At 44.0% G+C, this 121,896-nt stretch overlaps 3 protein-coding genes across 3 annotated transcripts; 2 read left to right on the forward strand and 1 right to left on the reverse strand.

The window, feature by feature from the left end:
- The first annotated feature begins 11,585 nt into the window (after positions 1–11,585).
- Positions 11,586–13,687, forward strand: HCAR1 (hydroxycarboxylic acid receptor 1). Its single transcript, XM_080940865.1, has one exon. The coding sequence runs from the start codon at positions 11,931–11,933 to the stop codon at positions 12,984–12,986; it is 1,056 nt and encodes a 351-aa protein (XP_080796991.1). The 5' UTR covers positions 11,586–11,930; the 3' UTR covers positions 12,987–13,687.
- A 12,704-nt stretch (positions 13,688–26,391) lies between these two features.
- On the forward strand, positions 26,392–28,192 carry HCAR2 (hydroxycarboxylic acid receptor 2). Its single transcript, XM_080941466.1, has one exon. It carries the CDS (start codon positions 26,399–26,401, stop codon positions 27,479–27,481), a length of 1,083 nt encoding a protein of 360 aa, XP_080797592.1. The 5' UTR covers positions 26,392–26,398; the 3' UTR covers positions 27,482–28,192.
- Positions 28,193–58,823: 30,631 nt separating this feature from the next.
- On the reverse strand, positions 58,824–121,546 carry KNTC1 (kinetochore associated 1; the record flags this gene model as incomplete). The annotated part of the gene is made up of 63 exons (XM_080941282.1): positions 58,824–58,945; positions 60,137–60,227; positions 60,928–61,073; positions 61,503–61,592; positions 63,199–63,328; positions 65,150–65,213; positions 65,414–65,468; positions 67,303–67,359; positions 68,718–68,813; positions 69,355–69,490; positions 69,816–69,934; positions 71,036–71,114; positions 72,994–73,040; positions 76,565–76,674; positions 76,788–76,998; positions 77,223–77,296; positions 77,844–78,060; positions 78,153–78,211; positions 78,293–78,464; positions 78,740–78,829; positions 79,925–80,129; positions 82,047–82,156; positions 82,539–82,655; positions 84,501–84,629; positions 87,383–87,487; positions 87,940–88,103; positions 88,808–88,864; positions 89,786–89,924; positions 91,278–91,375; positions 91,838–92,010; positions 92,364–92,644; positions 93,221–93,288; positions 94,341–94,413; positions 95,609–95,728; positions 96,807–96,941; positions 97,326–97,425; positions 97,551–97,654; positions 98,843–98,941; positions 100,236–100,379; positions 100,481–100,600; positions 101,878–101,979; positions 102,067–102,123; positions 102,688–102,831; positions 104,087–104,198; positions 106,011–106,072; positions 107,008–107,061; positions 108,390–108,479; positions 108,567–108,692; positions 110,122–110,197; positions 110,297–110,362; positions 110,471–110,514; positions 110,864–110,962; positions 111,773–111,827; positions 112,169–112,284; positions 112,553–112,605; positions 113,538–113,631; positions 115,047–115,166; positions 115,397–115,431; positions 116,747–116,824; positions 117,522–117,600; positions 118,109–118,224; positions 119,769–119,889; positions 121,400–121,546. The coding sequence occupies 63 exons, from the start codon at positions 121,544–121,546 to the stop codon at positions 58,925–58,927; spliced, it is 6,651 nt and encodes a 2,216-aa protein (XP_080797408.1). The 3' UTR covers positions 58,824–58,924.
- Between the last annotated feature and the right edge of the window lie 350 nt (positions 121,547–121,896).

Raw genomic sequence — 121,896 nt, forward strand, 5'->3', positions numbered from 1 at the left:
GAATACAGAGGCTGCCTCTAGGTGGGGAGGGAGGAGGACATGAAACAGTGGGAATGCATCCCCTCTCAGCACATAAATAAAATAAATTACTTTAAAAAGCCACCAACAGCAGAAAGATCTCACAACCTGTGAAAGAATTAACTTTAAACCCATGTGGCAGAATTCAGAATATGTCTTCTCCAACCCCTGGTCCCCCACCCTATGAAGAACGCATCCTCTACTACTGAGCTCTAACCCCCAAGCCCTGGAGTTCCTATTCTAATATTTTATATTTTAAATTACACATGGGAGACACATACCTTTTTAAAAATTAGATTTATTTATCGGGATATTTGTGCCTCGTACACTTGGAGGTCTGAAGAGGACCCCAGGATCCTCTGGGGCTAGAATTAAGGTTGTGCATCATCTTGTGGGTGCCTAGTACTGCAGCAAACACAACACACTCTCAACCTCTGGGCCGTCTCTCCAGGCCCCTACCCACGGTTCTTGAGGCAAGATCTCATGTTTCAAAAACTGACCTCAAACTCCCTATGTAGCCTACCACTTTTCAATTACAAGCATACCGTGCCGCACATAGCAGAATTTTTAGCAGAATCACTGTATCTGGCGTGAATCTCGGGGAATGGTTCCTAAGCTTTGAAGCAGCCTTTTGCCAGGGATTGTTATCTGATCTTAACTTAGTCCAAAGACAGGCCAGGCAAAACAGTCTCATTTGGCTGAGAATTGCTCAGGTGATGGGTCTTTCAAAACAACCCTGGGGTCAGATAAGCTTTGGTATGCATAAACTGACTTACTAAAAGTTTTTTTTTTTTTTTTTTTTTAAGATTTATTTATTTATTTAATATGAGTACACTGTCGCTATCTTCAGACACACCAGAAGAGGGCATCAGATCCCATGACAGATGGTTGTGAGCCACCATGTGGTTGTTGGGAATTGAACTCGGGACCTCTGAAAGAGCAGTCAGTGCTCTTAACCACTGAGCCATCTCTCCAGCCCAAGGTGCCTTTTGAGTAACAATAAAAGGAGCTGTCAGGGTTCAGTCCAGCCAACAGACTGATCCCCCTCTTGTGTGAGAAGCCTCAATCCATCCTACAATGGCTTTCTATTCTTCATCGATAGTCCCACATAACCCAGAACACTGACAACACAGGGTTTACATAGTGTTAGAGATTCAATCTGGGGTTTTGTTCGTGCTAGACAAGTGTCCTATCAACTGTAATACATCCCCAGACACTAAATATGCATTTTAACACTGAGTTGGAATTCACATAATATAATGTCATAGAAAGCAAATATTGAGCCGATTACAGTGGTTCCTGCATTGGGAGGCAAAGGCAGAGTTTCCAAGTTTGAGAACAGCCTGGTCTAGGTAGTGAGTCCTAGGCCAACGAGACACAAGAAGAACCTGTCTCACAGCAGACATACAAACAAACCACTGCCACCACGACCTGCTACTTCATCTTAAAAATGTGAGCACTCGACTGACCTGGTTGTCTCAGCCTTCCTGTGATTCCAGAGACCTGGGGGATGAGACATGCAGGGTCGCAGATCCAGCCCTTGCTTGGCTACAGAGAATGAACTGCAGCTCAGCCTGGGTGACTTAGTGAGACCCTGTGTGGTGGTTTGAATGAGCGTGGGTCCCATGGGCTCCTGTGTTTTAGTCATCAGGGAGTGGTATTTCTTGAAGGATCGGGAGGTGCAGCCGCTTGGAGGAGGTGTGGCCTTGGAGGAATTGAGTTGGGGGGGAGCTATGAAGTTTCAAAAAGCCTAAGTCAGGCCCAATGTTGTCCTGCTGCCTACAGATGGAGACACAGAAACCTCAGGTACCCCTCCAGCAACACGTCTACATGCCCCCCCACAATGATAAGGGACTAAACCCTGAAACTGGAAGCCAGCCCCATTTAAATGCTTTCTCTTGTGAGTTGCCACGGTCATGGTGTCTCTTCCCAGCAACAGGACACTGACTTTCCAAAGACATTTCGCTTCAAACATAAAAATTAAGAGACGTAACCCAGTCTTAGAACTCTTGCCTGGCAGGCTGAAGGCCCTAAGTGAGGTTCTTAGCATTAAAAAAAAGTGAATATTTGCTTTAAAAAAAATAGTGGCATGTGTGCATGTGTATGTATGTTTGCATGTATGTTTATGTATGTATGATTGTTTGCCTGTGTGTATGTATGTGTACATATGTGTTTGTATGTATGTATGTGTGTATGTATGTATGTGTGTGTATATATGTATGTGTGTATGTTTGTATGTATGTGTATGTATGGTTGTATGCATGTGTGTATGTGTATGTATGATTGTATGCTTGTAGGTATGTATGTGTTATGTATGTATATGTGTATATATGTGTATGTATGTTTGTGTGTATTTGTGTGTTTGTATGTGTGTGTTTGTATGTATGTATGTGTATATCTGTGTATGTATGTTTGTATGTATGTGTACACATGTATTTGAATGTATGTATGCGTGTATGTATGTATGTGTGTGTATATATGTATGTGTGTATGTTTGTATGTATGTGTATGTATGGTTGTATGCATGTGTGTATGTGTATATATGGTTGTATGTTTGTAGGTATGTATTGTTATATATGTATATGTGTATATATATGTGTATGTATGTTTGTGTGTATTTGTGTGTTTGTATGTGTGTGTTTGTATGTATGTATGTGTATATCTGTGTATGTATGTGTGTATTTGTATGTATGTATGTGTATATCTGTGTATGTATGTGTGTATTTGTATGTATGTATGTGTATATCTGTGTATGTATGTGTGTATTTGTGCGTATGTATGTGTATATCTGTGTATATATTAAGTGTGTATGTATTATGTGTGTATGTATGTATGAGAGAGATAGCTCACATAAAAAAAGCACATCTAGAGGTTAGGGGATGGTCTGTGGGCGTCAGGTCTCCCACCATGTGGGTTTGGGAAGATGAAACCCAGTTCTCCAGGCTTTACTGGCTGAGCCATCTCAGGGGCAGTTTCCTCCTCTCTGTTACTATTTCAGTGCCATCTGGAGCCCAGAGCCTGGCACACAGTGAGCTCTCTCCACTGAGCTACAGGTGCCGGCGTGGGTCATCGTACTCAGTCCTAATGCGTACTCTCCTGGTCTAGAGACGGGTCAGTGGGTGACACTGCCAAGCCTCATGACCTGAACTCAACCTTTGGGACCCAAGAGATGGAAGGAGAGAACTGACTCCCTCCAGTTGTCCTCTGACCGCCACAGTGTGTCAAGGGACATGCACCCCTCCTCCGAATAATAAATAAATAAGTTTAATTAAGTAAAAATGAATGTTTCTTCCTTTAAATGTAACTTAAATGTCATTACTATCCATAACCAGTAATAACTCCTTAATAGTCTCAATTTGTCAATCAACAACCAGACTTCCCTCAGTGTCTCTAACTTTTCACTTGGAACTCTGAATTGGAGATCAATCAATATGTTTCTTAATACCGGAGTTTCTCTCTTTTAAAACTTTTACATCTCATATGTTCAAGAAATCCATCCTTTGTAGACACACACACACACACACACACACACACACAACCTTTTTTTTTTTTTTTCGTAGTTTTCAAAGTTTATTTTGAAATGGCAGGGAACTTCCTTCAGAACCTGTCACAGGTCAGGGTGACCCATGATCACACTGTGAAGCAATCCTTGCTTCCCCGTGGAGGAGAACTTTCAGCTTTAAGCCCTGGGCCAAAGCCACCTGTAGAAGGAACAAGCCAAGTAAATAAATAAATAAATAAACAACAAATCTTAAATTCTGTCAGTAATTCTTCCCTTACAAAAAGGTGTTTTAGATGACTTGGGTATAAGGGAACCCCAGGACTCACACTGACATTAAAGAGCCACTACACTACATTAAACTCTCTTAAAATATGTATCCATACACTGATATATGTTTTAATTTTGTTCATGCACGCAAATGTATACATATCTTCCCCACAAATACACATGTGCATGTGCTGATATATTTTTTAATTTTGTGTGGGTGTTTTGCCTTCCTTTATGTCTGTATATAACACACGTGCCTGGTGCCGAGTGGAGGCCAGATGAAGTCACTGGCTCCCCTGGGAAAGAGCCTTTGTACCTAAGGATTACCCAGCCCATGGAAGGCTGAACCTTAGCTACATAGAGAGACTCTGTATAGAGAACAAAAACAAACAGAAATAAGAAACATTGAGCTGGAGAGACGGCTCTAGATTATAGACTGCTCTTCCAGAGGCTCTGAACTGAGTTGGAGTCCCAGCACACACGTTAGGAGGCTCACAGATGCCAGGGAATCCAGGAGTGAGATGGGAGACAGACAGGAGAATCCCAGACGCTCACAGACCAGCTAGCTTTGTGTACAACGCAATGAACAAGAGACCTCATTTCTCAGACAGCAGATGAAGGTGTTGGCACTCACACACACAAACAGGCACACAGATTTCAAACGAAGTGTTTAAATGAGATATTTCTGGACTAGGCTTTATATCCAATGGTGGATATCCTTATAACAGATAAATAAAGTCCGGACCCATAACTCAGTGATAGAATAATTACCTAGCTTATATGAAACTGTAGGTTCAATCTTTAACACATACATATACATGCACACACATGCACACTCACATACACACAAACACACATGCACACACATACATACTCATGGAGGAATGCATAGACAGAGACACACTCTCATACACATATACATACACACACATGCACACAAAAACATACATACATGCACACACTCATGCATATACACTTATGCACACACATACACAATTCTACATACAAGCACACATATATACATGCATACACATGCACACACACACTCATGAATGCACACAGGCACACATATCACACACTTGCACATACACATATACATGCATGCATACACATGTACACACACCATATACAACACACACAGCACACATACCACATACACATGCATACACACAAGCACACATAAATAAATACACACACATACACATGCACACATAAGCATGCACACACACACACAGAGAATGAGACAGAGACAGAGACAGAGGCATAAAGACAGAGATATGGAATAGAAAGCCAGGATATAGAGGGATGGAGCCATAAGCTAAGGAAGTGGGAAGAGGCAAAACCTAGAACCTGTCCTTGATCAAGTGGAGCCATAGCTGACACCTAGTCTTCAGCCTTCTGGCCTCTAGTGTCTCGAGAGTCTGGCTTGAGTCGCCACACTTGTGATGGGTTCTTACACCAGAACAGGGAAGCTCTGAGAGTGCACATTCCCACCCATGGCTGGGGAAAGAGTTTTGGGGAAGCAGGGTTCCCGAATTCATTCCTCTCTTCCTCCTACCACCTGCTAGTAGGAAGCCCCACTGGGAATCCCAACCCCAAGCCCTTGTCACGGACAAATGGAATGCCAACTCATAAAAGCACCAGAGTGGGAGGTACCAAAGGGTGTGTGCCCTGAGCTGATACCAGACCAGCCTGTCGGGTTTCAAATTGTTACACCCTTTCCTCCTCCCAATGGGGTCTTCTCTCAGCCAGGGCAACACGTGCACGGGCTGGGTCTGCAGTCACTTGTTCAGTCGGTTGTTTATTTAGAATGTACTGCCTGTGTGCTTTCTTCATTCCATGTGTTGGGCTCCATAGACTCTGGGGAGACACATAAGGAAAGCATCGTTATATTCCTGCATGTTATGTGCACACGTGTGGGTGTTCGAGAGTGTGTGGGAGGTAGACTACTTCGTGGAAGTGTCTTAACTTAAAGCAGAAGACTCTGGAATTAAGGGAAGTGATATTTCTTAAGTTTCCTATACAGTAAGGCCTCTTAAACTTCTCCCAGGAAGACATGGTGGCTCATGCCTTTTACACCAGCACTTGGGAGGCTGAGGCAAGCAGGTAGATCTCTGTGAGTTCAAATCCAGCCAAGGCTACATAATGACACCCTGACTCAACAAACAAACAAACAAAAGCTAGTTCCTTCTTTTCTTGCCCTGGAGATTCTAACAGTTCTCTCGAATCTCCTAAACCCTTTCTGTAATCCAGAACCCAGGGGCCCAAGTTACCAACTGCGTTTTCCTAACTCCCATTAAATTTATACCTAATAAAACATAAAACATGTGTATGTTGTTCTATGACCCCCTCGACTCATTTTTCCACTATCTCTGGTGTATCTGCTACGTTTATGAAATGTTATCTTATACTATTGTGTTGGTTTGAATCAGAATGTCTACCTAGGTTAATACATGAAAGTGCTTAGTTCCTAGTTGGCAGAAGTATTTGGGAAGGATTAGGAGGTGTGGCAACTGGGGGAGGGCATTGAGGTTTCTAAAGCCCAAGCCAGGCAGAGTTTCTGTCTCTCTGTCTCTGTCTCTGTCTCTCTCTCTGCCTGGAACTTGAGGACCACATGTGAGCAACTTCTCCAGCACCATGCCCACTTGCCTGCTGCCACACTCCCTGCTGTGATGACCAAGGTGTCTCTTCACAGCCGCAGAACCACAGAACAGCCTAAGTTGGACCTTGCCTCTTATTATCGATAGTTATGCATCTGTACTATTCCCCTGCTAGATCCTGCTCCAGACATCATGTGACTGTTGAAATGTCTTGAAGTACCAAAAAGAATACCCCAGGGATACATTCACTAAACATTTTTTTTTGTTTTTTTTTCGGACAGGGTCTTATTATGTAGCCCTGGGTGTTCTAGGACTCACTCTGTAGACCAAGCTGGTCTCAAAACTCACCGAGATCCACCTGCATCTGCCTCCTGGATACTGGGATTAGAAGAGTGTGCCCTCTACTACATATTCAATGTAAAAAATTTATTTTTCATTGTATGTGTGTGTGTTTCTGTGTGGGTGTACATGTGTCTGCAGGTGCCACAGGAGGCTAGAGGTGTCAGAAATCCTGAAGCTGGACTTGGAGGAAGGTGTGACACCTCCCAGTGTAGGTACTGGGAACTGAACCTGGATCCTCTGCAAGAGCAGTAAATGTTGACTCCAGTTCCAGGGGCCCATTCGTTTTTTCTGATCCCTGTGGGCTCCTGCATAAAAAGTGGTGCACATGCATATACTCAGACATACTGAGAGAGAGAGCCCAATTTGGAACTTCCCACTGGGCCTTAGGGAAGGTCCCTGAGTTTCCCTTCTGCCCAGCCAACTATTCAGCCACCTGGAGATATAGGAGCTCCTTAAGCCCCCCTCTTGCCCAGCCAATCAATGTAAAGGTCACCAGGACCACAATCATTACATGCTTAGTTGCTATTGCTATAATCTGCCCTCAAAAAAAATTGTATAAAAAGCTTAAGAAAGAAAGAGAAGGAGTCGTCTTTCCTCTGAGTGTAGGACATCCCAGTGCGCTGGAACAATAAACCTCTTGCTTTTACATCAAACTGCATTCTCATATTTTATTTGGGGGGGGGGGAGGAGCATCTCCCAGTAGCTAAGGCTCACTTTGAGTCTTACAATACACATAAAATAAAACTGAACAAATCCTTTAGAAGTCACTTACAGGCTCCTTATTCTGTGCTTCATCTGACAAGCACATAGAATTTGTCTTCAAGGAGCTTTCAGAGGGAACTGGATTTAAGTGTTTGGTGAATATATTTATCTATTGGAAGTTATAAGGCTAACGAGGGAGTAGATGGGAGGGGGAAGAGGGGAGGTTAGGGAGGAACTTGAAGGAGAGGAGGGAGAGGAAACTGGTCCAGATTTTTTTTTTAAAGAAAGAAAACAGACTAACAAGAAGAAAAGCAGCAGAAGAGTAACATTGAAGAGAAAAGAGTTGACAGAGAACCAGCCACAAAGAACCTGGTGATTAATCCAAGTGAGAACTGCAGCCTAGACCACAGATGATGAACTTGAACTGGGGAGGTGGGCTGACTGCTGTGGGCTGTCACTGTGTGGACTGTTGCTGTGCCTGTGCTGGGCTACTAGCCTAGTGCGGCAGATCTTTGTCTGTGAGAAGGTGTTTGCTGGGAGGTGTAGTTCCTGCCTGCAACCCCAGTACTTAGGGATCTGAGCTAGAAAGAAGATTGCCATGAGTTTGTGGCCAGCCTGGTGGCTGGGTTCCAGGCAAACCTGAACTACCAAAAGAGACATTGTTGACAAACAAAAGCAAGATGATCCACAGAAAGAAGCAAATAGATGAAATTAAAAAAAAACAAAAAACAAAAAAACGGAAGTATGAGCCAGGCAGTGGCGGTGCATGCCTTTAGTCTGAGCACTCTGGTGGCAGAGGCAGGTGTATCTCTGTAAGTTCGAGGCCAGCACGAACTACAGAGTGAGTTCCAGGACAGCCAAGAACTGACTTAAACAAAACAGAACAGGAATGTGGGTTTCAAAAGACAATTTAATTTAAATCTGTTTAAAACAAAACAAAACAAAACAAAACAAAACAAACAAACCTGTGAGCCAGCCAGGCATGGAGGCTCAGTCTTGGAATCACAGTTCTCAGGAAGCTGAGGCAGCCTGAGCTATAGGATGCGACCCTGTCTCAACAAAGTAAAGTAAGTCATCTGGGGATGTAGCTCAGGAGTAGAGCACTTACTCAGTCTGAGCAAGTGTGAGGTTCGATTCCCCAGCACTGTATAATGAACGAATGGACCAAAGCAAACATTTTTTCTAACCATGAGTGCCCTGTACTCTAGCGTTTTTACAGACAAGATGGCATTATCGGGGCCCATAGGTAAAAAAAAGAAAGAGGATTGTAATATCTGAGCCTTGCTGATAACAGTAGACCAGGTTTGTAATCCCAGTTCTTGAGGTCGTGCAGGCAGAAAGACCACAGATTCAAGGTCTGCTCGGGATAGATACATCTCAAAGTCAAAGACAGACAACCTGGGCAATTTAGGGAGATCCTATTTCAGAATAAAGGAGGAGAGGAGGAGGGAGAGGAGAGGAGGAGGGAGAGGAGAGGAGGGAGGAGAGAAGAGAGAGAGGAGAGGAGGGGAGGAGGAGGAAGATGGGAGGAGGGGGAGGAGGGAGATGGGAGAAGGGTAGGAGGAGGAGAGAGATGGGAGGAGGAGGGAAATGGGAGGAGGGGAGAAGGAGGAAGATTGGAGGAGGGGAAGAGGAGTGAGATGGGAGAAAGGGAGGAGGAGGAAGATGGGAAGAGAGGAAGAGGGGAGGAGGAAAGAGATGAGAGCAGGGGAGGAGGAGGGAGATGAGAGGAGGGGAAGAGGGGAGGAGGAGGGAAGAAGGAGGAAAGGAGAGAAGGAGGAGGGAAAGAAGAGGAGTGGAAGAGGGAAGGAGGGGAGGAGTAGAGAGAGGAAAGGAAGGAAGGGAGGAAGAGGGAGATGAGAGGGGAGGAGGAGGGAGAAGAGAGGAGGGGAGGAGGAGGGAGAAGAGAGGAGGGGAGGAGGGGAGGAAGAGAGAGAGATGGGAGGAAGGGAGAACAAGGAAAGGGGAAAGAGGAGGAGGAAAGGCTGGAAGAAAAGGCATGGGACACTCCTCACCCCAGCTCAGCAGTAGCACTGGCCAAGAATACCTGTTCCCTGGTTTCAATCCACAGGATAGAACAATGTTAATTTCTAGGTGGCAGTTGAATCTCAAAGGCCAATGAGAGAAAGTGAAGGCAGGCAGAGTGGTTTCTATGGCCATTCAGAAGGTGACTGTCAGTGATGGGGGAGTAGTGGGTGACACCACGGAAGGTGACAGGTGACGGTGTCTGTGATGGGGTAATGGGGGGGATACATGGGGCTGATTTGGAGTCTAGTATTCACCTGGGAAAATGTAAGCAGCTGGCCTGGTGACATCAAGGGTGAAGAGTTCAAGGGAAGCCAGGGCTATACAGAGTTCCTGTCTCAAAAAATCAGGAAGGTGTAAAGGGAGGGGAGAGAAAGGAGAAAGAGAAGGGGAAAGACAGGGTGGGGGAAGGGGGGAATACAAACAGAAAGGTATAAAAATGAGGCTCTAGCTGGCTGGTGGCTCCTAGCTTTTAATCTTAGTAGTTGGGAAATGGAAGATAAGGGATCCAAGGTCATCATCTGCAGAGCAAGTTCAAGACTAACCTGGGGGCTAGAGAGATGGTTCAGTGGCTAGGAGCACTGACTGCTCTTTCAGAGGTCCCGAGTTCAATTCCCAGCAACCACATGGTGCCTCACAACCATCTCTAATGGGATCAGACGCCCTCTTCTGGTGTGTCTGAACACAGCAACAGTGTACTCACATTAAAGAAAGAAAGAAAGGAAGGAAGAAAGAAAAAAAGAAAGACTAACCTGGGCCACTTGAGACTGGTTCTCTCCCTACCCCGCCCCCTGCCTGAGACAGGGTTTCTCTGGATAGCCTTGACCATCCTGGAACGAACTCTGTAGACCAGGCTGACCTCGAGCAGAGATCTTCCTACCTCTGCCTCTGCTTCTGCGTTGGGATTAAAGGTGTGCCACCACACTTGGCTTGAGACTGGTTCTTTTTTAAAAAAGGAAAAAAAATATGAGGGGTGGAGGGAATGGTGGTTCGGACTTGGCTCAGCGTTGAAGAGCACCTCCTGCTCTTCCAGAGGACTGGTGTAAATAAATTCCCAGCCCCACCTCACCACCACAACCACCTGTAACTCCATCTCAGAGGATCCAGCGCCCTCTTCTGGCCTCCATGGGCACTTACACATAAATAAAATAATATTTAAAGGTGCGAGCTTGTGTGTGTGTGTGTGTGTGTGTGTGTGTGTGTGTGCGCGCGCTGTGTTCTGGGCATGCACCACCATGTCCAGCTCAAATCTAACTTTAATAAGCACATACATACATGAATGTACTCTGTGCTCCTTCATACACACACCGCCCCCCTTCCTAAATTGGAAAAGGCGGCAGATGGATACTCTCAAGCCAAAGGACAGGAAATTTCAGCAAAGACTCCAGTTTTTAAAGCAGTCTTATTTTTGCCCATGGTTATTTTAGAAATTAACCCCTTAAGTGACTGCTTGGATCCACGCTCACTCTTCTGAGCCACCAGTTGGAAACAGAGCCAATGCGCTCTCTCTCTCTCTCTCTCTCTGTGTGTCTCTGTCTGTCTGTCTGTCTCTGTCTGTCTCTCTCTCTCTCTGTCTGTCTGTCTCTCTCTCTCTCTCTGAAAAGGTAATTAACTAGATTCTACTTCCCATTAGAGCAGGGACCCGACTCCCCCAGAAGAGGTTGCCTTGTGGAGACAGGAGAAAATAATTTTCATATTTCTTTGGAGGGGGCTGGCAGTGGGACTGGAGCCCAAAGTCCAGAGTTTTGCACATGCCATCTCCGAGCTACACCCTCAGCCCATAAAGAATTTTTCTGACACCGATGGATGTTTTAAACTGCATTTCTCTGCAGACACTCCCGGTATTGGAGGCTGCGTTTCTGGGTGTGGGCACAGGAAGTGGCCCTGAGAGGCTGCAGAACACAGCCTCCCCCTCTCTGGCACCGCATGGGAGCGTCCCAGGGGATTCAGGGAGGACGGGGTAGTCAGGCAAAGGTTAGGGAGGAAAGCAGCCAGGCAGAGGCCCAGAAGGACTCCAGGAAATGTTTAGATTTCTCCACCGGGAGGGAGGGCAAACAAGCTCCCCCACCCACCCTCCCAAGCCTTCTGGCAGCTCAGTGCATTCTGCTGCACAGAGTGTGAGGGAAAAGACAAAACCAGAAACAGAAAAATCATCCCCAGAGCTGGACCTAGCAACAAGTCTGCTGCATACACAGCATCGGACCCCCACGCTGCAGCCCAGAAATGTACACTTATGGAAAACTGCCTGCGCCTCAGAGCTTGACCCAGCTGCAGGCTTCACCTCTGTAGGGGACATGCAGCTTGCGATCCAGGCTGAGGAGAAAGGACTTGCTGCCGGCTTTCGTTTCCTGGCTGAAGTTTCTCTTGTGGGTGCAGCGCCTGCATCCCGGGGTGATGAGGTTAGGGGCCCAGCTGCTAGGGGAGCCATAGTGTTCACATAGGCAGCTGCTGCGCCTTTGTGCCGGCCACCTAGGATGCTCGCCCTCTCTCCACCTGCTATGGACAACGGGTCGTGCTGTCTCATCGAGGGGGAACCCATCTCCCAGGTGATGCCCCCTCTACTCATCCTGGCCTTTGTGCTTGGTGCCCTGGGCAACGGCATAGCCCTGTGCGGTTTCTGCTTTCACATGAAGACCTGGAAGTCGAGCACTATTTACCTTTTCAACTTGGCAGTGGCCGATTTTCTCCTCATGATCTGCCTACCCCTCCGGACAGACTACTACCTCAGACATAGGCACTGGATTTTTGGGGAGATTCCCTGCCGCCTGGTCCTCTTTATGCTGGCCATGAATAGGGCCGGGAGCATTGTCTTCCTCACTGTGGTGGCTATGGACAGGTATTTCAAAGTGGTCCATCCCCACCATATGGTGAATGCCATCTCCAATCGGACCGCAGCTGCCACCACCTGTGTCCTGTGGACTTTGGTCATCTTGGGGACTGTGTATCTTCTGATGGAGAGTCACCTGTGTGTGCAGGGGACGCTGTCATCTTGTGAGAGCTTCATCATGGAATCAGCCAACGGGTGGCATGATATCATGTTCCAACTGGAGTTCTTCCTGCCCCTGGCCATCATCTTGTTCTGCTCATTCAAAGTCGTTTGGAGCCTCAGACAGAGGCAGCAGCTGACCAGACAGGCTCGGATGAGGAGGGCCACCCGGTTCATCATGGTGGTGGCTTCTGTGTTCATCACATGTTACCTGCCCAGCGTGTTGGCCAGGCTCTACTTCCTGTGGACAGTGCCCTCCAGTGCCTGTGACCCCTCTGTCCACACAGCCCTCCACGTCACCCTGAGTTTCACCTACCTGAACAGCATGCTGGATCCCCTTGTATACTATTTCTCAAGCCCCTCGTTCCCCAAATTCTACGCCAAGATCAAAATCTGCAGCTTGAAACCCAAACGCCCAGGACGCTCGAAGAAACGGAGGTCGGAAGAGATGCCAATTTCCAGTCTCTGTCGTAAGAGTTCCATCGATGTGGCAAATTGTTCCCAAAGGCCATCTGACGGGCAGTGGGCTCTCCAAGTGTGTTGAATGCCATTAAGACAAATAGTCCAACAACAAGGCAGAGAAATGGGCAACTGTGAGTTAAATCTGAAGGGTGGGGGACTTGAAAAATGCCCCCACTCTTTCTCGGCTGTATCTTTCTCACTCAGGTAGAAATGAAATCCATGCTGCTCGACCTTTTCCAGAAGGTTCCAAATGAGTTGGTTATGTTTAAACACTCCGATTGCAATGGTAAGGGGCCAGCCTGTGAGCATGAAGGGAAACTGTGTGTCAGGTTAGGAACTAACTACTCGGAGCCTGGGTAACTTTGCATGGCTGAGGAAATTCGTGTGAGCCTTGCTGTTCAAGCTTGTTCCGGCTGGGAAAGAGTTAACGTCTCAATAATTCGTCGGTATTTCCTGGACTGGAAAAAAAAATAGAAACTGCCCTGAGTCAATACACTTAATTCCCGATGAGCGAGACCCTTTACAGCAGGACACCCGGTCCTAGCTGCATTTTTATCTTCCCTGGGGAGCCTCCACATTTCAATGTTTGAACCAGGTGGCCCAGGAGGGCAGCAAAAAGAATCTATTCTAAACCTGCTGGGTCCAAGTTTGTTTTCCCCTGATTTTAGGTTGTTCAGTTACTTTGTTTTTCTTTTGTTTGCATCTCAAAGAGGATGTTGAGGGACTTGTCTACAAAACGGAACCTGCTTAACTGTGGCCAGGGGGTCCTTCCTGGTATTTGGGACTGGCTAATTCAAGCATAATTGTTTTTCACTGCTTGATGCATAGGTATGAATTAAAATCATTTCTTCATTCTGTGTTGCATTCATAGTGTTGAATCCCGCCCTAGCCAGCATCCTCAGCGTCCTGTCTTCAGTGCCAGGCGTCTCTTTTAGCTGTAGCGTTGTCAGCCAACTCTTGGGAGGAAGCAAAGCGGGTGGCTGCAACAGTTCAGGTCCACTCCCTTTCATCAGTGTCTAGACTTCTAGCCAGCCATCGGGGTCTCCTCTTGTGGACCTCCCTCATGCACATATGTTCCCCAAATACTACCCAGAGTTGTCTGGTGACTCTGTGAAAGTCCAGGCTGTTCCTGTCCTGGAGAAGGGGAGATAGATTCCGAGTTAACCTTAGCTCCACTTTCAAGCCACAAAAGTGATGACAGTCACTTTCGCCAATTCCCAGGGTACTCTCCTCACGAAGAGACCAGGGACCCTGACAACTTTTACATGGCTTCCCTTGCCAGAGGTGTTGTGAAAGCCTAGTAGTGAAAATCGGTCTGACTGTAGGGCTGGTGAGATGGCTCAGAAGGTAAACAGGTCTCCGACCAATCTGTCGGAGCCACCAATCTGAGTGTCCCTGAGACCTACAAGGTAGAAGGAGAAAACCAAATCTCAAGTACTTTAACATTAGAAAATGTGATCGTAGGGAAGATTTTATTTAACCACACTTGGTTTTGACTTCTCCACTTGTTCAACAGGGGTAATACTGATGCTAAAGGGTTTGGGGGGCAGATTCAATAACTGTACACTCATAAGCATGAGGAATTCGGTGTTCCCAGGTGCCTAGAAAAAGACCACGTGCATCTAGTAGATGACAAATAAACAGCTTCTGAACAACCGTAATCATCCCAAACATGATTCTCCGGCTACACGTGCTCAGTAATGACTTACCACATTACCTGCGGTTTGTTGTTTTTAAGCTCCAGGGTAATTTTATCTTATTTTATTTTTAATTTTATGTATATGAGTACACTGTAGCTGTCTTCAGACACACCAGAGGAGGGCACTGGATCTCATTACAGATGGTTGTGAGCCACCATGTGGTTGCTGGGAATTGAACTCAGAACCTCTGGAAGAGCAGTCAGCACTCTTAACCGCTGAGCTTTCTCTCCAGCTCCCCCAGGGTAATTTTATTAGAGTTTAGAAGAAAAATTCCAGGGTAGGCAAGCCATAAATCTCACTGGAGGGAGGAGGGAGGCAGAGAAGAGGAAGAGAGAAAGCCGAGGTTTTTGTCAACAGCCAGAGTGGACGAGCAGCTGTACTGTTAGGGGGAGGTCTTTCCAGGGAAAGGGTGGGAGAGCCCAGAGACTGGGATGCCCAGACAGTGGCCAGGCAAAGACAGACAGGGAAAGGTTGGTATGCCTTTGAGAGCCAGGACTCAGGATCTCATGGGGACTCTTGTGACCGACACATTAGTGTGGGGGACATATAGAGAAGCAGACACACAGCCTAATCGGTGGCAGCACGTGCCTTCTATTGAGGCCAGCCTGCTCTACGGAGTGAGTTTAACGACAGCCAGGGCTACATAGAGACACCTATTTCCAAAACAAATCAAAGCAAACAAACAGAAGCAGACGCAGACACAAAAAGAGTCAAAAGCCCCTAAGCACCTACTCCACTGTCACCGCTCAACTTCTCAACTTCTGCTTCCTAGGAAGGAGTCAAGCCAAGAATTCTTACCAGCACCAAGGATCACATACCATCTTCCTTTTTTCATGTTTATCATCATCTTCTTCATCATCATCATTACCATCACCGATTCTTATCATTTTGTTTTTGGTTTTCCAAAACAGGGTTTCTCTGCATAGCCCTGGCTGCCATGGAACCCACTCTGTAGACCAGGCTGTCCTCGAACTCAAAGACCTACCTGCCCCTGCCTCTCAAGCGCTGGGATTAAAGGCATGCACCACCACGCCTGGATAACTTGCTGATCTTGAACTTGAGATCTGCCTGCCTCTGTAATGTGCTAGAAATCCGTGGAAACTGGGCTAGGGGGATATTTCAATCAGTAAAGTGCCTATCACATGACCACAAGGGCCTAAGTTTATTTTGCAGAGCTTATAGGGTGGCACATGCTTGTAATACCAGGATTGGGGAGGCAGGGACAGGAGAGGCTCAATGACAGTCAGCATAGCTGAATGGATAAGCCCTAGGTATCAGTGAGAGACTCCGTGTCAGAAACAAAACAACAACAAAAGGAAGCAACCACAGTAGGGGCTGCCTCAGTGGCTCAGTGGGTAAAGGAATTTGCCACCATAGCTGATACTCTGAATTTGACCCGTCTAGGGACTTATGCAGTGGGAGGAGAAAGGTGACTCCAAGTGTGTGTCTTTTCTACCTGTGTGCATACATACATGTGTGCACATACATACACGATAAACTATGTTTTAAATCACTCCTGAGGAATAGTAGAGGTTGGTCTATAGTTTCCACAAACACTCGAACACACGTACATATCCTACATGCAAAAACACCAGTGTGATACATGTAGAGACCTGTGAAAACGTCTGGTTTTAATTCTCTCCTTGGGCATAACTTTTCACGCCTTTGTTGCCTGATCCTAGTAAAAATGGATTTTGAAAAAAAAAAAAAAACATGTCCCTTAAGTGTGACGCTAGCTCAGAAAACTTTCTAGGATGTTGTTTTCCAAGAGAAGAAATTAAAGCTCTTGTTGTTAAAAAAAAAAAAATAATAATAATAATAATAATAATAATAAGAAGAAGAAGAAGAAGAAGAAGAAGAAGAAGAAGAAGAAGTAAAAATAAAAATCCTTGCTCGGGGTTCCTTCCCACCTTGACCACTTACGTTCCTAGATGAATGACACACACACAGCCTTTATGTTTGAATATGTCCTTTTTTTATTTTCTGGAGCTGTGAACCGAACCCAGGGCCTTGTGCTTGCTGGGCAAGTGCTCTACCACTGAGTTCAATCCCCCAACCCCACTTGAATATGTCTTAAGTGGTCACAATAGCTGGGCAGCTGCCTACCCTCTGTGTTGTTAGAATCCACTATCCCACCGATAACCCCAAGTTATCACTTACTATTTTTCTGTCCCATCTCGGCTGCCCTTAACTCCACATGGAGGGCAGGCAGGCGTCCAGCTATTTTTGCTGATTCCTTCTTTATCTACCAGTCAGAATGAACTGGGGGCTGGGTACCGAGGGCTGAGTCGAATCTTCGAGACCACTTAGCATTGCAATAGATGGTAAAAGACAAAAACCTCAACAAGGTCCAATACCCAGAAGCCCATGGCAGGCCCATGGACAGAGGCCCTCACCACAAACCAAAAGCCAGGAAAATCAAACGAAACCTCAAGCACAGCCTTGCCTGTAGACACACTTCCTCCTGGAAGCTGGCAGACTGTAACCAAGTCTGTCTTACCAAAATCTTTCTTTAGAACCGGCGAGGAAGAGGAGGGGAGTAACTTTGTTTTTGAGTGTTTATTGTTGGGTAAGAAAACAGTAGGTTTAGGGGAAAGGGTTCACCTTCTCTGGGGAAAGCCAATAACCTATAAGGATAAGATAATACAGGGCAATTGACGAGTGTCTTTAATTGACAATGACTGTGGAAAACATGCTGAGTTCTGGAATAGCCTCAGAATAGATGTCCCTAGCCTATTTTATTTTATTTCGACATGGGGTGTCAGTATATAGCTCCGGCTGGCCTGGAACTCTTTATATAGACCAGGCTGGCCTGACAGAGATCCACCTTCCTCTGCCTCTTGGGAGCTGGGATGGAAGGTGTGCGCTGGGGCTGAGAGATGGGTCAGTGGTTGAAAACACCTTGCTGCTTTTGCAAAGGATCTGTGTTTAGTTTCTAGCACCTCCATGCTGGCTCACAACAGCTTATATAACTGCAGTTCTGGGAGATCCAAGATCCTCGCCTGGTCTCCACAGCATTATACTATACAAGTGTGGTGTGCTTACATGAAGGCGAGACATTAATACACATAACAAACAAATACATCAAGAAAACAGAAAAACGGAAAAGGCTTTGCCACCACGCCTTACCTTCTAACTGGTTAGATGAGGCTCGAAGCCCTGCGTGCAAAGTGCTTGAAGGGACCAGATCCCTGGCATGTGAACTAAACCCATTGTTAAAGTTTGTATAGGGCAGGCAGGGACTGTGCTGCAAGGTTGGCCTCTGGGCCTTCGGCTCCGGTTACAGGATGATGCAAGATCAGTCTTACAAAGGATGCATCCATAGCTGTAGAGGTGTCTCTATAGTCTGCAGGATACAATGCAAAATGGAACTTTTAGGGCCTTAAAAAAAAAAAAAAAGCATTGAAAATTTCAAGAAGGGACCAAACATAGTGGCACATACTATGGCCCTAGTACCAGAGAGCGGGATGTTGTTGTTGTTTGGTTTGGTTTTTGGTCATTTAGAACAGGGTCTCACTATGTAGCTCAGGCTGTTTTAAAGCCACCATCCCAGGCTCCCAACCTGAGGGTGCTGTCTATTACTGCAGAGGACCCGGATTCAATTCCCAGCACATGCTTGCTAGCACCCAACTGTCTGCAACTCAAGTCCCAGGATCTGACAAGCTCATATGCAGGCAGGACACCAGTGAACATAAACGAAAATTTAAAAAGAGATAAATAAACAAATAGATAAACTAAAAAACCTCAGGGCTGGGATGTAGCCCAGTTGATAGAATTCTTGTCTAGTATACACAAAACTCTGCATTGAATCCCCAGTTTGGCATCAACTGGAAGTTCAGGTGCATGCCTGAAACCACAGTGCTCATGAACACATGAGGCCAGAGAATAACATTCAGTTATTCTCAGCTGGACTATGTGAGGTTCTGTATCAAAAAAAAAAAAAAAAAGAAAAAGAAAAAAAAAAGAAAGAAAGAAAGAAAGAAAGAAGAAAAGAAACAAAGAAGAGAAAAAAAGAAACAAAAGAAAATAGAAAATTTCTTTCTCACTTTCCCTCCTTATTATAGTTATTATTCATATATACACAAACACTCATATATGTGTACATATACATATATGTATGAGTTCATACATACACACATATGTGTATATACATATATACACACATATATGTGCATGTACACTGATATATATATATATATACCATGTATATGTTTATACAACTAATGTTTATCTCTCCACTTCTACCATTATGTTTCCCTTATTAAAGCCCCAGGTCTGTCCTGTCTCCTTAAGCCATGTGTACCTTTGATGACATTTTTCAGTCCGCAGTGGGAGATCTTTCAAAATGTCCTCCAAGAATCTCTGCCCCTGCCACTTGACTTTATGAGTGTCTCCTTCTCAGTGTCCGAGTGTCTCCTGTCTCAGTGTCTGAGTGTCTCCTGTCTCAGTGTCTAAGTGTCTCCTTTTCAGTGTCTGAGTGTCTCCTGTCTCAGTGTCTGAGTGTCTCCTTCTCAGTGTCTGAGTGTCTCCTGTCTCAGTATCTGAGTGTCTCCTGTCTCAGTGTCTAAGTGTCTCCTTCTCAGTGTCTGAGTGTCTCCTGTCTCAGTGTCTGAGTGTCTCCTGTCTCAGTGTCTGAGTGTCTCCTTCTCAGTGTCTGAGTGTCTCCTGTCTCAGTGTCTGAGTGTCTCCTTTCAGTACCTGAGTGTCTCCTGTCTCAGTGTCTGAGTGTCTCCTTCTCAGTGTCTGGGTGTCTCCTGTCTCAGTGTCTGAGTGTCTCCTGTCTCAGTGTCTGAGTGTCTCCTGTATCAGTATCTGAGTGTCTCCTTCTCAGTGTCTGAGTGTCTCCTTCTCAGTATCTGAGTGTCTCCTTCTCAGTGTCTGAGTGTCTCCTTCTCAGTGTCTGAGTGTCTCCTGTCTCAGTGTCTGAGTGTCTCCTTCTCAGTGTCTCCTTCTCAGTGTCTGAGTGTCTCCTGTCTCAGTGCCTGAGTGTCTCCTACTCAGTGGTCCATGTGTCTTCATTGTGATGTGGTAGTGGGGGTATTCTGGGATTCCCAAGCCAAAGATTAAGAAAGTCAGCCTGTGGCCTTCTGGAAACCTAGAGAAACCCACATGCAGCCCAACCTTCCCCGTGTGCAGAACATGTGGCAGGGCCACATGAAGAAGTCACACGGAGAAACATAAGACTCTACCAAGAGGGTGAGGAGCCCATGTGTCTCCCTGTCATCCTTGATCATCTGCCAGGACTCATCCTCATTGTCAACTTGACTTACATACAGTCATCTAGGAGGACACACTTTTTGTCTTTTGTGTGTGTGTGTGTGTGTGTGTGTGTGTGTGTGTGTGTTCTCAGAGAGGTTTACTGGAGGAGGGAAAGTCCACCCTAAGTGTAAGCAGTTCCATTGTATAGGCTGGCGTCTCACACAGATTAAAAGGAGAAAGTAACCTCAAGTTCATCTCCCTCTGCTCCCTGAATGCAGCGTTTAGTGACTCCATGCCTCATTCTCACAGCTGTGGCACATTCCCACAGTGCTGGACTGTATCCTGTTGCAGTAAGTATTAAAAAGTGGAAACCTTTTGTCCCCTGCTAGTGCCGGCTCCAGTGGGGCCACATGGCACTGTGGGGATCTCTGACTTGGCACTCCAGGCCAAATCTAAGGACTCAGGTGTGGTTCACTCCACTGCCCCTGCTGCTTCTGTCCTGGGTGGATGCAATTGCCCCAGCATGTTGTTTTCACTCACTTTCTTCCACCGCCCGGTACAAACAGGACTCCACATCCATTAACTTATCAAACAGGTTTATATGTTAAATTCTCAATCCACAAACCCTCTACACAATAAGCTTACAACCAGCAGACAAAGATAGAAACTACCCATCCAGAAAAGATAAATTAGATCCATAGAAATCCTTAGAAATAATAATAACACTATCAAGCTAGAGATGCACCGAGAGAAACACACATCAGCTTCCATCTTCTTTCTCCATCAATCTCCCCCTCCTCTCCTCTTCTGTCCTCCAGCCTCTTTCCCTGCCTACCTCTCCACAGTCCAATCATGTATCACCTTAACATCAACTCACAGTATCCCCCACAAACTGTAAACGAAAACCAAACCCTTTGCTTTTGTTGAGTACCTTGTCACATCGAGGAGAAAAACTAATACCTCATTAACTCTATACTAGGCCCCACCTGAAAAGCCCCCAAGGAGACCAGCTGAACCCAGTCATGATATCCATGAATACCATGATATCCAGTTACCCATGAAGGAAAGGGACCGTGGTAACTATTTTAAGCTACTGGTTAACCAGTAGTAGATAACAAAAACAGAAAAAACCTAGGATAGTTGCAGACATGAGACAGTTACATACTTAAAGTCTCCAAGCCAATGGTTCTCAACCAGAGGGTCTTTACCTCCCTTGGGGGGGGGGGTGACAACAATTCTTTCATAGAGGTTGCATATTAGATATTCTGCATGTTAGATCTTTACATTACAGTTCATAACAGTAGCAAAATTGCAGTTACGAAGTAGCATCAAAAATAATCTTAAGATTGGGGGTCACCACAGCATGAGGAACTATATTAAAGGGTCGCAGTGTTAGGACAGTTGAGAACTGCTGCTCTAGGCCCTATTTTTCCAGATGAGGATAACAACACCCCTCTCACAGGACTTGTGTGAAGATAACATGAGGTCACACGTGGATATATCTCAGTAAAATGCCCAATGCACAGCAAGCTGTTGACAAAGGATGGCTAGTGTTTTACTTTTGTAGTGGTGGACACCAAACTCAGGGTGTCTTTCCGGCATGCTAGGCGAGTGCTCTACCGCGGGCTACAGCCCGGGCCCTGTTATATTTGTTTGCTTAATTATCTGTTTTGTTTTGTTTATTCGTTTGTTTGAGGCAAGTTCTCCACATGTGGCTGGGGCGGACCTAGAACTTGATGTGTAGCCCAGGCTGGCCTCAAATTCAAAAAGATGACTGCCTCCTCAGTGCTAGGATTAAAAGCACCTGCTACCACACCCCTTGGCTTTATTTACTCATTTTTAATCAGTTGATTTTTGTTTTGTTTTATGTACACATATTCTCAGGTGACCTAGAACTGGACTTACAGACATTTGTGAGCCACCATGTGGATGCTGGAAATTGAACTGGGGTCCTCTGGGAGAGCAGTCAGTGCTCTTAACTGCTGCTAAGCCATCTCCCCCCCCCCTTTTTTTTTGAGTCAGGGTCTATGTATCCTTCCTGGTTAGCCTAGAATTCATCATGTAGACTAGGCTAGCCACAAACTTGCAGTGATCCTCCTGCTTCTGCTTGCTTCCCAAGTTCCGGGCTCTCAAGCATATACCACCACGCCCTATCAACCTTTTAAAATGTATTGCTGGGAGCAGTGGCAAACATCCGGAATCAGTTAACCAGAGGTCTGAGGAAGAAGAATCCTTTGACTCAGGAACTCTAGGTTAGCCTGGGCAACATATGGAGACCCTCCTCATCTGAAAAAAGTAATTAATAATAACTTCTGTGAAAACCATGGCAGCCTTTCAAGCTGTCCCCCCACCACCACCCCAGTGTAGGGGCTCTGGGTGGTTGAGAGTCACTCTCATGAGTATACTTCCCTTCCCACTAAGCTCTAGAATCACTGTGAGTGATTTGTTGTAACAAGTTTCTGTACAGCTCACACACCAGTAAGGGAAGAAGACAAAAAGAAAGACCAGCACAAGACAGGGCGTGCCTTCCAGAGGTGGGAAGACTGGAAATTCCCCTTAGCAGGCCCTGGCACCCAGAAGCCTCAATTTACATTCCCTCTGAGTAGCTCCAAACTTCCTGTTTAGAAGCTTTGAACGTGAGCATTGTAGGGAGGTTGTCAGGAGCAGGGAGGGAAACTAGGTCCTCAGTTTCCACAAGAGGAAGCTGAAGGGACAAGTGAGAGGCATCAGAGCCCACTAAGGATGGATCCAGAATTAACTGCTCGACTTTGCCATATTTAACTATTTGTTGTTACTCTCATTTTATCTGTGATAAGCTGCGTCGTGGTGGCACACGCCTTTAATCTAAGACCTCAGGAAGCAGAGGCAAGTGGATCTCTGAGTTGGAGGCCTAGTCTACATTCCAGGGCTACACAGAGAAATCCAGTCTTAAAGAAAGAAAAAAAAAAAAATCCATGACTGTCTGGTTTCATTTCTCTTTGCTGTAAGAAAATACCCCTACAAAAAGTAGCTTGGGGGCGGGGGAAGGGGTTATTTCAGTTTGCCATCCTAGTCCACTGTTTCGGGGGAAGTCAAGGTAGGAAGTTGAGGCAAATGGTCACATTATATCCACACTTAGAGCAGAGAGAGATGAAGACCTGCAACCTTGGTCACTTGCTTGTGTTAAGCTCAGCTCAGTTTCTCCACTCTTATATAGTCAGGACCCCCTGGCCCAGGGAATGGTGCCACCCATGATGGGCTAGGTCTTCCTTTATCAATTAACTTAATTATGACAATCCCCTATAGATACACCCACAGGCAAACCCAATGTAGACAATCCCTCATAGAAATTCTACCCAATTTTTTCTAGGTTGTGTTAAATTGGCAATTAAAGCTAACCTTTATAATGTCCACTCCCCCCCCCCTTCTTGTAGTTAGTTCATTTACCTTTGTCTTGAGACAGTGTTTTAAGTAGTTCAGGCTGATCTTGAACTCCATTTAGAGCTGAGAAGGGCCTTGAATTCCTGATCTTTCTGCTTCTGTCTCTTAAGAACTGGGATTACAGGATCCTAGGTTTAATGTTTACATTTCTTTTTATTTTAAGGGTGGGGGGCTGGTAAGATTGCTGAATGGGCAAAGTGTGTGCTATACATAACTTTATCTGTGTTCAGATCCACAGCAGTCACATATGAAGTTGGGCACGGTAGTACATGCCTGTAGTCCAAGTGCTGGTTGGTGGGGTCAAGACAGGTAGCTCCTGAGATTTGCTGGCCAGACAATGAATTCTGAGTTTAGTAAGAGACCCTGGCTCAAACAAAGAAAGTGGGCAGCAGCTCAAGAAGCTGCTTAAAGTCACCCTTCAAGTCACCGAATGCATGCATGCACATAGGCAAGCACACCTGCACACACACACACACACACACACACACTTATAAAATTCTAAAACTTAAGAAGGAGACTCCCTTTCTGATTCTGGATGCCAGCAACAGTGTTAGCAATTTCTCTCTAGTTCACCGAACCCCATAGGATTTCTTCATGGGTATTGCGTGGGTTACTTTCATGCTATTGTGACAAAATACCAGACAGAAACAACTCAGAGGGAAGAGATCTGTTTTGGTGCGTCCCAGTCCATTGTGACATAGAGCAGCTCAGGTCTACGGTGGCTGCATCTGGAGGAAGAGGAGGGCAGGGCTCAACCCAAGTGAATATAATCTTCCAAGCCCTGTCCTTTCCTCAAAGCTGTTCAGGCTCCCAAAACAGTGTCAGGCACTAGGGACCAAGTGCTCAAAAGCTGGGAGCCTACAAGTGGGAAAGGGGCTTTTACCTTCACACCAAAGCACATGCCCTCAATAAATTTACATTCATCCAGGAAACATCCATTACTAGCATCCACAGGCAGCAAGGCAAGCAATCACAGGATGGAGACCAGCCTGGGATGCATGGGGAGATGCTCTCTCAAAAGCTCGTTTAAGGGGCTGGAGACAGTTATGTCTCAGTTAAGAGCACTTGCTCTCACCGAGGACTTGAATTCAATTTCTAGCACTCAGGTCAGGTGATTCCTATCCCTCTGAAACTCCTGCTTCAGGGAACGTGACACCTTCCGCTGCTCTCTGAGAGTGCCTGTAGTCACATGCATGTATACACACAAAGACACACAGACACACAGATTCTCAATTTAAAAATACACATGTTTCAAAAAAAAAGTCTTTTAAAAAGTACGTGGCTGGAGAGGTGGCTCAGTGGTTAAGAGTACTGACTGCTCTTCTAGAGGTCCTGAGTTCAAATCCCAGCAACCACATGGTGGCTCACATCCATCCGAAATGGATCTAATGCCCTCTTCTGGTATGTCTGAAGACAGCTACAGTGAACTTATATATAATAAATAAATCTTTGGGAAAAAATTGGCTGGGGGTGGTGGCACGTACCTTTAGTCCCAGAACTCAAAGAGCAGAGGCAGGCAAAGCTCCAAGTTTGAGGTCAGCCTGGTCTACACAGTGGGTTCCATGACTGCCAGGGCTACAAGGGGGGAAATCCCATCTCAAAACCAATAAACAGACAACAAACAAATACATCTCTACGACATAGAGTCTGGCACACTGGAAATTGTAATGTGGGCACCACTGGTCTCAAATTGTCATTTTGTCACCATCTCCATGAAGAATCTCAGATCCTATAGGATCCAAGATTAGGTCACCTTGAGTCTAGTCTACAAAGGTTTATCAAATGCCATTAGAGGATTTTGGTGTGCAACCAAAGGGATACATTTCCAATTTGTTTTTGTTTTATTTTGAGACAGAGTTTCTCTGTGTAGCCCTGGCTGTCCTGGAACTCTATCTGTATGTAGAGCAGGCAAACTCAGAGATCCACCTGCTTCCGCCTGCCAAGTACCGGGACTAAAGGTCTGCACCACTACTGCCTGGCAAATTTCCAATTTCTAATTTCTAACTCAAAGTAGAACAACAAAATTTCTAAACCTTATGCATGTGTGTGTATGTGGTGTGTGTGTGTGTGTGTGTGTGTGTGTGCCAAAATACTCAACAGGTAGATACTCTGTAGGATGACAATCATATTTTAAAAAATTAATAAAAAAAAAGGAAAGGAAAGAAAATGTTATCTTTCTGCAAGGTAGAACTCAACACCCTCTTGGGGCTTGAAATCCAAAGCTATTTCTAAGAACATCCCACAGCCAAGCCCCGGTGCTGCGTCCTCAGGAGGGAGAAGCAGAAAGATGGAGAAGCCAGCTTGGGAGACATAGCAAGATTCTGTATGAGAGAAAGAAAGAAAAGGAAAAGAATACGGTGCTATAGAACTGAGTTGGAGGTTGTGCGTTGGGCTCCCCACCCCCACACTGGGTGGTTCACAACTGTCTATAACTCCAGCTCCAAGGCATCCAACAGCCTCTGGGGCTGCTGTCACATGTACATAGCCACACATACACACACACATCTCTCTCTCTCTCTCTCTCTCTCTCTCTCTCTCTCTCTCTCTGTGTGTGTGTGTGTGTGTGTGTGTGTGTGTGTGTGAAAATAAAAGTAAGTCCTAGAAAGAAAGAAAGAAAGGAAAGGGGGGGACGGGACTGTATACACATTACTAATGCATAGTACGATTTCACATGAACTTTTATTGCTTCTGGAAAGACTTGCTGTTCACTTAGCACAGTGCATGATTACTGCCATTGTTAATTTATTAATTGTGTAAGCCAAGCAAAAGGTAGCGAATGAATCTTCCAAGGCCAATTAACTAACCAGTGTGCATGCATGCAGCCTTCAGAAGGAATGCCCTCGGATTTTACTCACTCACAGCTGACAGACGGCTTGCCTAAACTTATCCTTTACATTTAGAAAAAACGTTTGGGTTCCCGTCTGCCCAGGGGACTTTTTTTTTTTTTTTATTACTTGTTTATGCAAACAGCAAGTTGCATAAGAAACTTGCTAGCCTTTTTTTTTTTTTTTTTCAAATGATTTCGTAGTTTCCTGGTAACCATTCAGTCATCCCTTTCAACACCCTGACATGACATAAAGCTGAGGGCTGAACCACACGTTCACCACACAGACACACACTCGCCTTGAGCCTCTGCTGGGTGAGGCGCGTTGGGGCGGACTGGTCAGATCCACTCATGAGCAAGCAGAACCATTTTCTGGTGATAAACGGTAAGAACTGCTGTGTGTTCCGAGATGAAAACATTGCCAAGGTCTTGCCGCCGGTGCTGGGGCTGGAGTTTGTGTTCGGCCTCCTGGGCAATGGTCTTGCCTTGTGGATTTTCTGCTTCCATCTCAAATCCTGGAAATCCAGCCGGATTTTCTTGTTCAACTTGGCCGTGGCTGACTTTCTCCTGATCATCTGCTTGCCGTTCCTGATGGACAACTATGTCCAAAACTGGGACTGGAGGTTTGGAGACATCCCCTGCCGCCTGATGCTCTTCATGCTGGCCATGAACCGACAAGGCAGCATCATCTTTCTCACGGTGGTGGCTGTGGACCGGTACTTCCGGGTGGTCCATCCGCACCATTTCCTGAACAAGATCTCCAACCGGACGGCAGCCATCATCTCTTGCTTCTTGTGGGGTATCACCATCGGCCTGACGGTCCACCTCCTTTATACAAACATGATGACCAAAAATGGCGAGGCAAATCTGTGTAGCAGCTTTAGTATCTGTTACACTTTCAGGTGGCACGACGCAATGTTCCTCTTGGAATTCTTCTTGCCCCTGGGCATCATCCTGTTCTGCTCAGGAAGGATCATCTGGAGCCTACGGCAGAGACAGATGGACAGGCATGCCAAGATCAAGAGAGCCATCAACTTCATCATGGTAGTGACAATTGTGTTCATCATCTGCTTCCTGCCCAGTGTGGCCGTGCGGATCCGCATCTTCTGGCTGCTCTACAGACACAACGTGCGGAACTGTGACATCTACTCCTCAGTGGACCTAGCTTTCTTCACCACTCTCAGCTTTACCTACATGAACAGCATGCTAGACCCAGTGGTTTACTATTTTTCCAGCCCATCCTTCCCCAACTTCTTCTCCACATGCATCAACCGCTGCCTTCGAAAGAAAACGTTGGGTGAACCAGATAATAACCGAAGCACTAGCGTGGAGCTCACGGGGGACCCCAGCACAAGCAGAAGTATTCCAGGGGCGCTAATGACTGACCCCGGTGAGCCAGGCAGCCCCTCTTATCTGGCCTCTACATCTCGTTAAGTCACTATGCCAAGAAGGGAGATTCCACTCAGGCCTATGTTCTCTGGAGAGGCGATTTGGCCATTCATTGCACAGGGTTAATTAACATCCTCAAACTTGGCTTATGCTTTCTTGGAACTTCTAAATTCGGGGAATCGAATTTAGAGAAACAGTATGGTGCAGTGAGCCGTTTGGTTGCGAGGTGTGGCCACAGAAACCTCAGAGGGACAGAAAGCAAAAAGTTTCCAGATAGTGGGAACTTCTCAGCCTCTCAAGCTTACAGGGCTGAAGAAGACAGAGTCCTGCAGGGTGTGAGCCCCAGACGTACCAGACACACCATCGGTACCTGTGGTTTCCTTCCTCAGTTCTGCTTAAAACCACAGATGGTCCTTCACCGCTAGGGCCCCACTGGGGACAAGGAGAGCCAAGAAACTGGAGAGGATCTCTATCCAGGTGTCATAGATAAGCCAGTTGGTCACTTGTGTTCTGTGGGACCAGTTTACCTTTCAGCCAGACTTTAGCAGAAATGCAGGAGGGGAGGGGATTTGAAAGATCTGATTGTTCTCCGAGTTTCCCTCCATGGTAGTAAGAGGGGATAAGCCCTGGAGGGACTGAACTCAGGGTGCTGAAAGGAACCAATCAGTAAGAAATTTAGCTGAGCAGTTAAAAGGCTTTGGGAAAAACATTGCTTTCCCTCCTCTGTCTGCTTTTCTAATTAAAAGGGATTCAACTGTGTCCACGGTTGGGGCAGGGGGTGGGGGGGGGTTCATTACTTGGGTTTCTGTACTTAAATCTACTATTTCAATAAATTTCGACAGGAGACACGGGCTGCTGCTGCATTTGTCTGGGTTAAAGTTCACAGAAGCAGGCTTCTTACTTAAGACCTGGGTTATGAACTGTATCCTAGCAGGAAAATCCAGTGTTCTGCAAAAACACAGAAGGGGGCCCAGCTCTGTCATGAGGCAGCCAAGAGGATGGGTACTGGTGGGGAATACAAGAGGTAGTTACGTTTGAAAGGCTGCACAGAAGAGTTTGCAAGGGAGCTTCTCTATTTACAGTTTGGTGAGCATTGCTATTAATAGCTATATATTAAAAAAAGAATCAGACCAGATTGGGCTCACCCCCCAAAAAAAATCTAGGAAAAGGAAGACGGACTTCCTATGGAATGGTTTCAGTTCCCACCTCAGAGCCAGAAAGGAGATGTACCAGGTTGCATCTGCCGGTTGAGAAACAAGAAGTTTCTGTAGTACTTTCATTTCCAGTTTCTGTCCCTCCTAGATCCTTTGGCAAGATGAGGCTTATTTTTACCTCCCATGCCGGATGCAGATTAAGAATTCCAATACTCGGATTTCTCAGCCTTTGGTAAATGGTGAGAAACCAGGGACGAATGGACCGTCTCTAGTTTGAGTGTTCACAGTTTTCTGTCTCTATGAACCTTCAACTCCTACGAGTGGGAATTTAAAAGCAGGGTTTGCCTTCTTATGGAAAGTGGCAGACAGAAGCTGGGAGCTGAGCGGGGATTTCCCCAGCTCAGATGAGTCACGGGGAATGGGGCGGTGATCAGTTGAAGTCAACAGTTTACATTCATTCATTTGGTTTGTATGTGTTGAACAGCAACTGTGTGCCAGACACTGTTCTGAATGGTGGCAATACAGCCAGGAGTAAAGCTGATAGATGGATGGATGGATAGATGGATAGATGGATGGATGGATGGATGGATGGATAGATAGATAGATAGATAGATAGATAGATAGATAGATAGATGGTCTTCTTCGTATTGAACTCAAATTCAAGACAGGGAGGCAGGCAGGAATAGAGGAAAGACAGGAATGAAAAGTGATTGGTGTTTTGAAAGCAGTCAGGCATGACTATGGGAACAGAGAGGATTGCTAAGGTGGGGCTGGTGGGGAGGGCCTCCAGGAGGAAGTGTCATTGAGTTGAGCCAGGATTAACTAGACAGAGCAAACTATGAAAAACTCTGGGCTCAGGGGTGGGGGTTAGGGAGGAGTGAGCACAAAAGTCCTGAGGTGACCAGGAATTGATGGGTGTGAGTTAGTCTCCTAAGGTCTTCCTTAACAAAGAATCCCAAACTGAGTGACATAGAAGAATAGAAACGTGTTGTTAATTTTTGGAGGGCAGCTATCGGAAATCAAGGTGTTGGCCAGGTTTGGCTCCCAGCACCAGCTCCACCAGATCTCGCTCTATCCCCTGTGATTGACTGCAATCCTTCTGCTACTTGGCTTGTAGAAAGAATCCTCCACTCCCTGTCTGCTGAGATGACAGGCATTGTACCATCAGGCCCAGTTTGTATGGTACTAGGGATCAAAACCAGGTTTCATATATTCTAGACAAGTACTAACCCATTGAGGCCATATATACAAATATTGTCTAATTTATACTAGGGATTTGAGCATTCTTGTATTGTGGTAACATGGGTATCCTAGAACCCAGTATATGCACACATGTATGCGTAGGCTCAGACTGGGAAGGGCAGTTATATAATTTTTTTTTAATTTTAAGTTTTTATGCATTGTTCTGTGAATGGTGTGTATTAACACTGCTGTTTACATATGGAGGTCAGAGGACCACTTTGTGGGGTCAGCTCTTTCCTTCCATCTTAACTCGGGTTCTGGGGATCACACTCAATTCCATTTGCAGCCAATCACTTTTACCCTCTGAGGCACCTGGCCGGCCTCGGTTACCCATGTTACAATAATATATGTTTCTTGCAGCTGCTTTTTTCACTTTGGGAGTCTGAGAGTCCTAGGGGCTGCACATTCCAATTACTCAGAACTCTGTAAAGAGAGACTTTCTCTTTGTTATTCCCAACAACCTCTTCCAAATGTGGACCAGGGATTCAAGACCAGACCACTTCCTGATGTCAGAAACTCTCCCTTTCAGATTTATTAGATTATCCTGAAACCCACACTGGGACCTTCCTTAGAGTGGGAGACTGAACAGCACCCAGGATTCTAAGGACAACACAGCCTGGCCCTTCAACTGTGGCTCAGTTTAACAAACACTTCCTGAATGTGATCTGTGCTATGTAGGTTTCACTGTTGACAAGCGTAAATCACAGACGACCTGTCCAGGGGTCCCCTACCCCTCATCCTCACGTTCCCGACTTTGCCTCTCTAATCAGTGACTTAAGAAACCAGTTCTCCAAGATGCCTCAGACAGTGAGAGTGCTGGCAAGGTTACAGAGATTCACCATTGACCAACATCAAGGGATTTGGGTCAGCTCCGGCTGGCCCAGCTTTTGCTTCAAATTAGTGATGTCTTCACATGGGAACAAGGCTGTCCCTGCAGAACAGGTCTATAGTCTAATTGGGAGGCTGGGATAGGAGGATGGAGTGAGCCTGGGAATTTGGGGCCAATCTGATCAATACGGAAGACCTTTCCTCAACACACACACACACACACACACAAATCGGGGCTGAAAAAATGGCTCACCTGTTAAAGTGCCTGCCACACAGAGCTTAGGTGTGGTGACATCTTGCACCTCAGCACTTGGGAGGCTGGATCTCAGGGTTTGAGGCCAGCCTGGTCTACATAGAGAGTTCCAGGTCAGCCAACGCTACTTGTAGTGTGACTCAACCACAGAACAAAACCAAACAAAAACAACCCCCCAAACCACCCCGGAAAAAAAAAAAAACAAATCAAACCAAACCAAACTAAATAAAACAAGCAAGCAAACCAAAAGCTAGACACAGCAGCACACATCTGTACTCCTAGGGCTGAGAAGGCAAAGACGTGGTGGGGGTGGGGATATCACTGGAGCTCACTGGCACCTGCCTAGCAGAAGTGACAGCTCCAGGTTCAGTGGAAGATTTTGTATCAGAAAGAAAGGAAGGCTATTGGGGAAGGCACCTTCCATCAACTCCTGGCCTCAACACACACTTCTATTTATTTATTTTTCTTATAGTAAGAGGAGAGTAGTGTGGGTTACAATGAGTTGATGCAAGGGTTCCCGTGCTACAAAGAACCACAATACATTCCTGCTCTGTAGCTGTGATCTCACTCTGGAGACATTGCATTGGGAGGGAAGAAGGATGTTCAAGGAACTCACAAAAAAAAAAAAAAAAAAAAAAAAAAAAGAAAGAAAGAAAGAAAGAAAGAAAGAAAGAAAAGAAAGAAAGAAAGAAAGACAAGTTCCAGTGGGCTATCCCGGAGGATCTATAAGCACCAAATACTTGTGGTGGAGGGGAAGCTCTTCAGTAGAACTGCCTTCAGGGTGTTCTTGGCACTCCAGAGACACAGTTTTGTAAGGTATCAGCCATGTTGGGGTGGGCTTTTTGGGGATGCATCTGCCTTTTATTTAGCCATTTCCCGAGAGCAACCTCAAGAAACTCACTGGTTCTCTGAGCTTGACTTAAGTGGAATGAGAAATGTTTGTCTACCCAAGATATCTTATCCGAGGTGAGCAGACATCTCTTTACCTGGTCTTGGGAAATTCATGCAACTTTAGATTAGCTTGCGCAAGAAATTAGAAGTAGAGGGAGGAAGGTTATGTCAGAGAAGACTAAGAAATGTAAACCAGGGGGCTGGAGAGATGGCTCAGTGGTTAATAGCACCAACTGCTCTCCCAGAGGTCCTGACTTCAATTCCCAACAACTACATGGTGGCTCACAACCATCTGTAATGGGATCTGATGTTCTCTTCTGGTGTGTCTGAAGACAGCTACAGTGTATTCACATACATAAAATAAATAAATCTTTTAAAATAATTATCCAATGAAGTAGTACTGAGCATTCACAGATGTGGGGGTGTGGGTGGGGCATGGAGGGGTGGAGCGTGGAAGGGAGGAGTGTGGAGGGGTGAGGAGTGGAGGTGGTGGTATATGTGTGTGTTTTGGTTTGCACATTTCTCTGTTGAGGTGCTGGCCATCCATCCTAGCTGTTCAGGAGTATACAGGGCAAATGCTTGACCACTGAACTACAGTCTTACTTCTAACTTTTATATTTTCATCAGGGACAGTAGGGCTTCCTCCCTGCCAACAGAGGTGGTCACAGCTTGAGCTACTCCAAGCTGGATCCCAGGGGGTTATAAGGGTGCAAGGCATTCTTGGCAAGGTCCTATCATCCAGGAGAGGCAGTGGTGGTGGTGGATGGGTCTGGTGACCCTTGTAGCAGCCAAGTGGTGATAGAACACAGGGGGTCCTCCGGACACTAAAGGACACTTGGGTTTTTTTGTTTGTTTGTTTGTTTTTGTTTTTGTTTTTTTAAACCACTGGCCCAACATTTTTAGAAGAGTGTAGTGTCTCCAGACCACCTTCACCTCAGCCGCAGCATTAGTGGCATTCTTTAAACTAGTGTGCACAAAGACACACTCTCTGCCACGTGCTCCTCGGGTCAGCATTCAGAGAACTCTGCACTTCACGGGCAAGCCTGGGCTTCTAGCCAAGCCCACCTCAGATCTCTGGGAAAACTTTGAGCCATTTCTACCAATTACAATCCACCAACCTTTGGGAGCAATTTACATCTTGCCAGCCCAAAACCATTCACCTGTGCCGTTCTAGACACATGGTCAAGAGCCCAGAGGAGGCCTTCCTGAAGAAAGAAGATGGTCTTTGTCGTATTATACATTGTGGAATAAGGTTGGGACTAAGAAGGGAGAGGAGGCAGCTCAGTTGGTAAAATGCTTGCCACCCAGACATGAGGACACAAGTTTGGTCATTGGAACTCAGGTAAAATGCTGCGCATGGTGGCACTCACTTGTAGTCACAATGCTGGGGAGGTGAGGACAGACAGACTCATGTGACTGGCTGGCCAACTAGACTGCCTACTTATCCAGCTTCAGGCCAAGAGAGACCCTATCTCAGAAAACAAGGTGAAGCCTGGGAAAGTGGAAACTTTCGGGGTCTTTGGAAAGTTGGTTGGATGGCGCTTTGCTGGGGCGAACACGTGAAGGAACATTCCATTAAAGTGGACACAGGAGAGAGGATGTTCTGCTAAAGTAAGCATTTGAAAGGACACTCGATGAAGGATTCTTTGCCAATGACATGAATGTTTTGGTCCACCTTACACTGCATAGTTGAGCTCCATTTGTTGGGACGATGCCACAGAGAGAAACACACCAAAAAACTTCTGGTGGTGTGCTGCAGTTTCTTGCCACTTCTGTGGACTTGGGCTGATCGGATGCATGTGCTGAGGCGAGGCACGTGGAGAACATGTGGTGTTTGGAGGGTATACATAGGACTCCTGGGAGTGACAGACACAGAGCTAGGCTGGGACAGCTAGCTGTGCAATGCTTGTGGGTCTCGAATCTTCGCTGATCTTCACTTCCCTGAGAGAGGCACAGCTGAGAACTTCCCCTGGTGTCCCTTCAGGTCCCTCCTGATGACTTGAGCCCAGGCTGAGGCCCGGCTGTCTCTGTTTGGTCATGTCACAGCTGTTGCTAAGTTATTCTACTGGACTGTGGTGTATCTGTGAGGTGTTTGTAAGTGGATCGCGCTGACCTGTGAACTGAACTGTGGATTTCCAGACAACACAGACGGGAGTTGCTCCAAAGAACCTTTCTAAACAGGACCTCCCCCTCACCCCAGACCATCCCTGTATCCTTTCTTTTCCACTATCTCTTGTGGGTGATGGGTTACAAGGAAGGTCAAAGTGTTTAAGAACCATCATTTAAAAATAGAAATTGAAAAAAAAATTAAAGTTACAGACTGGCAAGAGGGCTCAACAGGTAAAGGTGCTTGTCACTAAGCTGGAAGACCTGAGTTCAGTCTCTAGACTCTACATAGCAGAAGGAGAAAGACAGCTGCCACCAGCTGTCCTCTGACCTGTGCCTGTGCTCAGTGGCACTCCTGTCCACTTCACACACACACACACACACACACACACACACACACACACACAAAGATGGATGGCTCCTGAGGAGTAACACTTGACCTCTGACTTCCACATGTACATGCACACACATACACACAAAAGACAGACAGACAGACAGAAGTTCTGTAAGTTCTGTCCTTTGTTTGTCTTCAATGACCATGAAGCGGGCCTATTTCATAACCAGTGCTGGATTCTCCTCAGGCCCAACGGTAACATTTGGCTGCACTCTGTCTCTGCAGGGAAAAGGCGGCTGGCGTGGGGGCATTGCGATCATCAGGGCCTGACCTAAGGTCCACAATCCCATGGCCCTGTGTGAGGAAAAAAAGGCCCTTCAGGCTCTCAACAAATATTGATGTGCCCGGAGCCCTAACCACGCCCGGATGAGAGTGTACACTGGAAACAGCACCTGACATCCTCAAGGTGAGGCAGCACAGAAGAGAAATTAAACTCTTCTGTTGTCACCAGGCTAAAAGGCAGCTGGTTTCTTCTCAGCATTTGCAAAACACGTGACGTTTGGTTAGTGGCAGAAGGGCTTTGATGAGGTGACACCAAGGACAGGCTCCATGGGAAAGGGGAGGGTCTTACTTAGCGTTGGTGGTGGCAGCGTTTGATAACCCCGGGTTATCCATCGTACCCGAGATTTGCTCTCTGGCATCGGGAGGACCCCATGCTCAGCTCACACAGCCGTCCCCATTTTGTCCTAGCCTCATGATTCCCTCTGATGATGACATCCTAGGGAAGACGCTGTTCCCTGTTTCATAGAGAAGTCAGAGGCACAGAGGGTTTGAATAACCTGTTAAGGCCATTCTTGGTCAATGATAAACCAGGAGAGCAAACACAAGCATCTTCATGGTCTGAGCATACGTGAGAGGTGGACAGATAACATGACCTGGAAAACAGGCTGAAAGCCTTGACCCACATGAGAGGGTCCAGGACTTTTTAGAACTTCCCAGGCTCCCAAACATTAGAGCCTCAGGCCCCTTCCAGACTGCCTGGCACAATGCCTAGAACTTAAAGGATGTTTTAGAACGGCTGGTTCCCATCTCCAAAACTGACTCTTGGATGACCTCGTTCCTCCTTGTGAAAGGTTCTGAGTGCATCTGTTTCTTTTTCCCTTCTTAAAATGTTCGTTTTCCCCTCTGGTCTGGAGAAATGACTCAGAAGTGCAGGCCTGTAAAGGGCCTGAGTTGGGTTTCCAGCACCCACGTGGTGGTACCCAACCTCTAACGGCTTCTACTGGGTTGCAAATGTGCTGGGATTAAAAGCGTGCTTGACTACTGCCCTCTTCTGGCCTCCAAGAACATCTGCACTCATGTGCACTTATCTAAACAGACTCACACGCTCTTAAAATAAACCCTTTAAGAAAACTGGAGGTGGAGTCACTCTGCGGTTGAGAGCAGTTCTTGCTCCTCTAGAAGACACTAGCTTGGTTTCCAGCACCCACGTGGTGCCTCACAACTTGCAATTCCAGGTTCAGGGCATCTGACACCCTCTTGTGATCTCTGTGGGCACCGGGCGTGCACATGGTGCACATATATACACGTAGCCAAAAACACTCATACATATAAAGTAAATAAATCTAAAAAATGGTTTGCAGGGCCTGGTGGCACACGCCTTTAATCCCAGCATTAGGAGGCAGAATCCAGTGAATCTCTGTGAGTTCAAGGCCGGCCTGGTCTAGAGAGTTTCAGACCACACCAGGACTACCTAGTTAGACTCTATCAAAAAAAAAATTTATCTTCTACATGTGTGTGTGTGTGTGTGTGTGTGTGTGTGTGTGTATACATGCCACAGCATGTATGTGGAGGTCAGATGATAATAACTTTCAGGGGTCAAATTCTCTTCTTCCTCCATGTGAGTTGTAGGAATTGAACTCAGATCCTCTGCCTTGGCAGAAAGTGCCTTTACCTGATGAGCTATCTTGCTAGGAACAAACATTCCCCAGGAAAATCCTGTGGAGACCCCAAGAGAGCATGGCCAACCAGAGATCAGAGGACAGGGCTCACAAAGAACCACTCTTGTGAGACGAGGTGGGAAAGCCTGTCATCTCAGCACTGAGGAGATGAAGGAGGGAGGATTGTGATTGAATGTCATCTTTGGAGACATGGAAAGTATGGGCTAGCCTGAGCTACAAGAGACCCTTGCCTCAAAAACACAGACTGGAGTAAACCCTGGTTAACAGCATTTACCTAAGTGTGGACCAGCATCCCTAAGTGTGGACCAGCATCCACATCCAACACGTTACACTGCTTATAATCCTAGGTCCAGAAGATTTAATGCCTCTGACTTCTGCAGGGCCTTACACTCATGTGCACACGTACACAAACATAATTAAAAAGGAATCTTTGGGCTGGGTATGGTGACACATGTCTTCAATCCCAGCACTCAAGAGACAGAGGTGGGAGGATCTCTGTGAGTTCAAGGCTAGCCTGGTTGACATATGAAGCTCCAGGACAGCCAAGACTGCATAGAGAGACTCTGTCTTAAACAAAACAAAAACACGAAAAAGTAAATAAGCCTTAAAAAAATAGAAAACAAGGCTGGGGGTGCAGCTTAGTAGAGCGTTTGCTGAGCACACATTTATAGTCTCAGTATTCCGGGAATGAAAGCAGGATTGGGAGTCCAGACGCCACACTCAGCTACTTAGCCAGTCTGAGGATAGCCTGGGCTACATAAACCTGTTTGGTTTTGTTTTGGTTCTGTTTTTTTGTTGTTGTTGTTGTTTAAAACAAACAAAAAGACACAACATTCTGCATTTATATGGTGGGTAAATAGCTAGAGGTGGACGGTAGGTCAGCATTTAAGAGCACTTGTTGCTCTTGCAGAGGAGCTGGGTTTGTTTCCCAGAACCCAGATGACTCAAAACCATCCATATCTTCAGTTCCTCCCCCTCCCCCTCTGTGTGTGTATTTGTGTGTGTTTATCTATCTAACTGCTTACCTATCTACCCATCAACCAACCCATCTATCTATCTATAATCTATCTATCTATCTATAATCTATCTAGGGAGTATGTATCTATCTCTATTTATGTATGTATCTATGTATATATATATATATGTATGCATCTATATATCTATGTATGTATCTATGTATTTATGCATCTAATATATATGTGTATATATATACATACACACATCATATATATATATATATATATATATATATATATATATATATATATATATATATACATATACATACCTACCTATCTGCTACAGTCTTGCTATGGAACACAGACTGGTGTCAAACTTTCAGCCACCCTCCTGCCTCTGCTCCTGCCTCTGCCTCTAAAATGATTTCTGGGATTCTAAGTGTGGGCCACCACTTAGGTCCCTGCCTTGCTTCCATGTCCCTGTATCCAGTAGAGACAGAAGCAAATCTGGAGAGGAGAGCTCCACCTTGGCTCCTAATTTGAAAGTGGCAGAACACATCCATTCACTGAAATGACTATGATGGTGGTGGTGGTGGGTGCTTATGTCATGGTGTCAGGAAGCAGAGAGCCAGGCCGGAAGTGGGCAGGCATAGCATTCCCCCACATGACTGCCTGACTTCTGACAGATGGGGCCTACGTCCTAAAGCTGTCACAGACTCCCAACAGAGTGTTACCTGCTGGGGAACAGCAGAGAATGCTTGAGCCAGCAGCACCCATTTCCGATCCAAGCTATCACACTCAGAACTGCAAGGAGCTGAATGTCTGTCCCCGACCTTCCTGGGCCGGACTGCTCTGTACAAAAGCAGTGTACAGCGATGAAAACTGATTATCAGCCTTCTGTAGGGATTGGCTAGTGGCTCCAGGACAGAACACCATATGTGTTTGTTTAAAAACAAAACGATTTATCAGCTATAAATCTAAATAGAATTTGACAAAAAGGCCTGGCTAGGCTGGACAATGGAGAAATTTAACATCAGGAAAAGCAGAATTACATCAGGAACATATTGACTTTTCATAGGCAAACATGCCCCAAGTGCTTCCCCTGTCTGCCCATCTACCTTGTTTGATGATGGAAATCAATCATAAAAGTCGATTAAAATGCAACTTAAAAAAAAAAAACAAAACCCACTCAACCAGCAAGATAGCTCAGTGGACAAAGTTGTCAGGCCACAAGCCTGACAACTTGTGTGGAGTCACCAGACACACGTGGTGGAAGGAGAAAATGGTTCCCTGCAAGTTGTCATCTGACTGCCACATACAAACACACTCAAATATCTGTTTAAATTAAATTAAAAAAAAAAAAAGATAGTCAGGTGGTGCTGGTGGCACACACCTTTCACCCCTGCACCCGGGAGACAGATGCAGGCAGATTTGATGTTTCAGTCAGGATTTTAAAAATTAGAATTAAATAAAATAAAACAGGATGTTGAAGATGGCCTGGCAGTTAAGAGCGCTTACTGCTCTTGCAGAGGACGTGAGTTCAGTTCCCAGTACCCATATGATGGGTAGGTCACAATAGCACATAACTCCTGCTCCAGGGAATCCAAGACCTCAGGCATCTATCTTAGTGTGTGTGTGTGTGTGTGTGTGTGTGTGTGTGTGTGTAGAAAGAGAGGAAGAAATGACAAAGCATGCTAATGGTAAAAATTAGGGATAGGTGGCCAAGCTTGCTGGCACATTTCGGTGATCGCAGCCTGTGGAGACAGGAGGATCAGAAGTTGGCAAGCGGGGGCATGGAGAAATGGCTCAGTGGTTAAAAGCACTGGCTGTTCAACCAGAGGACCCTGGTTTGATCTCTAGCACCTGTACTTCGACTCACAACCATCTGAAGTTTCAGTTCCAGGGAATCTGATCCTCTCTCTCTGGCCTGCCAGGGCATCCGGTTTGCACACGGCACCCAGACATACGAATAGCCACAACATATTCATACACATAATACAGAACTTAAAACTTTCTCTCTCTCTCATTTTCTTGCTTTTCTTTTGTTTGTTTTTGTTTTGTATTGAGGCAAGGTTTCTCTGTGTAGCTTTGGCTGTCCTGAATCTCATTCTGTAGACCAGGCTGGCCTCTGCCTCTCAGGTGCTGGGATTAAAGGTGCTCACTCACCACCGCCATTTTTTTTTTTTTAAAGTTAACAAGCCCATTCTCAAGATAGGCTCTCTCAAAACACAAAATAGCCAGTGTGGTGGTGCATACCTGTAGTCAAGAGGCAGAGGCAGATGGGAGTAGAGAATAGCTTAAGCTACCTATCAAGTTTAGAGCAGTCAGGGGAACATTCTGTCTCAAAAGAAATGTCTTTGGGGTTGGGTCTTTTTTTTTTTTTTTTAAGACAAAGATGCTTTTTTAAATAATTTTCTCAAATGTATATGAGTACTGTAGTTGCCTTCAGACACACCAGAAGAGGACATCAGATCCCATTACAGATGGTTGTGAGCCACCAACCCTGTGGTTGCTGGGACCTCTGGAAGAGCAGTCAGTGCTCTTAACCGCTGAGCCGTCTCTCCAGCCCTCTTTGAGTTTTGTTTGTTTGGTTTTTTTGGTTTTTTTAAGAAAGAAAAAGTATGGGAAAAAAACTGGCAAGCAAAATGCACTCACACTGCAACCAAGCATCTTCTGTGTAGCTTTAACAATCTTGTCACCTAAAGAATGAAGAGGAAGCCAGAAAAGGGTAGCCAAGAATTTAGCTGTATGCCCCCAGGGCACCATTTGATAAAAGTACCTGAGAAAATACTCACCAAACGCCCTAAATCTCAAAAGAAAATCCAAGAGGGCCGGGTGTGGTGGAGTCAGGTACCTATGAGCCCAGCCAGTCTTACGTAGGAAGACCCCATCTCAGTAAACCAAAACAAATATGCAAGCCAGGGAGAGAAACGGTGTTTAGAACACGTGTGCTCCCAACGTTTTAAATTTAAACAGGGCCAGGTGTTGATGGCACACACCTTTAACCCCAGTAGCCGGGAGGCAGAGGCAGGCGGATCTCTATGAATTTGAGGCCAGCCTGGTCTACAGAGTGAGTTCCAGGACAGCCGGAGTTACACAGAGAAACCCCACCTTGAGAAGAAAAAAATTCTAAGCGGGTTTTTTTCAGACGTTTGCAAAAGAGGATTTCAAATCCTTCTGTCAGGGGAACTGTGCAAAATGCCATTCTCTCAGCCAAGCCCCGGCGAGTAGGGTGGGAAATGAATATCTCTCACAGCCCAAGAGGGGATGTGAGGGAAAAGAAAGAAGAAAAAGAGAGAAGAGAACATACTGAGTAGTTCCCATTTTATCGGGGTGAAGGAGAAAGGAAGAGACACCATGGGAAATACATTCGCCTCTGTCACTGGTTCTGACCTTCCTATGGAAATGAGCGTCCTGGTGATGGTTAGGAGCTATCTCCTTCTCCTTTGTACCTCAGGCTGTCCTTCGGCGCCATCCCCAGCCTCAGCTTCTGAGTGCTACTGTATGCACGGAGGACAGTGAACAGCTTGCAGAAGCTTCTTGTTTGGTTCTACCGTGAGACCTTCAGTGGAAGCAACTGTGCTTGTGAGATGGCGTCCCCAGAAAACCCCCGACTGACAGTAATTTCCCGGCCACTGAACACGCTGTCGGTCCGGATGGGGAAGCCACGTCGGAGCATGCGCACAGAGGTCATGTAAGGTCCGAGCAATTTTCCCCTCCTCAGATTCTGCACCACAGATCTCTTCCATTTCGCAGTTCTTAAGAAGTTTTCCTTACATTTTAATTTTTAAAAAATCCTTTTTTTTTTTTTTTGCATTAAAACATGCAATGCCTTTGTTTAAAGGTTCTGGAGAAACAGGCATTTATCACTGGCATGTTGACCTCTGAGTAATGGTTGTTAAGAACAAACCCATCCTGGAATGCAGTGGGGCTCCGAGCACCTCCCCAGGCTGCATGATTCTTTCTCACCTGAAGACTCTCCTGACTATCTCCAACACCCACATATCCTAATGTGGGTACCCATCTATCATAAATGTCCTTGAAAAAAACCCTTTGAGCAACAGGGCACACTCGGGAGGCAGAGGCAAGTGGATCTCTGAGTTCTAGGCCAGCCTGGTCTACAGGGCAAGTTCTAGGACATCTGGGGCTGCACCAAACAAACCTTTGTGTGCCTTAAAAAAGAAGAAAGCCAGAGTTGGAGAGATGGCTCAGTGGGTAAGAGTATGAGATGCTGTTGAAGACCTGAGTTTACATCTCCCACAGACCTTAGGCCACTCACAGCCGCCTAAAGTCTGGCTGTAGGGGTTTAAGCACAAAGAACACATTCATAAAGGCCAGACAAATGCTTACTCATACATGCAAAGTAATAAGGAAAGAGAGAGAGAGAGAAAGAAGCAAACAAGCAGAAAGGAAGAACAGGAGGGAGAGATGCTGACAGACAGTGGAAGAAGATCTTTGGGGAAAACTGAGGTCCCCAAAAAGCACTTAGTCATGGCTCAGTTGTGCCTGGTTCACCTCCCCAGGGAGTTCCTCTAGCTTTGACTATAAATCCAAGGCACAAATCTAAGAGGTTTATTTGCACATAGGGCTTCTTGTCCAGGGCTACCCTCTAGTGATAGGGCAGCACCTATTCAGTTCTGAGACATAAACCAAAGGGTTTCCACCACACCTGCCGCACTACCCCGCCGCCACCGCCATCGCAGCGGCTCTCCTGCTGGTGTAATTCTCTGGCAGCACGGGTGGATGCCCGCGTGGGAGAATGTTCTGCCCCATCTCGGGCTTTGACCCATTGGCACCTGTGGTGTAAGAACCGATGCCATCACTTCAAAAACCAACATCAGGGCATCCTTGCTTCTATGACATTTGTCCTGTTTTGTTTGAGACAGGGTCTCTTAGGTAGCCTTGGCTGGTGTAGAACTCAGAATATAGACCAGGCTAGCCTCTGTCTCCTGAGTTCTGAATTAAAGGCATGTGGCACCATACCTGGCCTCCAATGACATTTATTTATTTGCTTTGTTGTGGTACTGGGTATCAAACTCGGGGCCTTGTGGCTAGTCAAGCTCTCTACCCCTACCCGGTAACCCCCAGAATGTCAGTGGCATGTTATCCCTAGCTTCCAACCTACCTGTGGAATTGTGGCTGCTAATCACTAGGATGTGGAAGATAGACTACTACATCCATTGTTGCCCGCACGCACACACGCATGCACGCACGCACGCACTTGGAGGTCCTATACCGGGCATTGGCCTGTTAATCCCACAGGACCAAAAGCAAATTGTCTCTTGTATAAAACAAGTACAGGCTGGGTTTGCAGCTCAACTGATACAGTGCTTGTCTAACGTGCACAAAGCTCTGGGCACGATCCCCAGCGCTGTGTAAAACCAGTTGTGGTAGTGCACATCTGCGACCCTAGCACTTGGGAGGGACTGGAGGTGTATAAAGTAGCATCCTCCAGCTGGACAGTGGTGGTGGCTCATGCCTTCCATCTCGGCACTCGGGGGGCGGAGGCAGGTGGATCTTTGTGTCCCGGGCCAGCTTAGTGTACAGAGCAAGTTCCAGGAAAGCCAGGGCTACACAGAGAAACCGTTATCTGAAAAAACAAAAACAAAAAAGTTATCCTCGGCTACCTAGTGAGTTGGAGGGCAGCCTGGGCTACTTGAGAACTTGTCTGAAAACAAGGAAACATGAACAGCAATTGTTCCTGAATCCTGTGGGTCACTCTAGTCCTGTGGTTCTCAACCATCCTGATGCTTCAGCCCTTTGATGCAGTTTCTCATATGGGTGGCAACCTCCCAGCCATACAATTGTTTTCACTGGTGCTTCATAACTGTAATTTTGCTACTAATATGAGTGGTAATGTGTGTGTGTGTGTGTTTTCTGATGGTCATAGGTGACCTCTGTGAAAGGGCTGTTTGACCTCCAAAGGAATCAATACCCACCTAGGAGGTGCTGATGATACTTCTGTTGCTGTTACACAATGATTCCTTTTTGTTCTTGTGCTGAGGACAGAAGCTAGAGCCTCAGACATGCTCTCTAGCAAACCCTGACAGAAATAATGGTGCAGTTTGAATGAGAAATGTTCCCGCACATAGGTTCCGGTATTTGAACACTTGATCCCCGGTTGGTGGGGTTGTCTACAGAAGTTACGGAACCTTTAGGAGGTGGAACCATGAGGGGCGGAGTAGGTGAAAGGTTTAATGGCCTCACCCTGCTTCCTGTTCATTCCCTCTGCTTCCTGTGTCGGGGTGAAAGTGTGCTCAGTTGTTTTTCTGCGCCAGCCACTATGTCTTCCGCGCTGATTGCTGTGCATTCCCCACCATGATGGTTTCTATCCCGCCCTCTTACCCCTCCCCCTTAAAAACCCTTCCTTCTTTAAAGTTGCTTTTGGACATGGTATCATATCACAGCAACCAAGCAGAACGGGAACTGAAAAATGAAGGGAGGGCAGATTGATTTGGGTTCAGGGTTTCAGGGTCCTGTTGCTTTGCGCAGCTCAGTTCACGGCTTGGGGGCGGGGGCGAGTGATAGAAGCTGTTTGGTGAACCATCACCACGGAAGGGGCCAGTGGCCAGGTGGAACCATCAAAGGTTTGCTCCCACATGCTAGGGTCTCATGGCTCAGCCTAAACAGTTCCACTAGCTGGGGATGAAATGTTCAAAACTGGAACCTGTTGGGGACAATGCAGATTCAAATAATAACAATGTCCAAAGAGAACTGGTAAGGAAAGCCCCGCAGAACCACCGTGAACATACAAGAAACTATGGACATACAGGAAACAGACCAAGGAGGTCAGAGGATGGTGCATGGGCAGTGTAGGGAATAATCATATCCTTCTGATTTTCCAAGAGGGAGATTTGTCATGAAGGACATGGGGGAGCCCTTACTTAAGCCTGGGAACTCCAAGGCTATGAGAGAGAAAATAGATCTATTTGACTGTGTAAACATTCAACTGTTTTGTGTGACAAAGGACACCATAAATAAAACCAATTCAAATGGTGGAGCTGAAAAAATATTTGCAATATAAATAACAGCCGCCAACATCTGCTGATTGTTACCGTGTTCCAGGCAACGGTCTGTTTACTCTACGTGTATTCTGCAGTTACCACCAGCAATGAGGATCACTCACGGTGACAACGGCTGTGGCTAATTCACAGATGAAGAAACTGAGGCATGACAAGATTAAATAAATTGCTGAGGTCACGTGGGGAGGCGGGGCAGAATCAAGATGTGACCCTTGGCAGCCCTTGCTGTCACCCCTCAAATGGAAGCTGAAAGCTAAATGCACGCTATTTAAAGAACTTTTACAGATTGACCTGACTAAGCCAAGACATACACAAATGGACTGTTTACAGAAGAGCAAACCCAAATGGCTAACAGACTTAGGAAAAGAAAATCAGATTCAACACTACTCAGAAAAACACAAAGGAGGGGCTGGAGAGATGGCTCAGGAGTTCAGGTGACCTAAGTTTGGTTCCTGGCACCCATGTGGGTCACCTTACAACCTCCTGAAAGGGGATCACAAAGGAAAATAAATTTAACAGAAGACAAAGGAAAGATACAAGGTATCACCACACATCCATCAGACTGACATGGACAAGAACAAATGGTATGGACTGCTGGCAGAAATGTGGATTAAAGGGCATTCTCATATACTCCTTGGTCACTGGGGAAAGTAATCTGGCAAAACCTATTAAATTGAAACCAAATGTCCCCTTTGACATGCTAATCCCATTCCTTGGAAGCTGTCCCAGAGAAATAAAAGGACAGCATTTTAAAAAAGAAGTTTATGGGAGATTTTTTTTTTTTTTTGGTGGTGGTAGGAGGGGTCAGAAAACTGGCCACAGAGGGAATGCCCCTCCAAAGGACCTGGGAGATAATTGAATGAGTTATGCTATTTCCTATTTATGGAGTATTTAGTTAACAATTAAGGATAATGACAGTCTCTGATTATGCTATCTCCAGAAGTCACTGGGAAGTGTGAAAAACACAATGCTTTAAAAAAAAAAAAAAAAGCATGTTATAACCGAGTGAACACCTTTAATCCCAGCACTTGGGAGGCAGAGGCAGGTGGATCTCTGTGAATTTAAGGCCAGCCTAGTCGACAGAGTGAGTTCCAAGGTAGCCAGGGCTACACAGAAAAACCTTGTCTCAAAAAAAAAAAAAAAAAAGAAAGAAAGAAAGAAAGAAAAAAAGAAAAAGAAAGAAAAAGAAAAAAGAAAAGGAAGAGGAGAAAGAGGAGGAGGAGAAGCAAGTCTTTTGGAAGACTTCATATCAACCCAGGGAAGCACAGAGAATGCACACCAGTTGTTGGGGGTGGGGGTGGGGGTTGGGTAACTCCTACAAGTCATAGAAACAAGGGGCTGAAGAGAATCAAGTGGCAAACTAGAACCCACAGGCCACAGGCCAAACCACCTTGCTGCTGATTGCTTTTTAAAACATTGCCATTTTCCTGGAGTGTGGCTGTTGACAAGGACGGGGGTGGGGAGAGCCTGCCGTAGCATCCACCGTATAAAATGCACAAGCCCTTGCTAGTTTTCAGGATCGCTCCTGCCTCTGGATGGCTGGAGAGGGTGCACCTTCCTGGAGTTTGCAATCATGGATGTGTCTCCTCCCACCTGTACCTAGGCTCTGCAGGGTCACTTGTAGGTCATCTCTAGTGCTCCAACTCTATAAGACTGGGCTGAGTATGAGGCAGAGATGGTGTGACCCAGACATACAGTACAGAAAAAGTCTGTACAGCTTTCGGGCACAGTAGCACATACTTTTACTTCCAACAGCTTGGCTTTTATAGGGGATCACAGGCAGGGTTTCACACTAGACAACTCTTTGCCTCAGAAAACACATCCCCGGCCCTCCGGTTCTTTTCACATCTCAAGGGTGTGACTAGGGAAGAGCAGAGAAAACGAACAGTTCCTCCGACAGCTACCTCACTCACACTTTCATAGTTCTGGAACATTCCAGGAGAGCCCCCTGGAAGGTTCCTGCTACACCACAGGGGAGGTCGCTTTAAGAGAAGGGAAACTGGCCTGGCTTCTGAGTGGGTGTGGGAGGGAGGCTGATCTGGGGGTTAATGCCTGTAAGTGCCGCTGAACAGGATCCTCCTATATTTATCAGCACCAACACCCAAGCCATTGTGTGACACAACAACTAGGAAAATCAATGTCCTAAGTTGAAGTCGCCCACAGGAAAACCTGCTTGCGCAGCCGATGAAGTAAGAGAAACAGGTCCTGCGCTGAACCTCACCAAGCTGCTCTGCAGCAGGTCTAATAAGTCAAACCCCGGGACAGGGAAGCAGATGCTCTGGTAACAGCTTCGGGATGTTAGGATCCAGGAAGCTCCTGACCAACATAGCATCCCGCCACGGACATTTACAGTTTAATACTGCAGGAGGACACATCTGCATACGGAATCCTCTACCCTAAGATTCCCTTCTCTGGCCCTAGGGAGCCCCAAGCTCCCTTCACCTGGGCGCCCAGCCTCCACTCCTGAGAGAGACCTCAGCCTCTCGCTGTTCTGATTAAAGGGGGATCTACTTCTGAAGATGCTAGTCTCCTCTAAGATTTTCATGTCCCCTCAGCCAATCCTGATGATTTAGCAACTCCTTTCTACAAAGGTTTTGAAGTTGTGGGAAACTAACCATGAAGGAGATGCATCTTGTGTGTATGTCACATGTATGTGTGCCTGTGGAGGTCAGAAAAAGGGCACTGGTTCCCCTGGAATTGAACTTCTGGCTGTGAGCTGCCAGACACTGGGAACTGAACTCTGGTTCTCTAGAGCAGTGGTTCTCAACCTTCCTAAGGCTGCAACCCTTCAATACAGTTCCTCGTGCTGTGGTGACCTCCAGCCATAACATTGTTTTCATTGCTACTTCATCACTCTAAGTTTGCTGGCTGTGAATTGTAATCTAAAGTACACCAGACACACCAGAAGAGGGCATCAGAATCCCATCACAGATTGTTGTGAGCCACTATGTGGTTGCTGGGAATTGAACTCAGGACCTCTGGAAGAGCAGCCAGTAAGTGCTCTTAACCGCTGAGCCATCTCTCCTGCCCATGAATTAAAATCTCCACCCACAGACGGAGAACCCCTGCTCTAGAAGGAAGCAGCTACCGCTCCATCTCTGCTCTAAGAACTTAGCGAAAGGAATTATGTTTCTATCTGTCTGAATTTGGGGCTCTCTCCTTTTCTTCTTCTTTTTTTTTTTTTTTTCCAGCAGTATTTTCGAGAATTTCTGTGTTCAATGGGCCTAGTCTAGGCAGAGGTGAGCTGTTTGTTTAGAGTCTTGAATCGGAATGCAAGCTATTTCCGAAACAATGGGGGAGAACTAAAATAAGAGGAAATAAAAACCACAGAACCCCATTGACTTTGAGGCAGCTGCTGCTATCAGGACACCAGGGAACTGCCAGGAACTGGGCAGATGGATGTGTGTTTGGGGTTGGAAGCCCCAAATAAATAACTCTTAAGGAGGGAGAGGGATAGGGACAGGGAGAGGGACAGGAGAAGGACAGGGAGAAGGAGAAGGGGGGGGGTTAGGAAGAAGAGAGGGAAAGAGTGAGGGAGGGAAAGAGAGAGAGAGAGCTGGAGAGATGGCTCAGTGGTTAAAAGCACTGACTGCTCTTCCCATGATCCTGAGTTCAATTCCCAGCAACCACATGGTGGCTCACAACCATCTGTAATGGGATCAGACACCCTCTTTTGGTATGTCTGAAGACAGCTACAGTGTACTCACATAAAATAAATAAATCTTCAAAAACAGAGAAGAAGAAGGAGATGCACAGGGAAGAGTCTATGATGAAGAGGCGGTAGAAACGGGGTGACACAGCCCCAAGCCAAGGAGGGTACTAATGAGAAGAGGAAGAAACATCCCCAGACTTCAGACTTCTGAATGTGTGTACCTGGGTGCTTGTGAGAGACAACACGTGTGCAAGTAAGTACAGGACAGTACCTGACACTGTCTCTCACTTCTTGTTACCCAATTATTATTTATTTATTCATGTGTGTGTGTGTCTGTCTGTCTGTCTTTTCGAGCGCAAACACTCATATACCACAGCATGCTGTGGAGGTCAGAAGGCAACTCTGGAGATTGTTCTTTCTTCCACCATAGATTCTGAGAGGGAACTCAGGCCTTCAGATTGTACAGCTTTATGTACTGAGCTGTCCTACTGACCCCTCACTGCTCCCCAGGCTAGAATGTCTGTCAAGCAGGTTCAAGGGATTGGCCTCTCTCCTCCTCGCCTCTGCTGAGTCACCGCCTTTGAACCACCGAGCCTGGCTTTCTAGTGTGAGTGCTAGAGATTGAAACTCGGGCCCTCCTGCTTATGTGGCAAGCACTTTATCAACTAAACCAGTCTCCAGCTCCAGACTCATTCTTTCGGGACTCAACTGGTGGGTGCAGCATCCTGCAGAAGTCAAGGGCCTGGATTTGGGAAATGGGATGCATCAGTCACTTTGAGATGTTCTGATCAAATGACTACTAAGAACAAGGGAGCAAAGCTTGTTTAAGTTAGGATTATTATTATTGTGATGAAACATGACTGGCATGTTGGTAGGTGGCAGGCATGTTGGTAGGTGGCAGGCATGTTGGTAGGTGGCAGGCATGTTGGTAGGTGGCAGGCATGTTGGTAGGTGGCAGGCATGGCAGTACGTGATAGCCATGTTGGTAGGCATGGCTGAGAAGGTGCGCCTTCAGTGGCAAATCTAAAGCAGAAAACAGCCCACTACAGTAAGGTAAGCCTATAAACACTCAAAGCCGACCTCAGTGAAGTAAGACGTGAGCTTGCAGAGATCCACCTGCCTCTGCCTCCAAGGTGCTGGGACTAAAGGCCTGTGCCACCATGTTCCTGGCCTCTTTTTCATTATCTTACAACCTTTATCACACATGTTTTTATTTTATCCTATCAGGTATACTCCCTGTTCCCTGCATATATGCATATACATATATGCATACACATATACTATAGCTGTCTTCCGACACACCAGAACAGGACATCAGATCCCATTACAGATGGTTGTGAGCCACCATGTGGTTGCTGGGAATTGAACTCAGGACCTCTGGAAGAGCAGTCAGTGCTCCTAACCACTGAGCCATCTCTCCAGCCCAAGGAGCTTTTTGAGTAACAATAAAAGGAGCTGTCAGGGTTCAGTCCAGCCAACAGACTGATCTCCCTGTTGTTTGAGAAGCCTCAATCCATCCTACAATGGCTTAGCCACTGAGCCATCTCTCCAGCCCCCAAAAATAGCTTCTTAAGAAAAGGTAAGACACTACACTGTAGAATCCTTTTGCTGTTGGCAGTTCTGGGGACCAAACCCATGGGCTCATGCCTGCTATGCAAACAGGTTACCACTGAGACACACCAGCCCAGTGTGCACAGTTTGTATTTTTTACACAGTAAACTTATAACTGAGAAGCTGTCATTTGTATATAACCGATGGCTACGAGCCACTGAAACAGAAAGACACACCATTGTATGGGTTCCCAGGGTTTGATGATGAAAGTTTTTCCTAGACACATGGTTCCCATATGACTGCGGCATCAACAAGTGCAGGCGTGTGACATTGTGGGGCAGAAAATAGTCAGGGAGATTTTGTAAATTAACACTTCTCTCTTTTTTTTTTTGAGGTGTAAAATATAGTATGTGTTATGTAACCATTTTCAGACTTAAAATACTAATGAAGCCTAGACACAGGACACTGGCAAAAATTAGTCAACAAGCTTTGTTTCTGAAGTAATACCACTTCCTTCTCTTTTCTCCCTGAATCATCTCTTCCAATACAAAGGATGTCCTATTGCTTCATACATAATGAACAGTCTCAGTATCTCTATCTTTTTTAGATTACACTTACTTGTGTGTGCACGAATGTGTGCACGTATACATTTTATGACACACATGTGGGGGTCAGAGGACAATTTGTGGGAGTCGGTTATTTCCATATGGGTCTCAGCGTGTGAATTTAGGTTGTCAGTCTTAGCTCTGATATCTGCTGAGCACCTCACCAGCCCAAGAGATTTTAATTTAAGCTCACGCACAAGGTTTCAGACTAAGAGAGGCACCGAGAAGAAAGAGGCTTGGGCCTGGCTTCCGGAAGGGAGAGCCACAGACAATAACATACCCGAGTGTGCGTAGCAGCTCCTCATGTGAGAGGGGCCTGATCTCAAATCTTGACAGGTTACTAAACTCTTGCAAACTTCTGCATGACTATCAGTGTCTTATGTCAGTGAGGCAACTCTCTGTGTGCTTTCAAACAGTCTCTTACTCAAACAATTCACCATGGGGCTGGAGAGATGGTGGCCCAGTGGTTAGGAAAATCTGTTGCTTTTTTGCAGAGGACCTAGGTTCTATTCCAAAGCACCACATCAGCTTACATCCCTGACTAAAATTCCAGAGGTGGGACCTGGGAGAATGGAGCTGCTAAATGAAGAGGCGAGAGTCTCCCACCACAGTTAGGTTTATTTAGATCTTCTAGACAGTTTCTACTATGAGGTTTATGAGAAATCACATGAGTAAAGATCTCTGGAGTTCAAGCTGTATACAATTGCAAAACAAACCGAAAATGGCAAACACGTGCTTTTTCCAAAGAGGCCTACAAAGGATAGTTTAAATATTTAAGTGAACTTGGTGGGCAGCACCTGTCCTTTATCCAAGCTTTCAGAAAGCAGAGGCAGGCAGGACTCTGAATTCAAGGCCAGGCTGGTCTACAAGGTGAGTTGTAGGCCAGTCAGGGCTATATAAAGAAACACTGTCTCAAAAAACAAAACAAAACAAAACAATTGAATAGCATTAACAAGCAATAAAAAATAACCTGAGGTAAACTTATCTTTTTTTATCTGCTATGTCTGGGAGAAACACCAAACACACTAAAAACACTTCCATTTTGAAGACACTGGAGTTATAAGCCTCTCGTTTTCTCACAAGCACTCAGAATTCTCCACACACAACTGTTCTGACACAGTGCCTTCTTCTGGCCTCTACAGTCACCAGGCACAGATACGGCATACAAACACACACACACACACACACATACACGTGCTCGCGCACACAGTCTCAACACCCATACATATAAAATATTTTAAAAATTAAAAAAAAAAACAATCCATCAAAAACTAAATGGAGTTGAAGAGATCTTAGGCTTTAAGAGTGCAAATTGCTCTTACAAATGGCACAAGCTCAGTTCCTAGCAAGTTCAGTTGGTGCCTGACAACATAGGAACTGGATGCCCCCTCCTGGCTTCTATGGGCACCTGTACAGACTCACACAAATACCCATACATATTCATAAATTAAAAGCAATGGGCTGGAGAGATGCCTCAAGGGTTAAGAGTGCTTTCGGTTCTTATAGAAGATGTGGATCCAATTCCCAGTACTCTCCTGAGACCTCACAACTGTGTCTAAGTGCAGTTCCAGAGGATCTGATATCCTCTTTTTGCACCAATGGACACCACACACAGGTGAATGGTAAAATATACATCAAATACATTCAAATGCATAAAATTAAAGTAAGTCTCAAAAAATTAAATTAAGAAACCAAACAAATGGGGTTATGGGTATTACTTGGTGTCATGGAGTATGTTTAATATTTGGGAGGTCCTGATTTCATCCCTAGAACAACACACACACACACACACACACACACGCACACGCACACGCGCACACACACACTATACTTTAGTGTAGAGGTCACAACAATTTGCAGAGGTTGGTTCTTTCCTTCCAGCTGAGGATTGAACTTAGGTTGACAGGTTCAGAGGGAAGAACATTTAGTCACTGAGCCACCTTTCTGACTCTCATTTTGGTTTTCTAAAATAGTCTCACTATGCAGTCTTGGCTTGTCTGAAACTTGCTATGTAGTTCAGGTTGGCCTTCAATTCAAATCCTTCTACCTCTGTCATCTGAGTGTTAGGACTACAGGGTATGCACCATCACCCTCGTTGGGTGCACTTTTTTGTGGTAGTTCTATGAAACAAGAGGCTTTCTGCAGTTCACCTTCCTGGAAAATACCCATTTCCAGTTTGAACAGATGCCGGTGTTCCTCGGCCGGCACCATGGGTTTTATGGTAAGTGAACCGCCTTGAAGCAGGCAGTGACAGGGTCTGGCTTATGTTACATGTTCCACAGGAAATAACAGAGCCGTGACTGTATAGGATACACAGGAGATAACAAAAACAACCACATGTAGTCAAGTTATAATCAATGCAACAATAAAGATCATGGAACTGTATATTTGAGTTCTTAAACAAAACTTCTCTGGCAACCCCTCCATTCTATCAGAATTCTATTCTGCCCAAGGGAACCAGAGGAAGATTAGAAGTCAGATCCTATTGGCTGAGCTTCAGGTTCAACAGCGCCAGCAGACTAATTTCCATTTGTGAAGTTCTAGTGCCACCATGTGATCCTTTGTAGTGTTTGTACATTTGTAACCAAGTACACAGCAGCTTGCTTGTGATTTCAGCCTTATGTCTGGTTAAAATGCAATTTCAAATACACACACACACACACACACACACACACACACACACACACACACACACATAAATTAAATTCATTCCCTTATTAGGAGAAGCCCATGAGGAAGTCAGAGGTCAGGTCAGTTTAAAGGGGTTAGTTCTCTTTCCACCATGTGTAGAACCTGGGGCTCCAACACAGGTCATTAGGCCTTCTCATCATATGTGTGTGTACATATTTGAGGCAGGGTCTCATAGTCCACACAAACCTCAAACTCTTGAATTCCTGATCCTCCTGCTTCAACTGCCCAAGTGCAGGGATTACAGGCATGGGCCAACAATCCCAGTTTATGCAAGGTCGAAGCTGGAGTTAAACTCAGGGTTCTGTACATACTAGCAAATACTGTAGCAACTGTGCCACGTCCCAGCCAGATCACAACATTCAAGAAATACAAGTGTAAATAATGAGACAGTACCTTCACCTATGAAGATAATAAGGTTTTTAGAGACAATATTGCTCAATGTTGGGGACAATAAAGACCCTCTTGCCTTTAACAGTCAAGTGGAGGGGTAGTTTTGATACTGTCCTGTTCCCCAATTGATTCTTGATCTGTAAGTAAAGAAGCCATAGGCCAATTGCTGGGCTGAAGGAACATGACCACCTGGAGAAAAAGAGATAGATGCAAGGGAGTAGAAGGGAGTTTGCCATGCTTTGGAGACAGAAAAGCCAAGCAACCATGTGAGGTCTTGGGAGGAGCAAAGGCCTGTGTCTGATCCTTTGGGCAGTTGTCAGAGGTGTTTAGCAGGGACTAGATGTATCTGAGCCACCAAAGTTTAGGACAGGTGGGACGTATGGAGATAAAAATGTTGATAAGGTCATACTTTTCCAGGCAAGATATAGTAGCCCCCCAGGAATTGTGTCCTAAGGAAAGTTGAAATTGAACAACTGTGTATCTGTGGCTTTTATCTGTGGATTCAAGGGAAGCTGGGTGGGGGATGGTAGTATGGCCCATTCTAGGAACTTAGGGGGGATAGCAAAGCTACATGCAACAGGCAAGGACATTAAGATATTTTGAAATGCATACATGTAGTTCAGTAACATGCAGTACAGGTGGTTATTATCCAGTAAGTCTGTTCTGGGAATGTATATTAAAGAAATATAGCGTGTATGTGTGTGTGTGTGTATGGGTGTGTGGGGGAACATGTATGTCACAAGCATGCATGTGGAGGTCAGAGGAAAGTCATGGTACCGTGTAGGTCCTGGGAATTAATTTCAGGTAACTCAACGATTTTTTGGCAAGCACCAGCCCTGGGAATTTGTCGAAAAACAAACAAACAAATATCCTATTACTGAGGGCTGATTAGAGATCTCTTGCTTTCAGAGACCCAGAGATAGATTCCTGGCACCCATATAAGGCAGCTTACAACTGCTTATAATTCTGTCAGCTGTTGATACCTTTACTCATGCATGTCTGTGGGTACAGGCACACATACATAATTAAATATAAATATTTTTGGAGGAAGTGGTTAAGACAGGGTCTTAGTATAGTGTTGGATGGCATAGAAGGCTCAGAGATCTGCCTGCCTCTGCCACCTGAGTGTCGGGATTAAGACTGTACTACCATGCCAGACTAGCATTAACAAAACAAACCAGGACAGAACACAGTGGGGCTTGTCAGTAAACCCAGGTCTTGGGAGAACAGGTGAGAGGAACAAGAGCTCATTATTATTTGCTACATAGCAAGGTGAGTTCAGCTTAGACTAATGAGATTCTATCTTGTCTTTCATCTGAATGTTGAGTGGACACTCAATAGTGGAGGATATAGGGATCCTGGAGGGTGTGTTACACGAAGGACAATTTCCTTCACAGCCCATGGATATGAGAATGTACTCAGAAATCTTGAACAAACCAGTCTAGCTAATATACCTGTAGTTGGAAGCAGCTGTGTAATGTGAGCATGCCTGCCTCTCAAGTCTTTTTTTACAATACCAGTGACAGAACAGCCAACCATTGAAAACAATACATTGAAGTGGGCACAATGATGCATGCCTGTTATCACAGCACTTGAGAAGCTAAGACCGTGCCTGGAAACCATAGGAAGTTCTAGACCTGCCTGAGTAACATAAGACCCTTCCTGTAAATAAGGAAGACAAAAAGCTCACATTTTTAAGAGACTTATAGTATGTCAGGTGAGTTAGTGGATGCCTTTAATCCCAGCACTTAGGATAGAGGTAGGTGGATCGCTGAGTTTGAGACTATCCTAGAGAAACTGTCTCAAAAACAAAATGACAGTTTGTAAGTAGGGGGTTGGAGAGGTGGCTCAGCAGTTAGGAACATGCGCAGGTTCAATTCTTAGCAGCCATGCGCCTCACAGCCACTTCTAACTGCAGCTCCAGAGGATCCAACACTCTCCCCTGGCTTCCAAGAACATTTGCACACACACACATTAAATCTTAAAAAAATGCTTGGCTGCAATTTTTCCTCTGGTGAAATATATGTAAACATATGATATGAAATAGATACTTATGTATAAAGATATCTATCAGTATCTTAAGTTGCTGCAGCTGTATTGGTTTCTTCTGCCTTGACTCTGTTCGCTCACTCCAATGCTAAATTCCTCTGCCTTGCTGAGCATGTATGAAATGCATTGTTCTCGTTTCCTCAGTCATTAGCTAATTTTTAAAAAATTTATTTATTTGATTTATGAGTACACTGTTGCTGTCCTAGGCCAGAAGAGGGTATCAGTTCCAGATGGTTGTGAGCCACCATGTGGTTGCTGGGAATTGAACTCAGGACCTCTGGAAGAGCAGTCAGTGCTCTTAACTGCTGAGCCATCTCTCCAGCCCAACTGACTACTTCTTGGGAAAAGAAAAATGTTTCCTTATGCAAAATAAAATCATATTGGCTAGGTTTGGTGGTGCATACTATATAATCCTAGATGCAGGAGGAAGATGGACTCCATGCCAACCTGGAGTATATAATATAATAACACATCTCTAGACTAACAGCCATGGCTCATGCTATGTATAATCTTAGCAGGTAGATGGCAGAGACAAGAGACTTTCAGACCAGCCAGGGCTAAAACCAAGCAAATGAGCACACACACACCACACACCACCCTTGAGAAAGGGTTTCTCTGTATATCCCTGGCTATTGTGGAACTCTGTAGATGTCTTGAACTCACAGACATCTGCCTGCCTCTGCCTCTGGAATGTTAGGATTAAAAGTGTGCACCACCCTGCCAAATGAACATTATTCATGGGAAGTTGATACTAACATTGAACAGACCGAAACGTTTCTCTCAGAGCAGCCGATAGATTCTCCTGTAGCCTTCCAGACAATGTCACTCACAGATTTTCAGTTTTACTAACATGTGACTGAGTGCTGTAACTCACCCATTTGAAGTATGCCACCAAATGTTTTGTTGGGCTGGTACTATGCTTCCGCCTGGACAAGCACAGACACCACCCTGGTCCCTTGGCTGCAGAGAGTTCCTTTCGTTGGGACTTCCCTGCAGCAGCACTTATCAGTGTCTGTAAAGAAAACCCAGAACTACAAAGCAAGATGCCACCACTGAATGTGCCGTGCACCGCACTGAGGTCCCTGGCCAGCTGCATCTCTCTGGTTCTGTTTCATGTGCAGAGCTGTTAGTTGTACTTAGAGGAACAGCACAAAGTATGTATAGTCTATTTCCCAGAAGCTTGGGGTCCACCTGACTTTTGTTTTTGAGTTAAATTTAGAGGTAAAAAAATATAACCTGGAGATCAACAGTTCCAAAACTTGACTCTAGCGCCTGGAACATGCTAGGTAAGGACTCTTATTACAGGCTATATTCTTGGCAGGCCCATGCTTTTTTTTTTTTTTTTTTTTTTTTTTTTTAAAAGATACTCCTTCTCCTATCCCCCAGATATTTAGATTAAGGGCATGAGCTCCAAGCTCAGCTAAAAACAATTTTATTTTTACTTTCTAGATCATCTCATGTATCCTAGAGCTCATAACTAACGTAGTCAAATATGGCCTTGAACTTCTCTCCTATCCTGTTGGTTAAACTCGAGTTAGCAGGTTTGGTGGCAGCTGCCTTTATCTGCCTAGCAAATGCATGAGATCTGTCCCAATGTTTTAAAAAGTAACTGTACTGTGGGTATGGGAGGCAGAGGCAGGAAAACCATAAGGTTGAAGTCATACTGAGTTACACAGCTAGGGTCAGCCAGGTAATGTGCCTAAAGACAAGGAAAACAAACAAGTCCATTAAAAACAGTAACTTTACTGGCCAGGTGTGGCGGTGTGCGCCTATACGCTCAGCATTGCAGAGACAGAGGCAAGGGAGTGTTGTGAGTGTAAGAACAAGGTCTAAACAGTGGGTTCCTGGTAGCCAGGGCTATACAGTGACACGCTCAGCAGCCCTTTAATGATATTTTTCTGTACACATTTTTCAAATACTGAAAGTTTTATTTATCCTGAAAGTCATCACTATGTTGCTTCATCAATGTCTCTTAATTTGACAAAAATATACTTTGAAAGATAGACCAGAGATCCCCAAGCAAACACAATGGCAAGCAGTTGCATCTTGAAAAGGATGACAGGAACGGAAAAACTGCCATTTTGTGAGTACCACAGGCAGCCTCCGAGTCTCCCTGTGTCAGGAAGCTTGAGCCCAAGCTCTAGATGGCCAGGCATCTTAGGTAGACACCGCCTTCCCGGGCAGTGCTACAGACCCCTCACGAAGGAGTGCCTGGATCACTGAGCCGTTTCTTCAGCCCCATGCCTGGCACTCTTTCCACTCCTTTAACACCTTGTAGACAATCCCTGGCATTCTACCCTTCTCCTGCCTAGCGCATCAGGTGTCTCCTTTTTGTATGGCAATTGATTACTAAAATTATATAAAATACTGACTGAGAATAATCTTAAGGCAATCATTTATTTACTAGCACATGTAGTGAGAATTTTGGTTTCTTTAAAAGCCCAGTCAAGTGAATATGTTTATGTCTTAATCCCAGGTGTGGGATGAGAGGCTGCTGCACAGCAGGTGATTATGATCTGCCTCGTGCACCAGCAGGGGCGTGATCACTGCCCACTGCAGATGCTTGCTGTTGCTGCGGTTGGTAGAGTGATAGTAAGCAAAGAGATAAAAAGAACTTGGAGAAACCATGTCAATAAAGATTGGACTTGCCCCAAGGAACTCACTGCCTCGATCAGCAGGAAGTAGTCTAAAGAGATCTTTGCCCAGTTCCCCCTCTAACCTTCCTTCCTCCCTACCCAGTGTTGGAGTTTGGAAGAGATCAGGGTGGAATGAAGGTTGAAAGGGAGGGTGAGAGGTATAAGAACATAATAAAAACAGTTCAACAAATAGTGCCAACAACCACGTGCACATGTTCCTGTGTATGTGTGTGCACAAAGACTTGTATGATGGCTTATTCCATTGCTCTCCAACTAAGTTTTGTCCCTCACGGAGCCTGGAGCATGCCATTTCCTAGATTGGCTGACCAGGAATCCTGAGGACCACAGTACTGGTCTTTGAATGTAGGTACTGGGATCTGAGTCCAGTCCCCTGTTTGCATGGAAGGACTTTACCAAGGGAGCCATCACTCCACACCAAGGCAGGCTTTCTATTTTAACTGCACTAGTGTTTTGCCTGCATATACATTTGTATACGAACCATGCACATGCTTGGTACCCACGGAGCCAGAAGAGAACATCAAATTCCTAGGAGCTGGATTTTAACAGTTGTGAGCTCCCAGATGGGTGCTGGGAACTGAGCAGGGTCTTCTGTAAGCCTTCAGTGTTCTTACTGCTGAAGATTCCCCTCTAGCCCCTGAAAGTGACCTGTTTTTGCATTTGTTTCTTTCATGCATAGTGCGGGAAAACTCCCTGAGACTACAAATTACATGAGGGGCCAGGCAGTGGTGGTGCATGCTTTTAATCCCAGCACTCTGGAGGCAGAGGCAAGGAGATATCTGAGTTCAAGACCAGCCTGTTCTACAGAGAAAGTTCCAGTACTACTGGGGCTACATAGAAAATCCTGTCTCAAACCAACCAACCAATCAACCAATCAACCAAAACCCAAACAATCTCCCCCACCCCCCAAAACCACCAAGAGCTCCAAAAGAAAAGCCCTAAGAATTACACAAGAAACCAGCACTGAGATAGTTACTAACCCACCACGTGAGGTACTCAGGTCAGCTATGTCAATATTGAAGTTTTATTTATCCCTTGCAGGATAACGAAATACAGATTGCACAATTTGTAAGCTGCAATAAATATGATTAATTAGCGGCAGGCTCCAAACAACTTCCTCTTGGTTTTGAAAACTTGTCTGTTTGACTATGATCCGCCAAGAAATGTCTAAATCGGGAGAAAACAGAAGCATAACTCATCAGCATCAGCTCCACTGTCACCATCATTACAGTCACAGTGTGTGTGTGTGTGTGTGTGTGTGTGTGTGTGTGTGTGTGTGTGTGTGCACATGCTCATGAACTGTAGGACAGCCTTGTGAACACCTCTCCCCGTGGGTCTTGGGGATCAAGGTCACATAATCAGGCCCGGCAGCAGCTGCTCTTCCCTGCTAAGCCATCTTCCCAGCTCCGCTTCAATTTTTAAAACAGCATAAGGCTCAGCCACAGGGTTGAAATACACATATAAAAGAACCTCAAGTGTGACAGGTACAACTGGAGAGAAACAAACTTTAAGGGTTACAAAGTTGTCTCAATATTCTCCATTAAAAAAAAAAAAAAAACTTAATTCTGTGTTGTTACGGTGTCAGCATGGTGTCACCAATCTCCACCTGGTGGCACTACTCAACAGTGACTGCACGTCAGTTTAATGGCACCAGTGGGAGGTGGTATATCCAGAGCTTGGCTGGGTTAGAGGACTCCACTTAACTAAGGCTATAACTGTATTTCCCACCCCTGATGCTCCCTATCTGACTCTTTCTGTCTTGAGACTAGCAGCTTGGTGATGTCATTCTGTCTTGTCACAGGCTGAGGAGCCAGTAGCTGTGGGCTGCAATCTTCGAAATGGAGCCAAACAAGTCACAACAATGTCTAACCAACAGTCACAGAGCACAGCTGACTGACCCGAGCACAGAGAGTTCTTTATGGACTTATGGACGCTAACCAAACACAGGTGCACTGTGGCATGCAAGAGGCCCAGGGGTTCCAGTCACAGCTGGGCCATTAGGCGGCAAGTGACTCAGGCAGGTCACTTAGCCTGTGGGCTGAAGTGATATCATGACTGTTCCACTATCCTAGTACAACTAACTTATTGCTCATGCTTATGGGGGTGCTGGTGTCAGTGAGTCAAAGTGAGCACAGAAACTATGTGCTCACAGTAGTAGATAATGATGCTGGCTATACTGGCACGCCCCTTTAATCCCAAGCCTGACAATCTGAATGTGATCCCCAGAATCCACAGTGGAAAGACTGTCCTCTAATTGTGCACAGGTGTACACACACACACACACACGAATATTTAACTTAATTTAAAAGTATATGAAAGGTCTCAGATTTGACCTAAAGCAGTTATGAGCTGGCTTACCTTCAGGATCTCACAGGGAGCTGCATCTGCTGGCACAGGCTTCCCACAATGCTTTGAATACTCAGTTATCAAAGATGATGCTTCATCTAAACTGTGGAACCAGAAAGGACAAAGCAAGTGTGAGACCCTTACCGAAGATTCTTGTGGTGATGGCCTCAACAGTGTAGGCCAATGTCAAAACATACAAGCTGTATTCTTCACATAGATAAAGTCTATTACATGGATCAACTGTAACTAAAATTATCACTCACTCATAAAAGACAATGTACTCATGACTGGGTCTGAGGATAAACAAACAGCTAGCTAGAATAACGGTGGGTGGAGGGGACAGGGCACCCTGGAGTGACCAGCCAGAGGACTAAGCCACAGCCACTGCCTCTGACTACACTTATTTCTTTTTATTTCCCATATGCAATCTTGGCTCCAGCTCAAGTAGCTCACTGTCTCTTGTGAGTGTACAAAGTCATAACCAAGCTTAGCAAGAACCACGTGTTACATAACAGCAGCAATGCTCTAAGCAAGCATCTATGGAATCAAGTTGTAATTTAAGGTTCAGAGCCGGACTATGAGACACCTATTTTGAGGATCCAGGCAGCCCCTTTAATTACCAGATGACAGATTCATGTCCCAAGGTTCCAAGCTACAGGAACCTGAACTCCGGGAAATGTGTAGGAATGCTACGGCTTAATAGGCAGCTTGACCACACAGCTTTCTGACGGCCGTCTCTCTCCAGAATCAAGGGCATTTGAAGGAAACTACAGTAAATTGAGGTTCTCCCCATATTAACTCACCTGAAGTCATTTGCCAAATAGTTTACCAATTCAGTGATGTTGTCGGTGTTTATCACGTGCCATTTCAACAACTGAAAATATTTTGTCTTTGCCAAAATCCCAAATTCCTTCTTATTTACGACATGATTCAGAACCAGGCTTCTAATCTAAGGAATGGCAGTTATCATTATATTAAAAACGGGTTTAATCCTAAATCCTTTGTCAAACACAAGTTTCTGACAATCAGAATTGTTGGAGCTCTGGGATTAAGCCTCTGCAAGGCAGGCGTGGCTAGCACAGCACACAAATAGAAACCTACTGCTGTTATGCACTTGGGTTTTATTTTTAATGAGGAAGAGGATCTAATTACCAGTATTTATGGATACAATTCTCCAGTGGGCACAACAGTAAACAAGACTGAGTCCAGGTCCTTGGGTACGTTAGGCAAGTGCTCTACCACTAAGTCACATCCCCAGCCAGGTACCTGACTATTAAAAAAACTAAACTTTTAGTTAAGAGTGAAGGAATACTATTTGGGGGATGAGAATTACCTTCTGTGACCAGACAGAGCAGAACTGGAGTGGAATTGTCCTTACCTGATGTGAAAGCCCTGCTAGCTGGCCAGTGTTCATATGTTCCTCTAACTGCTGCAAAATGGTCTGAGCGTCACATGAATTCAGAAAATTCTAGGGGAAAAAAATTAACACATAATTTAAAAAGCACTGCAGTAATTGCTCTGCGGTTTAATCTGGGAGGCTTTTAAAAATTCTTTAAGGGTTTTTAAAATTGGGAGCTGGGCACGAACCCACTTGGTAGAGCATTTGCCCAGCATGTGCCAAGCCCCATGTTCCAGCCTCAGACTTAAGAACTGGGCACCCTGGAGTGCAGCCGTAGTTACAGCACTGAGAAGGAGGAAGGCTGTCCTTGGCTACACAGTGAATTTAAGGCCAGCCTAGTTCATGAGCCCTTGGTCTCTAGAAAGAAGGGTAGTTGTGGGGGTGGGAGAGAGGAAGGACAGACAAAACCAGACCAAAGGAAGGAGAGTGGGGGTCACTGGGGCTGTGTGACTCCCTTTGGAGTCATTTCCACATACACTTTTTCTTAAACTAAAAGTTCATCAGTTCTATTAAAAATTTTTAAAAAAAGATGTTTTCATTTCTAATATATTTCTATTGACAAAATAAATTTACACAGAGGAGAAAAAAGGCGTTTATATTATACAACTTATACAAAAGGTGAAGCTGTTTATCAGGTTTTATCTGTTGTGACAAGATTTATTTAAATCCTGAAGTTGAAAAGTAGTGAGATTTTGAGTAATCGAGAAAGTTATAGAGGAGCGCAGGTGGTTGGGCAGCAAATGAGACAGGAGAAATGGCAAGTGTGTGTTTATTCAGACCACTGCTGCCCTGCCCACCTGCGGAGACAAATAGCCACAGCTCAGAAGCATTTGTCCTAAGAATTAAGCTGCTTTTAAAGTTCTGTCTTAAGCAGAGCAGTGGTGGCACACATCTTTAATCCTAGTATGCAGGAAGCAGAGGCAGGGGGATTTCTGAGTTCAACACCAGCCTGGGCTACAGTTACCACGTGGGTGCTGGGAATTGAACCCTGGTCCTCTGGAAGAGCAGTCAATGCTCTTAACCACTGAGCCATCTCTCCAGCCCCCGCCTACTCTACAGAGTGTACTCCAGGACAGAGAAACCCTGTCTCAAAAAACTAAAAAAAGAAGAAAAAAAAAGCCAAAACAAAACAAACCAGCCTCCTTGGGAGGGGTCTTCCTTGCTCAATCGGATTAGCTTTAGCCAGAGGCCTACAACAGCCTCTATCTTACCACCCCTCTGGTCCTATCCAGCCTACAATGGTTTAAGAGACTGCTTGCTCTACTTTCTTTTTTTTTTAAAAATTCACTTTACATCCTGGTCACTCCCCCCACCCCCATACCCGTTCTTTTCTTTTTGGTGAGAAAAGAAAGGTCTAATGCAACCCTGGCTGGGCTGGAGATGCAGCAGCCTCTGCCCCCTGAATGCTGGGATTAAAGATGAGAACAGCCTGCTAAAACACCATTTTTCTCTGTTCACTTTGCTCTGCCAAGAAAATCAGTTTCTCACAGATAACAGAAGAATGGCCAAACTCATGTTAAGCTATCCCTGAGGTGCATTTCAATCAAACTTGTTTCTCCCCATAATACCTGCCTCACCCGCACTGAGTTTCCACACTTTATGGGTTTGGTGAAAGACAATGAGCTCTTCTGAGGGGCATGCAGTATGTCCTGGCACCCTGAGAAGAACAAGATACCTTGATCTGCTGGTGTCGTTTTTCAGAGTGGGGCATGAGCGTCAGACAGGTCAGTGCAAAGGCAGGAAGCTCTAACTGAACATACTGCTTGGCGACTCCCATCATGTCGAGGTCATCTGAAACTGGACATCTTCGAGAGGTGCAGTGATTAGTTAATGGCTTGGCAGACTTACAAGACCACATTAGCCTTTCTCCATTTCCACAGACGTTTCCCCTCCACTGCCAATTACTTTAAATGCCTATGGGCTGGTACGCAGCCCAGTCTTACTAATAAGAAAAGAGCCTTTGAGAGCATTCCACATAGAAAAAAATAATCTTCCTCTAGGATACAGACTGCAGTCTGCCATGAGGACTCTGTCTAGACACCTGCAGATGCATTAAAATACATTTTTAGATGCTCAAGAGGGGTATGGTGGCACACACTTTTCATCCCACACTTGGAGGCAAAGGCAGAAGGAATTCTGAGTTTGAAGACAGCCTGGTTTACAGATCGAGTTCTAGGACAGCCAAGACTACAGAGAAACCCTGTTTTGGGGTGGTGCTAGAGCAACAGAAACAAACAGGCAAAATTCCTAGATGCCCAGGATCCACGTGACAATACTACAGGACTTAGCAAGAAGAGGCACCCAAACTTACACTTCTGTCGGGCACCAATCTCAGAGCGCAGCCAACATTAGCTTCTGAGGAAACCTAGAACTTTCCAGTACATGTGGAAACTAGGCATTGCAAAAATAATAGGTGCATTTAATGAAAGTAAATGATAGTTTAACCTCTGTAAGAAAAGGAGTAACAGAGGTCCCTTTTCTTATCTGTAGGGATTCTATTCCCTTCTTCAATTGGACACCTGTAACTGTGGGTTCTCCCCAAACCTATTTCCTGATGTATACACATTTGTTATAAGGTTTAATCTATAAATGAGGCACAGTAAAATATCAGTGATAGTAACAAGAAGGTTTACTTAGGATACAAGGGCTGTGACAGGCACCAAGTGATTAACTCATCTACTCAAGAATGGTACATAGGGCTGGAAAGATGGCTCAGTGGCTAAGAGCACTGACTGCTCTCCCAGAGGTCCTGAGTTCAATTCCTAGCATGCACATAGTGGCTCACAGCCATCTGTAATGGGATCAGATGCCCTCTTCTGGTGTGTCTAGAGATAGCTACAGTGTACTCATACATAAAATAAGTACAAATATATATATAAATATATATATACTTAATATGTAATTATATATATATTAATATATATATATATAAAGTCTGAGACTTCAGAACTGTTTCTGCTGGCAATGAAGCTGTTGGCCCAGCGCACTGCCTAGAATGCACAAAGTACTACGTAGAACCGACGGCACAAGCCTGTAATACTAGCACCTGAGAGCTGGAGGCAGGAAGAATTAAAGGTAAAGAATTTTTTAAAAAGATTTATTTATTTTATGCATATGAGCACACTACTGCTCTCTTCAGACACACCAAAAGACATGGGATCCCATTACAGATGGCTGTGAGCCACCATGTGGTTATTGGGAACTGAACCCAGACCTCTGGAAGAGCAGTCAGTGTTCTTAACCGCTGAGCCATCTCTGCAGCCCCCAGGGTAAAGAATTAAAAGAACTAAAGCATACAGGTTCTGAGGCCTGCTTATGCTATGTGAGACCTTTTATTAAAACAAAATAAAACCAAGAGTTTCTGAAGCTATGTGTGTAATCCCAGCTCCCCAGAAGTGGAGGCAGGAGGATCAAGAGTCTCAGTACACGGCAAGTTCAAGGTCAGCCAGGACTATAACGAGATCCTACGTCAAACAACAACATAAGAAATGGTGGTAAACAGGCCATGACTGGCACCTAGGAAGTAACCATGGATACACAGTCGCTCCGTTCAGAGATACCCACTGGAAAGGAATGTCAAAGCATCCAGTCTTACTTTCTTGGTAAGAGAGCACACATCTACTTACTCAAGGATGGCGACAAGACTCTCGCAACAGTCGGCTAACTGACTGGGTCTTAAAGGACAGGAAGCTGAAGAGAAAAGGTGACAAACACATGAGAACATCAAACATCAATGCTATTGTCAGCCAGGCATGGAGGCTCAACCTGTAATCCCAGCCCTCAGGAGGCTGAAGCTGTTTAAAGCTAGCCTGGGCTGCAGCACAAAATCCTGCCGTAACACAGAACAACCCCAAATTGCTACTGTCAGTGTTCAGAGGCTGGACGCTTACCCGAGAGCAGAGGGATCTGGATCACACGCTGCCAGGCTTTGCTGAAGTAGGGAATCTGTGGAAATATGGGCACTGAAGAATCCTGTCTAGGATACTGGAGACTGTTTCAGTCACAGAACATCACATGCCTGTATTGAGCATGATTCCTACATGATGCTGTATGACTATTTATACAGCCATAGTGTTAGGTGTTATGAGTAATCTAGAGTTGATGTAAAATACACTGGCCAGCTGGCTCAGTGGATAACAGTGCCTGCGGCCCAGCGAGATGATCTGGGCTGAGCTTGAGCCCAGGGACCTGTGTGGTAGAAAGTGAGAACTGACTCCCACAAGTTGTTGCCTGACTGCTACCCACACAATGTGGCACACGTGTGCCCACAAACACACACACATCCCCCCACACCCACCCTCACTAATTATATAAAAATGTAAGAAAAATGAAATAAACTTATAGAAGGAAGTGGGTATGTTGCACTCAAATAGCATGCCTTTTCATGTATGGGACTGGAGCAAAAGTTACAGCGCCTGCAGGTGGTGGAATCCTAGTGCAAGGAAATCAAGGGTCCATTATTATCACAGGTGATAGAAGAAATGAAGAATGAAAATGCTACAATGTAGTGTTAGGTTACAGGCAGGCACGGGAGCTCATTATGCAAGCCATTTGATGTGGAGTGTCTAAAATAATGCAAAGACGAGGAGTCGCTGGGGGCTAGACAAAAAGGGAGATGGCTGCCAGACCTGGGGGATCACTTTCTTCTGGCAGTTCTGGGACTGGCCCCATATATGCTACCCCAAGTCTCAGCCCCAGCTTGGAGGTTTCGTTCTGAAGTGAGGAAAACAGTCAAATATTAGCTAATAGTGATGGTTATCTAGGTCCATAAACATAGTAAAAGCCACGTAGTGACATACCTACCTTTGAAGATGAACGCTACCTTAGTAAACCATGACAGATCCTTGTGTCCTGACACTAAACAATCCCCCAGGTAGCCTGACACATGGGAACAGCACCTTTAAAGCCAGAGCAATAACTCTGACGAGAGCTCAGTGCCCAGCACCCACGTGAGGCGGTTCACACAGCCTTTAACTAGTTTCAGGGGATCTAATGCCCTGTTCCGGCCTTCTCGGGCGTAACATTCATGTGCATGCATCCAGACACACATACACAATTGAAGAAAAACAGCGCCTTAAAAGATTGTGTTTTAAAAACACAAAATGCGTTTATGCATACACACCCTGATGTTTGTGTAATGGGAGAATTTTTGTTTTACTTAAAATATTTCCAAAAAAATATTTTCATGCTGTTCTAGTAAACTAAGAATAATTTCCCTACTTCTTTTTAAAAACATGTGTGTGTTCATGTGCAAAGGAGTGTGTATGACCAGTCACAGGACAACTTGTGGGTGTTGCTTCTCTCCTTCTACCAAGTGGACCGAGGATTTGAACTCAAGTTGTGAGGCCTGGAAGCAAGCGCCTCTCGCCCTGAGCCATCTCACTGGGCCCTGCCCCTCAATGATGTGCTTCTGTACAATGACTATGAGGTGTACAACTCATGAGACTGAACAAGATAAAACCGAGAATGACCCCAACTTTCAAGATCTGAAGGGTCTGTGGGGGGAGGGGGGAGCATCCAACCAACATGTAAATGGAATAAACAACTCTGTGACAAATGTTAGAGTAGCGCCAAGTGACTCAGGCAGCCTGGAGAACGCAGAAAGCGGAGCCTGGGCGGTGGCAAAACAGCAGCCAAGGCCGCCGAACGCCATCCTACACCGACCCATCTGTTCCACTCTTTACTGAGGAAAAAGCTGATGGCTCAACGCAGGGCACTCGTAAGCTACCTAGCACGAGATTGAACATAGTAAGATGCACCTTAAAGGGAAAGCACGTACCTGCCATAACGAATGGATGCTAGAAATGCAGGATAACACTTTCCTTAGGTAAGGAATCTGTGAAAGGAAAGAAAATTTCAAAATTAAAGACTACCAAAGCACTAAATTTCAATATGCACCACAAAATGTTAGGTGTTTTTTTTTTTTTTTTTGAAATCAGAAAGTTGCTTTATTATATTAAAATAAACACGGGGCTGAAGAGATGGCTCAGTGGTTAAGAGCACTGGCTGCTCTTCCAGAGGTCCTGAGTCCAAATCCCAGCACTCACATGGTGGCTCACAACCATCTGTAATGGATCTGATGCTCTCTTCTGGTTTGTCTGAAGACAGCTACAGTGTACTTACATATAATAAATAAATCTTTAAAAAAATAAACATTAGGTGTTCAAAATTGCAATTTATGACTTTTTTACTTAAAGAAATTTTTAATATAAACATCTTTTCTTTTTTTTTTTAATTGGATATATTTTATTTACATTTCAAATGTTACTCCCTTTCCCGGTTTCCCTTCCATAAGCCCCCCTATCTCCTTCCCCTCCCCCTGCTTCTATGAGGGTACCCCCTCACACTCCTACCCTGATATTCCCCTACATTGGGGCATCGAGCCTTGGCAAGACCAAGAGCTTCTCTTCCCACTGATGCCCAACAAGGCCATCCTCTGCTACATATGCAGTTGGAGCCATGGGTTCATCCATGTGTACTCTTTGGATAATGGTTTAGTCCCTGGGAGCTCTGGTTGGTTGGTATTGCTGTTCTTATGGGGTTGCAAATGCTTTCAGCTTTTTCAATCCTAACTCCTTCTTCAATTCCCTAACTCCTCCACTGGGGACCAGTTCTCAGTCCAATGATTGGCTGTGGCATCTGCCTCTGTATTAGTTATGATCTGGCAGAGCCTCTCAGGAGACAGCTATACCAGATTCCTGTCAGTGTGCACTTGTTGGATCAGCAATATTGTCAGGGTTTGGTGGCTGTATAAGGGCTGGATCTCCAGGTTGAGCAGTCTCTGGATGGCATATGAGAGTTTTTTAAAGACCATCTTGAGATAGGGCCTCATCCACAGCCCAGGCACCTTAATTTCTTGGGCCACCACGGTAGTGGTGGGACTGCAGCACACAGCCACTTCTAACAATTGTCATTTTTTCTTTTCCTCCTCTTTTTCTTTTTGAGACAGGGTCTCATGTAGCACAGGATGGTCCCATGTTTGGATTTTGGAATGCTGGGTATGGAATCCAGGGCTTCATGATGCTAGTTAAGCAGCCACCCAAGCTGCTCCCCAGCCCTTTGAGTTTGATTTTCTCTGATAGTCCTTAAGTCTGGCAGGAGCCCAGGAACAGATGTTTGCATCAATATAATCAATAGCCTGTGCTAGCTTAGAGTATGTTAGGATGTTGTGCATCAGGAAGACCCAAGTCTTACCATATCAAAGCCAAGAAGCTTCTGCAATAGTCCATTCCAAAGCTGCAGGTCGTAGATTTTGTATTCTAGGCAAAGCTCCACCACCAATCGGACTGCCTAAAAGCCAAAACACCAAACAAGAAAACAATAAGATCACATTGCTTTGAGACCTTGGCAAGTCAGTCCAACCAGCCTTTTGAAAAGGCAGAGTATCTTTATAAAACACAATAACCTATAAATGTCTAATGCCCTGTCTCCAGCTTCTAATTAAATTAAATTAAAACAAAAACAAACAAACAAAACAAACCTAGCTTGCCTGTTGGCCTCACACCTGCCCCAGCTCCATCTGCATCCGTGACTAGTCTCCCAAAGGCAACTAGGCACGAGAGAATGGCACCCCTCCCTCTGGGCAGGCCTTGGGAGTATGAAAGTGCTTTCTTGCTTGCAAGCATTTAAGCCTATGTATTCTAAGAAGAATGGAAAGGACCTTCCACACTGCCTTACCATTCCATAAAGCAGGTTGCAAGCCTACAGAAAGGTCTAAGGCATTGGACCTCCTGGGGGTAAAGGGTCTATGGGCACCTGAGGGGTGGTGGATGACTGAGTGACTCACACTGCATATGTAAAGACAGCAGCACCCTGGCCGGTGACTACATACCATAGGTTCGTGGCTGTGGTTCTTCCACAAGCCCTTAATCATGCCTTCTTTGGGACTGTTGCAGAACAGTTCATATGTGATGGGAATATCCAATGTCTCAAATGATGCCAGGAACGTTATACATTTCAGATAGGATCTGGAAAACAGAGGTATTGTTGGAATCATTCTTGTGGCTCACATTTAAATCTAAATCCAAAACTACTTTGGGGTATGGGAGCTATCTTGTTTCGTGTCCATTTAGGCTGCAGTTATCTTCACAGTCAGCTTCTAAATGTTGTTAGATGTTCTCATAGGCCTGTTTCACCTTTGCTTACGCATCAACAATCGAGATAACGGGCCTGCATTTCTATAGCACCTAAGAGGCATCCGTGTAATTCAATCAAGACCTCAAAAGTTATGGTTCAGATATAAGCAGACAAAAATCTGTTTCCTTCTAAAACAATAAATCAAGTTCTACTTACTTCATTTCTTCAGTGGGCTTTTTGAAGAGAGATTCTATTGTTTCCTTGTCTGCCAAATAGAGGAGACACTGGAGAGCCCGTGCTCTGTGGGCAAACGTTAACTGGTGCATGCCCAGTGTCTGCAAAAACAAGAGGCTTGGAGGGTCAAGCTGTACACCTGCAGCCTCACTCAAGCAACTGACTTCAACGAAGGTAATAACTATCCTTTCCCATGGCTACTTTCCCACTTGAGCTCAGTTATCTCTGCCCTTAACCTGCACAGAGCAGAGCAGCTCAACTCGACCCCTGGAAGGAACTCCTGAGACCCCTTTGCTCTTTGCCTTGGACACGACACTGGTATTTGCACTGCTGGGTGACACTGGGCAGAATCAAGGCAGTGACCCCGCCCCCACAGCTGCTCCCAGCCACGGCCAGCACTGGATACCAAAGAAGGCTTCCCCTAGAAATGTTTTTTATAGTAGTCAATAAAGTTTAATTGTTTTTAATTCCTCAACTCCTGTATAGATCATGTCAAGGAATTCACCTCTGAATACATGTCATGGCTAATTAATGACGATGCATTCATTAGTATTCTTTTTGACATAGGGACAGTATCAGTATCTCAGATTTTCCTCTCGTCCTTCTAAGGACCATGTACCCCGTGGTTCCTCCCCCTCTACTTACTCTACCTGCTTCACAAGATATCAGTGGGCGCAATAGCTCACATTTGCTATCTTCGTACTAAGGAGACTGAAGCAGGAGGATTGCCAAGAGTTTGAGATCAATTTAAGCAACACAGTCTAAGCCAGACTGAGTCTCAAAAAAAAAAAAAAGAAAAAGAAAAAAAAAGAAGCACCCTTCTCAACACCAAAACGGCCAACAGATTGCTGTAGGACAATCCCGAAGACTCAAGAGTTGGTGTGTCCCCTCCTGGAGACGGCAGTTTCACATGGGTAGAGAGGCTACTAGGATTAGGGCCAGAGCTGGTCATACAGGGCCATGGAGGCAAGCAGAACTTCCCAGGGCTGGTTTGTATAGTCACCTGGTATTAGGAGTGCTGGCTATCAGGGGGTTAATCATCATGAACAACACCATGTGTGGACAGATCCCCGCTTATCGGATAACATAATCCACACATGTGTTAGTGAGTGTTATCTGAATTGTGTTTATGAAACCAAGTGTGAGAAATACACGGGAAAATGTTAAGCAGAGACGGCTGTAGGTTCTGACGTAGAGCTTACACTTGTAGTTGAGGTGGCGAATACAAACAGCATTCTTGAGCTGTAATCAATCGAACGAGCCTGGAGGAGATACACAACTCTGGAGGGAAAAAAAAAAAAGAAAGAAAGTCATTTTTAAAACTTGATAGATTTCCAATACAGTGGAGCTGTGTCTCTGCCCACAGTAAAATGACAGCATCCGAGATGTCAGCCAGGAAGATTATGGGCCAATGGCGCTTTTGTTTTCCCTTTCAAAGGAGGTTTAGTCTCTCTTATTTTAAAATTTTATTTATTTTGTGTGTATGCATGCTTTGCCGGCTTGTGTGTCTGTGTACCATGTGTGTGCCTGGTGTCTGCAGAGGCCAGAAGAGGACAAGAGATCCCCTGGAACTGGAGTTACAGATGGTTGTGAGCTGCCCTCACAGCTGAAGAGGATCATGTATAGACAAATGCTGGCCTCCAGAGTCCTCTGTCCCACAGCCACTCCTGCTTGCAGTGTTTCTGATGGAACCGACACAAACACAGCTTACGACACGGTGAGTGTCGCACAAGGGAAACCTGCTTTCTCAGGACTCAGGAGGACCTTGTAAGTGATACTTTTTAGATTCTAGCCCTAGGGCTGGCAGGCCACTCATAGGAAGGCCCAGAGGGATTAGACAAACAAGCTGGGGGAGAGGGAGCCTTTGGGTGGAAAAGACAGAAGTTCTGATCTCTCGGTGCTTCTGAGATTTCTTCTGTCACTGTTTGAATTGCTTTGAAGGCTTTCCACATCACTGGTTCAGTTAAATAGGCCAGGCAGGCACTGTATATAAGCTGGAAAGGTGCGCCTACCCTTAAAAGTCTAAGCAAGAAGGCTGCTGTAGTGGCCTGCCATAGTGGGACAGGCTTTTAATTCCAGTGCCCAGAAGACATGGGCAGGCGGATCTCTGTCCTAGGATGGCCTGGTTTACAAAGAGAAACCATGTCTGGGAGGCTGGGAGGGAAGCCTGGCTTGGTTCTGCATGGCTGTCATCTCAGCACTGGAGATTCCCATGTTTAAGATCAATATAACTACCTATGTTGGAACAGGGTTTTATGAATAATCACAAATGGTCTGAAAGTACATCTGAAACAATCAGACTAGTCTTTGATTGACTGTTGCTAGGAGGTAGCTAGGGAGTAACTCTGGGGTATGCACCATGGATGGACAAGCCATGGGGTCCTTCCTGGTACTTGGGTGTAGCTTGGGTTTAGCTGCAGGTCAAGTTCTCAGGCTTTTTCTTTTAAGATGGAGGCCAGTCCCAAGATGGAGTAGAGTTGGTCTCTCACATACAGTTAGACCCTGACTAAAAAAGCAAGTAAGAGTAACAACTTCCCCTCTCAAACATCCACCATTTCCAAACAGCAGCATGAGGTGGGGTCCAGAACGAAGGAGGGCAGAGAGTACGAAGGTGGCCACTGTTCAAAACTAGGAACAATTATTTTCTTGTTCTAGGCTTCGCAAGTCTGTCTTCACTATTTGATTTCTAGGGAAGAGGAAGCCACAGGGCCTCCCAGGCCTCTCAGCTACTTGTGGTTTAGGCCAAGAATGGTAAAGAGCTGGCTGCTTGCCACCACACCCCCTTGCATGCTGGAGTCAAGTAAGGGATTACCACATTCCTTCTGACTCAAGCCTAGGTACAGACTTCTCAATAGAAGCCAAGAGCACATTTAACGGCAAGCACAAGTCTGTAGATCGGGGTCTCAGACAAAGGATGCAGTGCCTTGTATCTGAGCCATGCCATTCTCTAGAACTGGAGCGTACACAGCACCCTGGGGCAATGGTTCTGGCTGATAGAAGAGTTTCCTTTGCTTGGCACACTGCTGCAGAAGTCTGAGAACACTCACAGGAGGTTCCAACCCACAGTGTTGGCTACCCCTTCCCTCCCCTTCTCTCCCCTTCCCGCCCCTTCTCTGATCCCTACCGGGTGTCAAGGACAGTACAATGAAGGAATTCGTACCTACACAGCACTTCATCCTCTTCAAGTTCAAAAAACTCCGATGCTTTCTTTGAAAACAGAGATTAATAAAAGTTAAAAACTGAAGGTTGTGACCACAAACTGTCATCTTAGTGTAGTATTTCAGACAAAAACCCAAATTACAAAACTATGTTTACGGGACTGGAGAACTGGCTCAGTAGTTAAGAGCACTTGTTGCTCTTGCAGATCTGAGTTTGATTCCAAACACCCACATGGTGGCTCACAATCTCCTATAACTCCAGTTCCAGGGCACCAAACACCTTCTGTTGACGTTAGCAGGCATCAGGCACACATGTGGTCTATGTACATGTATGCAAGCAAAACACTCATATACACAGTATAATAAAATGTGATTAAATACTTATGCTTCTCTTAGATGAAGGGTCGGCTCTTACTTACTCAGAGATAAATACGTTCTGAGTACCCCTTAGGCTACAAGTACAATTCTAAGTAACCAAAACAAACATTTGAGTGCTTACGGAGCTTAACATTCGTCGGCTAGTTTAAAAGAAACGGAGCCTGGCATGATGGAGCACACCTCAATCCCAGTCCATCTTACTATGTCACCTGGGCTGGCTCCTGCCATGCCTTAGTCTCCCAGGTGCCCAGGGTCACCTGCGTCCCACATGCCAGCCAAGTTTTCTGTCACTGAGCAACTCCAGAGAGTTTAAATGAGTCCTTGTAAACCATTTGTAAACCAGGACTCGGAAAGCACCCTGCCAGCCTTGATGTGAGGCATAGTTCTTAGTTGCCAGACCCTTTCAGCTGACTACTCTGAGTTTATGCACAGCTTGGAACACAGAAACACTGGTTTTAGATACATGCTTACATTCTGTTTCCACTGAAGCAGTCACTGCTCTTGGTAGAACTGGACTAGTGGTTAGTGGTGGATCCCAGGCAGGGAGTGTTTGCACAGCAGAATGGACCACTGGGTTCAAACCCCAGCATAGTGCAGACCAGATGTGGTAGCACACACCTCTAATCCCAGCACTTGGGAGACAGGTAAGTTCTAGGTCATCCTCACCTACATGGTGATCAAGAGTCTGGCCTGGGATACTCAAAATCTATTGTCAAAACAACAGCAGCACATGATGACATAAAGTGAAGAATTATACTAAATAAAAGCTACTAACTAAAACCCAACAGTGCTGAGTTGACGCATAGGTAAAAGCACTTGCTGCCAAGCCTGAAGACCTGAGCCTATTCCCCATTCTCCTACATGGTAGGAGAGAGCCAATTTGCACAGGCAATTTGAATGCAATTAAAAAACAAGTTAAATGCCAAGGGCTAGGGATATAATTTAGTAGTAGAGAACAGGCTTAGCATTCAATGAATTCAGTACTCAGCACAAAAATCAATCAATTGGAACAATAAAACAAAAACAAATAAAAACTGGCTGCCAACTATAGCTAACCTCAGCTACTTGGGAGGCTCCGGCAGACTTGTTTTCGACTGGGAATTGAAACTGGCTTGGGTAACATTAGCAGCCTACATTGAACCAACTCATTAAATATAAATACTTAATTTCATAATGGTTATACCATTTTTTACAAATACATTTCAAGATTATCATCCTACGTAAGAACAGAATTATAAATTTTACTTTTTAAGCTCTACCTGAAAATTCGGAGAAACTATTGAAAAACCTGGACTGAGATTGCTAAATCCTTCCACAAATGTGAGATTCACTGTTTCTAAAAACATCAACATTATGTGCTGCCTGCTGTGCTCTGCTGAGAAGAGCACATCACCTATACAGGGCCTATACATCACCTATACATCATGACTAAAGCCCATTACCTAGGTTAAACTGCAGAAAGTGGGAGCAAAGCAAAATGACATTTTTTTGTAAAGGCAGTCAGCCTGCACCCTTCAAAACTATTAATGTGCCACCATGACTAAAACATGCTAAAAAATCATCAGTGGTTTTTTACATGTGGGAGGGGATAGATAAGATAAAGGATGCGTTTGTAGAGAACTTTATACTGTAGTCTCAAAATATTTCCCTAGCTAACTACAAAAAGGAAGAACAGTAACATCATTTATGCAGCATAATACTAAAACAAAAAATTTGATTTCTATGATTATTTATTTTTGAGGCAAGGTTTTGCTTGGAACTTACTATGCAGAGCAGGCTAGCTTCCAGTTCACAGAAATCAGCCTGCCTTTGTCTGCTGAGTGCTGAGGTTAAAGTCATATATCGGAACACCTGGCTAAAATTCAAATTCTATCATAGAAAGACAGTTTACAGCCAACACTGCCAGTGTCACTGAGTATGGTGGTGGGCTTGGTGGTGCAGACCTTTAATCCCAGCGCTTGGAAGGCAGAGCAGATGAATCTCTGGGAGTGCAAGGCCAGCCTGGTCTAAATAGTGAGTTCCAGGACAGCCAGGGCTACACAGAGAAAGCATGTGTAAACAAGCAAGCAAACAAACATACGAATAAAAAAAAAAAATAAAAAATAAAAAAAGGCCGTAAGATGGGTCATAGACTGAAGCACTGGACAATGTTTACTTCTCTAATTTGTTTGTACTTTAGGCAAGGTCTTCACTAGGTAGACAAGGCTGCCATTAAACTTGCGATCACCTTTCTGCTCTTCCTCCCAATTGTTGAGATTTTTCTAATTTTTAAAATTAAAATGGTAGTAGTTAAGCAAATCCCCACTCTTAGAAGATATGCACTTAAACATTGGAAGGTCAAGAATATGGCATATTTAATATATTCCCCAATGGAGAGTAATGAGTAAAAAGTTAGAGAATGAAGTAAATATGGAGAGATATTAAAAACTAACGAGTTGTGGATGGAGAGATGGCTCAGTGGTTAAGAGCACTGGCTGCTCTTCCAGAGGTCCTGAGTTCAAATCCCAGCAACCACATGGTGGCTCACAACCATCGGTAATGAAATCCAACACCCTCTCCTGGTGTGTCTGAATATACAGTGTACTCATATACATAAAATAAATAAATATTTTTTTAAAAATCTAAAAAAAAACCCTAACAAGTTGGGTAAAGGGTGTACAGGAATACTCCTGCACTGTTCTTTTTTTAAAATTATAATTAAAATTTTTTTTTAACACTCCAGATTCTATTCCCCTTCCGGTCCACCCCTCAGACTATTCCACACCCCACACCTCCTCTCCGCCTTCCACGTCTCCACCAAGATGTCTCCACCCCACCCATCTTAAACGTTACTATTTCATTTTAAATTATCTCAAAATAAAAAGTTAACCACATGAATAAAGTAAAAAGTCTTCTTATATGAGATGTGTCTGAAGTCAGGGCTGAAGGGTAGACTAGCCAGAGTAAGGAAAGACAAACTGCCTCATTAAAGTCATCAGCTAACAGTGATCAGACTCAGGGTGGTGGTGCAGGCCTATGATCTCGGCACGAGACAGGCTGAGGCACTAGGGTAACTGCAAGGGCAGGCTGAGGGACACGGAAATATGCTGTCTCGGAGGGAGGGAGGGAGGGAGGTAAGCCTGTTCTTTTTTGCAGAGTTGTATTGTGTAGAACACAAACTCAGCTCCTATCTAAGCACAAACCTCTCTCACTCACCTCACCGGGCACCGTCGAGGGACACAACCATTTCTCCAACAACATGTCCCATATTTTTTCCAGATTAATTTCATTGACTTCGGCAATTTCTTTAGCTGCTGCATGAATATCTAAGATAAGAAAGATACAATTGTACAAAAGTGAAACTCAAGCTTTTGGCTTAAGACAATTGGGCATCAAGACAGCAACTTTTCTGGACCAAAAACTGACGTCTCCTCCTCACCAGGATAATCTTTGCCAGATGTGGTACAAAGTCTTTCGCTTATGCTGGGATGTTCATAGAGGCTTACGATGAGGTGTGCTGGCTTCCCTACCACTCTTAAATATTCCTGATTGTTCAATTTGTGGGCTATGAGCACAGCTTCGGTTCCCGAGAGCCGGAACTGGAGGCTGAGCTTCTTTAGCAAGGCCTTGACCTTTTCACTCGATTCGTCCTTTAAAAGCATTGGAAAAACGGAAAGGGAGCCCAACTGTAAAAATCTCAAGGGAGAAAGACTCTGCCCTTTAGCGACCACAGGCCCTCCCTGCTTTATTTACACCTTTAAACACCCATCATGTGCAACTGTGGGTGCCAGGCTGAGGGGCCAGACTGATGAGACAGATACTTAGCAATCACCACTTCAGCAAAACAGCAAGAGGCACTTCAGCTCAGACTCACCTGAGGTGGAATGTTTTGCAACCATCTCTCAGCTAAATATATGCAGAATTTCAAACTAGTCATCTTGAAGGGGCCTGAAAGGATGACGGTTCGTGAGGAGAGTGAATCCTGAGATAATACGTTACCAAAGCAGCGAGAACTTTAAAATTATAACCGAACACTCAGTAAAAGTACAAGTTGAGGTAAATGGAACAAAAGGATACAACATGGAAATTAAAGGCCACAGAGATCCTTCCTCAGCTTCTAGTTAACAACTAGGTTCTTATTTCTAAGACGTTTCTAGGTGTAAGGGGACAGAAGCATAACACATCCATAGTACCCTTTTGAGTATCTTTTCAAACAAGTTACGGGTAGCCTGAGCTACCATGGGTAGCCTGAGCTACCATGGGGATAAGCTTGGGCAGCTCCTGACAAGCTCTTCACACTCTGGGTTAGATTGGTAGCTCCCGGCTGGCACCTAGCTGATGGGCATTGGAAATGAAAAACAATACACCGGGCAGAACAGTTACCTGGCATGTATAAGACCCTGGAGAGATCTCCAGATCGATCCGCAAAAAGGGGATAAAACCCAAACCAAAACTATCAGCAAGCACCCGAGTCCCAAGAGCAGAGGGCACCCACCTTCCGGGATCTCCTGGGTGAGACTGATGGCAATAGCGACAGCCCACTCCGGGTTGACAATGGACAGGAGGTACGACTCCAAGGTCTGCATGAGTTTATCCACTTCCTTGCTCATCAGGGTTGAGGACCTGGCTTGTGCTGACTTCAGGAGCTTTGGCTTCAGGTTTTTTTCAAAAACGTGTTTGGCGGTAGACACATAGAGAGTATCTAGGGAGAACTTCAGAAAGAGGAGAGAGACGGTGGGTGAGGCAGGAAGTGGTGTAAGATCCCCGGGGAGACAGAGCCCTCTCGGGATGCTTCACCCATTACCTTCATTAGCTTAGAGATTAGGAGCAGGGTTGGAAGCGACTCTTCACTGAGCTCTGAGGCTGGAAGGCGAAGGACATGGTGAGTGAGAAAAAATGTTAGTTGGCCACTTAGTAAAATTCATAAGAAGTTAATGAACATACATAGAATTTTCCAGAAGTTCTGCGCTGTGCCAAATAATATCAGGTGAAAGGGCAGTCTAATCTGAGCAGCTGGCGGCAGGGTTATCATGTGCTCCAACATGTACTGGTATTCGAGGTCCACTGGTGGGGAGATTCTTCTGTATGACTTCAAGTGTCTCAGAAGATTCAAAGCCTGTGTGGAAATGAGCAAGAGACCTGTAGCACTTGGGAGATGGGTGCAGGCAGAGCTCTGTGAGTTTAAGGACAGCCTGGTCTACAATGTGAGTTCCAGGACAGCCAGGAACTATTTAGAACTAAGTTCAGAATCTAAAGGGAGGTCAGAGAACAACCCAGAAAGAATATGCATAATAGTCTTAATCTTAATTATAGCATGCATTATAAATTATAATACATCATAATAAACCATGGCACAGAGATGAGTCTTCAACCTCTAACATTCTTCTATACCTGATTAATGTTCACGCTGGTTATCTTCTCATTGGCTTGCTCTATAACTTTCAGAACAACTTCAATCATTTCATAATCATATGGGTCCAGCTGCGAGAGAAGCAGAAATCAGTTAAAGCTCTAGAAGGCATGGTCAGGCTCACAGGAGCTCTCCGGCAATGCTCATTGGCTCACAGGGCAAACCCATGCTCAGCATGCAGCCCAGGCTGCTGTCACAGGTCAGTTCTCTACTCCAGGGCTACCTCTGTTAGACTAAGCATCCATGTTTAAAATGTCTTGAAATGCAGGTTGAAAAGCTATACTAGATGATACTTGAAGACAGATGTCTCTTGGGTGCTAAATACACAGAAAGGATATACAGATGGTCAAAGTTTCCCTTTTTTTAAGAGTTTGAAATTGAAGTTTCACTTGTTCTGCTTATGAAGGATACTAAAATGGGAAAACTTCCTTTGGAAATACATTACAATGTGGACCTTCATGTCCGAGGCTCTTGGGGGACACTGTTTTAGCCTTATCATCCTCCTAACAGGAGAATTAACTGGATGGTGTCTGTATAGGCTTACGAAAAAAAGACGTGTTCTCTCTGCTTCTTGTTTCTGCCCACGTACCATTACTTTCCATTTTTTAAAATGCCAACTAAAAGCACATAATTATCGACGTAGGAAGACAGTCTATCATACTGAGGAAATTTAAGCAAGTCTATAATTTCTGGCTGACTTACAGGCAAAATATAAAACTAAAATTCGCCTTACAGTCTGATGATAACCTTACTCCTGCCATCTATGTCCCAAGCCCCCAATCAAACTATTAACTTAAAAATACCAATTCGTAAAAAAAATTCATTAGCGCGCACATGCTAACTCCAGCTACTGGTAAGTTTATGGCTTCAGAGGGCACCAATATCTACACAAACACACAAACACACACACACACACACACACACACACACACAATTTAGCAGTGTAGTGGCACACACCCATAATTCAAATACTTGAGAGGTAGAATCAGAGGGCTCATCTTTAGCTACAACTGAGCTTGTGTCTAGCCGGGGATATGTGGGACCCTATCTTAAAACAAAACTGAAAAATTCAGGACTTACATATGCAGTTTATTAAAGTGTGTCTCCGCTTAATTAAGGCTGAGGAGAGTGGGCGACCAGAGATATCCATGTTTTCATTCACCTACCTTATAAAGGATTTCACTAAGACTGATCACCAGCTCCTTTGTGCTCTTCAGTAAGGGGACCATCTCAGTGGCTTTCGCCAGGAGTTTGGAATGCTGATGCTTTGTGGACTGGAGGGCGTCACCTCCCTGGCTCTGGCTGTTAGTGTTGCGGAGCAGGGTTTCAATAAACAGCCGGAGGGCAGCATCAGAGTCCAGCTGAAAAGTGCTAGAAGGAGCAGTCAGTCAGTTACAGACCAGTTACAGTTACATGTCAAACACATGCATGTCCAGATGAGGTTCAGACAGACAGGGGCACACTCCTGTCACTCAAGTCTTAACCGTGCTGCTGGCCAGCCTCACAACCAAAAAGAGTCCAGCTTGAGGTAATCCTCGGGCCTCAGACAAGAGTGGGGCGGTATAGTGGCATTCACAATGTCTAGTTTCATGTCTTTTCAAACCTGGTAGTATAGCCTTTGGGAGTTAACAGGATCAAGAGTTCAAGGTCATCCTCAGCCACATAGTGAGTTCATGGCTAATCTGAACCACACGAGCCTCCATTTCGTATGATGATAACTACTAAGTTACATAATGAAAGGGAAAAAGGACTCTGGTTGGTATAGACACTCCTCAGGCCCATTGAGAGAGCAATCCTTCAGTTTGTCACTCATGGTAACTGAGATACCTGACATTCTAATGCCATCTAGGTAGGCATGATGCTGGGCGGCTCATATCAGTAGTCCCTTTGCTTAGGAGGATCATCACAAGTTAAAGCCAGCCTGGACCATAACAAAAGCCAAACAAAACAGCAGTTCACACAGATTGCCTCAGGCCAAAGCGTCACTATGGATACAAATGATCCAGGCCTCTGCTGAATGAGAGGAGCAAGCTGAGTATTACCACAGCTCCTTAAATTGTAGGAAAGGGAGAGGTTACATAAAGAAGCCCACAGAAATCCGTCCAGAGTACAACTTTGTAAAGCTGAACCCCACCAGCATTTGAAGTTCTCAAAACCGAAGACTGGTAGAGTTTCGTTTCCATGGTCAGCTGAGTCAACTCCAGTTCTAGGCAGCTTCAAGTCCTTGACTGCAGTAGCCTCAGCGTGGACAGAGTCAGGGTCATTACTCCCCAAAGGGAGGAGAAGCTAACTGGATGCTTGACTAATGAAAGAATACTCTACACAGCTGTTATCAGTAACTCAGGCACTGGGGATCGGGGTGTAGTGCAGCCCATGTGCTTGAGAACATGGATTTAATCCCTAGCACCACACAAAAGCAAAATGACTCGGATCTGAACCAGCATAGTGATATGCATCTGTTATCCCAGCACTTGGAGGTGAGGGCAAGATGATCACAAGTTCAAGACTAGCCTCCGCTCCATAGCAAATTTGAAGCTACTGTGGGATACATGAGATCCTATCTCAAAAATAAACAATAAAAAACCCAGAACCCACTTATCTATTACAATTCAGGAAGGAGGAAGAGTTCTTTAATCTTTTAGAAGTGGTCACTTAGTTATTTGACACTGGCCAGGACCATGTCACAGTCCTCTCCCATCCCCCACTTGTGTCTTCTTGTGTCCTCACTCTGTCCAGTGTATCCATGCTGTCTATGTGGCTTGTCTGTTAGCTACTTAGCAATGGCTCCCACAGGTAAGAGGGAATAACTGTACTGAGAACACACCACACACACTCTTCTGATCGCAGGGAACATTCACATGGAGCCCAAGATGCTCAAGCTTTCAGAGCCTCTAGTCCAGACCCATGGAGTCAAGAATGCCAGGGAGAAAAAGCCCAGAAGCCCATAGTTTTAATTTATGATACAGTGTTTTCATAACACTCCATAGCTCAGGCTGGTCTTGAACTTGTGACTCTCCTCCTTGAGTCCTGGGAATACGGATGTGAGATACAACACGAACTCACATAAAAATTTCTGTATTTTTGTTTAAGAGCTTGGATACTCACCGGGGTGTAAGTAAAACAAAAATCTATCTCCAGAGAATCTAACCTGGCTTTGTCTGCTCAGGCCGACCACAGAAAAAAAAAAGAAAACCGAGGTCTCTGGCTGCATGAACAACCACCTTGACTATGGTCTTCTCAAAGCAAAGGTTAAAGCCAACAGCAAAGACGCCATTAACATTTAATTACCTGCAATATTCCAGAATGAGGCTTGTGTCCATATCTATGTTATTAACAAGAGCTTTAATAAGGTCTTTCTTGGTGAGAAAATTTTGTCTGAAAGCAGGCTGAAAAGAAATCTAGAAACAAAGAACACAAATGAGAAAAAAAAAAAAAAAACAACTGAACCAAAGAGTGCTACAAAAAGGACATTACAACATACCTTTTTACCTTATTATTTTTATAAAGAGACACTTTCTACAGCTACTCCAAATTTTACTTTTAAATGTATTTACCTGGTGTGTGTGTGTGTGTGTGTGTGTGTGTGTGTGTGTACATACACCCATGAGAAAGCTAAGCAAGTGAAAGTGTCAGGTTCCTTCTAACATCATTGAAAATGAAGTAACACAAAAGACTCTTATTTCTTTATACACCCCACAGGATGACAAGATCTTTGTCTTGTATTTGCAGACTGGATAATCCTGAAGACAGATTAAATATCAAAGCATTATGAATACTCACACCAAGTTTACCAAGACGAATACCCCACTCGGCATCAATACTGAGCTCACGGAACCGAAGTCCTGTTTCAATATCCTGGTAGAGTTTTGCCAGCTGAGAGCCCACCAAAGATAATGCCTATAAAGTTTGAACAGGGTCAAATTGCATTGTAAATAAAAATTTTAATACGATTTAGATGAAACCCAGAAAGGGAGAAGAAAAAGAATCAAAGGCAGGTGTGGCAGTGCCTGCATAATGTCAGCACTTGGGAGAACTGCTGTGAGGTTAAGGGCAGCCTGGGCTACAGAGTCGGGCAGCCAGAGCTGTGCACAAGACCCTGTTTCGAGACAGAAAACTCATAACCTTGGGTTGAGGACATGGTCCAGCGGTAAAGTATGGCGTGGAACATGTGCAGTTCAGTCCCAAGTTCCCAAACTCCCTCAGCCCAGTAGCCCTTTCTGTGAATAGAAATAGATGGTTACGTATTTGTTTGCATGGCCACTACGTCTTTAAATTTACTTCATTTATTTATTATCTTAAATGACGTGTCTCTGTGTGCTGCACCTGTGTGCAGGTGGTCCAGGACGCCATAGGCTTCAGATTCCCCTGCAGCAGGAGTTACAGGGGCTTGCTCAGTGTGGGTGCTAGGAACCAAACTCCAGTCCTCTGCAAGAGCGGTATACATTCTTGCCCGCTGAACCGTCTCTTCAGTCTCTATTTCAATTTATATGTGGGCGTGTGTGAGTGTCTGCCACCTGCACAGGCTACAAGATGATGTCAGATCTGGAGCTAAGGCAGCAATGAGCTACCTGGCATTGGGTGCTAGGAACTGAACCCGAATCCTCAGATAAAGCATCAACGGCTCTTAACTAAGTCATCTCTCCAGCAAGACCCCCTCCCCAACACACACACACACACACACACACACACACAAAGAGACTTTTTTGAGATAGGGTCTCAGGTAGCCCAGGCTAGCCTCAAGTTTATGATGTAGCTGAGGATGACCTTGAACTTTTGATCCTCTTATCTCTAACTCCCCAGTGCTGGGATTACAGGGATGAACCCACACTTTGTTAAGCAGTGCTGGGCATTCAAACCCAAGCCTTTTGCATGCTAGGACAGCAATCTACCAGCTGAGCTACAGGCCTAGTGCTCAGTCATTACTTTGTACTCATCTGGGTACTTCAGCTTTTTGCACATACTGTTACATTTTGTGTAGTTTTCCCTTGAAATGAAAGGACATATTTGAGGCCAAAGTAGGTTACACACAAAAATCCCAAACAAAACAAATAAAACAACCAATGAGAACAACTGAAACGGGCTATGTAGCCCATGTACCCATCCTACACAAAAGCCTTGCTGTGGGTCTAGGGTTTCAGTACAAAGGGCAATGAATGTTCTAAGGCTGCACATAGATCTCTGTGTGGCAACCAGAAGACAACCATTCTTCATGTACCGCCCACCATTTTGAGACACTTCTCTCAGCAGCTTGGAACTAGAAGAGTGGCCGGTGCTCGAACTGCCCGCCCATTTCTCCAGCTTTTCCCAGAACCGCCTGCTTCTGCTTTTCAGCTGTGCTGGAACAAATGGCGTGTGCCATTCTGCTCGGCCACACATAGGTTTACATTTCACGTTTGAGTCAGAATTTCTCTATGAAGTTCTGGTCCTGGAACTTGCTCTGTAGACCAGGCTGGCCTCTAACTTAGGTTCCACCAGTCTGTGCCTCCTGAGTGCTGAAATTAAAACCATGTGCCACCACAGCCAGCTACAGTTGTTCTGTTTAGTTTTTTAAATAACAAGAGCTATCTTAATTCTCTAAGCAATGCTAATCACCGGTCAAGCACAAGTGGGTGTAGATCATGGGAGATAGACAGATCACCATTTCTGCCAGACAGTTGAGCCCTGCTAATAAATAAAGTCCTTCACTCTGTCCCTCAAACCTTAACATGGCAATAGGAGCAGGTTTCCATGCTCAGGGCGTACCAGAATTTTGTCGTAATTCTGCCACGCTTTATCTATGAACTTCCAGAGGTTTTCAAACACATCCTTTTGAGGTAGGAGAGTGCAGTAAGCCAAGGCGAGGTCCAGATCCACCAGGCGACAGTTAAACACCTACGGGAAGAAAGTATCAGAAACAAAGTCTCCGTGAGCAAATAGTGTCAGATGGACCTCTGGCTCACTCCCTGCCAGCTCGTACAAGATCCCCAGAAGGGACAAGCTCTTCAGGTGGTGATGTAGACAAAGTGCTGAAGGAATTTGCCTAGGGAACCTTTAGCCAGGACTAGAAATGGAAGCAAAGCAGCCTCAGTGAGCCCTTTAGGGCCCAGAGCGTTTCCCTCTCCCTACAGTTTAGGTCAATCTGAAATCTCCCATGAGCCTTCCTCTGCTTCCTTAGTCACTGACCCCACATTTTACCAAGCCGAAAGATCTACCACATTTTCAAAGCAGCAAATCCATCAGCCCTGGCTGCATCAAAACCAAATAAGCCGTGAGCTTTGCAATGAAGCTATAGTTCCAACAGACTGCACAATAATAGCGGTCCCATAGAGCCTCGCTGCTGTTGCAGCCATCTTTGTTTATGTACGTAGGCTCTGTGAGGTCTACACCGCTTTGGTTCCACTCACCAGTCACCTACTACCTAATTGGGTGTGCCCCCCTTTTACATGTCACTGGATCCCAGCTCCAGCTTCGTGGTCTACCTAAGGCCTTGCTCTTTCTTTTGGTAACTCAACAGTCTCTCTTCTATCTAAAATCAAACAAAATAAATGGTAGGCTCTGGAGAACTTTAGAGAGAGGTGCGGCGCTATGCTTGCACTCCGTTCTGCACCTTAAAGTAGACACTTGCAGATTTAAGCTGTATAAGAGATGGTTACTAAAGCAACACCAGGACTTGGCCCTTAAAGTAATTATATTATCATTTCATGTATTCGGTATTTTGTTCTCATGAATGTTTGTGTACAGCATGTGTGCAGTACTTGCAGTGGCCAGAAGAGGGCACCAAATCCCCCTGGAACTAGAGTTACTGTGAGCTGCCACGTAGGTACTGGGAATCAAACCCGGGTCCTCTGAAGAGCAGGGAGTGCTCTTAACCACTGAGCCATCTCTCTGACTCCAAGACTTTTAAAAAATATCCAGAGTAAATATTTCAGCCTTGTAGGCACACCTCTGTAGCATCAGCTCACTGTTTCTCTAGAGCCATAGATAACACACATGCCAAGGGGCAGGGCCATGTGCTAGAAAAAGTATAAAAGCTAAAAGCTGGTCTTGCAGGCTGTAATTTGCTGGATCATTAAGCACAAAAATTAGTCTGGATCTTGTAGATCTTGTACCAAAAGAAAAGGATTGACAGAAGAGACAAAATTAAATTAGAACGTGGGCATTAGCACAGGGGTTTGTACCACTGTTAAATTTAGCAATGGAGAAAGCTGCAAGGCCATTAAACCAGAGAACATCTTTACACAAAGAAGACAAACACTGGCTATTTAAGGATAAAGAGACTTAGATGCTAGACATAGTGGTATATGCCTTTAATCCCAGTACTTGGGAGGCAGAGGCAGGTGTTTCTTTGTGAGTTCAAGAGCAGCCTGGTCTACATAGTAAAGTCCTAGGACAGCCAAGGCTCTGGAGAAAAATTCTGTCTCAAAAAAAAAAAAAAAAAAAAAAAAAAAAAAAAAAAAAAAAAAAAGCCTTATGTATGATGAGGGAAAAAAATTCTAATATAGACAATCGGGGGAAAAAAAAAAGAAGAAAGCTTGATATTAAGTAATGTGTCAATGAAGGGTATACTGCAGTTCCTTGTAGCATTACTGAATTTTTCTAAAACTTTGGAAGTGTGTGCTCATGTACATTCCTTGAGCTGGAGAGATGGCTCAGTGGTTAAGAGCACTGGTTGCTCTTCCAGAGGTCCTGAGTTCAGTTCCCAGCAACCAAATGGTGGCTCACAACCATCCGTAATGGGATCTGATGCCCTCTTCTGGTGTGTCTGAGGACAGCAATAGTATATTCAAATATACAAAAATAAACAAATCTTTTAAAAAAAATAAAATAAAGAAGAAAGTGAAAATTAAAATGCTGCAACCCTTTAACACATGATGGTTTTTCACCACCAACCATAAAATTATTGTGTTGCTACTTCCTAACCATCTGATACACAACCCCCGTCACTACTACCAAAACGGGTCACATCCCACAGGCTGAGAACCTCTGTAAAGCAATCTGACAGGGTGGAGTGTGGGGTCAGGGATCCTGATGATTTCATCATCTGGAAAGCAAGGCAGAAGATTTCTGGCAGTCTGTGTACAGTTTAGGCTACACTGACTTTCGGCCCTGTCTGAGGGGATTTTACTAACTAATCACACCAGTAAATAGGAACCTAGTGCCCAACACAAGACACAATAATTGTTCCCTTTAAAGGTTTCCTAGAAGTTATTAAAAATGAAAGGCTTGCCTATGCCTATGTTGGCAGCTCTTAGGGGTGGGAGAATCAGGAGTCTTAAGGTCATTTTTGTCTAGACACTAAATTCTAATTTGAGACTAGTTTTTGCTACTACACAAGACCCTGTTTCAAAGGGGATTTTTTTTTTTAACGACAACTAATAAATTAGGATTCCTGTAAAGAAATCCTGGAATAGAAATGTAAACTGTAGGCATGGAGCATTAATATGCTTTAGTCTATTAAAAAATAACAAACTCAAAGGGAATGAGTGAAGAAGGGTCTTTACAGTTTCATCCATGAGCAATAGAACAGCATTTACATACACTAACAATGTTTGGCGGGCACACTGGCTCTTGAAGCTTCTGATGGTAGAACACTAACCGGCAGTGGCTGACTGGCTCGAAACAACAAGCCAAGCCTAAGTACTCACTTTATGCAGGAGCGTTGTGGCATTTCCTCTGATAAATGTGATGGACTTCTCTTTCAGCTCCATAACGATATGCTTTGAGTTCACCAATGTGTTCTTGCCAAGTAACTTTCAGAAAAGAACAGAAGGCTCTTTAGGTCCCCTTTGATATGCCATCTCAGGAGACAGAGGCAGGTGGATCTCTATGAGTTCAAGGCAAGCTTGGGCTGCAAGATACTCTGACAAAAAGACCCCAAAACTAATAACAACAGCAATAAAACCTCAACAACAACCACAACAAAGCAAAACAAAAAATACTGTGTTGTGATTAAAGAATTAACAACCTAACCTAAAATTTGGGTAACTAGTTTTTATATGCCCCATTCTGAATTTCTATTATTTACAAAGAGAGATTCTTGGGGATGTTAATAGAAATGTGTGCAGGTGTCCTGGGATCTTAGTAGATGCTTGACAAATGAATCTTGCATTTAACAACCACCCACTGATGACTTTGCCAACAGGAGATTGGTTTCGCAGAGCATTTGGCAGTGACAAGTCAAATAATTTATTATAAGTCATACCTTTTCACTCAAACTGATACTCATGATGTTGGACACAGAGTGCTGCAGGCAGGTACCAAAGGAGCCCACCACGAACCTTAGCGCTAGCTCCCACTGACTAGATTCTTGAAGGCTCCGGAGCAACGTAGAGATGGAGCTTACAAGGGGGAGGATAAGGTTTTCTCCTGAAATGTGAGATGATTTTCAATAATTACATATTTTACCAATAACATTTTTCTATATTTATTTATTTACTTACTTACTAAATGTGTATGTATGCGTGCCTGAGTGTGTCTGGGCTATGGGTGTGGTCAGAAGAGGATGTCAGAGGGAACTGAAGTTAGAGGGAGCTGTAAGTGTTGGTGTGGGTGCTGGAAACTGAATTTGGGTCCTCTACAAGAGCAGCCATGTTGTGGAAAATTGCTTTCAGGAATGGCCTATTTCTTCAAAAGAGGTAACAGTTATGAAATTCATTCCCAAAGTCAGTAAATGAAGAGTTAACCTGAGGCTGGAATTAGACCAAAGGCAACAAGAAAATGTGACAGGTTAGCTATTAGTATCTGTATGTTTGGTTTTGTTGGTGGTGGTGGTTTTGTTTTGTTTTGTTTTTTAATTTAAATGCTTAAGTTATTGGCAGTTAAAAATATTTTCTCTCTCTATATATATAGACCTGAAATTTAGGAAGTCATTAAAGTTAATATAATCAGACAAACCAAATAATTGACTTCTGAAAATATAACAATTAAATTATAAAACAATTACATCAAGGATGTTATGACAAATTCACATTCAAAATTTCAATATGTATGAATTTGTGCTTTAAGCTATCCTGACATTTGTGCATTTGTACAATTATAATGCAACACTATACATTTCTAATGGTAAATACCTTCACTAGTAGAACAGTACGGCAAACTTATAGAATCCAAAGGGTGTCTTTTGCTTTCTACAAAAGAGAAAAACAAATTAAGACTAAACAACATAACTCATACAAAGCGCCAAGCTCAGACGTCATTGAAATGGCTCTATTAACAAATAACGTTCCAAGGCAAACAATTGTTCAAGATGAGTAACAAACCTCAAAGCCAAGCATGGTGACACGTGCCTGACATCCCAGGACTTTGGTGGCAGATTGCAAGTGCAAGGCAAGTCCTATCTCAAAGAAAGGCAGCCAACCAACCAACAAAAAGACTTCAACTACACATTCCAACGCCCAGATGAACTTACAGTCTGTAAGCAGCCAAGTTGAATATGGCGGCAGCAACATCAAGAACCAGAACTTTACAGGCACCCACAGCCCCTCACACTCTTCTACAGTCATGACCAGGTATGGTGGCTTGAATGAACACTGTCCCCACAGGCTTGGGGGTGTGAATGTTTGGTTTGGGGAGTGTCAGCAGGTTCAGCCTTGCTAGAGGGGCTAGCTCTGGAGGCAGGCTTTGGATGTTAACCCCAGCACCATAACCAGTTCGCTCTGTGCTTCACTGTTGCTCTGGAACACGTGAGCTCTAAGCTTCACTTTTCTGCTACCATGGTAGACTCTTTATCCTCAGCAATTGTAAGCCAAAGTAAACTCCTTCTTCCATAAGTTGCTTTTGGTCATGATATCTTATCACAGCAGCAGAAAAGTGACTTATCCACCATCCCTAAGGACAACCACTACCCTGACACCAACTACCATGACTTATTGAGAGTCCATTTTCCACGCGCATAAATGAAATAATATGCAGCATGTATTCCTTTGCACTTGGGTCCTTAAGGATATAAATTGACTTTATGAGATGTAGTTCTGGTTCTAAGCCTCTAGAGCTCCAGTGTGCATAAAGCAAAGACATGCAGAAAAGAATGACAAAAGAGTGTGACTTACCTGCAAGGGGCACCACTGATGAGATCAGTTCATAGATGACAGGCAGTACCACCTGTGACTCAAGAACAATTCCGTCTTCACTGAAGAAGTCACTGTAGGACCACTCTTCATAAGGATCCTTGTGAGTTCCCACAGCGGCCTAAACAGCAAAGGTATAGAAAAGACAGTGCTGAGTACACTGTAACACATACCACCTTCCCCAAGCTGAGCAAGGGGTCAGGTTGAGAGCCCAACAGCTTGAAAAAACAAAAAAGGTTTTTATTAATTTTAATTATATATAGGTCTCAATATGTTCATGTGAGAGAGGTCTTGGATCCCTTGGAGCTGAAATCTCAGACCATTAGAGCTGCCTGATGTGTGTCCCTGGAACTGAATTTAAATTTTCTGGGAAGAGTGCCTCAAATGCTCTTAAGCAAGCACAAGAGCCCAACATGTTTGATGTTTAAATACAACTTTCGAATCATGGGCTGGTTCCCTGAATACACAGATTTTATAGCTACGGACCTGATCAATTTTGGATCAAGCTTATTCAGTAAAAGCTGGAGATGGTGAAAGTGTGAGAGATGTGTATGTGAGTTATATGTAGATGTTATAGCTTTGGATACGGGATTTTAGCACCCACACCCTGGTATCCCTGAGAAGAGAGGCAGTCTGGAACCAACTCTGTGCATGCTAAGGGAAAACTGCATTCTAACATTCTTTTCTGGATGGCAACTTGTAAAAATATTACTTTGATTAAACTCTTAACAGAAGGTCAACATCCAAAGAGGCTTTGGTTAAGGCTCTGTGTTTCAAAAACAGTTCAAATCAAAATGAGTTTGCCTGGAAAGAGTATTGGCTTCACAGCTTCTTAGAGGACAGTTTTACAGAAGAGGACAAGAAAAGGTATATAGTAACAATTTTGGAACTTTGGTTTCTTTAAAAAAAAAAAAAGCCTACAGAAATATTATAAGAATATGCTTTAGTTTTAAGCCCAGGTGTGGAATACAGGGCTGTTTCAGACTGTCAACAGCAGCTGACTATGATTTGCCTTGTGCTCTAGAAGGGGTGTGATTCTGCCACTGGCAGAACAGTATCAGTTGTATGACATTTGGAATTCTAGTAACTTTCCAGAGGTTATTCATTCATAACAATGAATGTTATGGCCCCAAGAGATGGAGTGAGTTGTTGATTGTTTGCAGTTGGTCTCAGTCTGTTAAATAGTTGTGTGCAAAGAAGAAACAACAAGAAAAAAAACTGGATATCCTGACAGTGAACTCAATGCTCCCACTCGGCATGAGTAGTCAAATGATAATGTCACCCCCTTTCCCCTCTGTCCTTCTTTTTCTCCCAGGGGCTTGAAAGGATGGGAAAACAGTGATACCCACAAGGTAGCAAATGCCGGCTCCAGAGGTAAGTAGTGAATTCTGTGAATTGTACTAGTGATGGGAAGGGCCACACATTGGGCCAGCAGCTGTTTTGTTTATGGAAATAAAACTCAGAGGTGGCTTACCTTCATCAGAATCCCACAGTCATCCATCTGGCATTGTCTGCAAAGCTCCACGGCAGTTAAAGTATATTTACTTAGTTCTAAAACATCCAACAAATAATCTGAAAGTGGAAAGAATATTCAAACTACTATAACAACCACTTAAATCCACCACATAGCTTTGACTATTGTAAACACAGTTCATGTCTGTGCTTAAGCATGCCTTGAAAAAGATCCATGTGGGAAGGCCAGGAACACCATGATCACCATAATCACACAAAAGCAAATGTCATCAATATAAGAAATGGCAGTGTTAATGGATTTTTTGACTGACTGGGTGGCTGACAAGGTCTAGCTAAGTAGTCCAGGCTAGCCTCAGATTTGATGATTCTCCTGGCTCTCAGTCCCCTAACTTCAAGCATTTGAGGGGGCAATCACACTTGGTTATTTTAAAACTACAGTGCCCTAGTGTTAGAAGAAGCTGTCTCCTGTGTGGTTTCTGGAACCACAGTTATCAGAGATAGCATGTGGAACATATTGGTTCGATGGACCAGAGAACATGAAAGGTTTATATATCTTGTCACCTGGACTGCAGATGGTGACAGCTTGGCACGCGAGATCATGGATCTCCGAAGGAAGGTTGAGTCCTACTGGGGCTACCATTGGGACGTCGTCAGCCAACATCTGACAGAGCTTCTGACACACCACAAACAGTAATCTTGCTGTGTCGGCATTGCGGTAGTGCTTAAGTAAATCTCTGTAGAGCAAAGAAGAATGAGAGTTAGCAGTGTCTAACCACTAACAGCAACACATGAAAAGTCTTCAAAATATTTTCATGGTACAAAGTGTAATCCATTTCTAAAATATACCCTTAAGGATCAAGGCACACAGGAGCTGAAATTCAACCGTCATGCCACCAACTGAGTGGGTCTGTTTTCCTTCCATGCCACTATTTTTAGACAGAGGACACAAAATAGGCTCTCAAGCAACCAACCAATAATCATTGTTGTGAAAACCAAAGTGGCCCTGGCCCTGTGTTTATCAGCAAAGAAATGAACAGAGCAAATGTCACTTTCACATAAGCTGAGCAGGTAGGGATCCAGGTGTCACCTGCATTTGCTCAGGGCTGCTGCCACCTTCCCGTCCTTTAAGGCTCTCAAGGCCATCTCTGCCTCCAGCTCTTGTGCAGACACCTGCAGGAACAGTGCCTGTCTGTGCAGCTTTGACCTGATGCTCAAGTTTGTCCCTGTGGCCGGGGTTGGCCCCAGGGATGTCTTGAGTTTGCGCTCAGCCTGTGCGTCTTCCTGGGCCTTAATGTACTGTTCTCGAAGGCCAGCTACCAAGCTGCTGTCACTGTAATCTTCAAATGGAAGGAAGACCTCAAAGTTCTCCTGCAGCAAAGCACAACAAAGCCATCTGTTTACTCAGTGTTAAAACCTGGCATTTCACTTCACCCCCTCCTTCGGAAACTATTCCCTTAGAAATTAGGAATTTGACATTTTTATGGCTCAAAAGTTATAAAACACCAACATTAAAAATTAGGAAAATAAGAAAGCGTCATTATGAAGAAGGTCTTCTCAGTTTTAACACCATTGACATTTGGTCCAGACAATCCTGTGCCGTGAGGAGCCTTGCAGAAGAGGGAGGATTACTCCTGGAGACAGTTCTGCTGCCTTAAAAGCACAGAGTTTTGGGTCTGAGTGAAAGAAGCAGAGGAGAAGTCTGCAGAGCATTGTGAATGTGATCACATCACTGCAATGCAGGCAGAGACCGGCTAGAATGTATCGTTTTGTTATGTGTATTCTACTCTAAATACAATATATCAAAAATTATCAATACTGTATGTGATTCATGAATTACACCCCAATAATGAATGTTGCTGAGAAAAAAGAACCAGTGTGTCACCATCTCTGAAGGCGGAAACCATCAAGGGTGAGGTGCACTGATTAGGCGCATAATATCTTTACCTGTAAACTAGCAACCATTTGAAATTGCTTCAGGAAGTCTTCAGATTCATCCTTCTTCTGTAGATTGTCTGTAATTACATTTTAAAAGCTATAGCAGATGTACAGATTACCATATGAATTTCCCCCAGACTGTCACAGTAACAGGAAGAGGATCTCTGGAAGGTGACTGAAACCTCATCGTGAGCAGATTGATCCAATGAGGGATTAGTGGATTGTTTCAAGAGGGGTTGGTGGCTCCAGCTTAGTACTTCTGAATGTATGATGCCCTCCCCTCTGTCACATCAGCATGCATCAAGGCCCCTGGCAGACCCTGAGCAGACCCAGGCACCATGTCCTTGGACTTCTCAGTCTCTAGGACTATGACCTAAATAAGCCGGTACTCTTATAGATTACCCAATTAACTTTTGGTCTTCTGTTGTAGTTTTCAGTTGCTGCTATGACAGTTTTTAAATTTTTGTTGTGTATGTGTGTTGTGTGTTCTCTTCCACATTTACACAGGCTTCAGAGACTGGACTCGGGCTGATATGCTCGCCTGTTAAATGCATTTACCTGATGAGCCATCTCACTTCCCCTGATGTAACTGAAGTGCAAAGAAAGATCAAATGTGAAAAAAGAAACTTCTTCCGGGAGGTAAAAAAGGGAAGTTTTGGGGCTGGAAAGATGAATCCATAGTTGAAAGAGCAGGCCCTGCTCTTCCAGAGGATCAGAGTTCAATTCCCAGCACATACATTGGGTAGCTCACAGCCACCTGTAAGTCCAACTCCAGGGTCTCCAACTTCTCTGGCCTGCACAGACACATGCAGTACCCAAAGAACAGACACACATACATATAATTAAAAATAATAAGATATAAAAAGAATGGCAGTCCTGAAACAAATTATAATCCCACTCCTCAAGAGTTACCTCTTCAACTGTTTTAAGTTCAAGTTTACATGGGCTTTCTGCCCTTACCAGAGGCAACAACTACGCCAGTTATCTACTCCAACAAGGACCAGCTTAATGAAACATGGAAACAGAAAACAACTCCACATGCTTTTTAAAAAAGATTAGATATTACTTACGGAAACTTTGTGAACTTTGGGACAAAAACCAAGTTGAGGACCGAGGCTAGGAAAATTACCTTTCTGAATATCACACAGGATTTTGAGAATATCTACTGATGTCTTCGCCACAGATAGTCTCCAGGCCTTGTCCTAAAATATGCAAAGTGAAATCTACTTCTTAACTGATCACCTCAGCCGGACACAGACAAAAACCACACATAAGAACTACTGAATTATGGGCTGGGGAATAGAGGGAAGGCATTTGCCTAGCATGCCTCAGGCACGAGTTCCTTCCTCAGTACCAACTAAAAACTGAAACTAAAGAATACAAAGGAAGCAAACAAAAAACCAACCAAAGAATCAGGAAAATAACAAAACAAGTGGCTGAGGCTTTTGTACGCTCCAGTCTGGCAGCTTCAAGGCCAGAAGAGCATCACAAAGGGTAAGGATGAAAAACCCACCAACACCAACGGTAGAGCCACCAGGAAAGAAATGCTAACCTACAGCCTTTCAACTACACTACAGTCCACACACCTTGCTTTTTCCTGTGGAGTCACACAAAACAACGGCAAACTTCCTCAGGTAAGAAGCTTAAGAGAACAGAGTGGAAGGCTCATAAAATGGCTTAGATCATCTACTTGGAATAACTCTGCTTCCAGCAATTAATCTTCAAATATTTAACAAAAGACAGAAGGAAAACCAAAAGAGAAGCACTAATGAAAGGACGTGAAGTGGGGTGGAGTGTGATTCATCATAGAGACCATGTGAGACACTTTGTTCAGTCAGCAGCAAAACATGCACACAGCAACAGTGACAACACCCACAGGGTGGGGACTACTTTCTAGTAAACCAAGATGTCACTGAAGAGCTCATGTTCTACAGTCAATCTACAACGGGGCTACTGTACAACTCTATGTGAAAATGAGACAGATTATTTACAGCTGGGAGGCATTTCTTAAGGCTTAAAAATCTTAACTATTCTGTTAAATTAGATAGTTTATTTTTTGGTTTCTTCTTTTTGTGTGTGTGTGCCTGTGCACATGCATGTGTATGAAAGACAGAGAGAGAGAGAGAGAGAGAGAGAGAGAGAGAGAGAGAGAGAGAGACCAGGCTGGTTTAGAACTCATTATATAGACCCTTAAGCTGCCCGCTTCTGCCTGGTATTATAGCAAAATGCCATCATACCCTGTGACACTTGATTTCTTATTGTTAGAGAAAAGAATGACTCTACTGAGGGCACCTTTAAGCTCTAATGATTTTTTTTTTTCTGAAACAAGGACTTATAATGGAGCCAGGCTGGCTTGGAATGCAAGGCCCCTGCCCCCACTGTGACACTTGGCCTCACCTCTTCAGAACCGTCAGGCTCTTCCTGCAGTGCCAGTCGAGCCCAGATGATGACTCTTTCGGCAGTTTTCTCAGCTTCAGCAGGAGGCAGAGACCTCAATAGCAGGAGACAATCTTCCCCCTGTGAACAGTGTTAGGAAGAAAGAAAACAGCTGGTCCTTATAAGGAATAGTTTGAAATTAACTCTTTTCTATTTGAAAGTGAGAAGTAAAACAAACAAACAAACAAACAAAACCAACAGTATCTGATCTATGCTGCCTTGAGTGAGGACCATTGATCAATTAGCAGAATGGGGGAAAAAGATTCTAGTTTAGTGTCTTTAAAAATCTGAGGGCTAGAAAGATAGCGTAGCGGTTTATGAGAATTCTTCTGGAGATCTTGGGTTCATTTCCAGCACCCACATGGTAGCTCACAATCACCTATAACTGAAGTTCCATGGGATATGATATCCCTTCTTGTGTGCAGATGTGTAAGCAGACAAAATGCCCATATACATAAATAAACGATAACTTGAAGATGAGGTATGGAGGCACAGCACAAACAATCTTAGCACTTGGCCGGACACTGGAAAGCCAGCCTGGGCTATGCAGTGTTCAGGGATGGTTTGGGCCGTTCCAGGATGGTTTGAACTGTTCCGGGATGGTTTGGGCAGTAGAATGAGACCCTGTCTCAAAAACAACAAACATCTGAAGATCCTATTTTGAACGACAGTGGTACATAACCTAAATTTACAAATCAATTCAGGGCAAGGAAGATCACCTTACCATTTGAGCATGCCCAGAGCTGCTGAATATGAAGCAAAATAGACTTTTAAAGTTACAAAAAAGGGTGACAATTCAGTGCTAAAGTGTATAATTAGCATGCATGAGGCCTTAGCTTCGAGTTGTAACACCTAAGAAAACTAGGCAGAAAACTGCAAAACCACACACCTTATTTTAGAATCTCAAGAGTCCTATGCAATATATAAAACCCAAGTTTGAGCTGTACTAACCATTAGCTAATCACAAGACACTTTTAAAGGTACATTAAAAAGTAGCTACTTCAATGTTTCCTCCTGATACAGAAACGGATATAGTTATTAGAATTTTTCCTGCTGACATAGCTTGTTTATTTTGTTTCTTGAAAGTAGCTGGGACAGATTAGCTTCATGAAGATGGAGTCAGCAAAGCAGTCCTCTGACACAACGTAACTCTCCACACCTGATCTCTGTCAATCAGATCAATGATCCTTAGACTGTAGATCTCATCATCAGACAGCCTGTACCCTTGGGCCACCTTCAGAGCATCTTCTAAAGAAGATGGGATGTCTTGCTTGAGAATGTATCGGACCACTCTCTGGAAGAGATAATACATATATCTTAACAAGAAAACTCAGAGCCCAGAAATCATTTGCTTATGAAGGTAAAATGCCTTAAATATTCTTAAAATGTAGCAAAAAAAACCTATGCTGGACCCATAATTTATGGAACCAGTGGATAAAGGGGCTTGCTGCCAAATCAGAGGATGTGAGTTCATGCCATAAAAAACCTACATGGTGGAAATGGAGAACCGACTCCCGTGTCTTCCTCCCACCTACATCTGCTTACCATGGCACATGTGTGACCCTCTCCCAAATTTTAAGTCTAGTTCTGGTAACTTTTTGAATATGAAAATCTCTAGTCAGTTTTTCAAGCTACCTTAAAAATACAAGTAAGAGGAACCAATCCAACTAGCACTCACCATTATTTCCTTGTTCAAGAGATTCACCTCTCTTATCCCATAGCCTCGCAAAAGTTTCTTCATCTCCATCAGTTTATAGCTTTCCTGCAATAACTTGACTCTAAACAAAATGTACTGATATTAACAAGACTATGAGAACGAGCAACGGAAAACAGAACTGGAGTTCAACTCCAGCATCAAGTTCGTACAGGGCACCAAGCATCACTCAGTCTTCTGCAAACTTACTTGGGGTGGTCCATTTCCAGGTGCTGTTTCACCAGCTGCTCCACAGCTGCGCTCCAGGGAACCACGGCCTTGTACATTATCTTCAGCACAGCATCAAAGATGAGCTACAAAGAGATCACACAGGAACAATGCCCAGCCCTCAGGTGCCTCTCATGTAACTGATTGGCACTACAATCATCAAGGGCAGGGAAAGTGAGAGGATTTCATCTGTCTGCAGAAGCATGTACTTCCTCCTATCGTCAACATAAAGAACAATTTCAAACCAGCTATGGTGAGACATGCCTATAATTCCAGCACTTACGGGGAGAAGGGGCAGGAACACAAATTCAAGGTCAGCCTAGAGACAGATGGTTCAGCAGTTGAGAAAGGAAAATTGCTGCTCTTGCAGAGGACAGGAGCTCAATTCCCCGAAGCCAAACCAGGTGGCTCACCACCATTTGTTAATTCCAGTTCCAGGAACTGGGACACTGACTCTGATGGGCACCAGGTATCCACACACAGTGCACATACATACAGTCAAGTAAAACATCAATATACAAAACAAAAAAATAAATCTAAAACAACTTCAGGAGCACCATCTTCTGCTGAGTGAGACCCTATCTCCAATACAACACAATAAAACGAAGCTGAGTAATTCCATTATTAAATTCCTAGGATACTGTCGGTCAGCAGCTGACCTATATGCTCAGCTGTCTTCATACTTAACAGCAGTGTCCACAGTTTAAAGATAAAATTTCCATTTACTTCTTGAGAATTTCATACGTGTATACAAAGTTTTTTGATCATGTGTGTCCCTGTTTACCTCTTCCAACAGCCTCCAGACTCACATGGCCCTCCTAACTTCACGTTCTCTCTCTAACCCACTGAAACAACCAGTGCTGCCCTTACATGTTAAGTATTTAATTAATTATTTACCTATATTTCATTGTTTTTCCAAGACAAGGCTTCATAGATGACTTATGGGCACATGGGACCCTGCCCTTATGAGGAAGTGGGAAATCCCATTGAAGCCCCATGCCAACAATTAAGAGTTTCAATTTCTGAACAATTCTAGATCCTGACAGAGAGGAATCATTGTCCATGGCAATGAGAACATTTTCATCTTGGTTCCCAAACGTAATAGAATCATGCGTGTTTGCATGTTTTTATCTTTTTATTTTTATTACATTCTATGAGAAGCTTCCCTAACCAATATATATAATTTTTATGACCAGAAAATAGCTTTAAGAGCCATCGTCAAAAGAGAACTCCCTACCCAAAATAGAAAAATCCAACAGTTGGTGTTTGCTTACATCTGTGTCAGACAAACATCTTATCACCGCCATGGCCTTCGCTTCCCACGCTGTGTCGAAGAGCGTCATTGACTTTGAGCTACACCTCTTTAGTAAATCCTAAGAAAGAGAACCACACAGGCTTTTAAATATTAGAAACACTCAGTCTAGAGGTGGTGAAGCACACCTTTATAACCAGCACTTGGGAGACAAAGGCCAGCCTGGTCTCCATAGTGAATTTCAAGACAGCCAAGACAGCTACACAGAGAGACTCTGTCTTGGAAAACAAACAAACAAACAAACAAAAATTAGGAACTCTCACTAAAAAAATGGCAAACGGGCCAGCACATTAATAGCAGGTCACCAGCTGACCTAAGTTTGATCCCGGGCACTCCATGTTGGAAGGGAAGAACTGACCACATGAAGTGTTCTCCCATCTCTACTTGGGTGCTATTGTGGACGTGCATGTCCAAACACAAACACAGTTAATGCATAACACACACACACACACACACACACACACACATGCTGAATTTAAAAAAATTTAAAGCTGCCAGAATTTAGCCTATGCTTTTTATATGGCACAGAAAATTAAAAAGAACAGATTTCTGAAGGGTCCACAGATACTATTGGGCCAGTCGTAGTGCACATGCCTTTAAACCCAGCACTAGGAGGTAGGCTGATCTCTGTGAGTTTGAGATCAGTCTGTTCTATAGCAAGTTCCAGGACAGCCGGGATTATGTAGACATCTTGTCTCAGGAAAAAAACAAAAACAAAACAAAAAACAAAAAGCAAAAATGAAAGTAACAAAGCTAAACCAAACAAACAAACAAACAGGTTATTGCAATATTGTATTGTTTATAAAACCTAACAGGTTGGGGATGTAGCTCAGACTTTGGAGGCCTGAGGCCTGATCCTTATCACTTTCTGTCAAAAAGCAGTAAGTAATGAGCTACTCCTAATACTTCATAGGAGGCCCTTCTGTTTTTCTTTATCTTGTTGAGATGGGATCTCATTGTGTTGCCTAGTTGGTTTTGAACTTGTGGGCCTGAGTAGCCCTCCCACCTCAGCCTTTCTAATAGCTGGGAGGTCCTTTGACAATAACAGAATTAGCTTATATCCTTGGCCAATCCAAAATGCTTCACAGGTGCCAGAGGTAAAGCCTTATATTCCTTCCAGAGTCAAGCATTTAACATGAAGAGGCACTGAGCAGATTTCAAAAACAAAAGCAGGGAGTGATGGGATGGTTTAGCAGGCAAAGGCACTTGCCTCCAAGCATAATGACCTGAGTTAAAGACCCAGACCCGTGGGGGGGTGGGGGGAGAAAGAACGGAGTCTCCCAACTTGTTTTAGACCTCGGGCATGCAGTCACATATTAGGAAATGAATACTTTAAAAGTTAAAGAAAACATTACCTCTATATAAAGCAAAAGAAGTTCCTCCTCTTGCAAATTCTGTTCCCGAATGTAAACTCTCACAGACTTCTCTAAGACGGAAGGGATTAGCTCGGGGGCCGAGACCCTGTCAAACATTCGGAACACCACAGTGGTGGCATTTTCCTAGATGAGAGACAGGGAAGATGGTATAGATGATGCAGTGTCTTGCCACAACTGGATACAAAAAACCAACCAGAACAGTGCTCAGGGGCTGGAACTCTCACCTTCTCAAACTCAGAGAGGGCCAGCTTGCAGCTGTACTTCCTGTGCAGGATGATCAGCTCCCGCAAATTACTAACCAGTGCCCGCAACTGCTGGACTTCCTCTGTGTTTTGATAATCCTTCTACAAGAAGAACATTAAGGTTGTTGAGAATACAAAAAAGTGTGATAGGGAAACATAGTCAAACTCATCTCAAAGAAATCAGTGATGGCCAGTACTCAAGAGAAAACCAGAATCTGAAATTTACTAAAAAATTGAGAACTGGTAATAGGAGGTCCTGCACGTGTGTGTGTGGGGGTGGGGGGGTTGTTTTCTTGTTTATTTATTTGAGGCAGGATCTCAGGTAGCCCAGGCCGGCCATGAAATGGACACATAGCCAAGAATGTCCTTGTCCTTGAATTTCTAATCTTTCTGCCTCTACCAACCACATCCTCAGATTATAAGTATGCACCAACACACCCAGTTTATGTGGTACTGAGGACACACTCAGGACTTCATGCGTGGGTGCTCAGCAAGCACTATGGAAATCATTCTACATGCTAGTCATCATAATACATATTCTTAAAGATCGCATTTGTCTGGTACTAAAGTACTGAATACCTCACAATAGATTTCATTACATCTTAAACAATTTATAAAATAATTTATAAATTTATAAAAATTCTAGTACTCCCAATAAAATTTTGAAAAATATAAAGTTGTACACTTTTCCTAGTATAATTTGTTTTATTGTTTGGGAAAATTCAAAACACAGAGAAATTAAGAAATTTAGAAGTGCCAAGCAGCGGTAATGCATGTTTAATCCAGGCACTCTGAAGGCGTGCAGATCTCTGAGTTTGAGGCTAGCCTGGCCTGCAGAGCAAGATCCAGGACAACAGCTTAAAAAAAAAAAAAAGGAAGAAAAAAATTTAGACGCAAGGAGCCAAATATAGGTTCCCTCCAGAACTACCCCCAATCGTGATCCCCTGGGGCAGGGTTTCATTCCTTTTGTGATGCTAGGATGACACCGAGCCTCACTCATGCTAGGCAAAGGCTCTAGTGCTGAGTTACCCACACCCCACTGGCGCTTCTTCAGACTGACCATTGCAGCAGAGCTTGGCTTCCTGGTGTAAGTAAATGAAGCAGCCGGGACTCCTGCAGTCCCGATTCTCACAAAGCATTTCCTATCCTTTAAAGGGATTCTGAAATCCCAATCCTACATGTAAAATGTCTACTGTTTTCATTTTGGCTGGTTCAGTGTAGACAGTCCACACTGAAACGGTCAAGGCTGTAACAGATACAGCAGAGAAGAGAGGATTTCCCCTTTCAGTGAACTTTGACTATACACTTTTCTCTAAACACAAGCAAGCTCCTGGCCGTGCTGTTACAATTTCATCTTAAAATTCATCTCAGCATCATACCAAGGAAATCCAGTGCCAAGAGGATGCAAATCCAAATTTGTCAGTTTTTTCTGCAGTGAAGAACACCTCTGCCAGTTGAAGTCCATTTTCTGGCCAGTTTGCCTTTTAAAAATATGGAGATTGTTAAAAATCAGGTATGAGGTTGCTGCAGAGGTGCAAATGTCGTCACCTTTGCTAGAGTTACATCACCTTATCAGTTAACTCCAGGTTCCTCGATGCTTGTTCCAGCCACTTTGCAAGAATATTCTGAAACAGAAACACCATTTAAGAATAAAATTCTCATACACAAAAAAAATTTCCATGATCAGTTTTTAAGAATTAAAAAAAATGTACGGGGGTGGGGGGAGGCAGCGTGCTGGGGGATGGGAAAGGGAGGGGCATGGGGCACGTCAGATCTCCTGGAGCTGGAGCTTGTAAGGAGCTGGGAACTGAACCCAGGTCTTTTGAAAGAGGAGAATGTGCTCTTACCCACTGAGCCACCTCTCTAACCCTATAATGTTCTCTTAGAAGTTATTTATCAGTTACACGGCTAGACACTGAAGCCAAGACCTTGAACATGCACCATCTAGCACCATCTTTGCTTTTTTTTTGTTTTTTTTTTGAAATAGGGACACACTCAATAGTTCACGCTGGCCTGTATTGTAAACTGCTATGTGGGGACTCAAATTCCCAGCAGTCCTGAGTGCTGAGGTTGAACTATGTACTCTGCATCCAGCTCCATTGCCTTTCCAAAGGGCTTCTCCAGTATCCTAATAGGAAGCAGTAAATGAAGTTAAATCTGTAAGGGTGGAAATACTGGAGGCAACTTACTTGTCCTTCAGGCACAATCCTCCTCACAAATGGAATCACGTCATTTTTAAACCATGAACAAAGTTTTTCCAAGGGGATTTGTGGAGATATTGAGTTCAGCAAATTTTCCAGCATTTTCACGTCGAACTTGCTTTCAAAGTCAGCCTGAATCACAGAATCACAAGACTTGTCTGACAAAATTAAACAACCCCCGAAACACAAAGACCTATGGGATCCTTGGAAAAAGCAGTGGGGGGGGGGGTAAATAAAAACAAAGCGTAATGACGTAATGACAGAGATTCAAAAAGTGCCTTTGCAAAACCTGTTACTTTCATGCCGACAGAAGCAAACTATTAAAGAAAAATTTCAGAAGAATATGTTACTGATTTTGTTTTTGAGACAAGTTTTTCTGTGTAGCCCTGGCTGACCAGAGATCCCCCTGCCTCTGCCTCCCAAGTGCTGGGATTAAAGGCATGTTAAAGGCATGTGCCACCATTGCCCAGCAATGTCACTTAATAATGAATGAGAAAGGTAATTTATTCTATGCAAATAATTCAAATGGGGGGAGGAATCACAACTCATTAGTTAGTAGACATTGTGAGTGGACATTAGTGAGAAGCAGATGATAAACACTCAAAAGCCAGAAAATATTGTGTCCAAAGGAAAAGGCATCGGAGATGTTAGCACAGATGCTAATCAAATGCATGCATTAGAGCCGCAACAATGCTTTCTGAACTTAAATGTTTGTCCACATCAGCCAACAGAAAGGAATTTGGATAAACAGTCTATCTGTGGATAAGATGTTTTACATTGCCCAATCAGGCCTGAAATTCCAAGACTAAGCAATCCTCCTGCCTCAGCCGACTAAAGAGCTGACTGCAAGTTATGCGCCACTGCGGACAGTAATCAGATAAACACCTTTAATGAGTATTCCTTCACCACAATCTAAGCAGTAGGAACTCCCTCTCCACCACATCAGCAGGAGCATGATACTAATAAATCACTTAATAAAAATGATGTCTACTGGTCGATGGTAGTGCACACTTTTAATCCTAGCACTTGGGAGGCAGAGGGAGGCAGATCTCTGAGTTTGAGGCCATCCTGGTCTACAGAGTGAGTTCCAGGACGCAGCTACATATTCACAGACATCCTGTTTCAAATAAACAAAGACAAAAAAAAAAAAAAAAAAAAAAAAAAAAAACTCAATAGTGTGGGCACCAGCTGCTCTTCCGGAGGTCCTGAGTTCAATTCCCAGCAACCACATGGCAGCTCAAGACCATACTGGGATTTGATGTCCTCTACTAGCATTTAGGTGTCCATAAAGACACAGTATTCATACACATAAATCTTTAAGAGAGAGAGAGAGAGGAGGAAGAGGAAGAGGAAGGAAGAAAAGAAATGAAAATGCACAATATATTACCCGATGTCTAAGCCAAAGATACTGAGCACAAACGAAGTTTCCTTCACTTAGCTGCGAAAAAATATCCCTGAGGTCATCTTCATTGTTCAGAAATTCAATCCAAGAGTTACCACTGAGAAACCAGAGGGAAGAAACAAGTTAGGAGTATAAAAAATACTTTCCAAATAGATCATCATACATTCTAAACCACTTTTTTAAACATTTATGCATTTAGTGGGGAGAAGTGTGTTATGGCACACGTGAAGAGGTCAAAGAACAACTTGCAAGAACCGATTCTGTCCCCATCATGCGGGTCTAAGGGACTGAACGCATTGGGCACACTCGATGGCACGCACCTTGAGTATCTTGTGGAACCTATTTCCCCTTTATAAATCTTAATTTTATTTCATGTGAATGAGTGTTTTGCCTGCATATATGCATGCATACAACTCATGGGCAGGGTGCCCTCAGAGGTCAGAGGAAGGGGTCTGATTTCCTCCAACTGAAGTTATTATTAAAAGCCACTACGTGGGTGCTGGGAACCAAACGCTAGTCCTCTACAAGAATAAGTGTCTTTTTTTTTTAAGAAAAAGTAAAACACAAAAAAAAAAATTAAAAATTTTACACTGTGAAGTAAGCTTCCTTTCTGAAACTTAGAGAACACTGGTTCAGAAACAGCAGTGACTCACCATGTAGGACCCTGAGATCAGATAATCGCAACATAAAAGACAACTTGGTGAGGTGGCTCAGTGGTAAAGAGTACTGCTTGTTTTTCCAAAAGACTTGGGTTCAATTCCTAGCACCCACATAACAGTTCACAACTGTCAGTGACACCAGTTCTGGGGGATCTGACATACTCACATAGATACACATGCTAAGAGTAAGTTTTATGTCAGTCTAGGTAATATAAAACCATTCTTTAAAAAAAAGAAAAAAGAAAGAAAATATGGGGGGCTGGAGCGATGGCTCAGAGGTTAAGAGCAGTTTGTTCTTCCAGAGGTCCTGAGTTCGACACCCAGCAACCACATGGTGGTTCATAATCATCTACAGTGAGATCTATAATAACACCTATAGACGTAATGACATAATAATCTTCTAGCCTGCAGGCAGGCATGCAGACAGAATGCTATATACAAAACAAATAAACAAATCTTTAAAAAAATGAAAAAAATTACATTTCTTATGCAAAACAAAAACGTCCAATATAACAAAATCTGAGTAACAAAAGTCATTACTAAAAATTACTTAGCAGGGCTGGAGAGATGGCTCAGTGGTTAAGAGCTGACTGCTGTTCTAGAGGTCCTGAGTTCAATTCCCAGCAGCTACATGGTGGCTCACAACCATCCGTAGAAGGATCCAAAGCCCTTTCCTGGTGTATCTGAAGACAGCTACACTGTATTGTAATTTTATGCATGCACATAAAATTAAAACAAAACAAAAAAACCCATAAAAAGATTCATACAAAAGCAAACAAAAAAAATATTTTTGTAATACTTTCTACAAATTAGACACAAGAGTGTTTTAAATGGGAAACAGGCATTCTCTAAGCCACCTACCAGAACAAATAAACAGATATGTATATTTGTATAAAATATTCACCTTAGAAATTGTGCTGCCAGATACTTAATTCAAATAGTCACACTCACTTATAAAAAGACAATTGTACCGTAATAAATTCTTACTTATTAATTACTTATAAATATAAGACATGTTTAATAGGGACAGGAAGTGAAGCCATTAGTAAACAGAGGCAATACCATGAGCAAAATAAAAAATGACAAGGTTCTTAAGCCAACTCTGCTGGGAAGACAGCACTTCCTATCATTTGAGTGCATAGGCCCCTCCTTCCCTTGCAGACAAACTCACTCACAGAACTATCCTTCTCAGAATATTCCAAACTTATATTTAGTTCATAACCTAAAAACTAAAAATAAAATGCACAAACCTGAATTTCTCTCGGCCAAATGCTCCATAAAACGTAGTTAACTTTGCATGAGCTCTTAGCACCTAGAGAAAAAAATAATTCCATCATTTTAATAATTTCAATAATAAATGTGGGCTGGTAAGGTGGCTCAGAAGGTAAAAGCACTTGCCATTCAAGCCTGATGTTCAATCCCTGGAACCCACTTAAAGGTAAGAAAGAACTGATTCCAAAACATTGTCCTCTGACCTCCACAGGCACACCATAACACCTATATCCATGCAAACACACACACACACACACACACACACACACACAGTGATGACACTGAAATGTAAGCACCTTAAAATGCCAAAACAAGGGCCAGTCTTCTCCAGAAGCCTCATATACATTCTCATTTTAACTCATATTTTGGCCCAATTCTCATCTATATGAGTTCATTATTTAACATATTAGCAAGATAGTAAAAATATTTCTAGCCATATTTTACTATAAAGGCAAATGCATATGAGGAGTGAATTTTCTTGTTTAATCATTTTACATTTAAAGCAAAACTTAGCTGGATTCTGTCATGTGTAGAGGGGGCAGTAGATGTGTGGTGGGTGTGTATAACACAACAAACAATACAGGAGAACACCGGAGTCAGTTGGTTCTGTCCTAGCATGAGGATCTCAAGGTCTAAACCTGGGACTTCAAGCTGGACACAAGCTCCTTGCCCCACTGAGCCACCTTGCCTGCCCTGTTTTGGGAACTGAAATGCACACATTCTTGTGAGCACACCAGTACTCAGCACTGGCGACCATTTACTGAGTGTTAACCATCCACCAGGTACTAGACAAGAGTGCTGCAGGGATTGGAAGCTTTGACTCCAAATCAACCACAGAAACAACAGTACTGGGAATCCATATTGGTGATAAGAAAGCTGACATATTAATCAATTACTTAATATCAATCTGCCTTGAAAAGAAAGTCAGCAACACGTTCATGCATGCTCATTTGCATACGGATGCAATGTCAGTACCTCCAAGAAGCCATCAGAATAGGCAGGGAGAGTTCTGTCTTCTTTCTTCAGGAGCTAAGCAAGCATGGATGGTGAGACACAACACAAGGACATGTTATGGCAGGGACATGCTAGGAACAGATAGAGTCAAAATACTGTATAAATGCAAAAGCAGAGTAAGGTAAATGACCACTAGGAGACAGCTACTGTCAGACTTCATAAAGAGAACCGACTTTGACTTGACAGAAAATGTTATCTTTGAAAGGAAGTTGTATTTAACCCCCAAATAGAAGCAAGTTGTTACATGAGATGCTAATAAACAATAAAAAAATGATTTGGGGAGTTCAGCAGTTAAGGTCATTATTGCTCTTCCTGAGCACCCCAAATCAGTTCAGCACTAGGGGGATCTGACACCCTTTTCTTCCCTCAAGGGAACCTGCATTTGCTTGCACAGAAACACACACATAGCTGAAGATAATATAAATAGCTGGGTACACTGACTCACACTTTTCTTCCCAATACTGAGATGCAGAGACAGGCAGATCTGTGTGAGTTAAAGGTCAGCCTGGTCTACATAAGGAGTTCCAAGCTAGCCAGGACTAGAAGATGAGACCCTGTCTAGAAAAAAAAAAAAGTATATGTGTATATATATATAATACACTATATATAATAGATATTGTTTAAAAACAGTGCATATGAAAACTGCCCAAGCGTGGCGCTGGTGGCACACACCTTTAGTCAGCACTCTGGAGACAGAGGCAGGTGGATTTAAATTTGGGGTTAGCCTCGTCTGCAGAGTGAGTTCCAAGGACAGCCAGGGCTCCACAGAGAAACCCTGTCTCTAAAAACCTAAATAAAATAAATAAATAAATAGAAACATCCAGATTTTGCACACCAAGTAAAAAATGGAAGTAAATTGGTTGTTATCAGGAGGGAAGGCTCAGAATGAAGTCACACAGATCTCTGTTTGGAATGACCGAGGTGATGAATGCACGCAATTCATTGAGTACACCAAGAACTGTGAACTTGAGATGGCTACACTGTGTCTTATGTAAACGGTCTCAAAGCTGGAAAAAAAAAAGGTTGCTTAAAAAAATTTTTTTAAGGAGGTTGGAGAGAAGGCTCAGTGGTTAAGAGCACTGACTGCTCTCCCAGAGGTCCTGAGTTCAATTCCCAGCAACCATATGGTGGCTCACAACTATCTCTAATGGGATCTGATGCCTTCTTCTGGTGTGTCTGAAGACAGCTACAGTGTACTCATGTATATAAATAAATAGATCTCTAAAAAGTTTTTTTGATTTAAAAAAAAAGACACAAAAACTAAAGGACAAAAAAATACATTTTAGCTGATAGAATCATTATGAGTGACTACAGCAAATTTTTCCTAAAGAAAAATAACTTACCCTGGTTTTGGCATAACTGAGCATTTCCTGGGTGGTTTCATAGGTTACCCATTGGGCCTTGAGGCAGAAATTCACCACAAAGTCATCATCCTATTTAAATGTGTCAGACAAAGGCAAGTTAGTAATACTGGATAGCACATCCCCCCAAAATTCCAGGTGATAATTGGGAAAACACACCTGGATTTTGCATAAGTTTTCTTTAGCTTCATCTACAAGTTGCTGCCATTTGGACTGCTCACTCTTGTCCGAGGAAATCAAAGCCAGTTTCTCCAATATATCATTAGATTTGACCTTATAAACAAGCTGTCACACAAACATGCCACAATCAGTGCTGTGGAGCATACATAGTGTCTTAGCATGACACTATCCTGGCAAGCTAGGAAAACAGGAGACTGAGGAGAGGAGTCTCTTCTCTCTACTCAGGAATGAGGCTCAAGCAAGGCAGTTCTCACTGGTCACAGTGGCCCACGCCTTTAGACTCAGTACTTGGGAGTCAAAGGCAGGGGATCTCTGCAAATTCTTTACCAGACTCGTCAATAGAGGGAATGGCATGCCAGCCCTAGGCTGGAGGAAAGAAAAAGATGACCCATCATCAAGACAGTAAACCCAGATTATTAGGAATTATGAAAAACATTTTTATTGAGTTCTTTTTTATTTGTTTGTTTAAAGATTTATTTATTACATATAAGTACACTGTAGCTATCTTTATACACACCAGAAGAGGGCATCAGATCCCTTTATGAATGGTTGTGAGCCACCATGTGGTTGCTGGGATTTAAACTCAGGACCTCTGGAAGAGTATATAGTCAGTGCTCTTAATCACTGAGCCATCTCTCCAACCCTTTTGTTGAATCCTTAATAAACATGTCCCAAAGTATTCAAAGAATTTAAGTCATGATATGAATCTAACTAACTGTCCGTTGATATCCATTGATGGATAAGTAAATTAGTAAAATATGGCCTATACACAGCTGAAGACTAGAGCCTTAGAACAGCCACTTTGTGACTAACATGGATCAACCTGTAGGATGTCATGCTGAGTGACACAAGCCAGGCCCAGAAAGATGTATGATCTCACAGATGTACAGCCCAAACCAACAGAACTCACAGAAGCAGAGATACAGCTTAGAGTGGAGGGTTGAAGGGAGCAAAGGAGGGAGTTTATCAAAGACAGGAGGCTCTGGTAAGCACAGGAGGAAGGAGTTTTAGAGATCGATTAAGCCACATGATGTATGTGTATATTGCAATTTTCTACAAGTATAGATTATTATCACTATCACTATTTTTTTTTTTTTTTTGGATACGGTCTCTCTTCAGTGAAATCTCTCTCTGTCTCACTCTATAGACCAGGCTGAACTGGAACTCACAAACACCTGCTTGACTATGCCTCTCCCAGTGCTGACATGTACATTAAAGGCATGTACGCCAGCACTTCGCAAATTGGGCCTACTCATCAAATCCCATGGAATTGGAGTTACGTGTGATTGTTAGCCACCATGTGGGTGCTGGGACTTGAACCCTGGCCCTCTGCAAAAACAAGTTCTCTAAACTGCTGAGTCATCTCTCTGGCCCCTAGAGCTCTTGTTCTAACTAATTCAAGTAAGAATATGGTGGCCGTGTCTCAGCTGCACACCATGTCATTCGGTGCCCATGTGTCACCCTTCTGCATCTCCTCAGCCTTTAGCTCACCAAGAATGTCTGCCCGAGAACAAAGGAACAAATGAATGCTTACCTCAACATCCAGTCCGAACTGAATGGCGAAGCTCTCGGCTTCGGCAAATCTGTGCTTATGAAGTAATCGGCTCAGTCTAAAGAGTTGGAGAAGAAATTTCACCAGATGCCTTTCATCAGGGACTTTACGTTTCTCATTAAAGGGCAAATATTGCTTTAAAGAAATGAGAAGTTACCTGTTTTCTGGTAACACCTCTGTGAGGTACCTAAGTACTAAGTCAGACACAGAGTCTTCACATAGGCTGAAAAAGAAAATTACACAGTGAGTAGCCCTGCCACGCAGTCTTCATGCGTGAATTCTCGTTTAGTGACTATGTATGAATTATCTGAGAAAACAAAGCATGACCTACTTAGGATCATCTTTATGGATTCCTTCCAGAAGGTATATAGTGTCCTACAATCACAATGAGAACATGATTAAATACAAATATGAAAGCCTACAGGGGGCCTGAGCTGAAGTCCCCCAACTTCACAAGGGCTCACAACTGCTTGTAACTCCAGCTTCAGAGGATCTGACCCCTCTCACACACACACTTATCCACAGACAATGACAAAATTGAAAACAATACAACTTTTAAAAATAAAACTGAATGGCAGATGAAGTCTTATCTCAATTTGTATGAACATAAGTATAAGCCAGAGACAAAGGCACGTATTACACTAAGGCCTGCTTATGCTTTTCTTACTCGTAAAAACTGAGGAAAAAAATATAGCAAAGCAGTTTAAAATGTACATAGACATACCGTGCTAATTCCTGTTTGAACTAAGGAAGAAATATGAGATACTTCCAAAGAATACAGTATTTCCATCGTAGGTAAAGAATAAATGATGAGGTTCCTCATCTATGACAAATGAAAAACATAAACCTATTAGTGCAGGTCAGCACTATCCCATCAGGCATCTGTTTTAAATCTTGTACAAAGCCAAACGCAAAAAACCACCACATTCTCTTACGACGTAAGTAGGCCTGCCTCTGCTATTACATAATGCTACACAGAAAATTGTGTTCTTTAAAAAGGCAGAAAACAATGGTCTAGTCCTGCCCTGTTGAATGAAAACAAGCAGAGAAACGCCCACCCCACTCCTGGCGCGCTGCACCTTCACAACAACCCCCTAGTGAATGTCTCCGTGTCTTCTGTCCTCACACTTTCCTTCTACTTGCTTTCCCATTCCCTTTCACTGCCTTTCCTTTCCTTCTTTTCTCAGCAATAGAGGCTAAATTCAGTCTTTCATCTCCAGTCCTTGCCTTTCTGACATAGGGACCTGCTATACAACCCAGGAGATCCTTGAACTAATGACCTTGCTGTCTCACCCTGCTGAATGCTAGAACTAGTCATGAGATGCCACACCTAGCTCAAATAAGTTCTTTTTTTTTTTTTTTTCCAGAGACAGGGTTTCTCTGTGTAGCTCTGTAGACCAGGGTGATGACCTGAAACTCACAGAGATCCACCTGCCTCTGCCTCCCGAGAGCCACCACTGCCTGGCTTATTTTTGGTTCCCAAAATGTTCTGTTTGAAATGAAGATCCAAGATTTTCATCCATTCTTTGAAACTGGGCTCTGCATATTAATTCTTGTTTATTGAAGTCTGTGTGAACTATAATTTAGCATGCTGTGAGCAATATCTAAATAATAATGTGAAGTCTCCCGGTACCTTCTCCTTCGTTGTAGCTGTCAGGGTGACTAATTTGAGATTTGTAATCCCTTGCCTAAAAATGAAGAGAAACTCAAGTTAAAAGGCTCTGTATGTTCCTAAGTATAAACGTACATGAAGTGATATTCTCACAGGAAGGTCAAAACACATTCAGAGAAGACTGTGCACTGTTTTACATGTACACACCCCAGATTCTGTTTCTACCGTAATTACATAGACGCTCCCATTATATTATCTATTTGTGCCAAATAGAAACTGGCATACAATGAACCAGTGCTTTCTCTACCAGACCAACTGAGATGTGACTTCGCACAGAATATGTAGTAAATGACCTGAACAAAAGCAGACAGACACTTGGTGCTATGGAAATCCCTACTAACTAGACCCCCAACCTACCAGGTAACAGACGAGGGAGAGTCCGCTTCTGTCGTGAGGAGAAACTGCTCTATAGGAAGAGAAGGCCAGTTCCACACAGGAGTGAGAGTGTAAGCATCCCATAAGCTCAGCACGTTCTACAGGAAAGACACTCATTTAGATTAGTCCACGATTTCAAAGTTGAGAGTCAGGCTACATTTCTTGGTGCACACTGAGATGGAGCACAGTACAGAGATAGTCATCCACCCCAGCTAATGTCCCTGTCTACCGCTTTTATTAATAACTGTGTTATCAGGTGGAAGGCACAGCCCAGTGTCAGGCAGGCCGTGCACCGACTCCCTAGCACAAAGGCTCAAAGAACAAATGGTCGTCCTAACTGCAACCACTACAGTAAGAGAAACTTACGTCAGTATCCAGCACAAAAAGCAAGTTGTCGATCAGCTGAAAGGACTTTGCACCTGAAAGAAAAAGGGAGATGTCTAAGGGTTTTATTTCATTCTTACGCAGAACCCTGTTTCAACTGTAAATTTATGTCTTCAGGAAAGGGCAGAACTACATTTAAATGACGTCTCCATTTTCATCTACTCCTGCCTCAATGTTGACTTTTGTTACCATTGCTCTTGTTTCAAGGTGACTAATAAAATACAAAGCCTCTCTGGAGGTGATAACTGAATACGTCACATGTATGGATAGAAGTCACCTCACAAATCTGGCTTGTTACAGTGTGATAACCAAATGACCTGTGCTTGGAGAAATAGCTTGTACCTTTACTCCCAGCATCATGGATAGTCAAACAGGAGAAATGTTCAGATTTGAGGCAAATTGGGCTACGATAATCAGTCTAGATGATAGTAAGAGCTATCTCAAAAACGAAAAACACAACAAACAACAACAAAAAACCAAAAACACAGGGCAGGCAAGATGGCTCAGCACCTGAAAGTGCTCACCACACCTGAGAGCCTGAGCCCAATCCTCAGTTCCAACATGGTGACTAGGGGACTGACTCCCAGTGGCCTCTGGTCTCTACATGCACATACATTAAGGTAACCAAAGTTGTACGTGTATTTACAAACTAAACAAATGTAATTTAAAAGGGGGGGATAGAGGACCTGCAAGATGATTCATTGGTAAATGGATATTGCCACCAAGTCTGACAGGCTGAGATCAATCCCCAAAACCCACATAGCAGAAAGAGACTCCTCTGACTCCACTCACAAACACAGACATAACATACCCTTTAATCCTATGAAGCACACACCTGTACTATCCCACTCTACCAGTGCTGGAGTATCAGAAGGTCAAGGTCAGCCTCAGCTACACAGCAAATTTGAGCCCAGACCGGGACATTTCAGAGTAGCAACAGAAAATAGCATCTGTGGCTCATCATTACCTTTAATAATGTCTGTGTCCACAAAATTCTTAAGAGACATTTCTTTCTTGGTAGAATCGGCTTCCCATTTTGAGAACGCACAACTACCAGTTCCCTGGAAACATGAAACAGTACATCAGTTGACATCATAAACCCAAGAATCCCACCAAGAAGATGCACATAAACTGTACACATTCTGTGTTCAAGCACATGTGTGTATGTGTTCCCTGGGAAGGATGATGGAGAATGAACCCTTAGGACTTGGTAAAGCTAAGTGAGCACTCTACTATGCTATATTCCTAGGCACTGTCCCGCTGTTGCCCAGGCTGGCCTCACTTAAGATCCTCCTGTGTGAGCCTCCTAACCGGACAGGTCTGTAAGCTAGATTTGCAGGCATGGGCCTTAACACTTGGCACCAAGGACCTTTCATCTCTGTTTCTCTCTTAGCTAAGAACTGACTGGAGGGGACTAAAGAGATGGTTAGGTGGTTAAGAGAGCTTACTGTTTTGCCAGAGGACCTACCTCAGTTTGTTTGTAACCATCCACTATTAGTGTTCCACAACTGCCTGTATCTCAACTCCAAGGGATCTGACACCCTGTTAGGGCTTCTGCAACCACACATACATATACATGGGCATAAACAAACAATCAAAGAGACAAAGGCATGCCTGCTGGTGCATGCCACTCATCCCAATGCAGAGAGGGCAGAGGCAGGAGGATCTCCCAGTAGACCTCTTATGATCACTCTCATCACACAATGGCAATACTTGAACAGTGTTATAAGAGAGCTGCAGTGGTCAGACAGGAGTCTGAGATGAGTGTTTTAGAGTTATGGTGATGGGTACCACTCTTACCCTGCAGCCTTTTTTGCTTTCTTTTTCTGTGGTTTCTAAGCTGAAGGAAATGCTGAAACATGCCTGGGGCAAAGGAACAAAGCCCTGCCTGATCAAAGCGAAGCTACGAGCACAGTTCTTTAAGTCCCAGAACAAGAGAGGCAGAGGCAGGCAGATCTCTGAGCTCAAAGACAGCCAGGGATACAGAGTGAGACCCTGACTCAAGAAACAAAAGAAAATTTCGGGAACACACTAATGAAAATCAACACTGACGATCCAACACAAAAAGGATTACTTAGTTAATTTTATAATCAGGATTTTGTAATCCTTCCCATCCCCATTTTTTTTTCTTTTTGGAGACAGGGTGATGGGGTTAGAGTTGTGTGCCACCATGCCTGGCTTGTTTCTTTTTAAATGATTTATTTTTCATTTTTATGATTTATGTGTGTATGTGCATGTATGTGCAGGTGCCCAGGGACCACGCGAGAGCAGATCTCCTGGAGCTGAGTTACAAGCATTTGTGACCAACACAACTTAGGTGCTGGGGACCAATCTCGGGTGTTCCTCAAGGGAAGCAAAGACTCTTAACCATCGGGCCTCTAGCCCTTATTTCTACTCTTGGCACATTACAAATTAACTTGTACTTTAACTAAAAAGAAATGTTCCAGACAAAAACAAAATTTATTAAAAGAATTACCCCAATTATCACAGAAGTTTCACTTGCAAATTTTCCAGATTGAGATGCCACAAGATTGAGACAACCAGAACTGTGGTAATTTTCAGTAGAAATAAAACTACACTTGAATTGTCCTTGCAACTGCAAAATTAAAAAAAAAAAAAATTAGAATAATACCTATATATGTATGCCCAAGAAAAACCATAAGAAGCTGTTAAAATCAATCATCTATGTTTTTAAACAGAAAAGTTACTTAAGTGTTACATTGTAGCACAGCCTATACTATCAGCCAGTTCAATGACTAATCACAGAAACAGCTTCTATATAGTAAGGAAAAGTTTTAAAAAGACAATATGATATTCTTTGCTTACCTTCTTGGCGGAATCCAAGTCTGTGTTCTCAATTGCTTCATTAAAGAAAAAAAGAGCCATCTAAACATAGTATCGATCTACAGTTTACATAGACTAAAAATATGACTTGCTTTCCTATGAGTTAAAGTGAAATTAATGCATCCTAAGCCAAAGGACACAAGTCAGGATCAGCAAGTTACTTTTCTAACCAAGAATATTCATATTGTACACAAGACATCAGCAGGGCTAACTGCACATAGCCTTATCAAGTGTCTCTACACCACCCCACCACCCACGACTACTCAGCCTTTAGTCTCAAATGTAAAGTATTCACCATTTCCTATTCTGGCTCAGAACAACTCTACTACCTGTCTAGATCCTGCAGTAACTATAAAAAATAGTGTATCTTAAGTGTTTTTCCATTTGTTAGAGATAAGATCTCTTATGTAGCCCTGGCTGTCCTGGAACTGTGTAGACCAGACTGACCTTGAACTCACAGAGGTACTCTTGCCTGTCAGAATTGGGATTAAAAATATGAGCTACACCATCACAAATGATGTATCTTAAAACACAATCATATACACAGGACCAAAACTGCATCCAGCAAGCAATAGATGTTAGTAAGTTTTGTTGAAACAAACTCATCAGTTTTACCTGACTCAGAGCTCACAGTCCATAATACCGGATTACTACTGATGGCTACTCTGCATTCTGTGTTTGTTGTATATGATAAATGCATGGTAATATAGGGCCACATGCACCATTGCTTGCACGTGTGGAGGACACAACAGGACTTTGGTTGTCTACCTTTACTGTTTTGGTCTCTGTTTTATTGCCTTTAGACAGGATCTCTCACTGAACCAGGAACACTCTGTTTCAGCTGTGCTGGCTGGCCACCACACACTGGGGACCCACCAATATCTACTCTGCACCCAGTTAGTTACAGGCAGATGCATAGCTCTCACAGTTTTTTACACAGGTGCTGGGGATTTGAACTCATGTCATGTTTCAATATTAAGTCACTCCTTCAAAAGCCCACTTAGCAGCTGAGATGGCACTCAGGGTACAGCACTTACCTATTGTACACAAGACCCTGAGTCTGACCTTCGGTGTTACAAAAAGTCATTTATTACTGTTGTCTTTTCTTCCTAGTTAAAGCTACAAACTATTAGAAGGCTGTAACCAAATGATATTTTTCATATGCTACCATAGCTTTAGCACAGAAGAGTTAAGTGACCTCTGGGTATGTCTAAGTATACCTGGTGTCATAGGATACAAACTAAATTAAAATTTTCTCAAAAAGAATATTTGAAGACTTACTGGAAAACTAATAAGCCCTGTCACAAATCAGTAAGAAGAACAATACTTTACCATGCTCAATTTGTGAAAGCTGGAGGTTTGTAATATAAAAAAATCCATTGTTCGTTAGAAGCAACATATAATAGGTACCTGGTAAAATGAAATCAAAACCAGTTTTTAGAAAAGGCAGGTGAATATAAGATCCGAAGCAATACTTTGAACCAGCTCAAAAAATCTCTCAACTAGGGCTGGGGCGATGGGTCAGCAGGTAAAGGTACAGGTTGCCAGGCTTGACAACTTGAGACCCGTATGATACAAAGAGAGAATCAAGTCCCACAAGTTGTCCTTTGGCCTCTACTAGTAAGCAGTAATGTGGTCCTGGGCGAGTGCACACACACACACACACACACACACACACACACACACACAGACTCGCTAAATCCAACAGATATCCTAAAGGAATGGAATGCCATAATGAAGGAAAAAAGCTAAGATCAAGCTCTTCCGTGGCCTGATTTCCACCTAGAGGATACCTCCTGTTCTCTCTATTCCCTAGTAAACCAGCATTCACTCTCCTCAGAAAAGAAAAACCCTGGGCCAGCTGTGGTCCCAGCAAGAGGCAGAGGCTGGTAGATCTCTTTGAGAGCAGCCTGATGTATTGAGTGAATTTTTCAGGCCAGCCAGGGCTACACAGTGAGACTGACTCAGAAAGAAAACAAACAAAAAAGCAAAGTTTCTTTCTTATATTAATTGTATTTACAGAAAATCTGCCATGATTTAGGTAGCACAGCAATTAACTTACAGTGCGATTACTTGATTGGGTATCCATCAAAAACCAAAAACTTACCTTCATTTGAACCATCTTTCTCAATAATGAGATTCCGGTAAGTATGCTGATAGTCATCCTCGGCTTTCTCCACAAAAGCCTAATTTCAAACAGCAAGAGTAAACTGAGATAGACAACAGCAAGTGGGGTGTTTGCTGTTTACACTCTACTCAAAGCCTATTGTCAGCAATGGCAGACCACAACCTAAATCAGCAGTTCTCAATCTTCCTAAGCCTTCGTAACGCTGCAGCCCTTTCAAACAGTCTCACATGCTGTGGTGACAAGAAATTATTTCATTGCTACTTCATTCTGTTATAACTTGTAATGTAAATGTCAGTTATGCTGGAGATCTGATGCGCAACCCCTGAGGGGTCTGAGATGCACAGATTGAAAGCTTTGGTACCGAAACGCTTCAGCTAGTAAATGGAACTCCAGCGATCATGTGCCCGCTTTTCACTTTTGAGTTGAGTCCAGATATTTTTGCAGTCTGATTCTTAAATTCATCATAACAAACTTTTTAACATGAAAGTTCAGGCTAAGTGAATGCCTACTGGACTTGCCTAAGTGAATGTCTAAGGGGTCAGGTGAAAAGGGAAGCAGGCCCTTACCTTGGTGAAGAGCGTTTGCTTCGATGTTACATAGATAAGATGGAAGTTGCCGCTTCTCTCCCCGACAAAGAGAAACTTTCCCTCTTGACACAAACCAACCACATCCACGTCGGTATCTGAAGATTTCAAATTCAGGTTACAGGTGGCTTTCAATAATTCTTAATTTCAATTTTCACACCAAAAAAAAAATCAGTAATTTATACCAATCTATGCCCGACATGGTGGTGTACGCCCATAAGCCATAATATGAGCAGCAGACAGGATTGAAAGTGACTCTCTGTGTAGTCCCAGCTGTCCCGGAACTCGCTCTGTAGGTCAGGCTGGCCTCAAACTCAGAGATGCACCTGCCTCCACCTCCCCACTGCTGGGATCCATAGCTTAAGAAATACCACAAGTTTAAAGGCACCCTGGGTTAAATAAAATGAGCCTGCCTAAAACAGAAAAATCACTACCGACAACAAAACAGTAAGACATGAAAATCTTTCAAATATGTTCACCGAATTTCAGGATAATCACTGACCCGTCACTGAGTATTTAAATCTTTAAAAAATTATTTAAATTTTTATATTTAAATTGTGACTCTTGAGGCCAGACCTGGTGGCACATGACTTTAATCCCAACACTCTGGGCAGAGACAAGAGGATTCCTGTGAGTTTGAGGCCAGCCTGGTCTACAGAGCAAGTTCCTGGACAGCTGGGGCTACAAAGAGAAACCCTGTTTCAGGGAGAAAAAAACTGTGACTCTTTTTTTTAAAGGATGTATTTATTTTTATCTTATGTGTGTTTTGCCTAAATGTTGTCTGTCTGTGAAGGGCTCAGATCCCTGGAACTGAAATTATGAGCCACCATCTAAGTGATGGAAACCAAACCCGGGTCCTCTGCAAGAGTAGCCAGTGGTCTTAACAGTTGAGCCTCTTTAAAGAATTTTTTTTAAAGATACAGTATTACTATATAACCTAGGCTGACATTTGAATTTGGTAAGTAGGCTAGACTATAACTCCCATTTCTCCAGCCTCAACTTCCAAAGTGCTGGGACTTCACACCATTAACAATTAACAATTCATTATTAAATCCATGGTAACTCAAACAATTATTTCACACATGTATTCTAAAAGATTATTACACTGTGATCTATCTTAGAACCAATAGGAACTTGGTAACCTACCCTCTTCCCTTGCACAAACGCAAAACTCTTACAAGATTAGGAACTTGAGTACAAATGAGCTCAAATATTAGGGTTCAAATATATAACTGGGAGGAGGGATTGTTTGAATAAATACCACAAAAAAAAAAAAAAAAAAAAAAAAAAAAAAAACCTACATACTTGCTTACATGTTTGCAGGCTCTCAGCAAGGTTTTATGTCAGCATCCTTTGACTCTAAGACCTAATAAGTACTGATGATTTTCTTGAGATTATTCCTTTTTCCCAGTTTTTCATGACAGTGTTTCCCTGTGTAGCCCTGGCTATCCTGGAACTCACTCTATAGACCATGTTGGCCTCAAACTCAGAGATCTGCCTGCCTCTGCCTCCCAAGTTCTGGGCTTAGACATGTGCAGGATCACAGCCCAATTCTTATAAACAATAGATTGAAGAAAACAGGGCCATAGAAATCAGTATCAATCCTTGCTGACGCTCAGGTACTTCCCTCTGTCAGACTTACCAAATATAAGAAACAGCTGAAGTGATCTGCATATACTGTCAAGCAATATTACTGACTGGTCTGCAACGATTATAAATCCATCGCTTAAGCTGCATGCTTGGATCTTCGGGCTCAGTGAGGTCTGTGAGAGGGGCAAGCATGAACAAAAGAAAAATGATTTCAGATAAGCTTCGTGATACTTGATAGTATTGTCATAAAGCCAGGTGTGGTGGCACATGTTTGTTTTCAGATCCCAGGACAAGGGGACTGAGATGTATATATTACATAATATGTATATATTACATAAATGTGTGATGAAATATCCTGCAACACGCATGATTAAAATCAGATGAGTTATTGAAAAGGATAAAAATTATTATACATCCTAGCCTGTCACTCAAAATAGAGAACTGCCTATACACCTCTTAGCAACCAAAGTCTTCCTCTTGGACTCCATAAAAGGAAGCCCAAAAAAGAGGCCTTGAGTTCCCTCGGTCCAAGGGCCTCCTGCTTCTTTCTTGCAGAACATTCTAGTCTCTTTTTTTTATTTTTTAATTGCTTTGCTTTGACTAGACTCTCCTTACTACTTCTGTACACCTAGGTTAAGTCACTATTTTCAAATTTTGGGACATAGGTGGAGAACACAGAAACACATGACTCTAACTACCAGTCACAAGAGTACTTAGCTCAGTAAAGAAGGGGCAGATTGGGTTAGGGAGGGTGCTGAAATAATAATTAACTACTAAATCCAGCAGAGTGTCTGCTACCCACCTCAAGGGTTTACCTTCCCGAATGAAAGACCCACACGCAGTCTTTATCTTTTGAAATGCCTTAGGCAGTGCAATAACTGGGCCCTTTCCTAACCTCCCTGCGGTCAATCCACCTCTCAAATGGCCACACTCTCCCAGCTCCTCCAAGTGGAGTCTACTCTCCTCCACCTCTCCTGGCAGGAGGGGTATCTCTCTCCTCTCCTGCCTCTCAGTCCCAAGCCTAGAACATTCCAAAGACCTGCTCTGTCTGTCCTTTCCAGTTATTGGCTGTTGCGATTTTTATTCACCAAACAGAACCATGGGGGGGGGGGGGGGCAGGGTCCCATGTGCGGGGATCTCTCCTGCAAACAATTTTGGGGGGCCCAAATTAACATTTGAATACCAGCAATATTAGGCAGCCTAGTACAGAAGGGAGCCCGAGTGTTCAACTCTACTAGAAATGTCTTATGTCCCAAGCAGACAGCAAGTGATTCTTTTTTTTTTTTTTTTTCTTTATTTTTGGGGGGTTTTTTGAGACAAAGTTTCAAGGAGGTAATTCTCTGTATCAACTTACATACTATTCCCGGATGGTGTTATTTTTGCTTTAGTTTTGAGACAGTGGCTGGTCAATATTGCCTTAATTCATGACATGACTCAAACTAGCCTTGAACACTAACTCCCAGTCACCCACCTGCCCCCACTCTCCAGACACCTGATTATAGACACCAGCCACCCAGCCCAATTCAGTTTACGTCCACCTTGCACAAGCTTAAACATCAAGAGGTGTCAGGAAGGGTTCACCTTTGGAAACACTGCTCCTGAGATGACCCAGGGGAAATGTGGATGCCAATTCCCTACAGTGTGTGACGGAACCTTGATCCTAAGTCGATATCCAACCATTACCTTCTCAGAGGAGATCTTCCCGAGCAGGTCTGCTTGGTACAATGCAGTCGCTTGGTACAATGCAGTCACGGTTCCTTTTCTTGAGCCAATGCTGAGGCGTCCACTTCCGGTGTCATCGCTTGTTAGCAGCTCGAAATTGTTCCACATGTTTCTGAGATGTCTTTCAGAGGAAGGAAGGAGCCAATGTCTATCCTGGAACAAAAGACCACATTATTTTGTGCACAGGATTTAGTTCTTTAGGAAATGAAGTCTTACTCAGAGAACAAAACCCAAAACTCAGTACTCACAAATTAAAAAAAACCTAACTTTGCCGTTAATGCCATAGCTGGGGTTGTCACACATTTTTGCTCAGTAAAACAAGTATGATTATCACCAGAGCATACTGAACTGTCTTATACACAAGTCAGTCTGATCTTATCAACAGATCCTGGAGCTTGTACTATTTTGTGGCCTCAACATTTAAATTATCCAAAGTTCACACTGGAAATAAACCATGA

Source organism: Micromys minutus (genome assembly GCF_963924665.1).
Source record: "Micromys minutus genome assembly, chromosome: 29".
NCBI lineage: Eukaryota > Metazoa > Chordata > Mammalia > Rodentia > Muridae > Micromys > Micromys minutus.

Coding starts and splice junctions, on each gene's coding strand:
- HCAR1 (XM_080940865.1), top strand. CDS start 11,931: ATGCTCGCCCTCTCTCCACCTGCTATGGACAACGGGTCGTGCTGTCTC.
- HCAR2 (XM_080941466.1), top strand. CDS start 26,399: ATGAGCAAGCAGAACCATTTTCTGGTGATAAACGGTAAGAACTGCTGT.